General features: G+C 42.0%; 3 protein-coding genes across 6 annotated transcripts; 2 read left to right on the top strand and 1 right to left on the bottom strand.

Moving 5' to 3' along the window:
- Nucleotides 1-57,482: 57,482 nt before the first annotated feature.
- On the top strand, nucleotides 57,483-82,501 carry DEPDC1 (DEP domain containing 1). 4 transcript variants are annotated; one of them, XM_075832817.1, is made up of 12 exons: nucleotides 57,483-57,739; nucleotides 65,544-65,809; nucleotides 65,989-66,145; nucleotides 68,373-68,494; nucleotides 69,114-69,244; nucleotides 69,324-69,371; nucleotides 70,897-71,037; nucleotides 72,285-73,136; nucleotides 75,897-76,069; nucleotides 76,177-76,353; nucleotides 79,164-79,337; nucleotides 80,806-82,501. In XM_075832817.1, the coding sequence occupies exons 1-12, from the start codon at nucleotides 57,686-57,688 to the stop codon at nucleotides 80,944-80,946; spliced, it is 2,436 nt and encodes an 811-aa protein (XP_075688932.1). In that variant the 5' UTR covers nucleotides 57,483-57,685; the 3' UTR covers nucleotides 80,947-82,501. The 4 variants fall into 4 exon arrangements, with proteins under 4 accessions (XP_075688932.1, XP_075688933.1, XP_075688935.1 ...); XM_075832818.1 differs by having other exon boundaries at nucleotides 57,486-57,733; XM_075832820.1 differs by lacking the exon at nucleotides 72,285-73,136 and having other exon boundaries at nucleotides 57,494-57,739.
- A 3,147-nt stretch (nucleotides 82,502-85,648) lies between these two features.
- RPE65 (retinoid isomerohydrolase RPE65) lies at nucleotides 85,649-104,669 on the top strand. The gene is made up of 14 exons (XM_075832816.1): nucleotides 85,649-85,889; nucleotides 86,767-86,849; nucleotides 87,664-87,814; nucleotides 88,966-89,073; nucleotides 89,171-89,312; nucleotides 90,695-90,842; nucleotides 90,958-91,039; nucleotides 94,614-94,746; nucleotides 95,888-96,027; nucleotides 97,192-97,321; nucleotides 97,746-97,860; nucleotides 101,585-101,679; nucleotides 101,774-101,885; nucleotides 104,342-104,669. The coding sequence occupies exons 1-14, from the start codon at nucleotides 85,879-85,881 to the stop codon at nucleotides 104,491-104,493; spliced, it is 1,602 nt and encodes a 533-aa protein (XP_075688931.1). The 5' UTR covers nucleotides 85,649-85,878; the 3' UTR covers nucleotides 104,494-104,669.
- A 2,465-nt stretch (nucleotides 104,670-107,134) lies between these two features.
- Nucleotides 107,135-129,019, bottom strand: LOC142657617 (biotin-dependent 3-methylcrotonyl-coenzyme A carboxylase beta1 subunit-like). Its single transcript, XM_075832815.1, has 12 exons — nucleotides 128,683-129,019; nucleotides 125,484-125,680; nucleotides 124,087-124,265; nucleotides 123,017-123,097; nucleotides 121,565-121,743; nucleotides 120,956-121,148; nucleotides 119,195-119,286; nucleotides 113,459-113,615; nucleotides 113,247-113,369; nucleotides 109,815-109,957; nucleotides 107,707-107,788; nucleotides 107,135-107,318 (listed from the first exon to the last, which is right to left on the bottom strand). Exons 1-12 carry the CDS (start codon nucleotides 128,982-128,984, stop codon nucleotides 107,235-107,237), a joined length of 1,812 nt encoding a protein of 603 aa, XP_075688930.1. The 5' UTR covers nucleotides 128,985-129,019; the 3' UTR covers nucleotides 107,135-107,234.
- Between the last annotated feature and the right edge of the window lie 15,160 nt (nucleotides 129,020-144,179).

Below are 144,179 nucleotides of genomic sequence, written 5' to 3'. Positions count from 1 at the left end.
GGTGCAGTGTTGTGACTAGCACAGGGTAGAGGCGTTGGTGTAGTGGTTGGTCAGATAGATGAGCCTGGCTGCTGCACTCAGGATAGATTGGAGAGGGGAGAATTTAGTGAGTGGAAGACCGACTAGTAATGAGTTACAGGAGTCATTTACATATATGTGTAGTTTTTATTTGTTTTTTAAACTTTTACTAAATAAAACCACTTTTTTTCTGTGTACCGGTTATTAATAATTATTTTTTCAGTCCCACTGGGGAACTTCCCTGTCTAATCTTTTGATCGCTGCTATAATGATCTAGTATACTTAGTATTCCAAAGCATTATTGCCTGTCAGTGTAAGGGTATGTGCACACACACTAATTACGTCCGTAATTGACGGACGTATTTCGGCCGCAAGTCCCGGACCGAACTCAGTGCAGGGAGCCGGGCTCCTAGCATCATACATATGTACGATGCTAGGAGCCCCTGCCTCTCCGTGGAACTACTGTCCCGTACTGAAAACATGATTACAGTACGGGACAGTTGTCCTGCAGAGAGGCAGGGACTCCTAGCATCGTATATAACTATGATGCTAGGAGCCCGGCTCCCTGCACTATGTTCGGTCCGGTACTTGCGGCCGAAATACGTCCGTAAATTACGGACGTAATTAGTGTGTGTGCACATACCCTAAAAGTGACAGGCAATCTATTAGGACATGCCTCTGGCAAGGCCTAATAGGCATATAGCCAGGGCAGGCCTGGGGGTCTTTGTCAGGCTTCCGGCTGCCATGGGGCATATCGGTGGCCCGTTATCGCATTTTCGGGAAGCCGATGGGTGATAGAGGGAGCTTCCTCCTTCTGTAAACTACTCAGATGCAGCGGTCGCTAATGAAGGAAACTTCAATCGCTACCGTTAGAGCTTGAGCCCGGCTGTCATCAGACAGCATAGCACCCGCTCCAGCCTGCAAAAGATACCCATGCAGGACTCTGATTAGGCCGTCGTGAAAAGGCAGCTGCCTATAATAAGGCCTCTTAATGACCGTGAAAAGGCGTATTGGCGGTCATTAAGGGGTTAAAGGAGTTGTACACAATTAGAGAAAAAAGGGACTGCTGTTTTTGTAGAAACAGTGCCACTCTTGTCCATCTTGGTTATGGTGCGGCACTGTTTCTGGAAAAATAGAAGACCCTTTTTTTATAATCTGACAACTCTTTTAACGGAGACTAATGAAGAAGACGGATAAGCGCAACTGGTTAGTTCCCGATAAAACATGAACTATTTGGCACAATGGTACTAACTAAATTGCCCTAAAAAGTTTGTCAAGGGCCCAACGAGGTAAGCTCATCTAACCCTTCAAAAAGGTTACTCTGACGTGTCCTGGAATAATCTTGGCCCCACAGACTGACTCCGGACTTGTATATGGGAAGCACCTACGTGTTTCCTTTTAAATTTAAAAAAAAAAGTTATCAGATCAGAAACTACAGGAGCAAATTTCTATCTTTATTCCTATGGACGCAAAAAAAATTACAACATGTTTCATCAAATATCATATATTGGGTTCTGTTCTGCTCTAGAACAATTGTGGTGCTAATCTGGGGGGAGGATACCGTGCGATATACGGCACACATTACTGACCCACATAGACCACATTACAGTCCGGTATTGCACACCCTATAGCAGTTGTACTGGACACGGTCATTAGTATTATACCTAAGGGTATGTTCACACGATGAGAGGCATTTACGTGTGAAAAGACAGACTGTTAACAGCTGCCTCGTTTCACACGTAAATGCTCCTCCTCGCATTTTGCGAGCTGTCTGAGACGCTCGTAAATCTTGAGCTGTGCTTCATTGAGTTCAATGAAGAACGGCTCAAATTACATGGCAAAGAAGTGCCCTGCACTTCTTTGCCGAGGCAGTCCATTTACGCGTCGTCGTTTGACAGCTGTCAAACGACGACGCGTAAATTACAGGTCGTCTGTACAATACGTCGGCAAACCCATTCAAATGAATGGGCAGATGTTTGCCGACGTATTGTAGCCCTATTTTCAGGCATAAAACGAGGCATAATACGCCTCGTTTACGCCTGAAAATAGGTAGTGTGAACCCAGCCTAAGGCCTCATGTACATGAAAAAGCTGGGTGCCTAGAGCCTCAACGGGGGCACACGGAATCCCTACAGGTCTATATTATGGAGCAGTAGGGACTCATATTCCGCTCCTTTCAGGACCTCCTATTCTTCCCTAGAACCAGGCTTCCTGGAGAGGACTCATGCGTAATACGTCATGTGATGGAACAGACCACAATGTTCTCCTCACTCACTCAGTATCAATCCGAGAGAAGAAACCTCTGTAAGAAATCAGAGGAACATGGAGGTAAAGTAGCGTCCACAGATTTCTGTGAGCACTATATTATGATCCATACAACCCTTAGGCCGGTTTACACGTAGCATTAATAATGCGTATTTTCCACAACCGATTTCATTGTGGAAAATCCGCAGCATAATACAGTAGCAGCAGAGCGGGTGAGATCTGAACAAATTTCATCCACACGCTGCGTAAATTATAAGGGGAAAAATTCGCTCAGATATTGACCTGCGGTGCGTGTTTTTTAAAATCCGCAGCATGTTATTTGTATTTGCGTAATCGCTGCTTTTTTGTTGCAGGTTTTTCCCATTGAATTCAATATGGAGCTAAAACCCGCAACAAATAGACGCTGCGATTCTTAGAAAAAAAGGCCGTCCTGGCCGGCCTCCTGGGACGACGTATCCCATGTGACAGCTGCAGCCAATCACAGGCTGCAGCGGTCACATGGGATAACACGTCATCCCAGAAGGCCAGTCTGCAAAACATCAGGGGGTAAGTATGCATGTTTCTTTTTCTCTTCTGTTTTCCGCAGTGGACATTGCGGCTGAAAAACTGCACTACAATTTGGTACGTTTTTTTTAGCCGGAATTCCCTGCGGCTGCAAGGGCGGATACACAGTGTACTTTTACGCAGCGTATCCACCCTGTGAGAACTTATCTTAGGTTCAGTTCACACTGTGCATTGCGAAACAATTCTTGGGTGCCTAGTTCTTAGGTGAAGATCTACTTCTAGTCCCAAGCTCCATTGTTTGTATAGACACAAGAAGGGACTGCAGGCCCTCCTAGTTGATTGGTCCTTGGGTTCCCAAACACAGTCCACTCCTGTTTGCACCATTGGCGAAAGGGTGGGGGGGCAGAAGCATAGCTATAGGGCATGGGTGCACAACCTGCGGCCTAGGATGCCGCTCTCTGCGGCCTCGAACCATTAGGACACAGACATGCTAGTTTGTGTTAAGGAAGTTCGGAAAGATGTCTACTGACGCAGAGAAGGGAGTCCATCATTAGACACCAGCTCCATTATCTCTTCCCTGGATTGGTCATAGGTCTTGGATGATACATCTGAGCGCTCCCTAGTGGTGGCTGCTCACGTGTATTTTCCATGTCAGAGGAAAAAAGGAGCATTGAGGAGCGGAGCACAATGTGCCTGGCAATAATAGCGTGCACTGACTGGTGGGTGGCAATAATGGGGGTACTGGCTGGCTGGCACTACTGTTATTCTATCTTTTCTGCTCTTTGGAGAACCCTCATGCCCTACACTAGGTATAACAGTCTATTGGTTTTACCCAGAGTGATTCTCTAAAGGGGTACGGCCATCTGAGATACTTATGGCATGTCCACCAGATTTATCAAAAATATCTGATAATCTCTGTAGAATATCGGCTAAATGGGGTTCCCCTGATCCCCGATTGGCACTGAAGAGAGTTGGAGCTCAGGTAGGGGGGTCCTTTTCACAGGTTTTGCATTAGAACCAAGGAGCTTTAAGTTACGCTTATAGAATTTTGAATCATGCGTGTAGCTCTTTGCAAAATGATATTCACGCATCCAACACGTTCAAGAATCCTCAGCGATATTCTTAGAGAGACGGGACCGGCCGGATTGCTGTAATAAACACTGAGGATTTTCACAGGCAGCTTCTTACTAATAGACTGAATTAGGATTTCAGCACAGGTGTCTTGCCAGGATACAGATAAGTACTTAGACAATACGCGCATACATAACAGCGCCACAAACGGTTTCATTAAGAAGTCAGTTCCAGGCGCGTCTTTAAAAGACAAAAGGTCATAAGCACGGATTCAGGGAAATTTCAATGGAAAATATTTTCTAATGAAGTAGAAGGAAAGTGCAGATGTTAATAGGACGTGTATGGAGCATAAAGATATTTCTTAATTATGTCGGGTTAATAGGATCATCTACTGTAGACGCGCTTCGAGCCGGCACACCGTTTACATATCTAAATACACAGACGGTTATAAATGAAGAATAACTATCAAGCACCCCTATTATTAAATGGGGAAAGCCATATAGAAAGTCAAATGCATGGGTTTCCTGCTGGCAGAGCAAGGTATTACAGCTCATCTATGGGCCACCATTGTTAGTGGCATATATAGAAGACTGGGGGGCGCAAATTTAAAGGTCAAAATGTTCAACCATTCTGGTGCCCGGTTTTGCCACCCTGGACAGAAGTACAGACATTCCCCCACGTCCTTCCCATGACTCTAGGGCCAATTCCCCACCACATTGGTGGCTAACAATGCTCTGGAGAGGCGAGTCCTACACAGGTTTTTGCCACCGAGTAGCAAAAGGGATATGACCAAGCAGGACTTTGCTCCCTCTCTCCACAGGCCCTATAGCAGCTGAGGTGGCCAAGTTGGGACTCCGCTAAGAAGCCCTCATGCCCTATAAGGACAGATATTGTAATACAACAGCAAATTAGTGAATGTCCTGTGTGCTAAAGAACCCAAAAAGGGGAATTCTAATGGTCTGTAGGGGGCACCACCATAAATTCAATTGAAATTAATGGAGCTGTATTGAGAGCACTAGACTGGATACAACTATAGCAAATCCTCAGCTGTGAGAAATGTCATGTGTGTTCGGATTTTAAGCCTCTAGATTCAAACAAAATGTTCCCATACAGGTACAGCAAGCAGAGATCATGAATACGATGAAGAATTGAAACACTAGTATGTTAGAGAGTTGCAGAAGAAGCTTGATTTACAAAAAAACTTGACTTGTTTCATATTTTCTACATAACTGATACAATGCTCGTGTGTCAGTCTTCACTGCAGTTCTGCCATTTTATTCATGAACCAGGAAGATCAGGATGACCAGTTTCTATCCATACAGAAGAATACTTTAAATTGTACGGAATAATTTAATGGTAAGATAAAGAATCTTATCCATAAGCAATGCTACATCCGTAGCGGCTATTCATGGGGGCTCCTGGAATAGCTCTTTAACGGCCGCATCCACTGCGTGCAGGAGATGGATATGCGTATACCATAATAACGTTTCTCTGGAGCTATATTCCGAGTCCATCAAACAGTATATTCACAGGCAGACGCATAACCATAATCCAGTGAGTGGTCATACATCTAATTTTACATGGTCAGGACTAATTGAATTCTATTCAATAAAAATTCCAGACTTAAGTGGTTGCTTTGTGCCTGTAGATGTCAGGCCGTCTTGGAAGAATTGATTTATAGAATCCCCACAGATCGCCAGCCTCTCGCCGGATTAGTAAACAAGACTTATAGAAAATTCTTCACAGGGCAACTAAAAATGGCATTTACCTTCAGGAATTGATTACCGCTGGAAGCCATATTGATTCATGAACGGTAACAATTCACCTACAGCTCTGACCTGTGCATATACTTGTGAGTAGGGATTAAAAATCATCTGAAAATGGAAACATACATGATTTAGGCCGGAGCAGACCTTTAGATTAGTGGGGGCAAAAGGGTCAGTTGTCCCAGGGCCACCACCCACTTACCTTGTATTGCCCAATCTAAACTTCCACCCTTGTGTCTAGGCACGATGTGGTGTTTTTTTTTTTGTCACTGCGGGTCAGTTATATGACACTATTATGTAGGCATCGCGACTGATTATACTGCTATGTGTGAATTGCATGGCACTATTATGTATTATATGGTGTTATTATTTGGGCACTGATGGTACTGTTATTTGCGCATTGCATAGCACTATTATGTATTATATGGCGTTATTATTTGGGCACTGATGGTACTGTTATTTGCGCATTGCATAGCACTATTATGTATGATATGGTGTTATTATTTGGGCACTGATGGTACTGTTATTTGCTCATTGCATGGCACTATTATGTATTATATGGCGTTATTATTTGGGCACTGATGGTACTGTTATTTGCGCATTGCATAGCACTATTATGTATGATATGGTGTTATTATTTGGGCACTGATGGTACTGTTATTTGCTCATTGCATAGCACTATTATGTATTATATGGCGTTATTATTTGGGCACTGATGGTACTGTTATTTGCTCATTGCATGCCGCTATTATGTAAGCACTATGTGGCGGTATTATTTAGTCACTGTTATTTAGGCACTGATAGTACTGTTACATGCTCACTATATCACACTATTATGTAGGCACCGTATGTTGGTACTAAAGAGAACCTTTCACCAGCCCATACATGTGCCGCTAAATGCACAATGTATAGGCAGGGGTTCACAAACCCGGTCTCAATTTAAAAAAAAATTCTAGTCTCCTCCGTTATTTAGATATCGGTGCCGTTATATTTGGCATCCGATATGTAAATAACCCCCTGAACTGTCGATGCGGCGTGTAAATGGCATGTGGGCATGTAACATCGCTGTGACACTGTCCGATAAGCCACGGACAGTGTCACAGCGGCTTATGCTGCGTGATCTCTCTCTCGAGATCACACAATCTTGTCATCTTTGTCTGCCGAGAGCTGAAGAGTGGGAGCGTGCGCGCGCGCGCGCACAGCTCCGACGCCGCTGCCAACGATACTCAGATAAAAGACCACTGCTATTTGGGTACTGATGGTACTGTTATTTGCTCACTGCATGACACTATAATGTATTATAGGGCGGTAATATTTGGGCATTAAATGGTAATATTATGTGCTCATTGCAGGGCACTATTATGTATTATATGGCAGTATTAATTAGGCACTGATAGTACTATTATGTGCTCACTGCATGACACTGTTATATAAGCACTATGTGGCGGTATTGCTTGGTATTTAGGCACTGATTATACGGTTATTTACTCACTCTATGACAGTTATGTACTATATTGCGGTATTCTTTGGACACTGATGGTACTATTATGTGTTTCTGGTCTTACACTATTAGTTGCTATATTGCAACATTATGTAGGCACTATATGGTATTCTTGTTGTTTGGCACTGTATGATGTTATTATTCATGCTCCATTGCATGTACAATAAAAAAAAATGGCAACTTTGTAAATAGCTTTGAATAAAATATACCGTTATTTTGTGTATACAGCTCTTATGCAGACCTACAGTTAGGTCCAGAACTATTTGGACAGTGACACAATCTTTATGATTTGGGCTCTGCTCCCACCACATTGGATTTGAAATGAAACAACTGAGATGCAATTGAAGTTTAGACTTTCAGGTTTAATTCAAGGGGTTGTAAAAAATATCCTGTGAAACGTTTAGGAATTGCCGCCATTTTTCTACACAGCCGCCTCATTTCAGGGGCTCAAAAGTTATTGGACAAATTAACATTATCATAAATAAAATGGTGTTAGAGAATTCATTGCAGGCAATGACGGCCTGAAACCTGGAACCCATGGACATCACCACACGATGGGTTTCCTCCTTTGTGATGCTTTGCCCGGCCTTTACTGCCGCTGTCTTTACTTGTTGCTTGTTTGTGGCTCTTTCTGCCTTAAGTTTTGTTTTAAGCAAGTGAAATGCAGCTCGAGGTTAAGATCTTGTGATTGACTCGGCCATTGCAGAATATTCCACTTCTTTGCCTTATAATCTCCTGGGTTGCTTTCGCAGTATGTTTTGGGTCATTGTCCATCTGTCCTGTGAAGTGACGTCCAATCAACCTGCTGCATTTGGTTGAATCTGAGCAGAAAGTAAATCCCTGAACACTTCAGAATTCATCTGGCTGCTTCTGTCTACAGTCACATCATCAATAAACACTAGTGACCCAGTGCCAGGCAGCCATGCATGCCCATGCCACCACACTGCTCCCACCATGCCATCACACTGCCTCCACCATGCCATCACACTGCCCCCACCATGCCACCACACTGCCTCCACCATGCCATCACACTGCCCCACCATGCCATCACACTGCCCCCACCATGCCACCACACTGCCCCCACCATGCCATCACACTGCCCCCCAATGCCATCACACTGCCCCCACCATGCCATCACACTGCCCCCACCATGCCATTACACTGCCCCCACCATGCCTTCACCAGCCCCCACCATGCCATCACACTGCCTCCACCATGCCACCACACTGCCCCCACCATGCCATCACACTGCCCCCACCATGCCATCACACTGCCTCCACCATGCCACCACACTGCCCCCATCATGCCATCACACTGCCCCCACCACGCCATCACACTGCCTCCACAATGCCATCACATTGCCCCTACCATGCCATCACACTGCCTCCACCATGTATTACAGAGGATGTGGTGGCTTTGGATCATGAGCCATTCCAAGCCTTCTCCATACTTTCTTCCTCCCATCAGTCTGGTACAGGTTGATCTTAGTTTCATGCTGTTCCAGAACTGGGCGGCTTCTTTACATGTTGTTTGGCAAAGTCTAATCTGGCCTTTCTATTTTTGAGGCTGGTTAATGGTTGGCACCTTGTGGTGAACCCTCTGTATTTGCTCTCATGAAGTCTTCTCTTTATGGTAGACTTAGATACTGATCCACCTACTTCCAGGAGAATGTTCTTCACTTGGGTAGATGTTGTGAGGGGTTTTTCTTCACCATGGAAAGGATTCTGCGATCATCCACCACTGTTGTCTTCCGTGGACGCCCAGGCCTTTTAGAGTTCATGAGATCATCAGTGCGCCCTTTTTTTCAAGAATGTACCGAACTGTTTATTTGGCCGCTCCTAACATTTGTGCTCTCTCTGATGGATTTCTTGATTTTTTTCAGCCTAACGATGGTCTGTTTCAGTTGCATTGAGAGCTCCTTTGGCCTCATGTTCTGGGTTCACAGCAACAGCTTCCAAATGCAAATGCCGCACCTGGAATGAACTCCAGATGTTTTACCTGCTTAATTGATGGATTAACGAGGGAATAGCCCATGCAGCCCATTAAATAGCTTTTGAGATATCTGTCCAATTACCTTTGGTCCCTTGAAAAAGCAGCAGCTACATATTAAAGAGCTGTAATTCCTAACCCCATCCTCAAATTCGGATGTGAATACCCTCAAATTAAAGCTGAGAGCCTGCACTTTAAGCCCATATTATATAACTGTATATTGAATATGTTTTGGTAAACAACTAAAATGCCAAAACTTGTGTCACTGTCCAAATAATTCTGGACCTAACTGTATGTATCTTCATAATTACAGATTACAAAAAACCTTGTGTAGTCTGATCTTTGTATTACTCTTCCCCCTTTAACCCCTTCTTCTTGCTAACCTACAGACAATAGAAGAGGTTAGATAGTCTGTAACCATGGAGACACATCTGTCTGCATTGGAGCTGTAAACACAAAACGGTAGGAGATTTTGATTCAAAATTATTTGAGAAAATGCTTCATTTTTTATTTTAGATACATTGAAGCAATAAAAACAAGGTTACAAATACGGACATAGCTTTTAGTGGCTGTCTGGGGACAAGTAAATCCCTCTATAGTTTGTATTTAGCCGACCACTCTATGTTATCTTTGAACACACGAGGCTGTGGTTACACACAAGAACATAGTAAATGTGTATAAAATGATTGATTCTCCATATAATGATATTGATTCCCAGGGTTTCTGTAGTTGGAGAGCACATTACCCCCTAATCCTTGTGTCCTGGGGCTGCGGTATCTTTCTTATTTCATGATAAATGAGTGGCTCATCTGTCTTATCTTCCATTGGTCGCTTTGATCAGTAGAATTCAAGCTCCACATTTAATACTATGTTTGATATAACAAATCAGTGATTTATTTTGCTTTGGCTATTTTCCCCGCACTGGATAAAGAATCTGGGAGAATATTATACAATTACAAAATCAATGGTCATTTCTCCACTAACATTTCCATAAAATAGACATTATTCCCACTGTAAGTCTTTATAAAGCTGTGACAAGCAAATAAGCCCAGGATAATAATAAAGCACCATTGGCTCATGCTTATATGATCATAGTTATGGTAACGCGTTTTGCTCGGTTGCAGCAATGACTCAAGGCAGAAGTTTTAAGGAATATAAGGATTTTAATTTCCAAGCACGTTGGTGAATATGATGGAGAGACTGTAAAATGTGTTGCCCCCCCCCCACTGATCAGGAATAATGTATATTTGGTAGCCCTGATTAATGTCTAATATTCTTGGTGGTTTGGCATAGTGCAGGGTTTAAAAACTATGTAAACTTTTAAAAGCAATTTTTTTTTTAAAGAGGCTCTGTCACCACATTATAAGTGCCCTATCTCTTACATAAGGGGATGGGCGCTATAATGTAGGTGACAGTAATGCTTTTTATTTTAAAAAAAACAATCTATTTTTACCACTTTATTAGCGTTTTTAGATTTATGCTAATGAGTTGCTTAATGCCCAAGTGGGCGTGTTTTTACTTTAGACCAAGTGGGCGTTGTACAGGGGAGTGTATGATGCTGACCAATCAGCATCATGCAGTCCTCTCCATTTACTCAGCGCATAGGGATCCTGCTAGATCCTTATGTGCTGTCTTATACTAACACATTAAAGGAAGTGTGTCGCGAAAAAATAATTTTTTAGATAAATTTGCTTTTAGTGTTTCATTAAAAAAAAGTTTATTTATTTGTGTGTTTGTGTTTTACTTCTTTTTTTTTTTCAAACTTTTTCTTCTCTATGGGGGCTGCCATTTTTTTTTTCATCTCTGTATGTGTCGATTAACGACACATACAGACATGGAATACGGCACATACAGCCCCATAGAGAATGCGAACGGGAGCCATTCCATTCACTATGCTGTACGCTCCGCATGCGCCGCTCCCACACAGTCCAAATGGAAGGTCTTCGGCCGAGCGACATCCATTTTCTTGTGGACCGGAAGCCGCGGCCGGACAGCAAGATGACTACTTCCGGTTGCGGCTTCCGGGCATGTGTTCAGAAGCAAGCGGAGGGAGCAGACGGACCGGAGGGAGAGGCGGCGGCAGGAGCAGGTAAGTCATGTTTATATATGTTTTGTGTTATAACCACTGTTTGTAAGCCTACTACACTGTGTATTCGCTCAAAAAATGGCGGCACACAGTGTAGGAGGCTTGAACATTCAATCCCCTCCTTTCTCCTGGCACTAGCCAGGATAAGAGAGGGGGGATTCTGTGAGCTCACTAGAGCTTGTGTGCTTACACCAAATTTGCAGCATAAAGCAATGTGGTTGCTTTACCACATGCCAATGCTGTAATTTTGGGAATTGCTCCCTCTAGTGACCAGCTCAGGGAAATGTTATAAATTAGAATCTAATTTATAATATTTCCTGACTTGTGAAAAAATTAAAAAATATTATAACAATGTCTAATCATGTATACACTAACTGTTTAACTAATAAAAAATAAAAAAATGTTGTAGCGACACATTCCCTTTAACAATACTGAAGTGTTTAGACAGTGAATAGACATTCCACGGAATGTCTATTCACAATCTCTGCACTTCGTTACTCTGTCTGTGGTAGTTACAGCAGAGGACGCGTAATCTCGCGAGATTACGCGGTAAATGACAGGTTATAACGAGATCACGCTTCCTCGGCTGTAACTACCATAGAAACAGTAACGAAGTGCAGAGATTGTGAATAGACATCCCGTGGAATGTCTATTCACTCTCTAAACACTTCAGTATTGTTAATGTGTTAGTATAAGACAGCACATAAGGGTCTAGCAGGATCCCTATGCGCTGTGTAAATGAATGAAGAGGAGTGCATGATGCTGATTGGTCACTGATTGGTCAGCGTCATGCACTCCTCTGTACAACGCCCACTTGGTCTAAAGTAAAAACAAGCCCACTTGGGCATTAAGCAACTCAGCATAAATCTAAAAACGCTCAAAAAGTGGTAAAAATAGATCGTTTTTTTTAAATAAAAAGCATTACTGTCACCTACATTATAGCGCCAATCTCCTTATGTAGGGTTATAGGGCACTTATAATGTGGTGACAGAGCCTCTTTAAATATATTTTTACTAAAAACGTAAATCAGTGTGTTTTGCGCAACTTTATAATTCGTTTTTATTAACAATTATTATTACTTTTTGAGATATAGCTGCTTTGTATTCTGTATGCAGAGCAGCTGTATCGTGTGCTGAGATCTGAATCCGTCAGGTCATCGGGACTGACGGGTTCTGTGTCAGCGGGTCCTGCGTGTCTCTGACATGCAGGATCGAGCTGCTATCGATCACATCTATGTTCATAACTTAGATGTGATAGATTACAGGTGGATCCCACATGTCAGAGACACGCAGGACCTCTTGACAGTGAACCCATCAGCTCTTGCGGGACTGACGGATTCAGGTCTCAGCGCAAGATACAGCTGCTCTGTATACAGACTACAAAGCAGCTGTATCTCAAAAAGTAAAAATAATTGTTAATAAAAACTAACTTTAAAGTTACACAAAATACACTGTCGTTTTTATTTATTTTTTAAAATTGCTTTCAAAGGTGTACATAGCCTTTAAGTGTACAGTCTACATATAATTTAATTCTATTTAATTTAAATATGTCCAAAATTCTTTAATGGACTATCCGTGTAATGAATGGATGTGCCAGGTCCTCCAAAGCAAGAGCCGCTCTTTGTGGCCGCATTATACTTGCAGCGAACTCCTCTCTATTAAGGCCGGATTCACACGAGAGTTGCGCATCTCAGACGTGAAAAACTGCAGTTTTTCACGTCCGAGGTGCATCCGTGCTCTGCGCTGCGGGACGCGATGTCACGCATCCCCCATAGATGAGTCTATGGAGGGATGCGTGAAGCGTGAAAAAATAGGACATGTCCTATTTTCTCACAGACCCTTCCCACGGTCCGTTGAAACAACGGACGTGTGAACGGCCACATTGAATTACATAGGTCCGTGGGACGGCCGTTGTTTCAACAACCGTCACACGGACATTTAACACGATCGTGTAAATAAGGCCCTTAACGCTGAATCCCCTAACAGGATATTTCACAATGAGTTTTCCAGACCAGACAACCCAAATAAATATCTTCAGATTTTTTACTGAAAAGCTGATACATTTGTAATCCAATATGTTTGTAAAAATAAATAAAATATAAATCCTGTGCTTTAGCGCTGCTTCTTTAACTTATCGTCCATGATGTATACTGCAGCACATTACCTGCTCATCGACTATTAGGAGTTATGGTGTTCACAAGTATCTCTGTCTGCAGAATTTATTATAAGTCAGGGCTCTTATTTCCAGCGTGAGAAACATCAAGACTTTTATCTACCACAGGTTGAAATAAAACAGAAATCGTTTTCTTGATGTAAAATGTCCCGATTTGGGTGCGGAATCTAAAACCGGGTTGACACGGAGCGTAAATACTGCAGACTTTCCACAACGGATTTCGTTGGAGGAAATCCGCAGCATAATACAGTAGCAGCGAAAATGACAAGTGCAAAAAACGTTTAGAAATTGACCTGCGGTGCGTTTTTTTAATCCGCAGCATGTCAATTGTATTTACGTAATCGCTTCTTTATTGTTGCGGGTTTTCCCATTGAATTCAATGGAGAGGTAAAACCCGCAACAAATAGCAGACGTTGCAATTTTTGCGGCGGAAAATTCTGTGCTTCTTCGTCCAGGTCGCCCTGCTGGGATGACGATTCATCCCATGTGACTGCTGCAGCCAATCACAGGCTGCAGATGTCACATTGGATGAAACGTCATCCCAGGAGGCCGGTCTGCAGGATGTCAGAGGGTAAGTATGGACTTTTTTTTGTATATTTTTTCCCTCTTCTGTTTTCCGCAGCGGACATTCCAGCCGAAAAATATCACAATTTGGTGCGTTTTTTTGGCCAGAATTCCCTGCGGCCGCCATGGCGGATAAACTGTGTATACGCCCTCTGTGAACTTACCCTAAGGGTCTGTTTACACCGGTCAATCTTGGCTGTAAAAACGACAGCTGATCAACGAGACAGCTCGTTGATCGGCTCTTCTTTGCTCCTTTCACAAGGAGCTATAATCAGTAATGCATGGGGATGAGCGATCGTAGCTACGATCGCTCTTCCCCAAGCATTTCCATCATGTCGGCAGCACAGGTTTACACAGGGAGATGGGCGGCCGACAACAATATTCTGCTGCATAAACGATACGATCAGACGATGAACTAACTTTTCATCGGCTGATCGTTGCCCGGTTTACATATGAATGCTCGTTTGTCCGATCATTAGCCCATGTAAAAGGGCCTTCACCCAGTTCTTCACCCTTCACCTCATCGAGGTGGTGTGGACTTCCCGATTGGATTCCCAAGATATGGTCCCCAGAATAGTCACCGATTGGCGGCAGGTGCAGGGGCCGTCAATGGATTAGTAGTCAGGAAGTAGCAAGCCAGAGGATGAGACAGAACCGTAGTCAGGGGTGACAGTAGTCGGGGGGGGGGGGGGAGACTTTTTTTTTTTTTACTGTCCTTAATAGTGTAATCAAGTACGGTGCTATTCAATGCATAGGTATTCCTTACAACGTAACCCGCACGGTATATAGTTTTGTTTTACGATGGGCGACGTGTGCCGCTGCGTGCCTAGGTCTAATTGTGATGCTCTAAAAGTCCTTAAGTTCTACTACAAACACCACCAGCTCCATATACGTCAGGAAGTGTTCTCAGCCCCGACCAAAGTACGAGTCATGAAAATCTTAATGTATGCAGTTTCCACGGTAACGTTCAATGTGTGAGATACTCTAAATCCTACCTGTTTACTAAACTCTCATATATTTCATTCCAGCTCATTTCATATAGTTTATATTGAAATAAACAAATATTTTGGTTAAAACGACATCTGGGAAACCGATCGTTTCCGTCTTTCCTATTACGAAGATTATAGAGAGGCGTTGTATTGAATACTGGGTTCATTTAGGACTGGTAACCATAGAGATAATAAATAGGGTACGGCGTGTGTGTGATTTGGCGCCAGATATTACAATGAATTGCTTCCAATCAAAATGCAGCTAATTTTCCGTTCCCTTCTTTGACTGAAAACTCACCCCTCCCAAATAGCGCCTCCATTACGCCATGTAATCGCTGTAATACTGCTCCTGCTTGTATATAGAGCACAGCGGGATCGGTCACATGACGAATAGTCATATAGTCATCAAAGAAGTCTGTGCAACTAGACTTCCGGTCCCCCGTCACGTATCGTCATCAAAGAAGACTGTGCAGCTAGACTACCGGTTCTCCGTCACGTATCGTCATCAAAGAAGACTGTGCAACTAGACTACCGGTCCCCCGTCGCGTATCGTCATCAAAGAAGACTGTGCAGCTAGACTACCGGTTCTCCGTCACGTATCGTCATCAAAGAAGACTGTGCAACTAGACTACCGGTCCCCCGTCGCGTATCGTCATCAGAGAAGACTGTGCAACTAGACTACCGGTCATCCGTCACGTATCGTCATGAAAGAAGACTGTGCAACTAGACTACCTGTCCCCCGTCGCGTATCGTCAGCAAAGAAGACTGTGCAGCTAGACTACCGGTCCCCCGTCGCGTATCGTCATCAAAGAAGACTGTGCAGCTAGACTACCGGTCCCCCGTCGCGTATCGTCATCAGAGAAGACTGTGCAACTAGACTACCGGTCCTCCGTCACGTATCGTCATCAAAGAAGACTGTGCAGCTAGACTACCGGTCCCCCGTCGCATATCGTCATCAAAGAAGACTGTGCAACTAGACTACCGGTCCCCAGTCGCGTATCGTCATCAGAGAAGACTGTGCAACTAGACTACCGGTCCTCCGTCACGTATCGTCATCAAAGAAGACTGTGCAGCTAGACTACCGGTCCCCCATCGCGTATCGTCATCAAAGAAGACTGTGCAACTAGACTACCGGTCCCCAGTCGCGTATCGTCATCAGAGAAGACTGTGCAACTAGACTACCGGTCCCCAGTCGCGTATCGTCATCAGAGAAGACTGTGCAACTAGACTACCGGTCCTCCGTCACGTATCGTCATCAAAGAAGACTGTGCAGCTAGACTACCGGTCCCCCGTCGCGTATCGTCATCAAAGAAGACTGTGCAACTAGACTACCGGTCCCCAGTCGCGTATCGTCATCAGAGAAGACTGTGCAACTAGACTACCGGTCCTCCGTCATGTATCGTCATCAGAGAAGACTGTGCAACTAGACTACCGGTCCCCCGTCGCGTATCGTCATCAGAGAAGACTGTGCAGCTAGACTACCGGTCTCCCGTCGCGTATCGTCATCAGAGAAGACTGTGCAACTAGACTACTGGTCCCCCGTCACGTATCGTCATCAAAGAAGACTGTGCAACTAGACTAACGGTCCCCCGTCGCGTATCGTCATCAAAGAAGACTGTGCAACTAGACTACTAGTCCTCCGTCACGTATCGTCATCAAAGAAGACTGTGCAACTAGACTAACGGTCCCCGGTCGCATATTGTCATCAAAGAAGTCTGTGCAACTAGACATCCGGTCCCCCGACAGCGCTATAAAAATCTATGAAAATCTCAGAATCGGCGCGACGGGTGACCGGAATGTTTATTAGCGAGTGTATCACATACTGCAGGGACTAGACTGCTAATAATTTTTGGTCCCCATATAACCCCTTTAAGAGAACAGATCTTTTATCTCCCTAAAAGTAGCAATAAAATGAATGCCAAATAGAAGGTGACAAAACACTTCAATGTAAAACTGAACAGATATTTTTAGGACCGTTCTACAGTTACAACAAATTTAGAACCGTTCGCCTGGATATTTTTAGAAGCGAAGCTTTCCTCGTACTTTCTGCGATTATTTGATTTGTTTTAGATTTCGTGATCATTTTATTTTTCTCCTGCACCATTTCTACATGGACTCCCTATTTTCTATACATAGAGACCTACCGTATATTACAGACAAACAGAGTAGTGGATAATACGGGTAACACATTTCTATTTGGTGGCCTTCATTCTGGAATCATACTCGTTATCATTCCTGGGGTACACAGCGAGTCCAAAGTCACGCAACTATCACGCACTAATTGCTCGAAATGCATCGTCACGCCATGCGCGCAGCTCAATGCAACCGTAATCTTGATTTCTGTAAAAGTTGCAGGAGGGTGCAGTATTGCGCAACATAATACAGCGCCAAAGAAATCAATGGAAATGATGCATGCCCAGTCTATACCATTGATTACTAATGGGGTGTGCAAAAAGTAACATAACCCAAATTGTGCAAAGTTACATGGTCGTGTTATGGATCTGTAATATTGCAGCTATAGTAATCTATGGGCCTATACTGCGCCTCCATATGCTTCTTATATTATACAGGGAGACATAGTGGCATGCTGCATTGCATGTTTTATTATAGGGGTATTCTGCATTGCTTCTAGGGAAGAATATGGTGCCACAAGGAGGCACCATATGATAGCACATGAGGTGACATTATGAAAAATAATGAAGCTGTAAAACATGGAACTGCAGGCAGCTGTAGATGTGCAGAAATATTGTGTGTAACCTGCAGATTTTGGGTCTTTTTTCTCCACTAAATATTCATTTTTTCTGTCCATGTTTGCTGAGTGGGCGGGCTCTTCCTGGTGTGATGTCAGAGCTATGCTGTGTGTGCTGAGCCAATCAGATGTCCCCCCGTTGCACTCCCATCAGGATGTTTCACTGAAATATTAAGAAAAAAAATCTGAAGCTGCATCCCCCTCCTCTCCCCTCCTCCTTGACTTCTATTTACTGTATTACACAGGGACTGAGGAGGTTTCTGAACATTTACAGAGATACTGCAGAAAGGTGAACTACAGGTTGCTGGAAAATGGGGAAGATGTCACCGTCCCCTAATGAGATGTGTTGCAAAGTTTCATATATTCACATGTATTACTGATTAACAAAAAAAATAAAAAATGTAAAAGATAAGTACATTTTAAGCAGACTATAGATATTAGAGCCAATGACAATCTAACCTCTATGGAGGCCCCTAGACAATCACATCGGTGGATAAAAAATTACATTAAATTGGATTTTTACCAATCAGATCTTTTGTTTACCTTGGAAATAAGTGGCAGTCGCTCATCTACCTCAGTTTAAAACCATCTTTCACCAACGGTCTAAGGCCTTATTCACACAAGCATATTTCACGGACGTGTGGTTTCTGGGTTTTTTAACGGACACCACACGGACCTATGAAAATCAATGGGGCTATTCAGACATGCATGTGTCCGTTTCATGAAACTCACTGCATGTTCTACTGTGGTGCGTTTTTGCGGACCGTGCTGCCCATTGAAGTCAAAGGATGCGTGAAAAAAACGAACTGCACACGGTCGTCATCCGTGCGCTGCCCGTGATTCACGCAACAGTTGCTAAAGAAATGAGTAAAAAAAAACAACACCTCCTTCAGTTTTTTTTGCTGACCTAAATAAAGCATGACATACGTAGACGCGCACCCTACACAGATGTCACACGGAACTGTAACGCAAGAGGGACGCTGCATTTTTTTATGTGCGCAAAACAGACACGTTCCTGTGAATAAGGTCTGATGTATATAGCCGGCTTTGAACAGAAAGGGAGCGTTGACGGTCAGCTGATGGTGTCAGGTTCGACAGGTGAAACCCCCACTATCAGCTGTTATTGCCAGGAGAGACTGGAAGTTAGCCACACATTTTCCCTGCTGGATAAATTTGGTATTGCAGATAACTAATAAAAATGTCTTGCCCTGCCCTCCTTTCTTACATTTTTCCCCCCTAAATCTGCATAGTGTAAGGAATCTGAACAACTCTCTGCATCATGGAGAGGTAGTCCACTATACAGCATATTGAACTTCCTGAGACCTATTCTGCATATGTAGCTAAATCGGTGGTCACCCAGACAGGAAGTTAAGTGGTTGCTAGGCAATCTCAATTAATATCACCTGCAGAATACACTGAAGGCAATTTGACCAAAAAAAAAATAATAGATTCTAAAATTAGATAAAATATTCATTAAACTAATTGTATGAGGTTCATGCAGTGAATATATCAGTACTTATAATGCAAAACTGAAGTAAAGTATAACTAGAAAAATCTATAAAAGCAAAACGACTTGATGATCACTGTGGATTCAGTCGTGCACAGAACGCGTTCATAAAGACCATGTTCTGCATATTACTAGTATTCATTGTCATTATTGAAGACAGCGTGACCTAAAGATCTACATGACACCTTCTAAAGTGCAGTCCTCCAGTTCTTACTGCTCCCGTGTTTGTGTCTTATCTTTTGTAGAAACTCCTGAACGAGGGAAAATGTGCTTTATATAAATAAGGAAAAACATAATAAAAACAGATTGAAATGAACAGTTATAAAAACTGAAGTGGAAAATATCACAAATGTGTCACTTAAAAGAGCAACTCCAGGACAACTGTTAATAACATCAATTGTACGAGAAGCAATAACTAGTAATGGCCTTTTGTAAATGAGGTTCCAATAAATATAATTTTTATTTGGGACATCAGTCCCATGCCTCAGGATGAGCATAGATTTCCTATCTATTAGGAGCTTTATTCTGTTCTCTTAATCTCCCACTACTGAGTAAATCACTTTGTAGAACACTGCCCCCTATTTACAAGTATATAACTACTATAATACTGCTCCTATATACAATAATATAACTACTATAATACTGCCCCTATATACAAGAATATAACTACTATAATACTGCCCCCTATATACAAGAATATAACTACTATAATACTGCCCCTACATACAAGAATATAACTACTATAATACTGCTCCTATATACAAGAATATAACTACTATAATATTGCCCCTATATACAAGAATAAAACTACTATAATACTGCCCCCTATATACAAGAATATAACTACTGTAATACTGCCCCCTATATACAACAATATAACTAGTATAATACTGCCTCCTATATACAAGAATATAACTACTATAATACTGCTCCTATATACAAGAATATAACTACTATAATACTGCCCCCTATATACAAGAATATAACTACTGTAATACTGCCCCCTATATACAACAATATAACTACTATAATACTGCCTCCTATATACAAGAATATAACTACTATGATACTGCCCCCTATATACAAGAATATAACTACTATAATACTGCCCCCTATATACAAGAAAATAACTACTATAATACTGCCCCCTATATACAAGAATATAACTACTATAATGCTGCTCCCTATGTACATGAATATAACTACTATAATACTGCTCCTATATACAAGAATATAACTACTATAATACTGCCCCCTATATACAAGAATATAACTACTATAATACTACTACTATACACAAGAATATAACTACTATAATACTGCTCCTATACACAAGAATATAACTACTATAATACTGCCCCTATATACAAGAATATAACTACTATAATACTGCCTTCTATCTACAAGAATATAACTACTATAATACTGCCCCCTATATACAAGAATATAACTACTATAATACTGCCCCCTATATACAAGAATATAACTACTATAATACTGCCCTCTATCTACAAGAATATAACTACTATAATACTGCCCCCTATATACAAGAAAATAACTACTATAATACTGCCCCCTATATACAAGAATATAACTACTATAATACTGCCCTCTATCTACAAGAATATAACTACTATAATACTGCCCCCTATATACAAGAATATAACTAATATAATACTGCCTCCTATATACAAGAATATAACTACTATAATACTGCCTCCTATATACAAGAATATAACTACTATAATACTGCTCCTATATGCAAGAATATAACTACTATAATACTGCCCCATGTACAGGAATATAATTACTATAATACTGCCTCCTATATACAAGAATATAAGTACTATAATAGTGCCCCTATATACAAGAATATAACTACTATAATACTGCCTCTATATACAAGAATATAACAACTATAATACTGCCTCCTATACACAAGAATATAACTACTATAATACTGCCTCCTATATACAAGAATATAACTACTATAATACTGCCCCTATATACAAGATTATAACTACTATAAGGGCATGGCCCCACGTGGCGTATTTCTTCCGCAACTGTCCGCATCAATGCCGCACAGAATCTGCGTTGCAGATTCTGTTGCGGATCTGCCCAAAATGTGCAGTAAATTGGTGTGGACTAGCCGTTGCCTATTGAGGTGAAAGTACTTCCCTTCTCTCTATCAGTGCAGGATAGAGAGAAGGGACAGCACTTTCCCTAGTGAAAGTAAAATAAATTCATACTTACCGGCCGTTGTCTTGGTGACGCGTCCCTCTTTTGGCATCCAGCCCGACCTCTCTGGATGACGCGGCAGTCCATGTGACCGCTGCAGCCTGTGATTGGCCTGTGATTGGCTGCAGCCGTCACTTAGACTGAAACGTCATCCTGGGAAGCCGGACTGGAGGAAGAAGCAGGTCGGTAGTCACTGTCCAGGGTGCTGAAACAGTTACTGACGATCGTTTAACTCTTTCAGCACCATGGACAGTGACTATATACTGACGTCGCCTAGCAACGCTCCCGTAATTACGGGTGCACACACATAGTCACCCGTAATTATGGGTGCACACACATAGTCACCCGTAATTACGGGAGCCCCATTGACTTCCTCAGTCTGGCTGTAGACCTAGAAATACACATAGGTCCAGCCAGAATGAAGAAATGTCATGTTAGTAAAACCAATACGCTCCGCAGCACACATAACATGTGCATGACATCTGCGGACTTCATTGCAGAATTTAGAATCTCCATTGAAGTCAATGGAGAACTTCCGCAATGAGTCCGCAAACAGTCCACCACACGTCCGCAACAACCATTGTATGCTGCGGACACCAAATTCCGCACCGCAGCCTATGCTCCGTAGCGGAATTTTCTGCATCGTCTAAACGAACACTACTAAAAAGCAGTGGAAGGCAATGGAGAAACAGGTCCGCTGCGGATTAACGCTGCGGAGTGTCCGCAGCGGAATTCCAGAGCAATTCCGCCACGTGGGGCTTTGCCCTTATACTGCCTCCTATATACAAGAATATAACTACTATAATACTGCTCCTATATACAAGAATATAGCTACTATAATACTGCCCCCTATATACAAGAATATATCTACTATAATACTGCTCCTATATACAAGAATATAACTACTATAATACTGCTCCTATATACAAGAATATAACTACTATAATACTGCTCCTATATACAAGAATAGAACTACTATAATACTGCCCCTATGTACAAGAATATAACTACTATAATACTGCCCCCTATATACAACAATATATCTACTATAATACTGCTCCTATATACAAGAATATAACTACTATAATACTGCTCCTATATACAAGAATATAACTACTATAATACTGCTCCTATATACAAGAATAGAACTACTATAATACTGCTCCTATATACAAGAATATAACTACTATAATACTGCCCCCTATATACAACAATATATCTACTATAATACTGCTCCTATATACAAGAATATAACTACTATAATACTGCCTCCTATATACAAGAATATAACTACTATAATACTGCCCCTATATACAAAACGTATAACTACTATAATACTGCCCCTATATACAAGATTATATCTACTATAATACTGCCCCTATATACAAGAATATAACTACTATAATACTGCCTCCTATATTCAAGAATATAACTACTATAAGGGCATGACCACACATGGCGGAATTCCTCCGCAACTGTCCGCATCGATGCCGCACAGAATCTGCGTTGCAGATTCTGCAGCGGATCTGCACAAAATGTGCAGTACATTGATGCGGACTAGCTGCTGCAGACTGCGGGAAAAGTGCTTCCCTTCTCCCTATCAGTGCAGGATAGAGAGAAGGGACAGCACTTTCCCTAGTGAAAGTAAACGATTTTCATACTTACCGGCCGTTGTCTTGGTGACGCGTCCCTCTTTCGGCATCCAGCCCGACCTCCCTGGATGACGCGCCAGTCCATGTGACCGCTGCAGCCTGTGCTTGGCCTGTGATTGGCTGCAGCCGTCACTTACACTGAAACGTCATCCTGGGAGGCCGGACTGGAGACAGACGCAGGGAGTTCTCGGTAAGTATGAACTTATATGTTTTTTTACAGATACATGTATATTGGGATCGGTAGTCACTGTCCCGGGTGCAGAAACAGTTACTGCCGATCGCTTAACTCTTTCAGCACCCTGGACAGTGACTATTTACAGACGTCTCCTAGCAACGCTCCCGTCATTACGGGAGCCCCATTGACTTCCTCAGTCTGGCTGTAGACCTAGAAATACCTAGGTCCAGCCAGAATGAAGAAATGTCAAGTTAAAAAAGCAAGACGCATCCGCAGCACACATGACATGTGCATGACAGCTGCGGACTTCATTGCGGAACTTAGAATCTCCATTGAAGTCAATGGAGAAATTCCGCCATGAGTCCGCCACTGCTCCGCAACAGACAGAGCATGCTGCGGACACCAAATTCCGCTCCGCAGCCTATGCTCCGCAGCGGAATTGTACGCATCGTGTAAACGAACACTGCTAAATTAAAGTGAAAGTCAATGGAGAAACGGCTCCGCTGCGGATTAACGCTGCGGAGTGTCCGCAGCGGAATTTAAGTGGAATTCCGCCATGTGTGAACCCGCCCTAATACTGCCCAGAGCACAGCCATGATTAAGAACGCAGGAAGCGTTTGAAACGCGTAGGCTCCCTCAAAATCCTATACATTTCTCCTAAGCACCTCAGGACATCGTCCGGACTGCTCTTGAATCATTTTTAGAATATCGTCCATTAAACTTGGAACAAGTTCCTTTTTATCCACAGCTCCGCTGGATCTACATCGTCCTTGTCTTCTACCCAGTACATCGCGTGCCGACGCGAGGATCCGTGCGGAATCGAAGTGCAAAATCTACACACAAAAGGTGAGCTGGAGGTTTCGTCTCCCCCTCTTGTTTTCTACTATAATACTGCCTCCTATATACAAGAATATAACTACTATAATACTGTCTCCTATATACAAGAATATAACTACTATAATACTGCCTCCTATATACAAGAATATAACTACTATAATACTGCCCCTATATACAAGACGTATAACTACTATAATACTGCCCCTATATACAAGACGTATAACTACTATAATACTGCCCCTATATACAAGACGTATAACTACTATAATACTGCCCCTATATACAAGATTATAACTACTATAATACTGCCTCCTATATACAAGAATATAACTACTATAATACTGCCTCCTATATACAAGAATATAACTACTATAATACTGCTACCTATATACAAGAATATAACTACTACAATACTGCCTCCTATATACAAGAATATAACTACTATAATACTGCTACCTATATACAAGAATATAACTACTACAATACTGCCTCCTATATACAAGAATATAACTACTATAATACTGCTACCTATATACAAGAATAAAACTACTATAATACTGCCCCTATATACAAGAATATAACTATTATAATACTGCCCCTATATACAAGAATATAACTACTATAATACTGCCCCTATATACAAGAATATAACTACTATAATACTGCCCCCTATGTACAAGAATATAACTACTATAATACTGCCCCTATATACAAGAATATAACTACTATAATACTGCTCCTATATACAAGAATATAACTACTATAATACTGCTCCTATATACAAGAATATAACTACTATAATACTAGCCCCTATATACAAGAATAAAACTACTATAATACTGCCCCTATATACAAGAATATAACTACTATAATACTGCTCCTATATACAAGAATATAACTACTATAATACAGCTCCCTATGTACAAGAATGTAACTACTATAATACTGCTCCTATAAAAACAGCTCCTGAATTTCAGACGTTTTTACAAGTGCACACGTTTTTCACGGTGTCTTTTACGGCCATTACTGGAGGTGTTCTTCATTGGAGTCAATGAAAAACGGCTCCAATTACGTCCCAAGAAGTGTCCTGCACTTTTCCGCGTGCCGTTTTTTGACAGCGACGCATAAAATGACAGCTCGTCTGTACAGAAGATCGTAAGACCCATTGCAAGCAATGGGCAGATGTTTGCCGACGTATTGGAGCCGTCTTTTCAGGCGTAATTCGAGGCGTAAAACGCCTCCATTACGTCTGAAAAGAGGTCGTGTGCACATACCCTAAAAGTCAGTTCTCAGTCCTATTACTAATATCTGTGCCTGACTAAACCATGACGCACTTGATCAAACTGACAGGCGCCAGCATAGCTCCGAGATGTCATTCATGTCCTGACACCACGTATGGCACGTTCTATTTTGTGATGAAACCGCGTCAAGTTATTTTTTCTGCTCTTTATCTGGACTACGAGGACTTATCTTGCCCTCAAAATTCACCTTTTCCATTACAAAGTACCGTGGCTCCCTCTCTCCAGTCAACTTTTCAGCCGGCGCCTGTCAAGACTCTTTCATTCCCCAATCTCACACAATTTTTAATAATACAACAGTCGCCTGAAAATCATTTACTGAAAACCGTCGGAGAATTGCGAAGAGTCACTCGATATATAAAGCAACTTTCTCCCCTCTCTCAACATTACGATCCTGACAGGAGTCCGCCGCCAAACGCCTTTTTATAAATCAAGCATTTATTTCTTAAAGGGGCGGAAAGAAAGACATGAAAATGTCACTGGTCACGTTTCTTAGGAGTCATTTCATCTGTTTAGGCGTCGATAACCCTTAACATAGGAAAAGGAAATGGAGGATCCCGCAGATTTAAAAGGGTTTTCTCGCAGTCGAAGTAAGAAGAAAAAAAATGAGCAATGAAAGAGTCCGAGGCTATAAAGAAAAATTATAAAGAGTTAGAAGCAGATGTAGTCTGGAGATAACTGGAAATTCACAGATTGCCGATAACATGCGCCGTAACTTTAAAGGACGTTACATCTAAAACGTAGTCCTGAAAGAAAACAGTTGTCTATAGTGACCAATCAAGCTTTTCCATCTCCCAGATTTATTTTTTTTAAATACTAACAAGGGCACAATTAGGGGGATTTTCTTATACCCAGAAATCCTTCCTCCCAACTATTAAAATTAAAATTATTTCTGACAGCACTGAGGCTATGCTCACTTCTGCGTTCATATTTCCGTTTTTCTGTTTCGTCAAAGGATGGACACCATAGACTTTAATGGAGTCCTTCTGGGTTTCTGTCAAGGTGTCTGGCATTTTACCAAAAATAGCAAATTTAAGAGCTGTCTAAATCCCTATGCAGTGAGCTCCCCCAAGTGGTGGCTGCAGGCAGCATAATGTTGTAACGTAACTCTATGGGAGCAGTAAATATCTGTATGTAGTGAGCTCCCCCTTCTGGTGACTGCAGGCAGCATAATGTTATCCTGTAACTCTATGGGTACTGTATATGTCTGTAGGTAGTGAGCTCCCCCTAGTGGTGGCTGCAGAGAGCGGAATGTTATCATGTAAATCTATGGGAGCTGTATATATCCGCATGTAGTGAGCTCCTCTAGTGGTGGCTGCAGGCAGCAGAATCTTATCATGTAAATCTATGGGAGCTGTATATATCTGCATTTAGTGAGCTCCCCCTTGTGGTGGCTGCAGGCAGACAGAATTGTATAATTTAATTGGATGGCTGTGTGAAGAGAAGCATTGGATTTGGAGCTCTGTATAATAATTAATTATTAAAACCAAAGGTATACTTTCCTACTCTAAACCACCACCATTAACCCATTCACCATCATAGACAAGTAAAAGTACCACTCTAGACCACCAGGAATATGGCAGGGATACCATTACTAACCAGGTAACCACCCGATGTAATAATGTGTGATGTAGAACAGGTAGAAAGTTGAGTGAGTAACATAAAGGGGCAATTTTGTCATCTCCGTTGTGTGCACTAATACAAATCCCCCCCCCCCCCCCCCCCCGAGTTTCCCACGGTGTAAGATAATAATAATTTATGATTTACATTATCTTCTCATCACATAGAGCCGTCCTTTAATTAGATCCAACACAGCCCCAGCACACACTCAGATATTGCCTCTATAAAGAAATCATGACTTTAAAAACTTAATTTAAACAAATTACCATGAATGTTTTATTACCTGCAGATTAAAAATTGAAATATGATTTCTATGCAGCTGCTTCCCAATATAGAAAACACTGAGAACAAAGGAGTCATAAACTATTAAGGTAAATTTGCCAATGGCATAGAAAAATAAACTTTATTAGGACAGTACAGATTACATATAATTAAAATTAGACTACAAAATCCAAGACCTGTACACCTCCCAAGTGGCATAAATGAACATAGAGGAAATACCTCTTATAAATGCAGCTCCGGGAAGAAGGAGATCGTTGAATCAAACAAGCAAGGGCTCAAACAAACATATTGTCGGTTCAATGTAATTGAATATCAAATAAAGGCAAAAACGCCAGAATATAAGTGAAATTGGGTCATATATTCATCCAGACTCAGTAACATTATAGGTAAATGATTAAATGCTGGACTCAGAAAATGGCAAAAAAATGTTTACATAAGCCCACATCAAGCAAGATATATCTTCCCAGCAAGTGAAGCTACAAGAGGAAAAGTAAGTAGAAAAGGTATCAGGTAAAAACCTATAGTACTACTAACCCATATAGTTCCTGTGGTTCAGTGACTTCCCGAGTACTCGGGAAGTCACTGAACCACAGGAACTATATGGGTTAGTAGTACTATAGGTTTTTACCTGATACCTTTTCTACTTACTTTTCCTCTTGTAGCTTCACTTGCTGGGAAGATATATCTTGCTTGATGTGGGCTTATGTAAACATTTTTTTGCCATTTTCTGAGTCCAGCATTTAATCATTTACCTATAATGTTACTGAGTCTGGATGAATATATGACCCAATTTCACTTATATTCTGGCGTTTTTGCCTTTATTTGATATTCAATTACATTGAACCGACAATATGTTTGTTTGAGCCCTTGCTTGTTTGATTCAACGATCTCCTTCTTCCCGGAGCTGCATTTATAAGAGGTATTTCCTCTATGTTCATTTATGCCACTTGGGAGGTGTACAGGTCTTGGATTTTGTAGTCTAATTTTAATTATATGTAATCTGTACTGTCCTAATAAAGTTTATTTTTCTATGCCATTGGCAAATTTACCTTAATAGTTTATGACTCCTTTGTTCTCAGTGTTTTCTATAGTTAATTTGGAGTCTCTATTTCCACAGTAGGGAGGCCTGTACCCGTACTTGCTGGTGGTCTAACCCTGATTACCATTTTCCTGTTGAGACATATGTTGATATGCTTCCCAATATAGAGTGAAGACAAATTTCTTAGGAAAGGCAAACTTCTTAAAATAAAAACCTGTTATGCATTTGCATATATTTCCCACGTTACAACTGTGGGTCATGACCTCCTAGAGGGTCGTGTGAAGACCTCCGGGGGGTCCCAAACCACTCACCGAGGTCCCGGTTCCAACTGTATTTGCGTCCTCAGGAGGCAGATCCAGTTGAATTTAATGCTGGAGCAAGGAGTTGACGGCTCCTTCCTCCAGCATTCACTGTGCCGTGAGCCATTAGCGGCTCGGCGCAGACAGGCACGATATAGTGACGTCATCGCACCTGTCTGCGCCGAGTCACTCATAACACAGGGCAAAGGAGGAGAAGGATCGCCTCCTCCACCCATCGTGGGAACGGGGATAGGTAAGTAATTTAATTAATTTTCTATTATGCACATTTGGGGGCATTATACTGTATAGGGGGGGCAGCTATGTGGGGCATTATGCTGTATGGGGCTGCCATGGCGGCATTATACTGTATGGGGGCATTTATGGGGGCATTATACTGCATTGGGCAGCTATGAGGGGCATTATACTGTATGGGGTCTGCTATGGGGGAATTATACTGTATAGGGGGGCTGATATGGTGGTTATCGATCACATATAAGCTCATAAAATAGATGTGATCAATAACAGGTGGATCGTGACCCGCTGACACTGAACCGGTTAGTCCCGCTGACCTGACGGATTCAGGACTCGGCACACGATACAGCTGCTCTGTATACAGGATACAAAGCAGCTGTATCTCAAAAATACATTTTTATATATTTTTTAAAAACACCACATTTTCAACGTTTTATATAGCCTTTAGCTTATGGTGTTGTAGTTCAGAATGATAATTTTCACAGACCAACCATAAATGACAAGTCAAACAGAAGTAATGTATGGCAACGTGAAGCTCATCCCTACTCCAGGGGCAAGACAAGCTCTCCTGGGGCCCAAGGCAAACATTTTAAAATGTCCCCCCCTTCTCGGACCTGAAGTTCAGCATGGCCGCTGTCAGCCTCAATGTACCGCTGTAACACACACGTTACATCTGTGTAGTATATACTGTATACTATAATTGTGTCTCCTGTACCCATCTTTCTATTTAATTAATTGTCCTCCCAACCACCCGCTCCCCACATATTCTGCTCTGCAGCAATTTAGATGCGTATCATGAGGTCCTGCAGCAGCTGAGGTGTGCATTATTAGGTCCTGCAGCAACTGAAATGTGCATTATGGGGTTCTGCAGCAGCTGAGGTGTGTATTATGATATTCTGTGGCAGCGGAGGTGTATATTATGAGGTTCTGCAGCAGCTGAGGTGTATTATGATATTCTGTGGCAGCGGAGGTGTATATTATGTTATTCTGCAGCAGCTAAGGTGTGTATTATGAGATTTTGCAGCAGCTGAGGCATATTCTGATATTCTGCAGCAGCTGGTGTGTGCATTATGATGTTCTGCAGATGATGTGTGTATTATGATATTCCGAAGCAGTTGAGCAGTGTATTATCATGATGTCCTTCCGCAACTGAAATATTGTGATGTTCCGCAGCAGCTGAGGCATGTATTATGATATTCCGCAGCAGCTCAGGTGTATTATGATATTCTGCAGCAGCTTAGTTGTGTTTTATGATGCTCTTTTTATGCAGTGGATGTGTGTATTATGATGTTCTGCAGCAGCTGTGACACAGAGCTATATACTAAACACTGAAGCTGCTAAAGAACCTCTTCTTAAAGAAAAGCAATTTGTGTTGGTTAAGCAGTAGTTGGCACAGGAAAAGGAATCAGTGAGAGACTGCCTCTGCAGGAAGAGATAAGCCGTGCCTATACAGCACCTCAAATCTGTCTGCCTGCAACCACCACTAGGGGGAGCTTAGGAACTTGTTGCATACTGTTTATACATTGATCTCAAAAGTAACATAGTTATCTCCTCAGCTCCCTCTAGTGGTTGCTGCAGGCAGTCACAAATTTATATTTTATCTCTATGTCTTTACAGGGGATTTGGAGTTCTGTCTTAGAAAAACGGAGCTCTGACAGCATTAGATATATTAGGAAACGAATCCGATCAGAAAGTTGGATCTAAAAAATAACAGTGTCAAAATGTGGAAATGAATAAAGAAGCAAAAGGCACGGCGCCACATAGTGCAGGTCAATGGGATAACGGGAGAGCCATAAACATGATCGGTTATGCTCACCTCGTTAGTATGTGATAAAGGCAAAGAATAATCAGTCCACTTCGTGCTGCTGCCAGGATCCAAAGCCGGTAAACGAGAACGGTTACCGCTAGTCAAAACATATGAACAAAAAGGAGCAAAAGGGAGGATCCTATAGGGCGCTGCTGCGTGGTTGTTTAAAGATGGTCAATGATGGTAGATGCGAAAATATATAAGTGGATATTTATTAGAACATTCAGGCTACGCGTTTCGACACTGTACCAGCGTCTTCCTCACTGTACGCTGGTACAGTGTCGAAACGCGTAGCCTGAATGTTCTAATAAATATCCACTTATATATTTTCGCATCTACCATCATTGACCATCTTTAAACAACCACGCAGCAGCGCCCTATAGGATCCTCCCTTTTGCTCCTTTTTGTTAAAATGTGGAAATGCAGTTTAAGTATCTACTAATGGTATAAGTCTATATTTGCTCCAGTACTGCCACTCCAGAGAGCAACAAACCCGGTGCGTATGAGTAAATCTCTGAAGAACATCTGTAATAGAGCGTTCATACATGATTTTATATCAATATTCCGAGAGCAGGAAGATGTATGTGAAGCGTTCAGTGCTACAATCTATCTGCGTTCTCACTTACAGTAAAGTCCATTGCTTGGAATTAGACACATACATTTTTTTTTCTATGGTGTTGACAAAATAAAATTATTCGATTTGGCAAATGGCAAGAAAAATAGCGGCGTTTTGTTTGTCGACCGCAGGAATTTAAACTCGGAAGTGGTTTTTCGGCAAGAGATAAAGAAATGTACAAAGAAGTAAAGTGAGAAGAGATTTTATTTACAACACAATCTTTTCAGGCAGATAAATTGTAAGTGTTTGTCAGGTGGTGTCTGATTATACGAGTCATAAACCGCGCACTTTAAAGAGACGGAGGATGGATGAACCAGTCACTTTTACTACATCAGCTCTTGCTCTGCCCATCGTGCACCCCGTAAATTATTACAGATTTTCCAGGACTGTCCGTGATAACTATGGCAGTCACAACTGAGCTATACAGTCTTCTATCTGCTGGAAGGTCCTTCCGTGGAGAGTAACAGAACTGTATTATGGTCATGTCCAGTGGTAGGGTCATGTTGGGGGTTGTAGTGTTCTAAGTATAGAGAATAATACAATTGTATTATGGTCATGTTCAGTGGCCAGGTTTATGTTGGGGGTTGTAGTATTCTATGTATAGAGCATAATACAATTGTATTATTGCCATGACAAGTAGTCAGGTCATGTTGGGGGTTGGTTGTAGTGTTCTATGTGTAGAGTATAATAGAATTGAAGTATGGTCATGTCGATTGGTTGGGTCATGTTAGGGGTTGTAGTGTTCTATGTGTAGAGTATAAAATAATTGTATTATGGCCATGTCAAGGGGTCAGGTTATGTTGGGGTTTGTAGTGTTCTAAGTATAGAGAATAATAGAATTGTATTATGGTCATGTCCAGTGGCCGGGTTTATGTTGGGGGTTGTAGTATTCTATGTGTAGAGTATAATAGAATTGTATTATGTACATGTCCAGTGGTCGGGTCATGTTGAGAGGAGTAGTGTTCTATGAGTGTAGTATAATAGAATTATATTATCGTCATGTTCAGTGGCCGAATTTATGTTGGGGGTTGTAGTGTTCTATGTATAATAGAATTGTATTATAGTCATGACAGGTGGTCAGGTTATGATTTGTTTTTAGTGTTCTATGTGTAGAGTATAATAGAACTGTATTCGGTCAGGTCCAGTGGTCGAGCCATGTTGGGGGTTGTAGTGTTCTATGTTTACAGTATAATAGAATTGTATTGTGGTCATGTCTAGCGGTCTGGTCATGTTGGGGATTGTAGTGTTCTATGTATAGAGTATAATAAAATTGTATTATGATCATGTCCAGTGGTTGGGTCATGTTGGGAGTTGTAGTGTTCTATGTATACAGAATAATAGAATTTTATCATGGCCATGCCCTGTGGTCGATCAAAATGGTGTTATTTGGCTAATAGAGCGTAAAAAAGACTAGAGTAGAGTCATAGCGGTGTTCATGAGGGGATCGCTCCCCCACACCTCTACCCGCATATACGCGGCAGCTCGTCAGTCACTAAGAGGGAGCGGGAGGCAGCGCATCCCTCATGAACACAGTGGAGTAACAACTATGTATTCTTTATTACGCTCTATGTATTATGTATTCGTCCCTTTTGGGCTAATAGTAAAGCCGTCCCATCACCATACTATCCTGCCCTTACATACGATGACCGGTCCGCTGTAAACGTGAATATCTCTACACAACATATACAGTGTAAATAATGTGACATCCACGGGTTCGCCAGATGTTTGGCTTTTATAACAGATGATTCAGCAATTCATTTAAATATTCATTACAATAACCTCAGAATAAGCCGCACTCGTAAAATATCTCCTAACTTTGCTCGTGACCCCATTATATTCCCAAACTGTGGCACATCTGCCAAGACACAAATCCAAATTAATTGTTTTTTTTTACGTGGCATGAAATCCTGATGCAATAAGATAATACGGCGTTTGTTTTAACAGGTTGGTGCTGCATGAAGTTTTTTCTAATTACAATGGAAATTTCTGAAATAATTTAGGATTAATGTTAAAAGATGATGGGAGTCGTAGTTTCATAACAGCTATAGAACACAGCTCTGTACTAAATGTTGTCAGTAGTAGCACCAACATTCAGATCTATTAATACTACCCCATACTGGGAATCTCCCAAGACAGTGGAAATCTTATCATTGTTCATCCTGAGCAACCTGTTTCATGATCTGCCAAACCTACTGCCGCTTCGATTCCGGCAGTTGCAGCAGGAGCCAGGCTGTGTATAACAGCCGTGCTCCTGCCGCTGATCGCGTGGGTACAGTCTCAGTACCCGCGCCATCACAGGACGGATATATCCGTCCTCCTGCGCGAACTAGCAGCTGCTGAGGACGGATATATCCGGAAGTGGGCAGGAGGCGGCAATACCCCAGTGTTTCCCCGAAAGTAAGACATATGTCTTACTTTCGGGGTACGGCTTATATTAGCCGACCCCCCTGAAACCCCCGATACGTCTTACAATCGGGGGTGTCTTACTATCGGGGAAACACGGTATGACATTACCACAGGCAGAGCAGAGGAGATAGGAAGCGGGATGACATTTTAAAGAATGCAGATATATACGACAATAAGGGCTGAGACATAACATGAAGCTCCTGGGCCCTAATGTGTAATCTGGCCGGGCCTTCCGGCTACCATCTGCCATGTATAATACTGGTGTCTTGTTATGTGGCAGAGAGGCCTTTGGATTCTCCCAGACATCAGTACCCGGGTGCGACAGGGTGTCAACGCTTACGGGCACTGCAGATGCTAATATGAGTAGTTATTACTTTCAGAAACCCAGCTCTGATTAGACAAGGATTAGGCCTCATGCACACAACTGTTGCGGTTTTGCGGGCCGCAAAACCACGGATCTGTTGCGGTCCATTTGTCCGCAAAAAAACTTTCGTGGTGCTTCCGTGTGTTCTGCAACAAAGAAAAAAATTATACCAGCAGTTTGTCAATCCAGGCCATAAAATTACTTGTCCTGAGTTTTTGCAGACCGGCTTTGCAAGCCCCCACACGGATCCATGAACATCACAGTTGTGTATATCAAAGGGGAGAGAAAAGACATGGACCGCACATCCACTGTATACTATGATCAATTGCGGCTAGGCAAAATATTTAAATATGAACGAGAGGATCTTTGTAACATTTTGATCAAATTGTATGCAAGCCCACTTGCCACTTCACGGCGACCTCTAAAAGTGGGTCCCTACTCTAGCGGTTGCAGCACCACATGGCGGCTACCGCCACTGCAGCACCGCTCCTGCAGAGGGGGCAACCCAGGGGCCCAAAAGCACCCATGCCTTCAGACCGTGCCAAGCCTCCTTGGCTCTGGGCCACGTCCCCCCACAAGTGCAGCACTACAGCAACAGACACCACCACACAGCACCACAACATGTGAACAGATGGAATGAGCTCACCTTACCATGCGCCCCCAGTGGGCAACTGAGTACAAGCAGGAGCACTTATGAGGTCATTCCTAAATTAAAATCAGCTGGGCCAAAAGTGTGGAGTGCTGGTACCAAGTAAAACAAAACAACAGAGGGGATAGACTCTGTATCATATCAAAGGGGAGAGAAAAGACATGGACCGCACATCCACTGTATACTATGATCAATTGCAGCTAGGCAAAATATTTAAATATGAACGAGAGGTTCTTTGTAACATTTTGATCAAATTGTATGCAAGCCCACTTGCCACTTCACGGCGACCTCTAAAAGTGGGTCCCTACTCTAGCAGTTGCAGCACCGCTCCTGCAGAGGGGGCAACCCAGGGGCCCAAAAGCACCCATGCCTTCAGACCGTGCCAAGCCTCCTTGGCTCTGGGCCACGTCCCCCCACAAGTGCAGCAGTTGTGTGTGTGGCTCCCTACAAATGAATGGGTCCCTCTGCTATCCGCAAAATTGCAGCTAGCACACGGACAAAAAACTACGGTTGTGTGCATGCGGCCTTACCTTAAAGCGGCTTAACAAAATAATAACAACTACAAACAAGGAGACAACTCAGGAACTAATAATTCCAATGATACACTGTGTTGTGTCTAGTGAAGGACCTTAGGGGTGGAGCGTAGCAAAGATTCTCGCTTTAGTGTTCTTTGAACCCTTGTGTCAAGCTCCGCCCCTGCGGTCCTGCTCCAGGTGTAACACAGTGTATCAGTTTTTCACGGACTGTTCCTGAGTGTGACCAATAACCATGGGCAACAGTTCCCATAGCAACAGGGGGGAAAATTGTCATACTTCCTTTTCATATCTATTCTGAATAATAGCAAAGTCAGTATTTTCCTTAAAGGGGTGTTCTCACCTAAAACTTTTACGTAAGATCAGTGGCGGTCGTTCCCCTAGCCACAAGACCGCGGCCACTGTGCTCGGCTGTTTCTGTCAGTGTATGTTCACACAGAGTTTTTTGCAGGCAGAAAATTCTGCCTGGAAAAATCAGCTCCGGTCTTTTGAAGTGGTTTTTCACCACACGCGGTTTTTTTAGGCCTTTTTAGCTATCTCTTCAACAGAAAGATGGAATAACCGCGTGCGTTTTTTTGCTGAGCACGTAAAAAAAGGGAGTAAAAAAATCGCGGCAAAAAAACGCGTCACAAAAACGTCTCCCATTTATTTCAGTTGGGTTTTTGAGGCGGAAAACGCCTCAAAATAGGGCATGTCGCTTCTTTTTACCGCGAGCGGTTTTCTGCCCGCGGTAAAAAAAAGCTGTGTGCATGCTTGACCGCCGCTCCATTCAAAGCTATTGTTGCCCATAGCAACCAATCACAGCACAGCTTTCATTTTTCAAGAGCACTATAAAAAATGAAAGCTGAGCTCTGATTGGTTGCTATGGGCAACAAAAAACAGTTCTTCTGTTAGACAAGTTTTTTAAATGGCCCCCATTATGCGGTGGTCTAGCGATCGGCGGGAGTCCCAGCATTCAGATCCCGACTGATCTAACATTTAATATACAGCAGATAGGTGATAAATGTTTTAGGTTGGAAGACTCCGTTAAAGGTGAGGATTACTCGGACTGGTTTTGGTCGAGATCTCGTTGAAATCTATGTGATCCAGGTCCTCGATGTAATGATGAATAAAATCTAGTGGTGACGTCAGTGCTTTATTTTATAGTCCTGCTCCATTTCTTTATTCTTGTCCCTTTTTATTGTTGCTCCTTTTACATTCCCTTCGTATCCACAATCTGACAGAGCTACAAAAGAACCCAAGACTGACTCTTGATAGGAATAAAATAACATCAGAGACGCGTTACACAAGTTCTGGAACCTGCAGCCGTAAATCCAGAAACAAAAAAAAAAGTTTTTGAACTTGACTTGAGAGGTTTGATGGCTGCTCAGATCTGCAACGTAGCCGGCATGTCCATACATTATTCATTAGATCCTTCAGAATAATCTACTGCAAGTCGCTTACGTGCTGTTAATTTTCCGAGAGCACCTTTATCTAAGAATTGATCATCCTACTCTGTACACGACTGTCAAAAAATAAAAAAATAAAAAGATGGGTTGCACCATGTATTTAGGCTAAATGCTCATCAGTGCGGAATCTAAATTCAGATAAAGGGGGGAAATAAAGTTTATTGGCCTTTATTTAATGCAGAGACCACCAATTGTGGTAATTTTCGGTGATTGTCTATCACGTGGTCTTAGGCAAAGGAAATCCCCCTCCCACATGTCCTTTGGAATAGATTGTGTCTGCGCTTGAGATCCTTCTGACTATGTAAAGCTGAGTGATGCCCCCTCTTCTCTGAACAACCAAAAAACCCCAATGGGTGTAATGAACATCCACTGACCACAATCGAGGCTATAGAGGATATAATCCTCACAAACAGTTGTAAATACATAATATATCTTCTACTGATCCTGAGTTACATCCTGTATTATACTCCAGAGCTGCACTCCCTATTCTGCTGGTGGAGTCACTGTGTACATACATTACTTATCCTGTACTGATCCTGAGTTACATCCTGTATTATACTCCAGAGCTGCACTCACTATTCTGCTGGTGGAGTCACTGTGTACATACATTACATTACTTATCCTGTACTGATCCTGAGTTATATCCTTTATTATACTCCAGAGCTGCACTCACTATTCTGCTGGTGAAGTCACTGTGTACATACATTACATTACTTATCCTGTACTGATCCTGAGTTATATCCTTTATTATACTCCAGAGCTGCACTCACTATTCTGCTGGTGGAGTCACTGTGTACCTACAACATTACTTATCCTGTACTTATCCTGAGTTACATCCTGTATTATACTCCAGAGCTGCACTCACTATTCTGCTGGTGGAGTCACTGTGTACATACATTACATTACTTATCCTGTACTGATCCTGAGTTACATTCCGTATTATACTCCAGAGTTGCGCTCACTATTCTGCTGGTGGAGTCACTGTGTACATACATTACATTACTTATCCTGTACTGATCCTGAGTTACATCCCGTATTATACTCCAGGGCTGCACTAACTAGTCTGCTGGTGGAGTCACTGTGTACATACACTACATTACTTATCCTGTACTGATCCTGAGTTATATCCTGTATTATACTCCAGAGCTGCGCTCACTATTCTGCTGGTGGAGTCACTGTGTACATACATTACATCACTTATCCTGTACTGATCCTGAGTTACATCCTGTATTATACTCCAGAGCTGCGCTCACTATTCTGCTGGTGGAGTCACTGTGTACATACATTACATTACTTATCCTGTACTGATCCTGAGTTACATCCCGTATTATACTCCAGAGCTGCACTCACTAGTCTGCTAGTAGAGCCACTGGGGAAATGAAGCAGTGTTCATCCATATGAATGTGTGGTCTGTGTAATACAGGACAGGACAGGTCCTCCAGAGAGAGAGACGCTCTTTGTAACACCTTTCCATTCTGACCAAAATATAATGATGCTGAACAGAGGACCTCCTATATTAAAGAGGTTGTCTCATGAAGAGACCGGCTTCTCTCACCCCGGCATTTAGCTGTTATTGCTGGGGGAAAGTGCCACCTGCCAGCTATTAAAGTGAATGGCTGTCTATGTAATGAAAGGACGCATCGGGTCTGCCAGGTAGTCACTCTAGCAGAGCGTCCTTCTGTCCTGGCACATAGAAGGGTCTCAAGTGGGGACCCCCGTCGATGACGTCCATATGGCCTTATAGGGCAAATGGACAGGGGTTCTCCAGATGGCACAAACCCTTTAACTCAGAATTCCCTAGTAGGGTATAAGAAAATGGGTTTTCTAAACCAGACAGCCTCTTAAGTATATTTTTACATGTTAGGTCAATGTGCTGATCTATTGCCCCGATGGATAAATCCTACAGAAAAAGTAGATCTTTCTATCATAGGGGGATGTTTACTGGGCCAGCGAGCATGTCACTATGGTCATATTAACACATTATTTATCATATATAGAGCAGAATAAGCAAGAATCATCATTTATTGATACCGTACACACTATTTCTAGAATTCTCTTACAACGTGCAAACTTTCAGTAAATGGAAAATATTCTCAGGATATTCTCCTTAGAGCAGGACTGGCTACAACGACGAGTACGGTAACTTTTCTGGGACTACGTAATGGCTTGGAGGTCTATTTTCAATACAAATATGACAAATCATTGTGATACCCGCTCCCAGAAGTTGTCACAGCCACTCCCCTATTGGTGCCGGCCATAAATGGTCCAATTAGAGCCTGATTCGTCAAGTGTCCCTATATTTATTGGGGTGTTTGTCAGGAAAGAGACATACAAGAAACATGTCCCCATCTCCTCAGGCAAATCTAATTCTTCATTGTTATTCCCTTCTATTCATAGAACTGTCTTCGTGTTTTATTTATGAACCACTGAGATCAGGATGAAAAGTACAATAGTTTCTACACACTTGGGAAATTTTAAGCAAAATGCAGCAGAATTCTGGTGTGAACTGCACCAAAATACACGCCACGCACCAGATTTATTCTGTGTTTTAGATACTTTAACACTTTTTACTGTTTAAAAGACATATGTAAAGAAACGTCAGCCATGAGGTGGTGTAATGAAAATAAGTGTCTAACATGTCTAACGAGATGCGCCAAATTTATCTTACCACGTGCACCATTTTATCAAATTATCATCATGTATGATGCTGCATTTTATGGCAAAAAGCAACGCTGTTTCCATGGTTACAATTTTTTAGGGGTTCCTGGAATTACGACTGATGGTGAAGACGCATCCATTATCAAAATATACATACCGGATTTTTCGGACTACAAGACGCACCCAGGTTTTAGATAACAGAAAATAGGAAATAATTATTTCACTACTTTTACAAAGAAAAAACAATTTGTTAAAAAATAATAATGTTTTGTTTCACCACATTCTGAGAGGCACAACTTTTATATTTTTTCATCGATTACAGACACAGCGATACCAAATTTTTTTATTTATTTACATTGTGCTACAAGAAAAATGGGAAGTTTTTTATTTACATTTTTAATATTTTTTTACACTACTGAAAATGTAGCTAACTTTTTTTTTTACACATTTTATTAGTTTCCCTAGGGGACTTGAACCAGCGATCGTTAGATCGCTGGTACAATGCACTGCAATACAAAACAAGGCACCTTGATGTACTAATAGTTTAGGGTGGTCGTGTGTGGGCGCTGCCACGGAAGACACAGATACAGCTAAAGGTGGTACTCGCCTAGGAATCCGGGGAACTAGGTAAAAGATCCAGGGCATGATCCCAAATAACTGGTGCTAGCGATGTCACTGATAACCCCCCAGGTATTTGGTATCCCCATAACCGTCACAACATGTACTATAAATATATATTCTTATTATAGGTCAGCGAATAATAATGTAAAAAATAAATAAAAATGTCGCAATGGTGTTTTTGTTTTGGATTTTTTCGCTCCCCCCCAAAACTAAATAAAAATAAACACTTAGGGTATGTTCACACACCCTATTTACTGACGTAATTCGGGCGTTTTAGCCCCGAATTACGTCCGAAAATGCGGCTCAAAAGCGGCGGCAAACATCTGCCCATTCATTTGAATGGGTCTTACGATGTACTGTGCCGACGGTCATTTTTTTTTCGCGCCGCTGTCAAAAGGCGGCGTGTAAAAATGACGCCCGCGTCAAAGAAGTGCCTGTCCCTTCTTCAGACGTAAATGGAGCCGTTTTCCATGGACTCCATCGAAAAACAGCTCCAATTACGTCCGTAATGGACGCAGCGAAAGACGCCTGCACATGCCATTACGTCTGAAATTACGGTGCTGTTTTCTCCTGAAAACAGCACCGTAATTTCAGCCGTAACAGAGGCTGCCGTGTGAACATACCCCAAAATGTGACAAGTAAAATCTACAACTTGTCCTACAAAAACAAGACCCAACGTTTGCGCTGAAAAAAAAAGTTATGGAATGCCGAGGTGAAAAATTGAAAAAACAATTGTGTGCCCCTAAAGGACAAAAATAAATTGGCCCCTGGCGTTAATGCACATACAGTGTATATATATATATATATATATATATATATATATATATATATAGTAGTCTAACAACAGATGTCCAATAGTCTGGCGAGTCTTGTAATCCGGAATATTTCCACATGCATCATTTATGTTCCAATTTCTGATTTTCTTTCTGAATTTCTTAGGAACTTGTAGCAATCACTGAGCCACGAGGCACTTTGCACCTCATGCCTCTCTTTTCATACTGTGGGAAACATATACAATGAACTGCTAAAAACGACAACATATCTTTCCCTCTCTGGCGATGTATCTAATAGCGACACACGGCTCTCTGCTCATTATCTGCTTTTAGCAGAATCATTTTAATCCTTAAATTAGAAACCGTCGTGTTCCCTGATAAGGAAGGAGTCAATGCACGTTCTGCGCCCGCACCCTTTGTTGCCCGTGGATGATGTCATTTACTGCAGTATCTGTTTAGATTACTGGTTGTTGGGGATATCAAATGTATGGTGGTGGAGTATTAATATTTCATGGCTGGTAGGCCCTGTGTGGGCTGCCGGTTCTAGCACGAGGCTCCAGCTCCATGGAAACACAGAGATATTTTCTTTTAATTGCATGAACGGATGACAGATAACTACACAGAAGAATAGATTTCAACTCCAGGCTCTAATGAATTCTAATAAATCTGCGCCGTTTCTATATCCTGAATTACCATTCAATATGGTGCCCTGGGACTGAAGGCAGAGGTGCTGCCAGGATAGAGGATACAATGTAACACCTCAAATAAATAAGTTTGCAAACGTAACATTTTTTTGTAGCCAAATAACCAGTTTTCTCTTCGTGTCACATGACTCACATGATTCTGTAAAAAACTAACAAGACTTTGCTGGTTTGTCGTAGACGTATTCATGGAGTAACAGATATAATTTTTACCTTAAACACATCCTTAGATTGAGCTGCTTTGTCTGTGTTGGTAACTAAGTAAGGACTCAATGATGAGCCTCCAGATGGCGGAGTGTTACGTTAGCAAGACGCCATCCAGTGGTCACAAAAGGAATAACAAACATACTGATTTTCTATTTGTAATGATTTATAGTATAACATCTCAAAGCAATGCAAGAGTGATTTTATCATGTTTTTGTGGAGAACTTATTTTCAATAAATGTATATGTTTTATCATATCTTCAGTGTCTATAGACTTTTTGCCATATACATACCCATGTGTGTATTCTCTGTCCCTATCTACTTCACTTTTTCAGGGTATGTGGCAACATATACGCGGTGCTCGCCGGTGCATATTGGTTATGTATAAGACATTCCTAATACATAGATGAGCGGTCAGTTCAGGACATTGCTATACCCATCATGCTATTAGCATTGCAATCAAGAACGGATATTAAGTTTGGGCAAAAACTGCTCCCAGGTAATTATGACAATTGCTTCCATGTTAATGTTTCCAGGAAATTGTTCTCCTGTCCCAAATTACATTCTACAACAAAGCACAAAGCAATGTTGTAATTTATCCCTTTGGCTTATTACAGTATTTTCCTAATTGTCAGGAACAAACAGCGAAAGCAGGTAAACAGACGACAACAATCATAGGCCAAGAGGACTTTATATAGTACTAATATAATACTACCCCCTATGTACAAGAATATAACTACTATAACACTGCCCCCAATATACAACAATATAACTACTATAATACTGTTCCTATACACAAGACTATAACTACTATAATACTGCCCCCTATATACAAGAATATAACTACTATAATACTGCCATCTATATACAAGAATATAACTACTATAATACTGTTCCTATACACAAGACTATAACTACTATAATACTGCCCCCTATATACAAGAATATAACTACTATAATACTGCCATCTATATACAAGAATATAACTACTATAATACTGCTCCTATATACAAGAATATAACTACTATAATACTGCTCCTATATACAAGAATATAACTACTATAATACTGCTCCTATATACAAGAATATAACTACTATAATACTGCCTCTATATACAAGAATATAACTACTATAATACTGCTCCTATATACAAGAATATAACTACTATAATACTGCTCCTATATACAAGAATATAACTACTATAATACTGCCCCCTATATACAAGAATATAACTACTATAATACTGCCATCTATATACAAGAATATAACTACTATAATACTGCTCCTATATACAAGAATATAACTACTATAATACTGCTCCTATATACAAGAATATAACTACTATAATACTGCCCCTATATACAAGAATATAACTACTATAATACTGCTCCTATATACAGGAATATAACTACTATAATACTGCCCCCTATATACAAGAATATAACTACTATAATACTGCTCCTATATACAGGAATATAACTACTATAATACTGCCCCCTATATACAAGAATATAACTACTATAATACTGTTCCTATACACAAGACTATAACTACTATAATACTGCCCCTATATACAAGAATATAACTACTATAATAATGCCCCCTATATACAAGAATATAACTACTATAATAATGCTCCCTATATACAAGAATATAACTACTATAATACTGCCCCCTATATACAACAATATAACTACTATAATACTGCCTCCTATATACAAGAATATAACTACTATAATACTGCCCCTATATACAAGAATATAACTACTATAATACTGCTCCTTTATACAAGAATATAACTACTATAATACTGCTCCTATATACAAGAAAATAACTACTATAATACTGCTCCTATATACAAGAATATAACTACTATAATACTGCCCCTATATACAAGAATATAACTACTATAATACTGCCCCCTATATACAAGAATATAACTACTATAATACTGCCCCCTATATACAAGAATATAACTACTATAATACTGCCCGCTATATACAAGAATAGAACTACTATAATACTGCCCCTATATACAAGAATATAACTACTAGAATACTGCCCCTATATACAAGAATATAACTACTATAATACTGCCCCTATATACAAGAATATAACTACTATAATACTGCCCCCTATATACAAGAATATAACTACTATAATACTGCCTCCTATATACAAGAATATAACTACTATAATACTGCCCCTATATACAAGAATATAACTACTATAATACTGCTCCTTTATACAAGAATATAACTACTATAATACTGCTCCTATATACAAGAAAATAACTACTATAATACTGCTCCTATATACAAGAATATAACTACTATAATACTGCCCCTATATACAAGAATATAACTACTATAATACTGCCCCCTATATACAAGAATATAACTACTATAATACTGCCCCCTATATACAAGAATATAACTACTATAATACTGCCCGCTATATACAAGAATAGAACTACTATAATACTGCCCCCTATGTACAAGAATATAACGACTATAATACTGTTCCTATATACAAGAATATAACTACTATAATACTGCTCCTATATACAAGAATATAACTACTATAATACTGCCCCCTATATACAAGAATATAACTACTATAATACTGCCTCCTATATACAAGAATATAACTACTATAATACTGCCCTCTATCTACAAGAATATAACTACTATAATACTGCCCCCTATATACAAGAATATAACTACTATAATACTGCTCCCTATATACAAGAATATAACTACTATAATACTGCCCCCTATATACAAGAATATAACTACTATAATACTGCCCCTCATGGACAAGAATATAACTACTATAATATTGCTCCTATGTACAAGAATATAACTACTATAATACTGCTCCTATATACAAGAATATAACTACTATAATACTGCCCCTATATACAAGAATATAACTACAATAATACTGCCCCCTATATACAAGAATATAACTACTATAATACTGCCCCTATATACAGGAATATAACTACTATAATACTGCACCCTATATACAAGAATATATCTACTATAATACTGCTCCCTATATACAAGAATATAACTACTATAATACTGCCTCCTATATACAAGAATATAACTACTATAATACTGCCTCCTATATACAAGAATATAACTACTATAATACTGCCTCCTATGTACATGAATATAACTACTATAATGCTGCCTCCTATATACAAGAATATAACTACTATAATACTGCTCCCTATATACAAGAATATAACTACTATAATACTGGCACTATATACAAGAATATAACTACTATAATACTGCCCCTATATACAAGAATATAACTACTATAATACTGCCCCCTATATACAAGAATATAAACTACTATAATACTGCCCCCTATATACAAGAATATAACTACTATAATACTGCCCCCTATATACAAGAATATATCTACTATAATACTGCCCCTATATACAAGAATATAACTACTATAATACTGCCCCCTATATACAAGAATATAACTACTATAATACTGCCCCCTATATACACAAGAATATAACTACTATAATACTGCTCCTATATACACAAGAATATAACTACTATAATACTGCCCCCTATATACAAGAATATATCTACTATAATACTGCCCCTATATACAAGAATATAACTACTATAATACTGCCCCCTATATACAAGAATATAACTACTATAATACTGCCCCCTATATACACAAGAATATAACTACTATAATACTGCTCCTATATACACAAGAATATAACTACTATAATACTGCCCCCTATATACAAGAATATAACTACTATAATTATCCAGGTTTTTTATGTTCCTCAGGATTAGAACATAAGAGTCTAAATTTTCTACAAACTTGGAATATGACAGGCACTTGGTTTGGCCGCTCTTCTCACTTATATTCCAGCGCTAAATACGTATGAAGAGAACATGAAGCCTCCTAGCAACAGATTAAATTGCTAATGTTATTATTCACCTAAACGCATTTTGCATAATACCAAAAACGGTGAAGTCTAATTCATCGCGTGTAATAAAACCAGCCATCTGTGCGCACAATAGATTGCTATTTTATTTTTCTATTCACCCAGAAGCAAATACTAATCAAGCCAAAGTCATTTGGAGAATATTTTGTAAGACAAATCAATTTCTAGGCCGATGTTTATTTTAATCAGATAATGCCTTATTAAACTTTACAATGTGCTGCGTGCAGGTTCTGTCCGTAAAATAAAAATTTATATATGGCGTATCATTAAATGGCGATAAATGGAAACAGATTGTGTGTTTTGAAGTTTTATACTCCAAGAAATGCACTTGTAAACTTTTAAGGCCAGAACTTTACATATCACAAGAGTCCAGGTCTCCTTAAAGGAATTAGAAAAATATGGCGGCTTTCTTTCAAAAACAGCACCACACCTGTCCACAGGTTATGTATGGTATTGCATCTCAGCCCCAGTCACTGCAATGGAGCTGAACTGCAATACCACAGACAACCTATGGACAGGTGTGGCGCTATTTTTGGAAGAAAGCAGACATGCTTTTTGAATCGTGGAAAACCCCTTTTAAAGGGGTCCTCCACCATAACATTATTTTTACAAAAATCAAATCAATATGGCAATAAGAAGAAAAGAGAATTTCTATGCTCCCATGACCCTTCTTCTAAATTGGATATTAAAGGGGTTTTCCCATAATCAATATTTATCACCTATTCATGGGTTTTGATCGGTGGGGGTCCAACCACTGGGACCTCCACCGATCACAAGAATGGGCTTACCTTGCTGTTCTTGGGAGCCCCATAGGAATGAACGGAGCAGTGGACGAGTATGTGGGACTCCCAGAAACGGCAAGGTAAGCCCATTCTCGTGATCGGTGGGTGTCCCAGTGGTCGGACCTCCACCGATCAGATATTTATAACCTATCCTGTGAATAGGTGATAAATATTGATTATGGGAAAACTCCTTTAATACTAAGGATCTATCCTTAGGGTAAGTTTACATGTAGCGTAAATACTGCAGATTTTGCGCAATGTATCTCGTTGTGGAAAATTCGCAGCATAATACAGTAGCAGAGAAGTGGATAAGATTCGAGCAGCACGTCAATTGTATTTGCATAATCGCTGCTTTTATATTGCAGGTTTTCCCCATTGAATTCAACAGGGAGGGAAAACCTGCGACGAATAGCAGATGATGAAAATCGTAACTAAAAAAAAATCTTATACTTACCCAGAATTCTGTGCTTCTTTGTCCAGGCCGGCCTCCTAAGATGACATTTCATCCCATGTGACCACTGCAGCCAATCACAGGCTGTAGCGGTCACTTTAGATGAAAGTCATCCCTGGGCTGCAGAACGTCAGGACGTTGCTAAGTGTATTCATTGTTGTTGTTTTTTCAGTGCAGGATTTCTGCAGCGGACATTTCGGCCGGAAAACTGGACCACAATTTTGCGCGGTTTTTCGTCCGGATTTCCCTGCGGCCGCCAGGGTGGATACACTGTGTACCTTTATGCAGCGTATCCGCCCTGTGTGAACGTAGCCTTATGCTTAGCCGTGAATATTTGATAAGTGGTGGTCCGACTCCCAGCACCCTCGCTGAGCAATATGACATCACTTTAGGAGGTGGGAAAACCCCTTAAAGCAGGAAGGAGAACTCCGCGGCTCTAGACCACTGGGATCTATTATCTACGGCATAATATCTCTGTTTGTCATCTGCAAATTTCTGGCAGCATAAACTAAATTAACTAATGAAATCACCAAGTGGAAGCGTTTTACAGGACGAGATCCAAAAATCAAGCCCTGAGGGCACGGAGCGTTCCATAGGGGATGGAGGAAAACTGGCAGAATATACCCACAAGAGACGACTACCTACACATTACTCGGAGGCAGAAGATAAAGAATGACAGAATCTCAGGACCCGAAAATTTTCTTTTTCCCATTGATTTTGCTTCTAGTTTTAAAAATAAAAATAAAAATAAAAAAATATTATTATTATTCTATAACACAGAATAAAATTTTTGACCTTACCATTATGTCATAATAGATACAATCTTTCGACACAGAATACATTTTTGTTATACTTTTGTGACACAGATTGCAATATTTCATGCAATATAACATCACTTTTTGAGAAAATATCGTTTTTAGAATCTTGGGTTTCATTTGACTCCATTCAATTACTTTGTGCCTAGAATTTTTTTTTTTTTTTTTTTAGCGGGGGAGGTAAAATGGCAAGTGTCAGAAAAGCAGAACTCATTTTGCAATATAGTATAACTTATCTGAGCAGATAGGACTACAGGTAATATATGTGACATTTATATGATCGCCACTTTTCTGATTAGAAAAGTGATGGAAAACAATGCCAGGTCGGACTTGCCATTGTTTTACCCCTTTCTGTATTTGTGAACGCTACAATGGGCGAGGAAATGGCGTATCACTTAGGCGGTGAACCAGTATTAAAGAAGTTGTCCAAAGTTAGGAAAAATGTGCTACTTTTTTCAAAAACAGCACCACACCTATCCACTGGTTGTATGCGATATTGCAGGTAAGCTCCATTTATTGCAAAGGAGCTGCGCTGAAATACCACACACAACCATTAGACATGTGTGGCGTTGTTTCTGGAAAAAAACAGCCATGTTTTTTTTTTTAAACCTTTCCCCAATGACAGGTACTCAGAAGGTAATCACAATATTTAAATGATGGGGCCTCAAGGATATAACATATTCAGCTCTGCTATATCTGCACATGTCTAATCCAAACATTGCTGAATACTTTGAGTTCAGACAATGAATGCAGGCCTGAACGGTAATCAACGGCTAATCAAAGGTGTCGGAATGGATTATGGGTGAAATTTTTAAATACCGCCCCTCCCCAACCCCCCCAAAAAAATGAGAGACAAACTGTCATGAAGAATGGCAGCGACAGTGTCAGAAAACCACTTGGTATTCCTCATCCTCAGCGTCACTATTTCTGCTCACTGATCAAACAAATCTTCTTTTTATACATTTCATGGTTTTATTCCTCTGTTTTATTTGGAGACTATATTGTTTTACTGTTTACAAAATAATATAGTGGATAAAAATTACATTGCTGTTAATCTGAAAATTTCTATCTTCCGCCAGCGGCGAAACAGCGGCAAATGTTTGATTAATTGTGATAGAAATTTAGAAGTTATTGAACAGAATCTAATAGCTCCACCTAGTGGACACAGAGCAGTATACAACTGTAGAGTACAGGCAGGATTCAGACAAGTGCAATAAATCCCTATTATGCAGTATATTCCAGTCATGAGACCCGGCCGCAGCCGCCCATATTACGCTAGTCTGAAACCGGCCTTATAGTAAACTTACTGAGGCATGAAGCATTTGAAGGGGTTGTCCAGTCCTTAAAAATTGATGGCCTATCCTCAGGATAAGCCATCAATATTTCATTGGTCGGGGCCCAACTGCGGATCAGCTGTTTCTAAGCAGTTTTGATGAACAGCCACTCTCATGCCTACTATTCATGAGAGGGATGGCTCCGGGGATAAATATTAATTCAATGGCGTAGCATGCAAACAGGGGGCGTGGCATGCAAAAAGGGGTGTGGCTTAAATAATCGGTCAATCATCGTAATCGAGGTTACATGTTCAATTAATCGCAGAGCCCTAGATCATGCCCATAATAAAAGATCAGGCGGGCTGCCCAGCAGCTTCTAGGTGCACCATATAGAGAACTGACACCCCATTCTCCCCCAACATCACAAGGCCTGGCTGCCATCCTGCAAAAATATCCATGATAAACAAGAGGTATTAGTTGATATTTTGGCCAAAATACGAAAGCACGCAACACGCGTCAAGGGTCCTCGTCGTCTTGCGAGTCCTTACACTAAAGGGCCTTTTATACCGGCAGGTTCAAACCCCAGTTCCCTACAGGAAGCCTTGTCTGTGTGCAATGATAATGACCGATGAATTATGGGAGAACTTACTCATTTATTTCAACATTTCCACCAACCATAATAAAACACATAGACTTATGTTGGAATAAAATCTGGCCAAGGCGATTTATTAAATATAACAACTCTGTACATAAGTACAGACCAAATTTTTGTAGCCGCCCATATAACGTCACACTTAGCATAGATTAACATAAATTTACATTGTTTCAAACACTCCCTCTCGCTGGTCCGTTTGGTGCTTCTGCCAAACTCCTCCCACTGACGCATGTGCGGCGTCTTCCTTCCCAGTTAAGCCACTCCTCCCCCGACGTGCCACGACTTGTAGCTCCCATACTTAGGGCTCATTCAGACGAGCGTGATTCTCATCCGTGTTCTGTGCATGGAAACAACGCACAGCACACGGACCCGTTGATTTCAATGGAGCCGTTCAAACATGCGTGAGTTTTCATGCAGCGAGTGCCCGTTGCGTGAAACTCACTGCATGTCCTATATTGGTGCGTTTTCACGCAGCTAGTCGCCCATTGAAGTCAATGGGTGCGTGAAAACCACGTACAGCACATGAATGCACATCCATGTGCTGTCCGTGTTTTCCACATCAATTACATTGAAAAAAATAAAGAAATGCTTGCGAGTGCATGAAAAAGACATGCCAAACGCAAAGCACCCTGATGCAAAATGCAATGGACAGATTTACATGTGTTTGTTACGCGCGTAAAATCTGTCACGCTCGTGTGAATGTAGCCTATGGGTCCGTTCACACATTACGGTCGTGGTGCTGTTAAGGTCCTTTTACACTGGCCAATGATCGGGCAAACGAGCATTCATAGAACGCTCGTTCCTGATAATTGCTCTGTGTAAAAAGCGCAGCGATCAGCTGATGAACGAACAAACGCTCGATCATCTGTGGGTCGTATCGTTTTAAAGAGGCTCTGTCACCAGATTTTCAAACCCTTATCTCCTATTGCAGCAGATCGGCGCTGCAATGTAGATTACAGTAACGTTTTGTTTTTTTCAAAAACAAGCATTTTTGGCCAAGTTATGACCATTTTTATATTTATGCAAATGAGCCTTTCTTATGTACATCTGGGCGTGTATTGTGTGTTACATCGGGGCGTTTTTACTTGTTTTACTAGCTGGGCATTGTGAATGGAAGTGTATGATGCTGACCAATCAGCATCATCCACTGCTCTTCGTTACCACCCAGCTTCTGGCAGTGCACAGACACACAGCGTGTCCTCGCTCATCCGATGCGATGAAGTTCCTGTGGGAGGAAGTGAGTGACGTCATAGCGTGATCTCGCGAGGACACGCTGTGTGTCTGTGCACTGCCAGAAGCTGGGTGGTAACGAAGAGCAGTGGATGATGCTGATTGGTCAGCATCATACACTTCCATTCACAATGCCCAGCTAGTAAAACAAGTAAAAACGCCCAGCTAGTAAAACAAGTAAAAACGCCCAGATGTACGCACATAATACACGCCCAGTTGTACATAAGAAAGGCTCATTTGCATAAATATAGAAATGGTCATAACTTGGCCAAAAATGCTTGTTTTTGAAAAAAAACAACACGTTACTGTAATCTACATTGCAGCGCCGATCTGCTGCAATAGGAGATAAGGGTTTGAAAATCTGGTGACAGAGCCTCTTTAAATGCCTAAACTATTAGGGTATGTGCACACGATATCGACAATTATGGCTGAAATTACGGAGCTGTTTTCAGGAGAAAACAGCTCCTGCATTTCAGACGTAATTGCTCGTACTGGCGTTTTGCGAGGCGTCCATTACGGACGTAATTTGGAGCTGTTCATCATTGAAGTCAATGAAAAACGGCTCAAATTACGTCCCAAGAAGTGTCCTGCGATTCTTTGACGAGGCTGTTATTTTACGCGCCGTCTTTTGACAGCGACGCGTAAAATGACAGGTCGTCGGCACAGAACATCGGCAAACCCATTGAAATGAATGGGCAGATGTTTGCCGACGTATTTGAGCCGCGTTTTCAGGCGTAATTCGAGGCGTAAAACGCCTCGTTTATGCCTGAAAATAGGTTGTGTGAACCCAGCCTTATCGTAGTCGGCGGCAGATCTGTGTAAACAGGGAGACGCGCTGCCAACACGATAGAACCGTATGGGGACAAGCGATCGGAGTAACGAGCGCTCGTCCCCATACTTAACTCCTTGTGAAAGGAGCAAATGGGCAGCGATCAATGAGCTGTCTCATTTACAGGACGCAGGACGGGCCTGTGTAATCTCCTTCCATATAACATTGTGTCTTGTCTGCATCCTGCCAGAAACTAGTGTATAACCTGCCCTCGTATCAGTAAGGCTGTGTTCACACGGCGTCTGTACAAAGCAGAAAAACACGAGACTGTTTTCAAGAGAAAAAACTGTCTCTGAATCCAGGCGTTTTTGAAGCTGATTTTCAAAGCGTATTTGATTTTTGAAAGAATCTTTGAAGCGTATTTTAAAGGTTTTTTTGTAGTGTCAAAAGGAAAATCTGCTTGGAAAATGTTTCAATAAGTGGCATGTCACTTCTTTTTTACTAAGCGTATCTTTCTGAGGTGTTTTTTAATTCAGCGTCGTAAAAATACGACCTCATATGAACTTTACAGTATATTTCCCGTTGAAATCAATAGAAAGCTGTTTGCAGGCGTATTTCAAAGCGTGACGCTATGTTCACACAGGGCGGATACGAGTACAGAGCGTATTCGCCCTGGTGGCCGCAGGAAATTCCAGCCGAAAAAAATTCACCAAATTGTGCGGAACGCCCGCTGCGGAAAACTGCACGTTTAAAAAACAAACAAAAAACAACAACACATACTTACCCTCCGCCGTCCTGCAGCCTGGCCTCCTGGGATGACGTTTTATCCCATGTGACCACTGCAGCCTGTGATTGGCTGCAGCGGTCACATGGGATGGAACGTCATCCCAGGAGGCCGGCCTGGACGAAAAAGCACAGAATTCTGGGTAAGTATAAGAATTTTCCGCAACTAAATCCGTTGCGGAAAATCTGCAGTATTTCCGCTACGTGTGAACTTACCCTAATACGAGCGTTTTACGCTCTAAAATACGCCTGAAAATAAGCCATGTGAACAGAGACTAAGTACGCTCTTTTTCAGTGATCATATATACAGAGACCTAGAAAACCTCCCTATGAGTACTGTGATTCCAGGAGGACTGGCTTTGAAGAAGGAAATACTTTGGCGCTCATACAGAACACGTATCTATGGAAACATAAGGTCAAAAATAAAGTCCCAGACAGAACTTAACAAGTACATGTTGCGCATATGAAGTGCCGATTGACGATTCATATGGTCGGGCGAAGGAAACCATAGGCAAGCAGGTTCTCTGTAGATTTTATTATGGTTATTTATATTGACGTTATATGCAGGAGTTTACGTACGTGGAGAATATATATGTGCAAAAATCACATCCAGCACAATCTGTAAAATTGAGGCATTTCTCGGAGACGGCGGTTTTCCTGACTGTCATTAGCACATAAAACAAATCCTTCCGTTGCCGTGTGGGCAGTCGCGCCTTTGACTGCTGGTAAATGTGGGTGTTTAATAGCAGAGAGAATGTTTGTTATAAAAATTTGCTAGGTTGCTGGTGGCGACAATCAGCAGTGACATTTAGAATCCGGATGATGGATTGATATGGTTCTCCCATAGTTTAGAAATGTTTTGTGCTGCCGGGGTGTTTCAAATAAGCAGAAAAATGTCAAATTTTACTCACTGGCTTCTACGAAACGCGTGTGGATACTTAGAATGGACAATGTGAGATGAGATTTAGCAGAACTCCCTTTCCTTACATCACAGTTAGGCTTTATTCAGACGAACGGGAAATGCGTCCGTGCAACGCGCGTGATTTTCACGCACGTCGCACGGACCTATATTAGTCTATGGGGCCGTGCGGACATGTGCGTGATTTTTACTCAGCGTGAGTCCGCTGAAAAAAAGTCACGACATGTCCGTTCTTTGGGCGTTTTTCTCGCATCACGCACCCATACGGGGCTGTCACACGGAGCTGTTAAGTGGCTTTTGCGCAGGCAAAACGCACACGCTCATGTGAATCCAGCCTTACGGTCGCGGGCGGTTATATTGTCAAGATAATAAAGTTTGCAATATATTTATTTACCATGTTTCCATCTCTCTGAACTACCCCCCCCCCCCTCCCCCGTCAAGCTATCATGTGACTGCGGCGGCTCGCAACCAGCCTTGCAACTAACTGCAAAAATCTCCCACCTGATCAGTCGCTTTTTACCAAAAGGTGAACTTTATGTCGCCATGTAGCCAGAACCTTAAAGGGTAACTACACATTCGATAAACTTCTGACATGTCATAGTGATTGTCATTGGTGGGGTCCGATTACGGAGACTCCCAGCAATCGCTAAAACGAAGCGGCAGAAGCACTCATGTGAGAGCTCAGCCGCTTCGTGTCTGTTCGGCTTTTTCTGGAAATAAATGTATCAGTGTACGGACTCACACGAACACTTCTGCCCCTTAGTTTTAGCAATTGGTGGGGGTCTCATTGCTCGGACCCCCACCAATCAAAACTTCTGACATGTCACTATGACATGTCAGAAGTTTGTCTAACATTTAGTTACCCTTTAAGGCCAAATGCACACGATGCATATTACGTGCAGACTTGCCGCGAGTATTTTTGTGCGGAAAATCCGCAGCGTAATACAGAACCCGCAAAGTAAATGGGATTTCAAGAAATGTCACCTACATGTAGCAGATTTTTTCAGATTCACAGCATGTCAATTTATCTTGCGTTTCCGCCTGCGAATTGTATCTGACTAGTTTTAAAAAACCGCACCAAAATCCGCAGCATAAAAACGCCCCTATTTCCGCATCAAAATGTAAAAACCGCACCTAAAAATGCATCAAAAAGGAACTTTTTCCTACGGAATTACCTGCGGTTTTGATGCAGATTTTCTGCACCAAATTCCGCAACGTGTGCATTTAGCCTAAGCTGGCCATCGTCCGACAATCGTTCATCCGACAGCTGTTCCTCCTGACTCCCCCGTACACATGCTCGCTCGGCTCAGCGGAGCGTGGATGTGTCTTAAATAGGGAGAACGCGGCTTATCTACTAAGAAACAAAAGGATTGGGCATGGTAAAATTCAACATGTCCGACCCTTCTCTTCCCCAAGACGTCAGGCAGAGTGTCGGGACGTGACCATACACATTAGATGGTTGACCAATTCTGCCAAAATTGTCAGGTTCGGGCAACATACATTTAATGGGTATGGTCAGCTTGACGCTGGCCATACACGAGAGAAAATTTAGCCAGACCCGCCGATATCAACAGGATTGGCTAATGATCCGATGTGTATGGTGGCCTGTTTTCTGTGGCCTGATGGCAGATTTCGAGGGTAAGAGGGACTGGGCATGATGGATTTCGACATACCCGATCCGCAGTATCCGAACAGCCTATTCCCCTCTTCCCATTAATATAAACTCACACTCATGGCCAAGCTAAGCATTCATTTTTATGGTGGCGGTTTTAGGCATGAGGCCTAACATGGAGCCGTCTCACGGAGATATACTCCCTGGTAACACGGCATCTTCTGAACATGACAGAATTTTTTTCTCTTGGATTCCATATGAATGTTATATATAAGACCATAGTGCCATATTACGGATCTGTAAAACTCGGAACTTGTACCGCGCCATAATACGGTGAACAATACAGAAGAATTACTCACTTAGAACCAATGGAAATTTCCATCTCTCAGAGCCGCCGCTCATTTTACGAACGTGTCGTTGACTTGGGTGAATCTAAAAACAGATATTGGACGAATTAGAGAGATATGAATGATTTTACGTATAATGAGGAATAAATACGCGGAGATCAGACATATTTGTCTATAACGGCCCCGGGGTCTGTCTGGTATTGTCTCATTTTCGTTTGCTCATTGCGGTATCTAGAAGGCGACTTATCACTTGCTCTCACATTGTATGTTCTGATGAAGGACGCTGATGGCAGATAAGTAGCTTAAAACAATCAAACAAGGAGGTAAATAACACTCCGGGAGGTGAATTACTGTGTGTTAATGGTCTCACCCAGAGAAAACTGCAGAACTTCACACACCGGACCCTGGGACGCCATGACAGAAGACATTACGGGAGATTTATCAAAACCAGTGCAAAGAAAAAGTGGAGCAGGCGCCCATAGCAACCAATCAACCAATCATGTTGCTGCTTTCATTTTACAAAGGGCTTCTGAGAAATGAAAGGTGGAACGTGATTGGTTGCTATAGGCAACCACTCCATTTTTTTTCCTCACATCGGTTTGATAAATCTCCTCAATTTTGCTTTCCTAAGAAATCTACAGAATGTCACAAAACATTCACAGCTAAATACCGACGCAATCCCCGACATAACCTTAACGCTACAGTAGTAATCTAGCGCTTGTGGTGCCATCCTAATGTGTAATGGGGTTTTCTAGGATTTCACATTTATGGCTTATCCTTAGGCCCTGTTCACACTGAGTTTTTTGGCACGTTTTTTTGACACGGGAAAAAAACGCTTGCGGGAAAAAGAACCGTTATGCCCTTTCTTCGGATGTTTCCGTCTCTGACCTCCCGTTGACATCAATGGGATCAAAGCGGTTTTCGCTGCGTTTTTTCCCGCTCCTCTCAATGGCCGCAGCCGAAAAAAACTCAGCGAAAAACACGGCAATGAGAGTGCAGGCAGATCAAAATGGTGGCCAAGGGTGGACGATCACTGTGAGATTTGTGGGGGTCTGACCCTCAGCTTTTTGCTACCTATGTGGGTTCTCTGATATATGGCGCTATTATCTGTACCTTTAATTTCTGCTACTAATGCTGCTGTTTCAATGTCTCGTCGCTAAATGGTGGGGGCCCAGATTATTTTTTTATGGGGCTCCATAAATTCTAGTTATGCCCCTGAGCCTGTCCTCTGCCCATTCCCAGAATAAAGGGGTTAAGGTCCCCGCTCCTTTTTTCAAATGAGGGGGACTGTGTTAGGCTCAGTTCACACAGGGATTTTTGACGCTGATATTGATGCGAAAACGGCGTGCCCTATCTTGGAGCGGTTTCTGACTCTGAATCTCCATATAAATCAATGGGAGGCAAAAAAAAAAATTGCGCTGCTCGTTTGAAGCAGTTTTTTTTTGGCACCGTTTTTGCATTTGATTCATTTTTAAAAAAAACTCCCAAAAAACGCATAAAAAAAGGCTGCCGTTACAAAATCTTCCTTCAGGAATTTTGAGGCGGATTTTGACCTGCCTGCACTTTCTTTCCGCCGTTACGATACGATAAACACTTTCTGTGTCTCCCATTGATTTCAATGGAAGTTCAAAGACGGAACCACGGCGAGAAAGAGAATGCCGTTTTTTTTACCGTGAGCGGCTAAAAGCCTCCGCGGAAAAAAACGAAAAACCTCCGCTTTCCATTAAAATCAATGGGATGCCTTTTCAGAAATTTTTTGGCGCTGATTCTAACGAAGTTTCCATGTCATGTGCGTTGTTCGCGCATCACGCACCCATTGAAGTCAATGGGTGCGTGAAAATCACGCGCAGCACACGGAAGCGCTGTGGTAGAACTCTGTGTGGGGAGGGGGCACCGGCAGTCACGTGGTACACGGCAGGGGGATGTTTGGTAGTAGCAGATACTTGAATATTTCTGGTTATTTTCTGTGGTTTGCTGCCTAACTGCTGCGAAACTACAACTCCCAGCATGCCCCGACAGCCTTTGAATATTAAGGCATGCTGGGAGTTGTAGTTTCGCAGCAGTTAGGCCGCAAACCACAGAAAATAACCAGAAATATTCAAGTATCTGCTACGGTACTACCAAACATCCCCCTGCCGTGTACCACGTGACTGCCGGTGCCCCCTCCCCACACAGTGTTCTACCGCAGCGCTAAAACGAGCATCACGGCTGTTTTGAACACTAGCGCTGATTGGTGTATAGTGTGGCACATGATCCTTTCGTTGAGCCAATCAGTGCTCGGCTACTTTTGTGCTCGTTTTTCAAACCTCCGTGGTGAACGGTTGTGGGTCCGGAGATCAGGTCACGTGTTTCGGGCGGATTAAAGGGCCGCGGGCGGCTCCGGTCACCTGTACCGGGCAATGGAGAGTCGTATCATCACCCCGGGGCCGTACCGGGCCACCAAGCTGGTAATGGCATGTCTGCTGAGCGCTGTGTTTTGGGCTGTGTCCGTTTTTATTTTTCAAGAATGTTTATATCATACACGTCACATACACACAGCGGATTATATATATCATACATGTCACACACACACAGCGGATTATATATATCATACATGTCACATACACACAGCGGATTATATATATCATACATGTCACATACACACAGCGGATTATATATATCATACATGTCACATACACACAGCGGATTATATATATATCATGTCACATACAGCGGATTATATATCATACATGTCACATACACACAGCGGATTATATATATCATACATGTCACATACACACAGCGGATTATATATATCATACATGTCACATACACACAGCGGATTATATATATCATACATGTCACACACACACAGCGGATTATATATATATCATACATGTCACATACACACAGCGGATTATATATATATCATGTCACATACAGCGGATTATATATCATACATGTCACATACACACAGCGGATTATATATATATCATACATGTCACATACACACAGCGGATTATATATATCATACATGTCACACACACACAGCGGATTATATATATCATACATGTCACATACACACAGCGGATTATATATATCATACATGTCACATACACACAGCGGATTATATATATATCATACATGTCACATACACACAGCGGATTATATATATCATACATGTCACACACACACAGCGGATTATATATATCATACATGTCACACACACACAGCGGATTATATATATATCATACATGTCACATACACACAGCGGATTATATATATCATACATGTCACATACACACAGCGGATTATATATATCATACATGTCACACACATACAGCGGATTATATATATATCATGTCACATACAGCGGATTATATATCATACATGTCACATACAGCGGATTATATATATATCATACATGTCACATACAGCGGATTATATATCTATCATACATGTCACACACACAGCGGATTATATATCATACATGTCACATACAGCGGATTATATATATATCATACATGTCACATACAGCGGATTATATATATATCATACATGTCACATACAGCGGATTATATATATATCATACATGTCACATACAGCGGATTATATATATATCATACATGTCACATACAGCGGATTATATATATATATATATATCATACATGTCACATACAGCGGATTATATATATATATCATACATGTCACATACAGCGGATTATATATATATATATATATATATATCATACATGTCACATACAGCGGATTATATATATATATATCATACATGTCACATACAGCGGATTATATATATATATCATACATGTCACATACAGCGGATTATATATATATATATCATACATGTCACATACAGCGGATTATATATATATATCATACATGTCACATACAGCGGATTATATATATATATCATACATGTCACATACACACGGGATTATATACATATGTCATACATGTCACATACACACAGCGGACTATATATATATATATATATCATACATGTCACATACGCACGGGATTATATATATATCTATCATACATGTCACATACACACGGGATTATATATACATGTCACATACACACGGGATTATATATATCATACATGTCACATACAACGGATTATATATCTATCATACATGTCACATACACACGGGATTATATATATCATACATGTCACATACAGCGGATTATATATATATGTCATACATGTCACATACACGGGATTATATATATATCATACATGTCACATACACACAGGATTATATATATATATATATCATACATGTCACATACACACGGGATTATATATATCATACATGTCACATACACACAGCGGATTATATATATATCATACATGTCACATACAGCGGATTATATATCTATCATACATGTCATACACACAGGATTATATATATATATATATATATATATCATACATGTCACATACGCACGGGATTATATATATATCTATCATACATGTCACATACACACGGGATTATATATATATCATACATGTCACATACAGCGGATTATATATATATATCATACATGTCACACACACAGCGGATTATATATCATACATGTCACATACAGCGGATTATATATCATACATGTCACATACAGCGGATTATATATATATCATACATGTCACATACAGCGGATTATATATATATCATACATGTCACATACAGCGGATTATATATATATCATACATGTCACATACAGCGGATTATATATATATCATACATGTCACATACAGCGGATTATATATATATATATCATACATGTCACATACAGCGGATTATATATATATCATACATGTCACATACAGCGGATTATATATATATATATATATCATACATGTCACATACAGCGGATTATATATATATCATACATGTCACATACAGCGGATTATATATATATATATATCATACATGTCACATACAGCGGATTATGTATGATATATATATATAATCCGCTGTATGTGACATGTATGATATATATATATAATCCGCTGTATGTGACATGTATGATATATATATATATATGTCACATACAGCGGATTATATATATATATCATACATGTCACATACAGCGGATTATATATATATATATCATACATGTCACATACACACGGGATTATATATATATGTCATACATGTCACACACACAGCGGACTATATATATATATATCATACATGTCACATACGCACGGGATTATATATATATATCTATCATACATGTCACATACACACGGGATTATATATATCATACATGTCACATACAGCGGATTATATATATATATGTCATACATGTCACATACACGGGATTATATATATATCATACATGTCACATACACACGGGATTATATATATATATATATATATATATATCATACATGTCACATACACACGGGATTATATATATCATACATGTCACATACACACAGCGGATTATATATATATCATACATGTCACATACAGCGGATTATATATCTATCATACATGTCATACACACAGGATTATATATATATCATACATGTCACATACGCACGGGATTATATATATATCTATCATACATGTCACATACACACGGGATTATATATATATCATACATGTCACATACAGCGGATTATATATATATATATATATATATATATCATACATGTCACATACACACAGGATTATATATATATATATATATCATACATGTCACGTACACACGGGATTATATATATATATATCATACATTTCACATACAGCGGATTATATATATATATCATACATGTCACGTACACACGGGATTATATATATATATATGTCATACATGTCACATACGCACGGGATTATATATATATCTATCATACATGTCACATACACACGGGATTATATATATGTCATACATGTCACATACACACGGGATTATATATATATATCATACATGTCACATACACACAGGATTATATATATCTATCATACATGTCACATACACACAGGATTATGTCTATCATACATGTTACACACACACAGGATTATATATATATCATACATGTCACATACGCACGGGATTATATATGTATATATATATCATACATGTCACATACGCACGGGATTATATATATATATCATACATGTCACATACACACGGGATTATATATATATATATCATACATGTCACATACACACGGGATTATATATATATATCATACATGTCACATACACACAGCGGACTATATATATATCTATCATACATGTCACATACGCACGGGATTATATATATATATATATATATATATCTATCATACATGTCACATACGCACGGGATTATATATATATATCTATCATACATGTCACATACGCACGGGATTATATATATATATATATATCTATCATACATGTCACATACGCACGGGATTATATATCTATCATACATGTCACATACACACGGGATTATATATATATCATACATGTCACATACACACGGGATTATATATATATCATACATGTCACATACACACGGGATTATATATATATCATACATGTCACACACACACAGCGGATTATATATATATCTCATACATGTCACATACACACAGTGTAATTGCAGACCGCTACGGATGTGGATCCATATTTTCGGATACTAAAAACCTTACGTGTGCATGGGGCCTTCGCTGCCGGGTGCAGGGTCCTCATACGTGTGACGTCACAGCAACTAGTTAGTTTTCTGGGGTCCTCTGGGGTTTTGTACTTTTTACCATATAACCAACCGCCCGTAAAGAACAATTTGATCTGGCCAACCGTGCGTGTATTCAATGGGGAGAGGGGAATAAACCATCACCAGCGCCTCATCTCCTGCTGATAACATGCCTGATCCAATGTCTGCCGTCGAGGGGGTGGAGTGGATCTGATGCCCCCATACGCCTCATATAGTTTGTGCGTGTGGCTGATGTCATCGGAGACGTACGGGCACCATTACAGTTTGTTCACTCAGTAATAATTTGAGGCTGAAAAAATAATTAGCTGGATCTGGTTTCAAATTCTGCGCGTTTTGATTTTTGGACACTGATTTCAAAATATCCAAAATATACCCTAGTAGTTGGCAGGCAAGAAACTTGAACTACTTAATATCTAGTTATTTTAGCACTGGAGCGAGCGCTAAACTGCTTAATTTCTGATCGGCTTTTCTCGGAGAGGCGTACGGGCTGAATAGAAAGTCTATGACCCTGTACGCTGCTATGCTGCTTTGTTTTAGTGATCGGTAGGGGTCTTCGTGCTCTGACTCCCACCAATCAAAACTTTGGACATGTTGCTATAACATGTCAAAAAGGTTTTTTAAAACTTTAGTTACCCTGTATCCATTACCGTTATCCAGCCGCCAGCGTTTTTTGCCTAATTACTAGATAGATGAAAAAATGCTGATCAGTGGGGGTCCGACCGCTGAGCTCACCTGTTTCGGTCAGCCTCATAGACTTAGAACGGAGTAGCTTGGCGCATGCCCGACTTCCGCTCCATTCAAACTCCCCCAAGCTGTCATCTTGCGGCTGGAGGGACAATAATCCCCCGTTCCAGTGATCGATGGGGATCCCAGCGTTCAGACCCCCACCGATCAGCATTCCACTGAATAGGTAAAAAATGCTAGGAGGCAGGAATACCCCTTTTTAAAGTGTAGCTAAACATTTGACAAACTTCTGACATGTCATAGTGACGTGTCAGAAGTTTGGATTGGTGGGGGTCCGAGCACTGAGACCCCCACCAATCGCTAGAACGAAGCGGCTGAAGTGCTCGTGTGAGCGCTCAGCTGCTTCGTGTCTGTTCGGCTTTTTCCAGAAATAAATGTATCGGTGGACGGACTCAATAGAAAGTCTATGAGCTCGTACTCTGATACATCGACTTTCCGGAAAAAGCCGAACAGACACAAAGCGGCTGAGCACTCACACGAGCACTTCAGCCGCTTCGTTCTAGCGATTGGTGGGGGTCTCAGTGCTCGGACCCCCACCAATCCAAACTTCTGACATGTCAGAAGTTTGTCAAACATTTAGCTACACTTTAAAGAGGCTGTCACCACATTATAAGTGCCCTGTCTCCTACATAATCTGATCGGCGCTGTAATGTAGATAACAGTGGTTTTTATTTTGAAAAAACTATCGTTTTTGAGCAAGTTACGAGCAATTTTAGATTTATGCTAATGAGTTTCCTAATGCCCAAGTGGGCGTGTTTATACTTTTGACCAACTGGGTGTTGTACAGAGGAGTGTATGAGGCCGACCAATCGGTGACTAATCGGTGTCCTTCTCATTGTTACAGTGTGATTGTGCAGTGAAAGAAGCTGGGCTGGAACAACAAGTTCATGACGCTGATTGGTCACTGATTGGTCACTGATTGGTCGGCCTCATACACTCCTCTGTACAACACCCAGTTGGTCAAAAGTAAAAACACCCCCAGTTGTCCATTGAGAAACTCATTAGCATAAATCTAAAATTGCTCATAACTTGCTCAAAAATGATCGTTTTTCAAAATAAAAACCACAGCTGTTATCTACATTACAGCGCCGATCAGACTATGTAGGAGACAGGGCACTTATAATCTGGTGACAGAGACTCTTTTTAAAGAGGACCTGTCACCTGCCCAAAATACTGCAGTTGACATCTCTGTTATATTGCAGGCCCCTCACAGATTCTGAAGCTTTTTATAAAAAAAAATTCTAGCCCCCACCATTCCTGAGATATCGGGGCCATTCGTTCTGGTGTCCGATATGCAAATGAGGCCTTTGTCAAGTGGGCGGTTACCCCTTATCAAGTGACTTACCCACTTGACAGTCAAAGGCATCATTTGCATATCTGGCACCGATCTCACTGCAACGGTGGGGGCTAGAAGAAAGCGTAAAACGTCAATCTGTGAGGCGCCTGCAATCTAACGTAGATGTCAAGTGCTGTTTTTTGGGTGACCGGTTCTCTTTAACATCTCCATGAAATGTTGAGTAACTTTGTGAATCCTTTGCATTCCTTATCTTGTACTCCGTTTTTTTTGTTGCTTTTCTTCAGTAATGAAGTTGGAAAGTTAATAAAGAATTTTATTTATTAAAAAAAAAAAAAAGCAGCGGCGCAGGACCCAAAAAAGTCCTAGCGACTGGAAATTCGGTTTTGGCTACCTGGTTTTACCCCCTGACATTCGAGCATTTATCTGCCAGCTGCTTTCACCCATTATCAAATGCACGGAGGTAGTCGCTCCATCTCTCCTGGCGGCTGCTGGTCACAGACTGTCCTGTCAGGCAGAGGAAGCACACCGCGGTGGTCATAAAATAGGCAGCCGATGTGTGACTTCCTGCCAGGAGAGGGCGCGTCGTTAGAGGGGGCAGCCTGGCGGAACACTTGCTGTTACTTCCTGATGAGAAACCGGTGTTGAAGCTGTGGTGGTCACTAGTGAAAGGGTGGACCTGCTGTGACTACTGGGGAGGTGGGGGGTTGCTATGACTTCTGGGGGCATGTTCTGACTGCTGTGGAGTGGAGGTGTAAATGCGGGATCCCATTTTTACTAGAGGGATGGAGGCACTGGATTAACTGGAGAGCTCTGTTCTGACTAAACCAAGTTGCTGTGCAGACCCGTCCCTGTGATATGTTGATGCTCACTCCTAACTTATAGAGCTCCTAGACCTGGCTAAGATTTGCTCATGCCTGGTCTACAGGTAGCTTAAAGGGGTATTCCTATCTCGGAGTGGAGTGGAGTGGAGTGGAGTGGAGTGGAGTGGAGTGGAGTGGAGTGGAGTGGAGTGGAGTGGAGTGGAGTGGAGTGGAGTGGAGTGGAGTGGAGACATGCACGTGGCTCTCCATTTTGTTTGTTGTGAGTCACGAAAAGGTACGGGTTTCCACCTATCGCTCAGGATACATGATCAGTATATGATCGGTGGGGGTCCTGGACCCTGCACCGATCAGCTGTTCCAGCACCGTCCGTTATGCAGTGGTCAGTACCGGCAGCAGATGGCTCCGTACAGCGGCTGCGCTGCAGAACTGCAACTTTGCTCCTGTTTACTTAAGTAGGAGCAGAGCTGCAGTAACCCAGCACGGACTTTGTACTGCGACCCGAGCCTTCTGCTTCCAGCACCGATCCCCGCATAACGTCTGGCTGTCTCCAGGCACCGTAACAGCTGATCGGTGTGGGGTCTGGGTGTCGGACCCCCACCAATCATCTACTACTGACCTATCCCTTGGCAGATCTTGGCTTGTCACGTCTGCTGTAGATCTAATCATCTTTCTTTCTTCCAGTGGAACGAAGTCACCAAGTATTTTCGAGCTGGAATGCCCTTGAGGAAACACCGGCACAGCTTTAAGACGTATGGGAATTGCTTCACCGCCTCGGAAGCCACAGACTGGCTGCTTCACCTTCTCAGACATAACAGTAATTTTGGATCTGACGTAACGAGGCAGCAGACGATCCAACTCCTTAGGAAGTTTTTGAAGAATCACGTCATCGAGGACCTGAAGGGCAGATGGGGCACAGAGGACCTGGACGATAACCACCAACTATTCAGGTATCATGTGCTCTCCTACCTATAGTTCTGCAGCAGCTAGAATTCCTGAGATGTGGTCATGCTGGGAGTTGTAGTTCGGCACCAGCTAGAAATCCACGGATTGGAGGCTACTGTCTTACAAGAAGAGGGGGGGGGGTGTAATCGTTCTGTCGTAACTAATGAAAACTTCTTTGCGGCAGGTTTCCTTCAACGTCCCCAATAAAGCCCATTCCCAGCCGTCAGCCTATGTGGAAGAGAAGCAGCCTGGAGAATGTCTTCAAAGAGAGAGATCATCTCTTCAAAATGCCACATTTCTCTAAGAGGATCCCTAAAAGACACGGATCCCTGAGCGGCATGGTAAGAAATCTTTATTAGAACAGAGGTACGACCCGGGACCATAGCTTAGCTGCATGATCTTCTAAGCAGCAAAACAAAACCTGACTTATTTGTGAGCTGTCCCACCCCCATGCTTTAAACTGCAGCACTGCTTGTTCACATGAGCTCTTGTATAGAAACAGAGCACCAGCACGTCGGTCCATAGACTGCTACATTTCCTTTACAACAAGAATAGAAACCCCCAATGAAAAGTGATTTCCTGTTAAAAGCGACCGTTCAGTGTGACTCTCCTCTTGATGTCGGAGTTAAATCGTTATATTCCGCTCTGACTTTTATTTTTTATTTTTTCCCCCTTCGTGTTAGCGATCCCGGCAGTAGGTGACGTATGTTGCTGTGACTTCCAGACTACCACTTCTGTCCAGTAGATGCACGGGGGGAGCAGTAGTCATAGACTGAGCTGGTGCTTGTTATAGATGTTAGCACGGTCTATGGGAGTACGGTGGGGGGGCACCGCTGATGATGTCACTGGTGTCTACCCGGCCACTCCATTCATTCATTTCCCCCCCCCCCCCCAATGTGTGGCGGTTACATGTATCCGCTTTGATTCGTAGGGTATGTTCACATTCTAAAGTACAAACGCCTGTAAAATACGGAGCTGTTTTCTAGGGAAAACAGCCTCCGATTTTCAACCGGTTTTTAACCCTTTAACGACCCAGCCATTTTCCATTTTACTTTTTCACTCCCCACCTTCCAAGAGCCATAACGTCTTTATTTTGCAGTCGATGGAGTGGTAAGAAGGCTTATTTTTTGCGGGAGGAGCTGTAGCTTCGATTTGCACCATTTAAAGAGACTGTAACCACATTATAAGTGCCGATATAAGGAGATTGGCGCTGTAATGTAGGTGACAATAATGCTTTTTATTTAGAAAAACGATCTGTTTTCACCACGTTAGGAGCGATTTTAGCTTTATGCTAATGCCTTTCTTAATGCCCAAGTGGGCGTGTTTTACTTTCGACCAAGTGGGCGTTGTACAGAGTGTATGACGCTGACCAATCAGTGACCAATCAGCGTCATGCACTCCTCTCCATTCATTTAGTCAGCGCATAGGGATCCTGCTAGATCGCTATGTGCTGTCTTATACTAACACATTAACGTTACTGAAGTGACAGCAGTGCTTTTTATTTAGAAAAACTCATTTTTGAGCAAGTTATGAGCAATTTTAGCTTTATGCTAATGAGTTTCTTAATGCCCAAGTGGGCGTGTTTTACTTAAGACCAAGTGGGGGTTGTACAGAGGAGTGTATGACGCTGACCAATCAGTGACCAATCAGCGTATACACTTCTCTCCATTCGTTTCCTCAGTGCATAGTGAGACTGTTATTCACTATGTGCTGTCTTATACTAACACATTAACGTTACTGAAGTGTTTAGACAGTGACTAGACATTCCTTCCAGCCAGGACGCGATGTCTATTCACAATCCCGACACTTCGCTAACGTTTCTATAGGTGCTGTTTGCGGCCGGCTGAGATATAGGTGCTGTTTAAGTTGGTGTCAGATTTTAATTATTAGAAAGTCTTTCCGAATCCTGAATCAAAAATAGATGAGCCGATTCTTGGCAATATTGTGGCCCCAATGTATTTGGCCCATTACATGGGTACAAAGGATGTTGGGTAATGATGCTGTGGGTCGGCGCTCTTGCTTTATCCAGCATGGAGTCTCTCATTGAATTGGGTTGTGGCTTTAACGCTGAGGTGGAACTAGAAAGTGCTGGGCCCCATAGCAAATTGTTAACCCGTGCCCCCTATAGCTGCGCCACTGCTTTAAAGACCTGTGTGTGCCTATGCAGTTGTGAAGGATTGGAGGATTCGATGACAACTGGTTTTTTTTTTTTTTTTTGAATGGTATCAAAACTTTTGACATGTCAGAAGTTTTGATCGGTGGGTGTCTGAGCACTGGGACCCCCGCCGATCGCTAAAACAAAGCAGCATGAGCGCTGTGCCTCTTCTTTTATCGGTGGTCAGAAACGAAGCGGAACAGCGCTCGCCTGAGCTCTCCTGCTGCATCATTTTAGTGATCGGTGAGGGTCTCAGTGCCCAGACCCCCCACCCACCGATCAAAACTTCTGACATGTCAACTTTTTTTAAAAGGTTTAGTTACCCTCTAAATAACACTTTGCTTTTTGTTTTAGGTCACGTCGATGCATGATTTTATATTTTTAACCTTTTTTATTGTATTTGTTTTTTGTAGGGTGAGCAAGAAAATGAAGCCGCTGAAGCAATGGAGGTAGATCAGGAAAGTGACAACCCTGGTACAAAGCAGCTCCACACAAAGGATATAGAAGATATCTGGGGAAACATCGCCCTCATCCAGTAAGAATGGCTTCTGTTCTCTAGGTTATTGACTCGTCTATACATGTGTTCATATAGTCCATTGAAGCTTCTAATTGTTACGTGTAGTTCATAATCCATCTTCCTTCTTGATGAGCTTGTACTTGGCTAATTGGTGCAAGCAGAGCTGCAGTGTAAAGCATGAGGCGGGAACAGAGTAGCACCCTGAACCTCTAAAACTGGTGGTGAAATTTCATACTATCTTGGACTTGTAATAGACCATGCAGTCCAACTGGAGTCCCTGAACAGAACTGTCAATTTACAGTCTGTCATAAAACAACTCCTATCTGCTGACTAGCTGTTTAGACTGTGGGATCACAGCTCTGTCCTGCAGTTACCGATCACTCCCAATTATAAAGGGATCAGGATGTTTATTCAAGGGCGTTGTCTCATCAGGACGGGCCCCTGTCTGTGGGCCCCTGTCTGTGGGCCCCTGTCTGTGGGCCCCTGTCTGTGGGCCCCTGTCTGTGGGCCCCTGTCTGTGGGCCCCTGTCTGTGGGCCCCTGTCTGTGGGCCCCTGTCTGTGGGCCCCTGTCTATACATTACATGGGCGGCTATTGAGATGTTATCATTTATTTATACTTGTGTAACTTCTCCTTAGTCTTCAGAAAATCCTCGCTCTGCCGTCATTGGAGGAAGTGCTGAATCCAGCCCAGATGAACCCCGGACATATCATGTACAACATGACGCACACCAGCAAACATGGAGTCGTCTTCCTGCAAGACAAGACCGGTGAGGCATCTTATGTTTTCTAAGGTTGATGAATCCACTTCTTTCAATGGTCTTACTCGTGTGTCTTGTGTTCTTCTAGATGAACTTCCTCACTGGGTCTTGTCCGCAATGAAGTGCCTGGCAAATTGTGAGTATTAGAGTAGCATTCATTTTACATTGCGGTAGTTGTTTAATCACCCCCCTCCTGTTGGCGCAGAATACAGAGCGACACGGGGCACAATAGTTATTGTAATCCACACACCCGCATCTATGCTCATGTGACCGAGTATTCAAGAGGACCTCAAGGCAATCATATTGATTACAAAACAACAAAATCTCTTACAGCTCCTATGCAGAACTGTCTCCATGGTTACAGACTACAAACCTAACCTGTGTAGTCTGATCCTGCAGTCATGTGTTACTCTCTTCTACCTGCCCCTAATTCTGCTCTCAGTAGGTTCTCAAGGGCCAGGGGCAACTAGAAAAAGAGTGAAACTTGAGTACACAGGGTATGTTTGTGCCTGTTACCATAGAAACACATGTCTGCATAGGAGCTGTAAACACAAGCCGGTAGGATCTGATTAAGTCAACTATTTTTAAATTTAGATTTTTTTATTTTTGTTAATTTTTTTTTTTATAAACGTTTTAGACTCATTGCAGCAATAGTAAATGGATTCAAAGATGAAAAACCTTTTTAAGTTTGGGGAAACAGAGCGTCTCATACAACTCGTGGGTGATAAGAGTCCTAACCTTAAAGGGAATGTGTCGCTAGAATATTTTTTTTAAGTTAAACTATTATTATTTAAGTGATTACACGTTGTTTTAAATTTTTCACAAGTCAGGAAATATTATAAATTAGATTCAAATTTTATAACATTTCCATGTGCTGAGCACTAGAGGGAGCAGTTCCCAAAATTGCTTTATGCTGCAAATTTGGAGTAGACACACTCGCTCTAGTGTCCTCACACAATCCCCCCCCCCCCCCTCCCTTATTCTGGCTAGTGCAGTGAGGAGGGGGTTGAATCTTCAAACCTCCTACAATGTGTGTCTCCATTTTCTGAGCGACTTCACAGTGTAGGAGGATTAGATACAGTGGTAATCAGACCGTATAACACGAACATAATACACAAATCACATACACAAACCTAACTTACCTGCTCCTATTCCTTCGGTTCCTTGAACATATGGCCGGAAGCCGCGGCCAGAAGTCGTCATCTTACTGTCCGGCAGCGGCTTCCGGTCCACATGAACATTGCGCCCGAGCTTCGTTTTGGTCTGTGTGGGAGTGGCGCATGCGCTGTTCCCACACCGACGGCGTACGCTGCAGAGAATAGAACGGCTCCCGTTCGCATTCTCTATGGGGTTGTATGTGCCGTATTCCATCTCTGTATGTGTCGTTAATCGACACAGAGATGAAAAAATGGCAGCCCCCATAGAGAAGTAAAAATAAGAACAAAGTAAAAAGTAGAACACTAGAACACAAATAAATAAAATGTATGTTAATATCATATTAAAAGCAAGATGATAAAAAAAAATAAAAATTCATGACCCCTTCCCTTTAAAGAGAAGTGCAGTAAATTTTTGCTGTCCATTGCCTGGACAATGACTTATGAGAATAAATCCTGCCATACCCAATATCATTCTTGTGTGTTCCTTTGTTTTTTTATATAAAGGGCCGAGAAATAATGACCTGAGCCAAACCACCTATCCCGGCTTTGAGCGCGACGTCTTCAGAACGGTCGCCGACTACTTCTTGAATCTCTCGGAGCCTCTTCTCACATATGAGTATTATGAGCTTTTTGTTAATATCTTGGGTAAGTCTTCAGTGTAACTATTCGTGTCGCTCAATGTCCAGCGGTCTGCGACTGGCCCCTTATGCTTCCATCGCAAACTACAGCTCGCAGGGTTCAATTCTACTGCATCGTGTCTTGCATGGTGTGGAATGCTGTATTGGTGGTAAGTGGACCTCTGGCTCGAAACGTCCTGCTAGCTCAGGCATATTAAAGGGGATCTCTATGCTAAGGAACCCCTGTTAGGCTGCTGGGATCCCGGCGATCTGCTGCTATTGCCAAGGGAAGGAACCACTAAGTTATAGGGCAGCATTAAAGAAAACAAAAAGCTGCGCTACACCTGTCCATGGGTCGTCTGGTATTGCATCCCTGCCCCAATGGAGATAAACTGCATATCAGACACAGCCCATGGACAGGTGCGGTGCTGTTTTTGGAAGAAGGCAAACCTGTTTCTCACATCCAGGACAACCCACTAAAAGTCCAGCAAAGGTGCCAGCAGTCCTGCACAGTAAGAGGCACTTGTTGAAGGCGCCTTTTACCATGACAAATAGAGAGGGCGCCCAATGGAGGTATATAGGACGTATAGAAAGGGATTGTCCCCTATTTAACCAACGCTCATGTTTTCTATTGACGGCCCCGCAGAGAGCAGCTGTTGCGAATTTGTTCTCTCTGCATCCGCTCCTGCCTATCCACTAAATAAACCACTAATTGAACAATTTTATCTTATTGGATGATCTGTATGCAAACCAAATTTCCTTAGACTAGAGCTCTGACTAAATCGCAGTGCGATATTGCGCCTCATGTATTCCGGCAGGGTCAGAGGACATCGCGTGGAATATGTCATTGATTTTGAAACCACATCACCGTGTAGCCGGTGGATCCACGTGGACATGTAGGTGAGGTCAGCAGTGTCGTGATTTGGAGGAGAAGTCACAAAATGATAGTGGAATGATCAGGCCCCCCCCCCTGCAACAGAGTATTTCAGGAGAGGAGTGTGCTGATGGTGTGGAGATGCCGAGGACAGGGCTGTATGTGACCGGTGTCATGATGCGTGGGGAATGCATATTTTTGTAGCCTGCCCCTTTACTCGTTTCCAGTATAATTGTTGCACCAGGCCGGCGTGAAGCTTATTGCTGCTGCTTGTTTTTTTTTTTTTGGTTTTTTTTCCTCCGCATGTTTTGCCACTGTCGCACTAACCGCCAGCCGCTAACCATACACCCATTTATTTACTACTTTCTGCACATTTTAACTTCTATTTCGTCCCTGGTTAGTTGTATGTGGCTACATTACGGTACCCCACAGGCGCCACAGGAAGCACAAAGTAAAGAAGGAAGCGTCCGCCTCGCGGTCCTCCGAGACCCCGCAATTAAGCAACACAAACTTTAAGTCTACGGAATGCCTGCTCCTCAGCTTGGTAAGGAAGGTGCCCAACGAAGAAGAGGTAGAAGACGACGACCAAAGCTTTGGCGAGCTCGGCAGGGAACACAAGGACTTGGCATTGCACAACACTAAGAGGGAGAAGCTTTACAACTCCCTTGTAAAACAGCCAAAGGATTGTAAGATTGTAGGTGGCAGCTGTCAGAACCTCTCCACATGCAGGAAGGATGCCAATGTTCCCTTTAAAGTCCGCCTGCGCAGTTGCTCAATGGAGGGAATCGCAGATGTGTCCTATTCTGAGAGCGGTTCCCCAGAAGCTTGTTCTCCGGTTTCTCTGACTCTCTCCCCAAATCTACCTCCATCTGACCACCCCATGATGTCTGCAACGAACAATGCAGCTGTGCCCGCTTCTGAAGGCCATGGCCAAATGCTGCAGCGCCACATTCCAGCAGCAGAGGGCGCTCATAGACCTGACTGCAAAATACTGTCTAGATCACAAAGCGTGGGGGATTGCCTCGAGTCTTGCTCTAGTATAAACACTCCAGTGGCCGAGATTACCATCAAACCTGGGCAGACCGGTCAAGGTAAATTGCAGAAACGCTTGAGCTCTATAGAGGGAAGCGAAGCGGCTGACCCGGGTATTGCCGTCACCAAACGGTTGTGCCAGAGCACTATGGAGCTCTCCAGTTCACTCGCCTCAATCTCCTCTGCACTGCACGCTTCTCAGCCCTGCACTGGCACACAAAGTAAGGTTAACGCTATTTATTGCATGTATGTGTGTCGTGGTAATCCACTATAATCCCACGTGTGACTACTAGTCCTAGTAATGCATGTTCTGCTTCTCACACAAATCCTATGTGAACTTCTGCCTAGAATCTGATATTTCCTCTAAACTGCATGCGTTTCTAGTTTTGCTTTGATCAACCATTTAACTTTTTTGCTTTTTCGCTCCAGTGTAAAAAAATTAAAGCGGCTTCACAAATAGAGACGATCCGTTTTGTGTATACAGTTCTAATGCAGGCCTATGTTTATCCATGGTTACAGACTACAAACAAACCCTGTGTAGTCTGATCCTACAGGCATGTGTTACACTCCTTCTACCCTTTCCTACAGACCCTGTAATCGAGGCATGTCAGAAAATGACAGAGGACGTTGAGCTGGGGCCCCATGAGCACTAGGACAAAGGGAAAACTAGAAAGAAGAAACTCCTCATTCCTCTGAGTACTGTGCTGCTGCAGCTTCTACCTCCTAAGATCTACTGATCTGAGCCAATATGGGTGACCTAGGATTGAATGCCACTACAATGCAGGTGACCGCATCATATCCACCTTGCAAACCATTTTTTTTATTTTTTTCAATGCATCTAAAATAAAATATAAAGCCACTTTGCAATTCGTTTGCCTGCAGACCTATGTTTCCATGGTAACAGACAACAAAGAAACCTTGTGTAGTCTGATCCTGCCGTCATCTAGAAATCGAACTTCGTGCTAATTTACCAAATGTATGTTTAATAATTGTTCGATAGTGTGATTGCGGGATCAGACTACACTGGGTTTGTTTGTAGTCTGTTTCCATGGAGACACTGATCTGGATAGGAGTTGTATCAAAAGTATTTGCAACGTTTTTTTTCCATTTTAGTTGCATTGGAACGTTTTAAAAGACATTGGTTGCAAAGGTGGATGTATGAACTAGGGGCTGAAGAAGGGGCACAGCACTCAGAGGATCCCTGGGCATCTCCATGTCCTATTGATCATGGAGTGCCAGATAATGGAAATCCAACCGATGACATTTTCTAACCTGTCTGACAAAAGATGCAGCGAACACCTGTATAACATATTTTTTTTAATTTTTTCTTATGGACTCCATATTAATCCATAGGACGACCCTTCCATGTCCCTCTGTATAAAATCAGAGGGACATAAGGGTACAGTATGGTCCCACAGCAGTCTATGGGCATCCATATTATGGGTCTATACAACATGGATCTATAATATGGCCTGTGGTGCATTAGACTTGGAAAGCACTGTCTGACATGTTACCCAACAGTTTGGTTCTAACAGCAGAATTCTAAATACAGCTCTGGATGTGACTAGAGTAAAAGACTTACTGTAACATTACGATAGCCGTTCAGTGACCGCAAAGATATCACTTTGTATAAAGCGTATCCATTAGTTTAGCAACTAATAGAGCGCAAAACTCAAACAGCGGTTTACTTCAATCATAAATAAAGCTGGATCACCTATCGAGAGAGATTTCCAGAGGACATATAGAAGGCGCTCTGCTCATGAACTCCGGTAATATTCTACATCTGGGTTATGCGTGTGCACAGCTTGATATGAGATCCATGGTGGAAGTTCTTAGTAATGCTACACGAGGAGATTTATGGGTGTGATGCTCTGTTGGGATCCACTTGATGTGGCTACGGGGGTCTAACGCTTCATCTCTAACAACTGCTGTCAAATTGTAGCCTATGTTGGTAATCAAAAAGCTGATCCTTTCTTAATTTTGGGGGTTCTTAGTTTATTTGATGCAAAGGAATCCTTATTGATTTTGCTGAATATAGTGGTTATACTCCATTCACATCTAAAGCTGCAGTCACAGACCTGCTAAACTCTGAGGCTGGGTTCACACGACCATGTTACGTCCGTAATGGACGGAACGTATTTCTGCCGCAAGTCCCGGCCCGAACACACTGCAGGGAGCCGGGCTCCTACCATCATAGTTCTGTACGACACTAGGAGTCCCTGCCTCGCTGCAGGACAACTGTCCCGTACTGTTTTCAGTACGGGACAGTAGTTCCACGGAGAGGCAGGGGGGACTCCTAGCGTCGTACATAACTATGATGCTAGGAGCCCGGCTCCCTGCACTGTGTTCGGGCCGGGACTTGCGGCCAAAATACGTTCCGTCCATTACGGACGTAACGTGCTCGTGTGAATCCAGCCTAACCGTTACGCTGTTCGATCTTAAGCGCTGGAGTCACGTTGCTGTCAATCAGATGCAGGTAAACGGAAGTCTGTTGCCGAATGGCAGTTCATGGCATGCAGCTCAGTGTGTGACTAGAGTATAAAACCTATAGCTCAGCCAGTGAACAATTAAGTAAAGCTGATTATTTGCAAAATTAATCAACATTCAATTGCATTTGACTTAAAGGGTAACTAAACGTTCAACAAGCTTCTGACGAGTCAGAAGTTTTGACTGGTGGGGGTCCGAGCACCGAGACCCCCCCAGCAATCATTAAAACGAAGCAGTAGAAGCGCTTGTATGAGCTCTCAGCCGCTTCGGTACGCCGCTACGTTGATTTCTGGAAAAAGACGAAACGAAGCGGCTGAACACTCACACAAGCGCTTCTACCGCTTCGTTTTAATGATTGGTGGGGTCTCCGTGCTCGGACCCCCACCAATCAAAACTTCTGACATGTCAGAAGTTTGTACGTTTAGTTACCCTTTTAATATCGGCATTCCAAGTGTCCCGGTCTCATCCATGCTCTGACTTTTTTGTGCTCTCAGGTTTGCTGCAGCCTCATTTGGAGCGGGTGGCAATAGATGCTCTGCAGCTCTGCTGTCTGCTGCTCCCTCCCCCGAACCGCAGGAAGCTCCAGCTGCTGATGCGCATGATCTCCCGCATGAGCCAGAACGTGGATATGCCGCGCCTGCACGATGCCATGGGCACCAGGTCTCTGGTAAGAAAGCATTGTGCGTATAGACAGCGATATCCTCTCTGAGCGCCGTGCCCTGCTACTTTTTGGAATAGTTTGCGGTCTCACTTTTTTTATTTTTTTTCTGCTAGATGATCCAAACCTTCTCCCGCTGCGTGTTGTGCTGTGCGGAAGAGGTGGATCTAGACGAGTTGTTGGCTACAAGACTGGTCTCCTTCCTCATGGATCATCACCAAGAAATCCTCCAAGTGCCTTGTTACCTGCAGACTGCTGTACAGGATCATATCCAGTATCTCCAGAGAGCCCAAGTATGTTATCATTTACTGCCATATGTCTAAAACTAAAGGTGGTGGGGAAGGGCTCCTGCTGCAGCTGGTTGCCTTACAGCAAGAAACCGGTCTGATCTTAGGTTTGCGAGAAGGGGATATGCATGCAAGTATTTAATGGGTTGTCCAGGATTAGAAAAAACATGGCTGCTCTCTTCTAGAAACTGCGCCACCCCTGTCCACAGGTTGCCAATATTGCAGCTCAGCCCCTTTCACTTAAATGGAGCGGAGCTGCAATACCAGACATAGCCTGTGGACTTGTGTGGCGCTGTTTTTGTAAGAAAGTAGCCATGTTTTTCTAATTCTGGAAAACTTTTTTAAAAATCTAAGGGAGATATGCAAACCACGGTCACTCGGCTGATTTTAGCATCTACCATAGATAATCATTTTAGTGGCTTGCATGCGTGGCCACCTCACCTCCAGGAAGACCCACTGATCATACATACGTGGCATTATTAATATGGCAGAAATGTCGTTATATGGAAATATAATGATGTTAGAGGTTGCTGCAATTTCCACCTCTCTTTATCCTTTAAGCGGTGCCCCCCCCCCCATTTGTGACTGACCTTTCATCCCTACTAAAACTGTTAGGGCTTATTCAGACAAACGGGATATATGTCCGTGCAACGCGCGTGATTTTCACGCGTCTCGCACGGACCTATATTGGTCTATGGGGCAGTGAAGACAGTTGCGTGATTTTTACGCAGCGTGAGTCAGCTGCGAGAAAGTCACGACATGTCCGTTCTTTGTGCGTATTTCGCGCATCACGCACCCATTGAAGTTAATGGGTGCGTGAAAATCACGCGCATCCCACGGAAGCGCTTCCGTGTGACGCGCGTGATTCACGCAACAGCTGTCAAACTATGAATGAAAACAGAAAAGCACCATGTGCTTTTCTGTTTACAAACATCCAAACGGAGTGTCATAATGATGGCGGCTGCGCGAAAATCACGCAGCCACGCATCATACGGGGCTGACACACAGCTGTTAAGTACCTTTTGCGTGCGCAAAACGCTGCGTTTTTTTCCGTGCGCAAAACACACGCTGGTGTGGATCCGGCCTTAGGGTATATTCACGCGCCTCGAATTACGCCCGAAAAAACTGCTCCAAACCAAACCTCTGCCCATTGAATTCAATGGGTCTTACGGTGTTCTGTGCAGACAGGCTTTTTTTTTACGCGCCGCTGTCAAAAGGCGGCGCGTAAAAAGACGCCCACCTCAAAAAAGTGCAGGACACTTCTTGGGACGTAATTGGAGCCTTTTTTCGTTGACTCCAATGAAAACCAGCAACAATTACGTCCGTAAAAGACGCCGCGAAAAACGCGTACACTTGTCAAAACGTCTGAAATTCAGCAGCTGTTTTCTCCTGAAAACAGCTCTGTAATTTCGGACGTAATTGGCGTTGCCGTGTGAACATACCCTAAGGGAGGACCTGTCAGTCATAAGCTGATGCATGGCGGTAGGAAGGAGGAAAGCTGCTTGTCATTAATACACCAGGCTCCTGCACAGAAGAAATGTCCGTGACCAGTTCTAGAGGGATTGTCCCATTAGGAGGACTCTTGCCCATATATCCTGTTGGGGTATGTGGATGTCATAGAGGGGGACCCTACTGGAGACCCTCCCGGATTAACCAGACCAGAGAGCCACCAGAGTAATTTCCACCTTGAATGGGTGCCATGTAATACCACAGGTATCCTGCAGTGGGCACTGTGGGAATAATGTGTGGCTGCCGGCAGCTTTGGAGGTTTCATCTGGATCCTGCTTTAGAGAAGAGGTTGTCAGTTCATCCCTGACCCTATTAAATAGGGTGCCATTACTGGCCTGACAGAGTCCCCCTTTAAAGGGAATGTGTTGCCAGCAAAACATGTTTTGTTTTTTTTTTAGTTAAACAATTAGTGTATAGGTGATTAAACATTGTTCTCATTTTTTTTTTTTTTTTTCACGAGTCAGAAAATATTATAAATTGGATTCAATTGGATTCTAATTTATAATATTTTCCATGTGCTGGTCACTAGATGGAGCCATTCCCAAAATTGCAGCATTGCATGTGGTAAAGCAACCACATTGCTTTATGCTGCAAAATTGGGTAAAAATCCCTCGCTCTAGTGAGCTCTGAGAATCCCCCCCTCCTTTATCCTGGCTAGTGCCGGGATAAACGAGGGGATTGAACGGTCTAACCTCCTACACTGTGTGTAGCCATTTTTTGAGCTAACACACAGTGTAGTAGGTTAACATACAGTAGTAATCACACACTAAAACACGCACATACATAGAAATCACTTACCTGCTCCAGTCGCCGCCGCTCCCTCCGGTCCGTCCGCTCCGTCTGCTACCTCCGCTCCAAGTGCACAAGTCCGGAAGCCGCGACCGGAAGTAGTAATATTACTGTCCGGCCGCGACTTCCGGTCCACAGGAAAATGGCGCCGGACGGCGCGCATTTCAAATTGAACTGTGTGGGAGCGGCGCATGCGCCGTTCCCACACAGACGGCGTACAGCATAGTGGATGGAACGGGCCCCGTTCGCAGTCCCTATGGGACTGGAGCTGCCGTATTCCATGTCTGTATGTGTCGTTAATCGACACATACAGAAATGGAAAAAAAAATGGCAGCCCCCATAGGGAAGAAAAAGTGTAAAAATAAAAAAAAGTAACACACAAATAAATACAAACGTTTTTAATAAAACACTAACATCTTTAACATATTAAAAAAAAAATTGTGGTGACACTGTTCCTTTAAGTCCTATCCATTATTTACATGATCGCGTTAACCACCGCTAAATGTTTGTTTTTACAGGTGAAGGACGCGTCAGACCCGACTCTGGGCTTCTACTTCTGTAAGCAGATCAGCACACGGGAGTTTGAAGAGCAGAAGGCGGCCACGTTACAAGCGGCCATCATGGAGCTGCTCGAGAACATTGTGAAGGATAAAAATCTATCAATGAAGGACAAGAAGAAAAAACTCAGACAGGTCAGACTTGAGCGTATCCATCTGGATCTGCAGGTTTATCTGTTTAAAGAGATTTCCCCCTAAAATTAAGTCACTACTTAACATAAATCCTTAAAGGGGTCCATGCTATGCCCTATTAGGGCATATGGCTGTCACAGAAGGGAAGGGGGGTTCCCCGGCTTGGGACCCTCTCCATGAGCCAGAGCAGAGAGTCAGACTTTAGATGTAATACCACATTTCCCCTGCAGGGAAATCTGCTTGCTTTTATTTTTTTTTCGCCGGAATCGGCTGAGGGAACGATACAGCGTCTATGTATACAGGATACATAGAAGATGTACTGTAAGAATTTTTTTTAATAAGTCCATTTAATACATTAGTATTGCAGTATATCGTGCAAGCGATCCAACGATCACTGGTTCAAGTCCACTAGGGGGACAAAAAAAAAAAAAAAGACATTTTATGTATAAAAAAAATATTAAGTTAAAAAAGAAAAACATACAACGGTAAAATTTTCATAAATGTCCGAACTATTACAATATAACACTATTTAACCCGCACAGTGAACGCTGTAAAAAAATAAACACCCCAATTGTGGTTATTTTGGTCGCTTTAGCTCCCCTAAAAAGTGATCAAAAAGTCGCATATACCCCCAAAATGGTACAAATAAAAACGACAGCTCACCCGGCCCTCATACCGCTCAATCGACAAAAACATAGTTATGGCTCTCAGAATACGATTTTTTTTTTTTGATTTTTTTTTTTTTTTATATTATATAATTAACAAATTGTTTTTTGTTTTTTAATGAAAGTAGTAAATTATAAAAAAAAGTTTGGTATCGTAGTAACCCGTAGAATAAAGTCAACATATCGTTTTTACCAAACTATGAATGCCGTAAAAACGAAAAATCCAAATTTACCCATTTCACGCCACAAATTATTATATTTTTTTTGTTTTCAGTTTCCTAGTACAGCATAGGGTACATTAAACGGTTCAATGAAAAAACTATAAACCGTCCCGCAAAAACAAACCCTCATACGACTATATAGACTGGAAAATAAGTTATGGCTTTTAGGAGGCGGGGAGGAAAAAACAAAACTTGAGTCAATAAAGGGGGTTCTCCAGTCACTAAAAATGAATGGCCTATCCCCAGGATAGGCCACCAATAACAGATGGGTCGGGGTCCGACCCCCTGGGGCCCCTGCCGATCAGCTGTTCTGAAGGCATCCCTCCTACAAGGGGAGAAAAGGCTGCAATAGCTGTGAATCGCCGCTACATCCGTGTCCTCTATTCAGTGAGTCAGTAAAAATGAAGGGGACACCGCGCTCGTACAGCTGATCGGGTGATATGAGATTGGCTGTCCACCGTATGTCCCAGATTTTTGGCACCCCCTCTGAAGCCGTTCTTAGGGCCGCTTTGTTTTTCTCCGCCGTTGCAATTTATTTATTTTTTTTGTAACTGGTTGAAATCCAATTTATTTAAAAATTTTCAGTTTCAGAAAGAATATCCTGAAATCTACCGCAGCCGATTCCCGACGACCGAGAGTGAAGCCAGACTCTTTGGGGATAAACCTACAATCAAGCAGCCGATGTTGGTTCTGAAAAGACCAAAGTTTCGCAGCTTAAGATACTGACTAGAGAAGTCGCCGCTGTAGGAGTCTCCCCGTGCTCTCGGAGCTTCTCATGTCTCATAATCTCCTTCGTTTACATAAATGAGACCTGTTTTTCCTTGATTGTCAGGAAACCTGCGATTTACATATTTAACGTTGAAATTTACATTTTTAAAAATGCAGCGTCCATGTTTACAGTGAATCAGGGTGAGCAGTTATCTGGCTTATTATGAAATGGCAGTCTAATATTACCAGCAGGGGTCAAATTAAATATAATCAGTCCCAAAACCTTTGTCCATTAATAAGGGGTTAGTAACGCAAAGTATCTGACAAGTTTTACATTTTAAGATCACAGTGGTGGCGCTGTTTCATTGCAGTCTATGGAAAAATGACATCAGCTGTGGTGAAAGCTGGTACTGCAATTGAAATAACATTTATGATTGTATTAGAGAATCGCTTAAATAGCAATTCCATAATATAATATTTTAAATGGAATCTTTGGCTTCACAAGCAGCTTCCCAGCTTGACCATTAGTAGATACAGAACGGCGTGTCCCCGCTACGGACGTCTATGTGAATTGAAGTGTATTTAAAAGCATTGCCAAAGATCATCTGCTGCTGGAGAAGCCATATTGAATACATCCCATAATTACAGTAAAAAATGGATGATATTGTAACCTCTTTGTTTCATTTATACAGTGATTGTGTCCGCCTGTCCTCTGACGCTCTGTATTCAGCATGGCGGGCGCCTTGTATGTTTAGGTTGTTGCATTTTATTTTTCCCCTTATTTACTAACATTGCCTATTTGCACAAAAAATGGCGCACGTCGCTCTCGCATACGCACACTCCTCAGTTATCCTGAAAATAATCAGTCTAGGAAACTGGTCTGCAAACTGCGTGCTGAGCGTTGTAGTGTCCAAAAAGCTGGAGAGCATCAGGTGACACTGCTGATGTCAGTTTAAAGGGGAACTCCACCTGTTATTTCCTGACATGTCAGAAGAGAAGTGTCTGCGGGATCATCCTGGGATGAGACATTGGAAGAAAAATTAATTGTGATGGCTTTCTATACACGTGATTGTAAGATCAAGGGCACTTCCAAAGACATTGGGGAGGGGGGGGTGCTGGTGCAAAGTATATTTACTAGTATAGTATACTTTTTTTTTACTTTGCACCAGTTGTGATCTTCTCCATTGTGTCAGTCCAAGCGATGGAAATTGCTGACCTGCATGTAAAGAATGAAGGTGGAATTCCCCTTTAAGGAACTTTATTTTTTATTTTATTTTTTTACATTTTTATATATACAATATGGCCGCCAACATGTGCGAGGGGGTAGGTGCTGTTTTAAAATATATATAATTTTTTTTTCTTTTTTCGTTCGTATATATTATATCTGAATCACCCGTGTGCCTCATCTTAGAAAACGGACATTTGAAGTGTTTCTTGATCACTTGCTGCATGTTGCACTCTGTTGTATATATTCGCTCTTGTATTTGTCTCTTCAGTGTTTTTGTCGTTTTTATTTTGCTGAAGCCTTTTTATATATTCTGCATGAAGAAATGAGCTTTATACCTTTTTTTTTTTTTTTTTTTTTTTTTTTTTTTTTAATCTAAAATTCAAATACTTTATATTAATGGTTAAACAATAAACAATTTTTTTTCTATACTTTTATTGCATTGTTTAATTATAAAATTCCAGATGTGCAGTATCGTTAAAGGTTTTTTTAAACTGGTCACAGATCTGATATTTGGCCTTCCTCGTCCTTGGCCGCTGATTGCGGAGGCTCCGGGGGACTCATTGGAGGGTAGAGTTGACTAAAGTGGAGAATATTTTACACCAATCACTTGTATAATACCCCAGGAGGTTCACAGCTAAATAATCTGAATTGTTAGATATAATCTCATTATAAAATGTTCTAGGACAAAGGTTCTTGGTTCTCGGCAGCCGAGGACGTAACCAAATAATAAGACGCTGTAATCCCGTTACACAATTCCATGACTAAGAATGCTTGAAACCGTCACCAGTGATTCGCAGTTTCTGAGTTCCCTGAAATATTGTGATTTACAGTGAGATCTTCGTTTTCTCTGCTGCTGCCCCTACAGAAGACAGATATTTTTGCAGCTTGCACCTGTAACTACAAAACAATGTTCTACTTTGTAACGACTTTTTGCATGTATCTGGTTTATGAATCTATATTTTTGTGTATACAGCTCTTAGGCAGACTTCTGTGTCTCCATGGTTACAGACTACAAGGAAAACCTGTGTGTAGTCTGATCCTGCGGTCCTGTGTTACACCACTCCCCTGCCTCCTCGTTATCCTGCAGGTGGAATGTTGGCATTGGAGCTGTATACACAAAACGGTACGTTTTTAAATGAATGGTTGCAAAAAGACGCATAGCCTATAAGTTTCCACAGCCATGCTGGGTAATTCTTAGATATTATTTATAATTTGTTTTTAGTTCTGCAATTCCTTAGAGGGGTTTTCCACCTACTGACGACCTATCCACTGGATAGATCCTCAGTATATCATCGGTGCGAGTCCGACACGCAAACCCCACACCAATCAGCCGCTCCGGTGGCCTGCGAGCACCGGATTTTATGGCACATAATGCTACGTACGGAGCCGGAAGCAGATGGCTCCGTACAATGCATAGCGGCTGTACTGCAGGTCTGCTCCTATTCACTTGAATCGGAGCAGTACTGCAGCTCGGCTGCTATTCCGTGGCCAACTGCTTCCGGCATGTATGTCCGGTGCACGGAGGCATCAGACCAGCTGATCTGTGCGGGGTCTGGATGTTGGACCCCCCACAGATCATGTACTGATGACCTATACGGTGGATAGGTCATCGGTTGTCAGGAGGTGGAAAACCCCTTCCCGACATTTGACGTATCCATACGCCAAAGTCGGGTAGGGGGAAGTATGGAGCGGGCTCACTCAGTGAGCTCGCTCCATACGATGACTGTGTCGGCTGTATGTTACAGCCGACACTTCAGTGTAACTAGCGGCATCACGCTCGCGCGATCCTGCTAGTTTAACTCGTTAAATGCTGTGGTCAATCGTCAGAAAGAGGGGGGCGGCCCCCTCTAACAGCTCATCGCGCCCCCCCCGCAACGCAATCGCGGGGGGGCGATGTTTGCTATGGCTGCCTGGGGGCTTAATGAATGCCCCCAGGTCCGCCATCTTGGTACTCCTATGAAACTCTGCCTCCGGCAGGGCTTAATAGGTGCCTGTCTGAATCACGATATACTGCAATACATTAGTATTGCAGTATATCGTACAAGCGATCTAACGATCGCTGGTTGAAGTGATCAAACCGTCACATTTACACCCAAATGGCATTATTAAAAACTACAGCTTATGTCGCAAAAAATAAGCCTCATACCACTTAATCGACGGAAAAATAAAAAAGTTATGACTCTCGGAATTTGGCGACGCAGAATAAATTTTCTTTTTCACACTTAGGTTTTTACATTTAAAACATAGAAAAAAACTATATATATTTGGTATCGCTGTAATCGTATTGACCCGCAGAATAAAGTTAACCTGTTGTTTTAATTGCAAAGTGAATTTCGTAAAAACGGTGCGCAAAAAACCATGGAGGAATCGCAGTTTGTTTTTTTTTTCACTTTCTACCCCACAAATATATTTTTTTCCCCCGTTTCCTAGTACATTATACAGCAAAATAAATGGTGCTACGAAAAACTACAACTCGTCCCGCAAAAATCAAGCCCTCATAGGATTATATAGACGGAAAAATAAAGACGTTATGGCTTCTGGAATGTGGGGAGGAAAAAACGAAAATGAAAATCTGAAAGTTGTTTACGACGGGAAGGGGTTAATATAATCTTATGTTAAAGTGGAGTTTCACTTTACATGGTATCGGAAAAGTTAGTCTTGGGTGAACGTTCCCTTGGGCTGGCCAAACATTTTTTAAAGAGGTTGTCTCGTGATTTAATAGAGGGGGATCCCTCCTCAAAACACCCCTCTAGGAGCCAGGACGAAGAGCCACTCTAAGTTGGGAGCTCCATGACGACAAATCAAATATTGCTCAGCAAGAGACCCGCAAACTGTCCATATCCACTTATGTGTTGGTGACATTAGTTCTAAGATAAGAATCTTGTGGGTTTTTGTTATGTTTTCTATTCTTGTTTAAATTCCGTTTTGTTTTTTTCGTTCAATGCTTTTACTGCAAAGAATCCCTCCCCATACTAGACACTGAAATCTCCGATCTTCCATATGCAGCTGACGCCCCAGATCTTGGGATGACTAGTTCATGTGTTATATCAGAGATGGGATATCTAGCTATGGAACTAGACTGATTTGCTATTCTATTCAGGGGTTTGGAAAGCTGAGTATCGCCCCCGGTGAGAGCGGTTATGGCAGCCATATGAGTTGTCACCCACTTTCCCAGAAACACATCAGAAGATGAATAGAATTTGTAACAGAAGAGACTGATTTTTGTTTTTTAGGGGAAATTTTCTGCAATGTGTTGTCCCTTCTAGAGTAGATGATGGAGAGAAGTCCTCTCTGTCCTATGGGAGAATCCTTTTTTTTTTTAGATGTCTGTCCACAGGGCTCCATTGTAAGAACTATCTGAGCGTTTTCCATACAGTAAGCAATTAGTCTGAGAAAACCTTGTCTTGCTGCGTGTGACTGAATTCTTTCCTGCAATTCTTTCCTTTAATCCATTGCTGGTTTGAAAGGATTTAGAACTAAACATCTTTCAAAGAACCTCCTTGTGCGTAGAGCAAAGACGCTGAGGACTCGATGGAGAGAGCGGCTTCAAGAGAATCCCAGTCCTGAAAGAATCTTCTGTTCCCCGTCCTCTCGCTCATTGGCTGCGCCGGCTCTTTAAGAAGATTATTCTCTTGAAACAAATCAAAGTCCCTATATATAGATTAAGGACTCAGAAACCCAAACTCACTCTCGGAGCGTCTCGTTCCTCAGAAGGAGGCATCATGGCCAGTCGGTAAGTAGCAGGTTGGACGCCATTAGTATTCAGATCGTTGCTCGCCGACCGAGGCTTCAAGTCGAGTCATCTTATTCTAGGCATGAATCTTTAATGACCATTCAAAGGAAGTTGTTTTTCTTACAAAGTATCTGCAGCCGAAATAATTTCCCTTGATAAAGTTTCCTCTTCTGTGAATTTAAGAATGTTTCGTATGATTTATATCGCATGAATAGCAATTCCCTAACACCTTATTATCTCATGGCTTCCTTTACAAGCAGGAGTGATCCAATATTAGGCTTTCATGGTTGCGGGACATTCAGATTCCCCATCACTGACCTGTGAATCCTCCAGCAGAAGTCAGGCTGCTGTTTATGGCAGCCTGTATTCTGTGTCCGAGCAGTAGAGTGTCGTAAAATAGCGTGTCTGCTGACGGACTCACAGGGAAGCCACGTTGAAGTTTCTTTTCTATTATTGGAAGCTGTGGAAATCATAAAGACAGGCTGGGCGGCTACAACGGGGCCCCTGGATAGAAGGGGCCCATTTTATGTTGGTCTAGTCCCCACTTTGATGTGTGGGGAGAACCTGCAGTCTGCACAGATGCTGCAATGTTAGCAAATGAGGATGTGGAAAATGGATTTAGAAATGGGATGGGACTCTAGGACTTTTCGTTGCCAGTAGTTATTAGTGGGGTGGTGTCAGGCAGCTGCTGAAAAGGGCCTCATTTTTATCTTTGCACCTAATGGAATATATTTCTATAAAAGAGGTGGAGATTAGTGGCTGCCCGAAATATATATATATTGTTGCTTATCTTTCTTTAATGGGTTAAAATTGGAAGACCCCTGATCTCCGATTTGATAGTGTTTTATGTGGGTTGAAGTCATGTGTTATTTTGCAGTGTGGAGCACCCTGCTGGCGGGTATAAGAAACTGTTTGAGACCGTGGAAGAACTGGCCACCCCGATGAGCGTCCACATCGTCGGTAAGAGCACCCGATATACCTGAGCTGTATAGTAATGCTGATAACACTATAGTCCAGGGGTCTGCAACCATCGGCACCTCAGCTGTTGTGAAACTACAACTCCCAGCATGCCCTGCCAACCAAAGGATTTATTATTCCAATTTATGGCTGTCAGGGCATGCTGGGATTTGTAGTTTCATGACAGCTGGAGTGTTGAAGGAGGTTGACTGCTGCTATAGTCCATATCGTGGGATTATATGCATCTAATGGGAGGCCTTAGGCCAAAAAAACACAGCGTAGGGCGGCATTTCACCTGACATTTTTTTCGGTTGCACTTTTTTTTATTTAGTCCTTTATTGTGTTTTTTGCGTCAGTGGCGGTTTTTTCAAAATTTGCTCCAAGCTCATACTGCTAATACTAGTAAAAGGGGCGGGGCTATGACAACCTCTCCTGTGACAACCATTTTCTTTAAAAAGAGAGTTGTTACGTTTAATAAATTTTGCTACATTTGGTGTCATTTTCGTGGTTTGTTATCGATACTTGATCAGCTGAAAGGTAAAACAATGAAAAGTAATGGGGTCACTCTGTATTTTGGGTGATGTTGTCCTTTAAGAGGTTATTGAAAATGAGTCTGATATATGGAAGCGCGTTGATATTGCTTTCCCATACTGTAAAGGGACATTAAAACCAAAGTCTATCTTATCTTGTCTGTCTTTGCTGTGCACTTCAATGCAGTCTATTGTTCCCTGTTATCGGCCATTTCAGGAAGGGGAGTTCGGAGGGGCCTCGCTCCTGATCCCTCCTAATTTTCACACCTCCATTACTTCTCGGGCAGGTCGGTTACCCCTCTGGTTGTCCGGCAGTCTGTTGCGATGTGGACCCGGACTCTTTGAAGTGGGCTCGGAACAGTTTTATCACCTGTTTGACGGACAAGCTCTGCTACATAAGTTTGAGTTCAAGGAGGGACAAGTCACGTATCATCGCAGGTATGTGTCAATTTCGCCAACTACCTATATCCTAGTAGCCAAGCGTCTGAATTTGCTGGGACTGTCCCTATTTGTTAAGTGTAATCCCCGCAAATATTTGTCCCGGACACCGTCCTAAAAATGTTGGGGCGAATCTAAGGGGGCTGTGTGGGCATCGCCCCCCGAAACGGCAGTGCCCCCCCCCCCCTTTTTTTTTTTTTTTAAATCAGCCGTTCTCTATTGGGTCTGAATTATGGGGTCTGATCTGGGGGCTGATTTATGGGAACTGGAAATATGTTGGGGTCTGATCTAGATTAAAGGAGTTATAAAATTTTAACTATGGGCGTTATTGAAACAGCGTAGCGCAACGACTTGCGCTGTTTCCGTAACTCCCGATTATGCAATGAGTAAGTGTCCGGGAGTCAGCGTGACCTCAAAAAGCTAGAACAGGGTTTAGGTGCCGCATCTATCTGACACTTATAACATATCCTGTGAATGTCCTTCATGGGAAAACCTCTTTAGGCCCTGTTCACACTGAGTTTTTTCATGCCGTTTGCCGTGTTTTTCGTGGCATTTTTTGGCTGCCTCCTGTTGATGTCAATGAGAGGTCTGAGACAGAAACGCCCGAAGAAAGGGCATGTCGCTTCTTTTTCCCGCAAGCATTTTTTTTCCCCTTTCGGGAAAAAAAGGCCTGTGCCTCCCATTGAAATCAATGGGGGGCGATTTCGGACGTTTTTTTGCCGCGGTTTCTGTTTCGAAAACCGCGGCAAAAAACTGTGTGTGAACAGGGCCGTGCAAATCTGCCTCGTTATGCTGTAACTCATCCCCACTTCCAAATCATTTAGTAGGTAGTTATATATGTCATTCAGGGGTCTGGGAATGCTGGGTGACACATTGTAACCCATGTATAATTAATAAATGGCTTAATATAATTTTGAACTACTTGACATTAGATAGGACAGTAACACATAATTGGTGGGTGTCTGCCCCCTGAGACCCCCAGCGATCAGCAGAACGAGCCCTGTGGCCCCTTTATTGTTTATCCAGGCACAGCAACGTCCAGTCGGCCTGTATGGACACTGCCATTGCTATAATACTGCCCCCTATAGGCATGGACAGATAGGAACATTCACTGGATTACACTTTGACCTGTGCTGCGCTTCTTACCGCAGGTTTGTAAAGACCGATGCCTACGTCCGAGCAATGACCGAGAAGAGAATCGTGATCACGGAGTTTGGCACCTTCGCTTATCCAGATCCCTGCAAAAATATATTCTCCAGGTGAGTGAGGAACCCGCACTATTCAGAGTCTTGGGTGTCACATCATTAAAAAAAATATATATATATATAGATATTTTTTATTTTATTTTTTCCTTAGGTTTTTTTCATACTTCAAAGGCCTAGAAGTGACGGACAACGCTCTGGTCAACATCTACCCTGTGGGGGAGGATTTTTATGCTTGTACAGAAACCAATTACATAACAAAGGTTGATCCTGAGACGCTGGAAACCGTCAAAAAGGTATTTTATAGAAAGAGGGGGAGGGTTGTCTGTCACCGATCCTCCACAACACGTTAATAAACAAACATCTCCGTTCACCTCTAATAAATGGGCCTGCTAATTCTATGTAGAAATGGAGATAAGCAGCTGGTAGACACATATGGCGCCGCTCCTCTTCTTGAAAAAAAATACAATAGGGCAGACTGATATCCACAGTTAGGGTATGTTCACACGGCTTATTTTGAGGCGTTTTTCGGGTCATAAAGGCCCTGAAAAACGGCTGAAAATACGGAGGCTGAACGCCTCCAAACATCTGCCCATTGATTTCAATGGGAAAAACTGCGCTTTGTTCCCACGGGGCGTTTTTTTTACAAGGCCGTTTGTAAAAACAGCGCATAAAAAAACGCCCTGTAAAAAAGAAGTGCATGTTACTTCTTGGTCCCGTTTTTGGAGCCATTTTTCATTGTCTCAATAGAAAAACAGCTCCAAAAACATCCGTCAAAAAGCGCCTGATGCATAAAAAACAGCTGAAAATCAGAGGCTGTTTTCCCTTGTTAAGTGTGTGAACATAGCCTTAGGGTCCTCGGTTATACACATGATATTATTGGAGGAAACATTGACAAAAAACGCAAGTCTATGGCCAGATTTTCTCTTCGTGGGCATCATGTGGGAGTTGGTGGGGGAATACACATTCACCCGCTAGCTTATTTAATTAGGGATGCCCATATTTCAGGTCTGGTAAAAGTGCATTGAAATTAATGCAAGATATAAAAACTTAGTGAATGGAAAACCCATTTAAAGGATGTGTATACTTTCGCAACCAATTGTATTTTGCTTCAATGCATCTAAAATAAGAAATGAAGTAACTTTGCAAATATTAACGTTAAAAAATGTCCTACTGATTTGTATCTAAAGCTCCTATTTTCCATCATATTAATACTATGTGTCTCCATGGTTACAGACTACATACAAACCCTGTGTGTAGTCTGACCAGTTATGTAATTAGTTCTCATTCTGTCTCCTCTCTTACTGTTTCCATTACTAAAAAAAGGGGGCAGAGGGGGTGTAAACATGACTGCAGGAACAGCCTAAAAAGGGTTTGTTTGTAGCCTGTAACCATGGAGACACACAGGTCTGCATAGGAGCTGTATACACAAAGGGGTAGAAAATCCAGATACTTTACAAAGTTACTTCATTTTTCTAAAATCTTAGATGCATTGAAGAGATAAGTGAAAATTGACTGGTTGCATAAGTATACACACCCTGTTAGAATTATTGTACTCATCCAACAGCCTAATATTTAGCCATTTTCTAAGCCAATCACTGGTGTCGGTATCAATCATCCCTCATGTATCTCTCAGTGAGTCACAGCTATTAATCGCCTTTTGGTATGTGACTTTCAGGTGGATCTGTGTAAATACATCTCTATTAATGGCGTCACCGCACACCCGCACATTGAGAGGGACGGCACCGTCTACAACATGGGAAACTGCTTTGGGAAGAATTTTTCAATTGCTTACAATGTTATCCTGATTCCCCCTCTGCAGGCAGGTATGTATGTAGTGGTGGTGGGTTTAATGTGGACAATATCAAAAGGTCCTTAACATGGACTCCTCTAAATCATTATCTGTGCCGGACTAAAGGAATTGCTAATTTACTGTTACAGACAAAGAAGATCCCATCACAAAATCCAAGGTGGTTGTGCAGTTTCCATGCAGTGATAGATTTACCCCGTCCTATGTCCACAGGTAACTGGGAATATCTCATATCTGTAATCATAGATGATCTTCACACTAGAAACCCACAGAAAGTGATAATACTAGAAAATGTCAAATTAGGAAAAAAAACAATAGAACAGTTTATATTAAGGAGTAATTTTACCACTTTTAAGCTCATTCATCCATGGTCTTTGCATCTAACTAGAATGTTTACTATAATACTGCCCCCTATATACGAGAATATAACTGCTATAATACTGCCCCCTATATACAAGAATATAACTACTATAATACTGCCCCCTATATACGAGAATATAACTGCTTTAATACTGCCCCCTATATACAAGAATATAACTACTATAATACTGCCCCCTATATACAAGAATATAACTACTATAATACTGCTCCTATATACAAGAATATAACTACAATAATACTGCCCCTATATACAAGAATATAACTACTATAATACTGCTCCTATATACAAGAATATATCTACTATAATACTGCCTCCTATATACAAGAATATAACTACTATAATACTACCCCCTATATACAAGAATATAACTACTATAATACTGCCCCCTATATACAAGAATATAACTACTATAATACTGCCCCTATATACAAGAATGTAATTACTATAATACTGCTCCCTATATACAAGAATATAACTACTATAATACTGCTCCTATGTACAAGAATATAACTACTATAATACTGCCCCCTATATACAAGAATATAACTACTATAATACTGCCCTATATACAAGAATATAACTACTATATTACTACCCCCTATATACAAGAATATAACTACTATAATACTGCTCCTGTATACAAGAATATAACTACTAGAATACTGCCTCCTATATACAAGAATATAACTACTATAATACTGCTCCTATATACAATAATATAACTACTATAATACTGCCCCTATATACAAGAATATAACTACTATAATACTGCCCCTATATACAAGAATATAAATACTATAATACTGCCCCTATATACAAGAATATAATTACTATAATACTGCCTCCTATATACAAGAATATAACTACTATAATACTGCTCCTATGTACAAGAATATAACTACTATAATACTGCTCCTATGTACAAGAATATAACTACTATAATACTGCCGCCTATATACAAGAATATAACTACTATAATACTGCTCCTATATACAAGAATATAACCACTATAATACTGCCCCTATATACAAAAATATAACTACCATAATACTGCCCCTATATACAAGAATATAACCACTATAATACTGCTCCTATATACAAGAATATAACTACTATAATACTGCCCTCTATATACAAGAATATAACTACTATAATACTGCCCCCTATATACAAGAATATATCTACTATAATACTGCCCCCTATATACAAGAATATTACTACTATAATACTGCCCCCTTTATACAAGAATATAACTATTATAATACTGCCCCCTATATACAAGAATATAACTACTATAATACTGCCCCCTATATACAAGAATATAACTACTATAATACTGCCCCCTATATACAAGAATATAACTACTATAATACTGCCCCCTATATACAAGAATATAACTACTATAATACTTCTCCTATATACAAGAATATAACTACTATAATACTGCCCCTATATACAAGAATATAACTACTATAATACTGCTCCCTATATACAGGAATATAACTACTATAATACTGCTCCTATATACAAGAATATAACTACTATAATACTGCCCCTATATACAAGAATATAACTATTATAATACTGCTCCTATATACAAGAATATAACTACTATAATACTGCCCCTATATACAAGAATATAACTACTATAATACTGCCCCTATATACAGGAATATAACTACTATAATACTGCCCCTATATACAAGAATATAACTACCATAATACTGCCCCTATATACAAGAATATAACTACTATAATACTGCTCCTATATACAAGAATATAACTACTATAATACTGCTCCTTATGTACAAGAATATAACTACTATAATACTGCCCCCTATATACAAGAATATAACTACTATAATACTCCCCCTATATACAAGAATATAACTACTATAATACTGCTCCTATATACAAGAATATAACTACTATAATACAGCCCCTATATACAAGAATATAACTACTATAATACAGCCCCTTTATACAAGAATATAACTACTATAATACTGCCCCTATATACAAGAATATAACTACTATAATACTGCTCCTATATACAAGAATATAACTACTATAATACTGCCCCTATATACAAGAATATAACTACTATAATACTGCCCCCTATATACAAGAATATAACTACTATAATACTGCCCCTATATACAAGAATATAACTACTATAATACTGCCCCCTATATACAAGAATATAACTACTATAATACTGCTCCTATATACAAGAATATAACTACTATAATACTGCCCCTATATACAAGAATATAACTACTATAATACTGCCCCCTATATACAAGAATATAACTACTATAATACTGCCCCTATATACAAGAATATAAATACTATAATACTGCCCCTATATACAAGAATATAACTACTATAATACTGCCCCTATATACAAGAATATAACTACTATAATACTGCCCCTATATACAAGAATATAACTACTATAATACTGCTCCCTATATACAGGAATATAACTACTATAATACTGCCCCTATATACAAGAATATAACTATTATAATACTGCTCCTATATACAAGAATATAACTACTATAATACTGCCCCTATATACAAGAATATAACTACTATAATACTGCCCCTATATACAGGAATATAACTACTATAATACTGCTCCTATATACAAGAATATAACTACTATAATACAGCCCCTATATACAAGAATATAACTACTATAATACAGCCCCTATATACAAGAATATAACTACTATAATACAGCCCCTATATACAAGAATATAACTACTATAATACTGCCCCTATATACAGGAATATAACTACTATAATACTGCTCCTATATACAAGAATATAACTACTATAATACAGCCCCTATATACAAGAATATAACTACTATAATACAGCCCCTTTATACAAGAATATAACTACTATAATACTACCCCCTATATACAAGAATATAACTACTATAATACTGCCCCCTATATACAAGAATAGAACTACTATAATACTGCCCCCTATATACAAGAATATAACTACTATAATACTGCCCCTATATACAAGAATATAACTACTATAATACTGCCCCCTATATACAAGAATATAACTACTATAATACTGTTACTATATACAAGAATATAACTACTATAATACTGCCCCTATATACAAGAATATAACTACTATAATACTGCTCCCTATATACAAGAATATAACTACTATAATACTTCCTTGTATGGATGACTTTCTAGATCTGAACAGATAGTGAAACTTTCAGGCTCTTTGTTATAAACGCCTCATTTGACAGATGGAGGTGCAATGCTTTCAGGATCTGACTTCTGTGCAGCTAGACCTCGGTATAATGAGAGATTTTTAGACGACTTCTCTGGTCAGTAACGCTCTGGTAACTTGTCGGTTTCCTTCCAGTTTCGGGATGTCTCCAAATTATCTAGTCTTTGTAGAACAACCAGTGAAGATTAATCTGTTCAAATTCCTCTCTGCCTGGAGCATCTGGGGAGCCAATTACATGGATTGCTTTGAGTCTCATGAAACTATGGGTGTGAGTAAGAACTCTGCAGCTTGTCGTCTTATAGTTTCCTTTATAATGTCTTCATAATATCTGCTGTATCAGAAGGCCCGTTAATTTCCTTTACTGCACCATATAGCTCATATGCAAAAGATAATCTGCCCCCTGCAATTTGGTGGTGATGCACAAAATAGACGCAAAATGGGATAGGATGGCGCCCAATGTGCAAGGTATTTAAAGCACACCTATCACACACACACACACACATATATATATATATATATATATATATATATATATATATATATATATGATAGAGATAGATAGATAATTATTATTTTGTCATAATTTTGTAATACATGAAACTATGTTTTATATCAGCCTGTAGTTCTTTGTAAACGTTCACAAACCTTCTCTATCGCCCAAAAATCTGCCTACAATATTACAGTAAATGGTAGACAGGGAGGAGGGGGATGCAGCTGCAGTGTCTGTGTCTGAGATTGTATGCTGTGAGAGGGGAGAAGAAGCAAAAGTGAGAAGACATGTGATTGGTGTTTTTGAATCCCTCTGTCATATCATGCCCCGTCCCTCACTAGGCACATCACATTGTATCCGTTTTGCCTGGAGGATCCCTTTAAATCGAGTGCAGCCTGAACTTGTGTGTAACCTGCGTTTTTGGGGGTTCTTTATCCATCCCTCATCCTTCTGATAATGTATATATTCCTATTATGCCGTTTTTAATATATATCTGTGGCCGGAGTGGCATACCTATTGTAGAGGAAGGGCACACAACTGTTATGGTGGACATTGTGGGTGAGGGCTCAGAACTGAACCACTTCCCATTTGCCTTGAAACTTTTATAGCATCTACCAGCAACTTCCACTAGGGGGAGCTCACTGCATAACGATGTATACAGTCCAATGGTGTTCCCTACTATAATTCCATATGCAGTTAGCTCCCCCTAGTGGTGATTGCAGGCAGCACAAATTATATCATTTATCAAGCCAGGAATACAGATCTCCCCTATACACATATATTATTAAATTAATCAGCACAGAATGGTGGATATTAATTTTAATAAAGGCATAGTACATTTGATTATGAGCTCTGTGGGGTCCCTCTGGTGTAGGGCCAAAATCATTACCCGTTTGTCTGATCCTGTTGCGTTCTGTAGGTGTGGATGCACGTTGCTGAGAAACACACAGGAGAATATCTCAATATAAAGTACAGGACGTCGGCCTTCAACATTTTTCATCATATTAATACGTATGAAGATAATGGATTTCTCATCGTGGATCTGTGCTGCTGGAAGGGGTAATGTCATCAATGGACCTGACCAAATAATAAACCCACAGCCTACAGCCAAGAAGAGCTGGATTTTTTAAAGGGATTCTCCGCTTTGGAAAATTATTTTTGTTAGGCTCCCCTGGAGATAGCTGATCACAGGTTGTCCCTGCTAGGACCCTTAGCGATCAGCTGTAATCTATGGAGGAACCAGCAGCAAGTGTTCAATATCCCTGCAGCGCCACCTATGGGGAAATGAAGCAAAACAGCGGTGACATTGATATCAATGAGTCGTCTGTGTAATGCACGGATGTCCTGGTTCCTCCAGCCTCCAGATAGAGAGATACTCTTTGCAGCTAATCTTCACTCTAATAGATGATGGTCCTCAATGAGGGACCCCCCCCCTCTTTCCCTTAAATTAACTCAAAATTCCCTTATGGAATATTTGATTATACTTTTTTTTTTTTTTAACCCAACAACCTCTTTAATAGCAATGAACCCCAGTAGAAAACATTGTAACTCAAGATCAGCATAAGATAAGTATTTTCTCAATATTAACCCCTTAATGACTGCCCAAACGCTTTCTTTTTTGAGCTGCCATATCCAGAGGCGTTTCCTTTTTTCTACTAAGCTTTAAAACAAAATAATATAATACTGTGACCAAATGTCTATTGTCACCCTGTGGAGGATATAATATAAAATTAACAACTGCTTCAACCATGTTCATACATCTGGCCACAACCCTGCGTTCAACAATATGTGTTATAAATTAAAATAATGTCATATTTAAATGTCTGCAGCCACCACCAGAGGGAGCTCAGGAGCCTGCTGTATACATTGAATTTAATAATAAGACGGTATGCAATTGCCTCCCAAGCTCCCTCTAGTGGTGGCTGCAGGCTGCCAGCATGTTCTCCTTTAATCTATGTCTAGTTCGGGAATTTGGAGCTCTGTAGAAGAAAAACGAAGCTCCGACCAATATTAAAATGAATTAACAAATTGATCAGCACAGAATTTTGGACATAAGGATCTATAAGGGGAACTGAAGGTCCAGAGTTAAGAAATATTAGCCATAAATGCCACCCGCTAATATATCTTTGCTGGAGTATCTGCACCTCAATCCTATGTGATACTATAAGTGTGAAGGGCGCAGCATCTACTTCTGAAAATCACCGTAAACTTTTATTGTTGCAGCTTTGAATTTATCTACAATTATTTGTATCTGGCCAATTTACGCGAGAACTGGGATGAAGTGAAGAGGCTTGCAGAGAAAGCTCCTCAACCAGAAGTGCGGAGATACGTCCTGCCGCTCGATATTCAGAAGGTAAAGTGCATCCTCCTATATAACTTTTGGGCACTGAGGGCCTTAGTTTACCCTCTTTCTGTTGGGTAATGCTTAGCACCTATGTATTTTGTTGAGTGATGGCTGCTTTTTAACGCTTCCTTATTGTGACATTCCTCTATGCTTTACACTGCAGCACTACTTGTTCAGACCCAAACTTGTAACAACCTCACCAGGATGTCAGAGCATGGATAGTAGATTTACAAGGGTAGAATATCCATAAACTACAAGTAACCTAATCACCAGGGAGAAAAAGGTTACTTATTTCGAAGCCGAATGTCAGTCTGTGTATTCCCATGGAGAATGGGTGGATGACAGAGTTGAAACGAGAGAGGGGGGGGGGGTTAGAATTACGCCATGAATCTGCTGATCCAGTTTAATTCTCAGTTTTCTCTACTTCCACCAGAATGACTCAGGAAAGAACTTGGTGAATCTGCCGTACACCACAGCTACTGCCACCCTGCGGAGCGATGATACCATCTGGCTGGAGCCCGAGGTTCTCTTCTCTGGTCCGCGACAAGGTTTGTATTACGAAAAATCAGTGCCCACAACTAGTGCATTACAGGGGTCGTCTGAGATCTGGACAAAACCCCATAACAGGCCAGAGCTGTAAAAAACGTGAATACGCGTCCGGTCCGTGTATTTACTAGACGCAGTGATGTTGTACATAGTGACACGATGTTATGTCGCTTTATATATAAAAACGTCACTGAGGACTAATCCATACAAACACCCGACAGGGGAACGGCGCAGAATTTGGATGATTTCTAAAGTACACATTTTTTTTTTTCCTATTTCTAACAGGTCTGGGCTATTTCAGGGTTTTGTAGGAATCTCTAAGAACCCTTTTATATACCATTGTGACGTCAGGTGGAGGGGGCATGGTGTGCTCTGTAGTCATCGTTGCCACCCGTCTCATGCATATGGTCATATTACGGCTCCATACAACCTTACCGTGATACGGCACCCATAGACTTCTATGGGGCTCTACTGTTCCTCGGTCTGCTTCCGATACTCTACTTGATTATAATTATTCTACTTGATAGAATAATATGACATAAGGATTTATAGTCACTGGTTAATTTTAATGTTTTTATCAGAGGGTATATTGCAAATTGTTTTAATTAGGCAAAGATTAGTTTGTACTACTCCTTAAAAGTCTGAGTTTCTGAAGACTGCTAATATCTGTCTGGCCACTGGGTGGCGCTGTTTTATATACACACACACATATATATATATATATATATATATATGTACACACACGTTGGTATACATCTCTACAGCGGGAGATTTTACAAACTTTTGAAGAGCACTATCCGATATCACTATAAGGGCAAGTTCACACGCAGCGTAAATACTGCAGTTTTTCCAGAATTAGTCAAATCCACAGTAAATACAGTGGCAGCAAAGCGGATGAGATAGAAGAAATCTCCTCCACACGCTGTGTAAATACTGAGCGGAAAAACGCTCCGAAATTGACCTGCGGTGCTGAATTTAATTCCGCTACATGTCAATCGTGTTTGCGTAAACACTGCTTACTTGTTGCGGGTTTTTCCCATTGAATTCAATGGGAGGTAAATCCCGCAACAAATAGCAGTTGTTGCACTTTTTGCGGCGGGTTCGCAGCGATTCCACTGCAAAAAACGCAACTCAGACTTCTGGGTAAGTATAAGATTATTTTCTGTGTTTCTTCCTCCAGGCCGGCCTCCTGGGTTGACGTTTCATCCCATGTGACTGCTGCAGCCAATCACAGTCTGTAGCGGCGGTCACATGGGATGAAACGTCACCCGAAGAGGCCGACCTACTAGCAGGCCGGCTAAGTGTTGCAGTTTTCCGCATCGCACATTCCAGGTGAAATACTGCACCACAGTATGGTGCGGTTTATCGCCCGGAATATCCCGCAGCGCGGATACGCTGCTTGCTTTTACGCCGCGTATCTGCCCTGCGTGTATCTGTCACCTCAGACCTGAACATGCTCCAAGAAAATGTAATAAATATAATACCACAATTGTAGTTGGAGCATGAAAGTGAAGGCTACTATTTCCAGAAAGATGGCGCCCTCCTCACTTTGCTTTAGCGGTGCGTCATTTTCTTGACGAAAAATTAACCAATAGGTGGAGAGGTAGACGAGGGCCGGTTGAATGGCCACAACGATCACCAGACTTTACTACGATGGACTTTTTCTTTTGGGGAGTTATGAAAGATAAGAAAGCCACGCACGGCTGATAACGATTCACTTCATAAAACAAGCAAGAAATGAATGCCAATAAAGAAAGTGTTAAAACGAGATTACAGCAATGTGAAGATAGTGAGAGCGCCAATGTGAGCGCATAACCGATAGTACTGAATTGTTGTGTTATTCTATAAAATACTATTTAAACTGTATACCTATTATTATATTTATTATTATTATTATTATATTTACCTATTATTGAAACTCTATACCTACTTATGTGTGTGTGTGTGTGTGTATATATATATACACACTACCGTTCAAAAGTTTGGGGTCACCCAGACAATTTTGTGTTTTCCATGAAAACTGACACTTATATTTATCAAATGAGTTGCAAAATAACTAGAAAATATAGTCAAGACATTGACAAGGTTAGAAATAATGATTTTTATTTGAAATAATAATTTTCTCCTTCAAACTTTGCTTTGGTCTTGGAATGCTCCATTTGCAGCAATTCCAGCATTGCAGACCTTTGGCATTCTAGCTGTTAATTTGCTGAGGTAATCGGGAGAAATTTCACCCCATGCTTCCAGAAGCCCCTCCCACAAGTTGGATTGGCTTGATGAGCACTTCTTGCGTACCATACGGTCAAGCTGCTCCCACAACAGCTCTATGGGGTTGAGATCTGGTGACTGCGCTGGCCACTCCATTACAGATAGAATACCAGCTTTCTGCTTCTTCCCTAAATAGTTCTTGCATCATTTGGAGGTGTGCTTTGGGTCATTGTCCTGTTGTAGGATGAAATTGGCTCCAATCAAGCGTTGTCCACAGGGTATGGCATGGCGTTGCAAAATGGAGTGATAGCTTTCCTTATTCAAAATCCCTTTTACCTTGTACAAATCTCCCACTTTACCAGCACCAAAGCAACCCCAGACCATCACATTACCTCCACCATGCTTGACAGATGGCGTCAGGCACTCTTCCAGCATCTTTTCAGTTATTCTGCGTCTCACAAATGTTCTTCTGTGTGATCCAAACACCGCAAACTTCGATTCGTCTGTCCATAACACTTTTTTCCAATCTTCCTCTGTCCAATGTCTGAGCTTTTGCCCATATTAATCTTTTCCTTTTATTAGCCAGTCTCAGATATGGCTTTTTCTTTGCCACTCTGCCCTGAAGGCCAGCATCCCGGAGTCGCCTCTTCACTGTAGACGTTGACACTGGCGTTTTTCGGGTACTATTTAATGAAGCTGCCAGTTGATGACCTGTGAGGCGTCTATTTCTCAAACTAGAGACTCTAATGTACTTGTCTTGTTGCTCAGTTGTGCAGCGGGGCCTCCCACTTCTCTTTCTACTCTGGTTAGAGCCTGTGTGTGCTGTCCTCTGAAGGGAGTAGTACACACCGTTGTAGGAAATCTTCAGTTTCTTGGCAATTTCTCGCATGGAATAGCCTTCATTTCTAAGAACAAGAATAGACTGTTGAGTTTCACATGAAAGCTCTCTTTTTCTAGCCATTTTGAGAGTTTAATGGAACCCACAAATGTAATGCTCCAGATTCTCAACTAGCTCAAAGGAAGGTCCGTTTTGTAGCTCCTCTAAACAGCAAAACTGTTTACAGCGGTGCTAACATAATTGTGCAAGGGTTTTCAAGTGTTTTCTAATCATCCATTAGCCTTCTAACACAGTTAGCAAACACAATGTACCATTAGAACACTGGAGTGATGGCTGCTGGAAATGGGCCTCTATACACCTATGTAGATATTGCATTAAAAACCAGACGTTTGCAGCTAGAATAGTCATTTAGCACATTAACAATGTATAGAGTTTATTTCTGATTAATTTAATGTTATCTTCATTGGAAAAAACTGTGCTTTTCTTTCAAAAATAAGGAAATTTCTAAGTGACCCTAAACTTTTGAACGGGTGTGTGTGTGTGTGTGTGTGTGTGTGTGTGTGTGTGTGTGTGTGTGTATATATATAAATATAATGCAGATGTCGCCCTTTATCAGATTTGATCCCAGGACTGTATATTATAATATTTTATATTCTCTCGTCCTTTTATTATTCCGACAGCCTTTGAATTCCCGCAAATCAACTACAATGCGTACAGCGGTAAAGATTACACATACGCGTATGGACTCGGACTGAACCACTTCATTCCTGACAGGGTGAAAATATATATTAATAGTTTCTTTGCCAGGTTTAAATATCAAAGTGATCACAGGCCGATGATGAATAACGTAATTGTATCTGCTCTTCCAGCTGGTGAAACTCAATGTCAAGAGCAAAGAAACGTGGGTATGGCAAGAACCCAACACCTACCCGTCTGAGCCAATATTTGTCCCAACCCCAGATGCCCTGGAGGAAGATGATGGTAATTATATTTAAAGGGATTGTTCAGACAATGAGTTAATGGAAATAATGGCAGAGGCGGCGTCAACGTTTTGTCAAACATGATTCGCTGTAAATTGCAGCACTGCCGTCATGTCAAGCAGCTTAGTTTTCCTACGAGAGAAAAAGTTGTAAGCGACCGTGTGACCATAATAACAAAAAATTCCATCACGGCTGCATTTTTTGCAACAGTCACAAGGCCGTTGGCGACTTTTTGACCCATAGGGAAACAATTAGGGTATGTTCAGACGCTTAATAAAAAACGTCTGAAAATACGGAGCTGTTCAAGGGAAAACCGCTCCTGATTTTCAGATGTTTTTTCAGCAACTCGCGTTTTTTACGTCCGTTTTTGGGGCTTTATTTTTTATAGTCAATGAAAAACAGCTCCAAAAATGGCTCAAGAAGTGACATGCACTTCTTTTTCACGGGCGTTTTTTTACGCGGCCGTTTTTCAAAGCAACTTGTGTTTTTTGCGCCATATTTTATGGCTGTTTTTAGAGCTGTTTTTCTATTGAGAAAATGAAAAATTGCCCCAGAAACGGTTCAAGAACTGCACTTCTCTTTACAAGGTGTTTTTTTACGCAGCCGTTTAAAAAAAGCCACGTAAAAGAACGCCCCGTGGGAACGGAACGCTGTTTTTGCCATTGAAATCAATGGGCAGATGTTTGGAGGCGTTCAGCCCCCGCATCTTTTCGGGGGTTTTACAGTCTGAAAAACATCTGAAAATAGCCCGGGGGAACATAATTGTTTTATATATTTATTTATTTTTCTTCCACAAAGTGGAAAGCATTACAAATGAAATAATAATTTGACAAGTTTTCCTATGTTGGCCACCAGGGGGAGCACTTCCCAGAATTACAGCAAGGTGAATCAGGCAAAGTGACCTGACTCACAGCTGCTGTAAATGTGGGAGGGAGACTCGCCCCCATCCCTATTTTTAGCTACAAGCCAGGAAAAGGTGTCTTCAAATTGTCAACCAGTGTCCAGGTCCATTTTTGAAGAGACACTACAATAGTAGCTGCAGAAGCTACAGGACACACCAAAGGCTGAGAATGATGAAAGTCAAGAGGGAGACCCTGTGGTGAATGACTGTTCAGTTGACAGGTCCACACGGCGTGTATTTTACGCGTTTTTTTGGGGGGGCATTTTATGGGCAAAAAAATGCATTAAAAGGATGCTTGATTAAGCTCGACATTTGCACTTTTTTAAGCGTGCGTTGTTAAAAAGCGTAAAAAAGAGGCGTCGGGTCAATTCTTTGGTGCGTAAAACCCTCCAAATGTTCCCATAGTCAGTGGGAGTCTTAATTATGTGCCAAAAAGCGTGTATTTCCATCTCATACATAGGATAGGCCATAAATATCTGATAGATGCGTGTCCAAGGTCTGGAACTCGCCCTTAATTTGAGAGCGGGATTCCGCCAATCTTGCCCCCCCCCCCCCCCCAGTGAAGCGGCCACTGGGTGCCGCATCGGGGCTGGGTATAAGTGCAGTGGGGGTCGTGCTACGCGGTTTCCATAATTTCCATAGAAGTGACTGGCTCTACGGAAACCGCGCGGCGTGACGAGCTTCAGGATGAACAGATTTTTTTCATCACCGCATTACGAAAGCAATACCGTTTTTATTTTTCCATATACAATTACTTTTGCACAATAAAGCAAATTCAGAGAAAATATATTTCTGCATCGCCGCATCCCGTCCGCCATCATTTCTATATTTTTCCATCGCCATAACTTTGAGTTTGATTTTCGCTTAAAGTATTTTTTATGAAAAAAAGTGTTTTTAATAAAATACATTTACATTTGTCATCTCCGATCGCGGCCATTACAGCAGGATGTTGGCTCTGAGGGTCCTTTTACTCCGGCCTATTATTACCGTAACAACGAGCGCTGATCAATGAGACCACTCCGATCCCTCGTCCCCATACATTTCCATCATGTCGGCAGCGCGTCTTGCGGTTTACACAGATGCGCTACCAACGATAATATTTCCTGCTGCATAAAGGATACGATGAGCTGATGGAGCGTTTGCTTGTTCATGGGCTGACCGCTGCCTCTTTACATAGGGCAATGATCGGGAACGAGTGTTTGTTTGCCCGATCACTGGCCCATGTCTAAGGGCCTTAAGTTACAGCCGGCACCAGCATCACCATGATGTAACGGCACAGCGGTTCGAACAAACAACCTGCTTACCGAAACGCACCATTACGTCACGGACCGGATGGATTTAAAGGGGAACTGCCCATGCGTACCTCATAGGAGGTGGTCAGGACCCCCCTCTATTAGCCAGATTAGAGAGCCGCTCCTGTTCTGGAGCACTTGGTCATGTAATACTGTATTTATCCTGCATGTATGGCCTCTGATCACCAGGTTGGCTTTAGGGTCGTCCAGGACTTACCACAATGTGTATATATATCACTAATCCGCCTTCTATTGTGAACGCAGGCGTCATACTGAGTGTGGCCATTTCCCCCGCTGTGGGGCACAAGCCCTCGTTCCTGCTTATTCTGGACGCCAAGGATATGAGTGAAATCGCCAGAGCCGAGGTCGACACCATCATCCCCGTCACGTTTCATGGAATGTTCAAAAATGCCTAAAAAACGTAAACCGGTCCAGTCCGAGGACCAAAGTGAGAGACCACGGCCTATGCATTCTGTATATGGAAGCTGCACGTTTTTATATTTATATATCTATTGTTCTATGTTGATCTTAGGGGGAAATTCTGTCATTTAGCTTCATTCCTGTGTCCTAATAAAGATCTTTTACATTGTTATGACTGTTGAACGCTCAGGTCTGTCTGTAGTTATCCATCTTTTTGCATAAATTAGAACTTGTGAATGTATGAAACTTTGTAGCGCATCTCATTGGGCGATATTGGCATATTCTCTACCATCCAGCATAAAAGCACGCAGCGTATCCGCCCTGTGCGCCGCAGGGAATTCCGACCGATAAACCGCAACAAATTATAGAGCAGTTTTTCGCCCGGAATGTCCACTGCATAAAACTGCAGCACTTAGGCGGCTTACTGGCAGGTCGGCCTCCTGGGATGACGTTTCATCCCATGAGACTGCTGAAGCCTGTGATTGGCTGAATCGGCGCTCACATGGGATGAAGCGTCATCCCAGGAGGCCAGCCCTCTGACGTCATGATGATGTTTTTATCCCATGTGACCACCGCTACAGCCTGTGATTGGCAGCAGCGGTCACATGGGATGAAACGTCATCCCAGGAGGCCGGCTTGGGGACAGACAGACTCCTGGGTGAGTTAAGAGTATTCATATTTTTTTTTTCTGAGTTGTGTTTTTTGCGGTGGAATCGCTGCAAACCCACCACAAAAAGCGCAACAACTGCTATTTGTAGTGGGATTTACCTTGTAACAAATAAGCAGCATTTGTTTTATTTCATCCACTTTGCTGCTACTATATTTGCGGCGGATCTTCTGCAATGAATTCCGTTACGGAAAATCTGCAGTGTTTACGCAACATGTGGACTCACTCTAAGGGTAGGAACACACACAACATATTCAGGGCAGCGTATCTGCCCTGAACACGGCAGGGAATGCTGTCCGGAAAATTGTGGTGCGTTTTTCTGGCGGAGTTTCCGCTGCGAAGTGGAGCTGGAACATGTAGTCATACTTAGCCCCTCCCTCTTTGCACAGTCCAGCCTCCTGGCATGACGTTGCAGGCCATGTGACGCTGCAGCGATCACATGGCCTGCAATGTCATCCGGGAAGGCTGGACCGGAGAAGAAGCAGGGAACACTGGGTAAGTATAACTTTATTTTTTTTTCGTACTTGCAATTTTTGCGGCGTAATAGCTGTGATTCTGCCGCAAATATCGCAACACACACTGCCTTGTTGCGGGTTTAAGCACCCTAATGAATTCAATGGGTAAACCCGGAACAGAAGAGTTGCGCATCCGCAGAATTAATTGACATGCTGCGATTGAAGTTACCAAACGTCAATTTGTGCGTTTTTTTCGGTGGAAATTTACCGCAGTGTGGGGACGAGCTTTGTTGGAACATACTCTGCTGCTACTGTAATACGCTGCAGATTTTCCGCAATTAATCCGTTGCGGAAAATCTGCAGTGTTTACGCTGTGTGTGTTCCTACCATAAAAGTCCAGAAACCACCTCCGTCCCCCCAAAAAAAAATCCATGTAGCATAAAATGATAAATAGGAGGGGGGAGGGGGATGCAGCTGCAAAATCTCTCCCTCATTATGTGTATAAAACTGCATGCTGTGAGAGGGGAGGGGGAGCAGCAAGGGAGACATCTAATTGGCTCGGAGAAGACTGCACACCTCTGACATCCATCCAAGAGCCCGTCCTCTCAGAAATGTGCATTTACAGAAAAAAGCAGAGGGGAGGGAAGGAAAGGGACCCAAAATCTGCAGGTTACACCACACTTCCGGCTGTATCACATCTAATACAGATCTACAGCTGCCTGGGGAAGGATTGGGAACTTTAAGACGGCTTTACTACCAGCCTCTATGCCCCCATTAATTAACAGCTATGTTCAGCTCCCCTCTAGACTGCCAGAAATCTAATGTGTGACCCACTTGACTGTTATATTGTGATTTGCACTTTTCTTTTTAGCTCATTCTCCATATGACAACCTGCGCTGCCCTCTAGTGGTATATGAACATGCAAAGAACAAAAATCTGCTACTGCTGCAGAACTGCACTGAAACACTGGTACAATCACGCAGCTGCGGCTTGGTGGTGATTTTGTGCGGTTTAGTCTGCGGGTTTTAATTTAAAATTTCATTATTCAATTTAATATATAGGTCTATATAACATGGCATCATACATCTTGTGACTCACCTGCAGATTGTATAGAGATAAATTGAAAAAAAATTAGCTTGTTGTAACAGATCAGCTGTCCGTGTACCAAGTTCCTGGGCAGCTTGTTGTGGCTTTTTTGTTATTCACAGATGTGAATGTGAACGAGCAGAGCTGCAGTGTAAAGCACTGTGAAGGTACAGAGCAGCAGCCGGAGCCTCTGATGAAATTGGAGGTGGATTTTAAACTACGTCAGACTCCAATAGTCAATGCAGAAAAGACGGAGTCGTCATAGCGATGATCTATGCACTTCAGGAGCTGCAAAGAGCTGATGGGGTGGGGGTGGGGGTCTCTTACCTGCTGTATATAGAAGGAGCAACTAAAGAGAATCCAGGCAAAATAATTGCCAATAAGAGATTCTATATATTTTAGAAGAATCACACAGAATTTATACCCGAGTAAGTCCCATTTTAATTTATTATACTATAAAAGACACAGTGGAATTTACAAAGATTTTATATACTATTTACACGTTTAGGAACATCCTATAATGCGCGCGTCACATCCTCAGCAGCGGAGATCTTTGGAAAGTGGCTCTTTCATATTTTTGTTGACTGATGATTTTCAAGCATTTGCCGAGAACCTACAAAAATAACAAAAAATAAATAAATTTAATTTCATTAACAAAAAGAACTTTATGTGGACATTTAAAATGTGAAAACTGTTCTTTAATATCTTATTTCTAGGCCGAGATATGATCTATTAAAAACACAGGCCCAAAGCCTGAGGCTGCACTACTGAGATTATGATGGCAACATTTCCTGGTCTGAATTTTGTCTTGTCAGAGATATCTACATCAATGTTTATACAGACACAAGTGCCAGTATTCAAGCCACGGTATAGATCTATGGATAAGCGGCATATTCAGGCCCTTACATGACCACGAGGCTGGGATCACACAGATAAGCCATAGTTCGCATCATATTGGTATTTTTTTCAATTATTATTATGTTTTTAGTGCAAATACTCACTGGTCTGGTGTCCTGAGGTAAAATCACTCCATCATCCCACAGTCTGGCTGAAGAATAAAACGCTGAACTTTCCTCCTTCAGTCTAAGAAACAAACAATAATGAATCTGCTTCTTCTGCTACACATGAATTATTACGGGCTCATAGTGGGGAGTCTCAAACAAGGGACCCCCCATAGGCCCTAATAGGACCTATAGACAGGGGTGGTCTTTATGTGACCATGCATTTGAAGGGGTTGTCCAGTTTAGGGAATCTTTCTGTACACCATATTTGGGAATTGTGAGTTAATAGCAGGGGGTCCTCTGTCCTGGATCCTCATCTCTTGGTCAGAGTGGAGAGCGGATATATAGAGAGTGTTTCTCTGGAGGTCCTGTCCTGTATTACACAGACAACACATTGATATGAATGGACACTATGTAATACCTCATTTCCCCTGTGGTGGCGCTGCAGGGAAAATGAACACTTTCTGTCAGGTCTTCCCACAGTTTACAGCTGATCAGTGGGGGTCCCAGCAGGAGGACTTTTTGTAAACAGCTTAATGTTAAGGTACTTTTCTAACAATTAGATATAGTCCAAAGCGGAGAACCCCTTTAAGGGCTTGTCCACACAACGGATTTGCTGCAGAAAATTTCTGCAGCATTTCCGCTTAAAGAGAACCTTTCACCTGCCCATACATGTACAGCGGAGCGCAGCGTGTAATGGGGAGCGCTGCACAAACCCTGCGGCACTTTACATGTGTTTCCTATCCTATCTCCGAGCGTGGGCGTGCACGCTCTCACTCTTCAGCTCTCGGCAGACAAGTACAAGACGGTGATCTCTCACAAGAGATCACACAGTTTTGTCTGCCGAGAGCTGAAGAGTGAGTGAGAGCGTGCGCGCACACGCTCTCCTCTCCAGCTCTTGCCATGACTCTGTCCCTAGCTGATTGGACAGTGTCACAGCGATGTTACACGCCCCCTTGACTGTTTAAGGGGGTTATTTAAATATCAGTCGCCAAATATAACGGCACCGATATCTAAATAACGGAGGAGGATAGGAACAGTTTTTAAAGTGCCCCTTGGTTTGTGCAGCCCTCCCCATTACACACTGCACATGTATGGGGAGGTGAAAGGTTCTCTTTAAACTAGCAGAAATTCCGCTGCAGAAAAACGGCACCATTTCCTGCATTTGTTACGGCAGAAAACGGAGCAGATTTTGCTGCGTTTTTCTCAATGTTGGGAGATGGTTGGGAGATCTCTGAAAAACGCAGCAATTCAGTCACTTTCCGCAGCAGAAATGGACGTGCTGCGGAATGAAAAATACGCCCCCCTGGTGAATTTCTGGACTGAAATCTTCCGCAGCGCGTGGATGACAAATATTCATTCACACCTACTTTGCTGCTACTTTATTCTGCTGCGTATTTTCCGTCTGCAATTCCGTTCTGTGTGGACAAGCCCCATGTCTTATCTATTACTGCAATATTCCGTGTAATTCCAGCATTTGATAAACCAGCAAAGAATTGCAATTGAATGTGGAATTTCGCAAGACCGGAAGCAACAGATGTAGCAAAGATGGACAATCAGAAAGTCCGGTGTTTTATCGCTGAAGCTGCGCCATTGCATGTGTCGGGGGCCCGGCTGTCGCCACTTCTGTGGTCTCGGATTTAATATACAGGAGGTTTAATGAGAACTGCGCATAGAATAGACGTGGCAACAATGTTAATGGTCAAGTCTATTGGTCCCCAGTGGTCATGTGATCGCGCCTTCAAGTATTTCAGCACAGCAGCCTTAGGCCCCATGCACACGGTACGTGATTACCGGCACGGCCTGCCACCCACATTTGCGGGCCAGGGTTCCCATATAAAGTGTGTCCTATCTTTGCGGAGCCTTTCTACGGCACGGACACCTTCCTGTAAATATAAAGGAAGGTGTCCGTGGCCAATAGAAATGAATGGGTCTGTAATTACAGACAAATTCTACGGTCGTGTTACAGTGGTAAACTAGTGAGTGTTATTGCATCCACTAAATAGGTCTCCAAAGCGCCAAAAAAATCTCATGTCACATGATCCCTCCCAGCCAGTCAGCAGCTCTGATGATTAATTCTCTCAACCCGTGGACCCCAATATTCATACCGGTTAAGCAGAGTCCTGAATTCGGTCTCGTCTGTCCAGCCCTCATACTTCTGACCGCTCCACGAAAACCTGGCGGCGTCCACAAGACCAATTCTTGCATTTGGCCAAAGGAACAAAAAATTTGGTTCATACGACCTCCCGCACTAAACCAAAATTTCGGAGTAAAAAGAAAAGTTATCAAACTAATTACTAAGTACAGCGTGGAGAAATCTTTACTGTCAGCAATCTCTGGTTATTGGCAGAAAATGTTACAGTAAAAGTTCTTAAAAGCCACGTCCACCTGTGAAAGGCATTTTTATTTTTTTATATAAATGTCTATCAGTGTGTTTTGTGCAACTTTATAAATAGTTTTTATTAAAAAAAAAAAATTTGGTTTTTGAGATACAGCTGCTTTGCATTCTCTATATAGAGCAGCTGTATCGTTCTCTAAATCTTGTTCCCATCAGGTCCAGGGGACTGACGGGTTCAGCGTGTCTCTGACAGTTCATCACTTAGAAGTGATAGATAACAGGTAGACCCGCTGACACTGAACCCGGCAGTCCCGCGGACCTGACGGGAACAGGATTTAGCGAATGATACAGCTGCTCTATATAGAGAATATAAAGCAGCTGTATCTAAAAAAGTTAAAATAATTTTTAATAAAAACTATTTATAAGGTTGCACCAATCACACTGATACACGTTTATTAAACATAGCCTTTAAATTACTTAGTAAAGTCATTTTAAAGGGACACTAAACCTAGAAATGAAGAAAAGCGCGTATAAAAAACGGAGTGGTTTAGCCTTGCTTGGTCTCCAAAGCAGCCAAATCAGCAGGTGGATTATCTCCAGCCGCAAAACTGCCCAGTGTCCGTCCATTTCCCAAAACCAATAATTAACGTTCGAATCATGATGGCGACATATATAAGACTTACCCTATGTATTTTTATCCTTGGTTTTGTGCCAGGAGAGTGAACAGGATCATAGAGGAGGAGTATTATCGGGTTATTTTTTTTGGGATGTTGGTTTCAACTTTTGTTCTTGATCTCTTTAACCCCTTAACGACCGCCAATACGCCTTTTCACGGCGCTGTGACATAAGCCTGGCACGGGTGTCCTGTGCCGGCTAAAGTGGGTATCGGGCGGTCTAAAGACAGCCGGGCACCTGCTCTAACGGGCAGAATCGATATCAACATCGATCTCACCCGTTGAACCTCTTAGATGTGGCGCTCAATTGCGAGCGCCGCATCCAAGTGGTATTGGAGGGAGGGCGCTCCCTCTTGCACCCCACCGGCACCCTGCAATCGCAGGGTGCCGGTGGCTTCTATGGCAGCCAGGGGCCTAAGAAAGGCCGGCAGGTCTGCCTGTAGTGGATGCCTCTGACTCTGGACTTGATATGACACAGTGGACCAACACTGCTGCTCAGTGTCCACAGTCCTGTTTTCAGATGAAAGTAAATTTTGCTTTTCATTGGGAAATCTCGGTCCCGGAGTCTGGAGGAAGAGTGGAGACGCGTCAACCCAAGTGTCTTGCGGTCCAGTGTGAAGTTTCCACAGTCAGTGATGGTTTGGGGGGCCGTGTCATCTGCTGGTGTTGGTCCACCGTGTTATATCAAGTCCAGAGTCAGCGCAGCGTCTACCAGGACATTTCCCAGCACTTCATGCTTCCCTCTGCTGACAAGCTTTATGGAGACGCTGATTTCATTTTCCAGCAGGACTCGGCACCTGCCCACACTGCCAAAACTACCAATACCTGGTGTAATAACCACAGTATCACTGCGCCTGATTGGCCAGCAAACTCGCCGACCTAAACCCCATAGAGAATCTATAGGGTATTGTCAAGAGGAAGATGAGACCCCAGACCCAAAAATGCAGACGAGCTGAAGGCCGATATCAAAGCAACCTGGGCTTCCATACCACCTCAGCAGTGCCACAGGCTGATCACCTCCATGCCACGCCGCATTGATAACACCTCAGCAGTGTCACAGGCTGATCACCTCCATGCCACGCCGCATTGATAACACCTCAGCAGTGCCACAGGCTGATCGCCTCCATGCCACGCCGCATTGACAACACCTCAGCAGTGCCACAGGCTGATCGCCTCCATACCACGTCGCATTGATAACACCTCAGCAGTGCCACAGGCTGATTGCCTCCATGCCACGCCGCATTGATAACACCACAGCAGTGCCACAGGCTGATCGCCTCCATGCCACGCCGCATTGATAATACCTCAGCAGTGCCACAGGCTGATCACCTCCATGCCATGCCGCATTGATAACACCTCAGCAGTGCCACAGGCTGATCACCTCCATGCCACGCCGCATTGATAACCCCTCAGCAGTGCCACAGGCTGATCGCCCCCATGCCACGCCGCATTGATAACACCTCAGCAGTGTCACAGGCTGATCACCTCCATGCCACGCCGCATTGATAACACCTCAGCAGTGCCACAGGCTGATCGCCCCCATGCCACGCCGCATTGATAACACCTCAGCAGTGCCACAGGCTGATCGTCTCCATTCCACGCCGAATTGATAACACCTCAGCAGTGCCACAGGCTGATCGCCCCATGCCACACCGCATTGATAACACCTCAGCAGTGCTACAGGCTGATCACCTCCATGCCACGCCGCATTGATAACCCCTCAGCAGTGCCACAGGCTGATCGCCCCATGCCACACCGCATTAATAACACCTCAGCAGTGCCACAGGCTGATCACCTCCATGCCACGCCGCATTGATAACCCCTCAGCAGTGCCACAGGCTGATCACCTCCATGCCGTGCCGCATTGATAACCCCTCAGCAGTGCCACAGGCTGATCGCCTCCATGCCACGCCGCATTGATAACCCCTCAGCAGTGCCACAGGCTGATCGCCTCCATGCCACGCCGCATTGATAACACCTCAGCAGTGCCACAGGCTGATCACCTCCATGCCGCGCCGCATTGATGCAGTAATTCATGCAAAAGGAGCCCCGACCAAGTATCGAGGGCAGATACTGTACATGCTTTTCAGTAGGACGACATTTCAGTATTAAAAATCATTTTTGAAATTGGGCTTATTTAATATTCTAATTGTCGGAGATACAAAATTATGGGTTTTCAGTAACTGTTCCCATAATCATCAACATTACAAGAAAAAACTGCTGGAAATAGATCCCTCTGTGTGTAATGAATCTATAGAATGTATAAGAGACACTGTTTGAATTAAAATTACTGAAATAAATTAACTTTTTGATGATATTCTAATTCATTGAGAAGGACCAGTATATAGATATATATTTTTATAAAAAAAATTGAGAGTAGAAATACTTGAATCCAGCATTTGATGACTCAGATAAATCTAATAATAATTTGGCACTTGTCGACTTGATTATCCAATAATCCAAAATATCGGAAAAACCGTCACCTATGTGGCCCCAGTGTGGATTTTCTATACCATCTCTGTACATACCATAGCAAAGCTTTCACCTCCGTGGCAGCCGCCAATCACCACCGTAATTTTGGGCACCGTGGCACAAGCTACAGCAGCGATCATTGACGCCTGAGCTTTTAATCTATTTGTAAGCTGTTCTGCCTGGAAAACAAAGACTTCTGGTTTTAAATAGGGAAATTCTCTACAAAAAGAGAGTGTTTTTTTTTCTACATATCAAACTAAGACTTTACCTTTGACACACTTGACGGAAGATGATCCTGAGATGATGTGTTCTGGAGAAACAGCAGAGGGAGATCACGCTGGTTACAGATCTGTACAAAATGGCTTCCCTTTAGAGAGGCGTCATGGGTCAGGTCTCCATTACTGGCCACAACTCCAACTAAATTACTGAAAGGAAAGACAAAACTTCTTCTGATGAGAACAAAATAAAGTCATAAATAACACCAAACTGATCAATTACAGTAACAAACGTGTATATATGTATACACCTCACCTGATAGAAAGCGGGAAGGATCAGAATGGATTAGAACAGGCAGAAATATATATATATATATATATATACACACACAACTCTCAAAGTAACAGGCAGCACTCCATGCGATTCCAGTAAACAAGGGATACTATATTCACCCATAAAAGTGCGGCATTTCAGTCCACATCTCAACTCTCTCAAGACCTGCTGCCTATTACTTTGAGAGTTGTATTTTCAAAAGCACTAGAGGTCTAGGTCCTGAGGTGAGCACCAGTCTGTTAGCTGCTGTATGATGATGCTTTCTTTTGAATATATATATATCCTAATACTGCCCCCTATATACAAGAATATAACTACTATAATACTGCCCCGTATATACAAGAATATAACTACTATAATACTGCCTCCTATATACAAGAATATAACTACTATAATACTGCCCCCTATATACAAGAATATAACTACTATAATACTGCTCCTATATACAAGAATATAACCACTATAATACTACCCCCTATATACAAGAATATAACCACTATAATACTACCCCCTATATACAAGAATATAACTACTATAATACTGCTCCTATATACAAGAATATAACCACTATAATACTACCCCCTATATACAAGAATATAACCACTATAATACTGCCCCCTATATACAAGAATATAACTACTATAATACTGCTCCTATATACAAGAATATAACTACTATAATACTGCCTCCTATATACAAGAATATAACTACTATAATACTGCCCCCTATATACAAGAATATAACTACTATAATACTGCTCCTATATACAAGAATATAACCACTATAATACTACCCCCTATATACAAGAATATAACCACTATAATACTACCCCCTATATACAAGAATATATCTACTATAATACTGCCCCCTATATACAAGAATATAACTACTATAATACTGCTCCTATATACAAGAATATAACTACTATAATACTGCCCCCTATATACAAGAATATAACTACTATAATACTGCCTCCTATATACAAGAATATAACTACTATAATACTGCCTCCTATATACAAGAATATAACTACTATAATACTGCCCCCTATATACAAGAATATAACTACTATAATACTGCTCCCTATATACAAGAATATAACTACTATAATACTGCCCCGTATATACAAGAATATAACTACTATAATACTGCCCCTATATACAAGAATATAACTACTATAATACTGCCTCCTATATACAAGAATATAACTACTATAATACTGCCTCCTATATACAAGAATATAACTACTATAATACTACCCCTATATACAAGAATATAACTACTATAATACTGCCCCTATATACAAGAATATAACTACTATAATACTGCCTCCTATATACAAGAATATAACTACTATAATACTGCCCCCTATATACAAGAATATAACTACTATAATACTGCTCCCTATATACAAGAATATAACTACTATAATACTGCCACCTATATACAAGAATATAACTACTATAATACTGCCCCGTATATACAAGAATATAAGTACTATAATACTGCCCCTATATACAAGAATATAACTACTATAATACTGCCCCCTGTATACAAGAATATAACTACTATAATACTGCCCCCTATATACAAGAATATAACTACTATAATACTGCCCCCTATATACAAGAATATAACTACTATAATACTGCCCCGTATATACAAGAATATAAGTACTATAATACTGCCCCTATATACAAGAATATAACTACTATAATACTGCCCCCTGTATACAAGAATATAACTACTATAATACTGCCCCCTATATACAAGAATATAACTACTATAATACTGCCCCCTATATACAAGAATATAACTACTATAATACTGCCCCTATATACAACAATATAACTACTATAATACTGCCCCTATATACAAGAATATAACTACTATAATACTGCCACCTATATACAAGAATATAACTACTATAATACTACCACCTATATACAAGAATATAACTACTATAATACTGCCCCGTATATACAAGAATATAAGTACTATAATACTGCTCCTATATACAATAATATAACTACTATAATACTGCCCCCTATATACAAGAATAACTACTATAATACTGCTCCTATATACAAGAATATAACTACTATAATACTGCTCCTATATACAAGAATATAACTACTATAATACTGCACCCTATGTACAAGAATATAACAACTATAATACTGCCCCCTATATACAAGAATATAACTACTATAATACTGCTCCTATATACAAGAATATAACTACTATAATACTGCCCCCTACGTACAGGAATATAACTACTATAATACTGCCCCTATATACAAGAATATAACTACTATAATACTGCCCCTATATACAAGAATATAACTACTATAATACTGCCCCTATATACAAGAATATAACTACTATAATACTGCCCCTATATACAAGAATATAACTACTATAATACTGCCTCCTACATACAAGAATATAACTACTATAATACTGCTCCCTATATACAAGAATATAACTACTATAATACTGCTCCTATATACAAGAATATAACTACTATAATACTGCTCCCTATATACAAGAATATAACTACTATAATACTGCTCCTATATACAAGAATATAACTACTATAATACTGCCCCGTATATACAAGAATATAACTACTATAATACTGCCTCCTATATACAAGAATATAACTACTATAATACTGCTCCTATATACAAGAATATAACTACTATAATACTGCTCCCTATATACATGAATATAACTACTATAATACTGCTCCCATATACAAGAATATAACTACTATAATACTGCTCCCTATATACAAGAATATAACTACTATAATACTGCCCCTATACACAAGAATATAACTACTATAATACTGCCTCTTATATGCAAGAATATAACTACTATAATACTGCTCCTATATACAAGAATATAACTACTATAATACTGCCCCCTATATACAAGAATATAACTGCTATAATACTGCCCCTATATACAAGAATATAACTACTATAATACTGCCCCCTATATACAAGAATATAACCACTATAATACTGCCCCCTATATACAAGAATATAACTACTATAATACTGCCCCCTATATACAAGAATATAACTACTATAATACTGCCCCCTATATACAAGAATATATCTACTATAAGACTGCCCCTATATACAAGAATATAACTACTATAATACTGCCCCCTATGTACAAGAATATAACTACTATAATACTGCTCCTATATACAAGAATATAACTGCTATAATACTGCCCCTATATACAAGAATATAACTACTATAATACTACCCCTATATACAAGAATATAACTACTATAATACTGCCCCCTATATACGGATATACAAGAATATAACTGCTATAATACTGCCCCTATATACAAGAATATAACTACTATAATACTGCTCCTATATACAAGAATATAACTACTATAATACTGCCCCTATATACAAGAATATAACTACTATAATACTGCCCCTATATACAAGAATATAACTACTATAATACTGCCCCTATATACAAGAATATATCTACTATAATACTGCCCTCTATATACAAGAATATAACTACTATAATACTGCCCCCTATATACAAGAATATAACTACTATAATACTGCCCCCTATATACAAGAATATAACTACTATAATACTGCCCCCTATATACAAGAATATATCTACTATAAGACTGCCCCTATATACAAGAATATAACTACTATAATACTGCCCCCTATATACAAGAATATAACTACTATAATACTGCCTCCTATATAGAAGAATATAACTACTATAATACTGCCCCCTATATACAAGAATATAACTACTATAATACTGCCCCTATATACAAGAATATAACTACTATAATACTGCTCCTATATACAAGAATATAACTACTATAATACTGCTCCTATATACAAGAATATAACTACTATAATACTGCCTCCTATATACAAGAATATAACTACTATAATACTGCCTCCTATATAGAAGAATATAATTACTATAATACTGCCCCCTATGTACAAGAATATAACTGCTATAATACTGCCCCTATATACAAGAATATAACTACTATAATACTGCTCCTATATACAAGAATATAACTACTATAATACTGCTCCTATATACAAGAATATAACTACTATAATACTGCCTCCTATATACAAGAATATAACTACTATAATACTGCCCCCTATATACAAGAATATAACTACTATAATACTGCTCCTATATACAAGAATATAACTACTATAATACTGCTCCTATATACAAGAATATAACTACTATAATACTGCCTCCTATATACAAGAATATAACTACTATAATACTGCCTCCTATGTACAAGAATATAACTACTATAATACTGCCTCCTATGTACAAGAATATAACTACTATAATACTGCCTCCTATGTACAAGAATATAACTACTATAATACTGCCTCCTATGTACAAGAATATAACTACTATAATACTGCTCCCTATATACAAGAATATAACTACTATAATACTGCTCCCTATATACAAGAATATAACTACTATAATACTGCTCCTATATACAAGAATATAACTACTATAATACTGCCCCCTATATACAAGAATATAACTACTATAATACTGCTCCCTATATACAAGAATATAACTACTATAATACTGCTCCCTATATACAAGAATATAACTACTATAATACTGCTCCCTATATACAAGAATATAACTACTATAATACTGCCTCCTATGTACAAGAATATAACTACTATAATACTGCCTCCTATGTACAAGAATATAACTACTATAATACTGCTCCCTATATACAAGAATATAACTACTATAATACTGCCCCTATGTACAAGAATATAACTACTATAATACTGCCCCCTATGTACAAGAATATAACTACTATAATACTGCCCCCTATATACAAGAATATAACTACTATAATACTGCCCCTATATACAAGAATATAACTACTATAATACTGGCCCTATATACAAGAATATAACTACTATAATACTGCCCCCTATATACAAGAATATAACTACTATAATACTGCCCCCTATATACAAGAATATAACTACTATAATACTGCTCCCTATATACAAGAATATAACTACTATAATACTGGCCCTATATACAAGAATATAACTACTATAATACTGCCCCCTATATACAAGAATATAACTACTATAATACTGCCCCCTATATACAAGAATATAACTACTATAATACTGCTCCCTATATACAAGAATATAACTACTATAATACTGCCCCTATGTACAAGAATATAACTACTATAATACTGCTCCCTATATACAAGAATATAACTACTATAATACGGATACATATATATATGTGTCCTAAACGGGTAGGAACATTTTAAATGTGTGACAGGAATTGCTCTGTAATTTATTATCTCTCTGGTAAGTGGAGTCAGACGCTGGATTTACAGAATATTGGGGATTACACGTACCCTTCAACTGAAGCAAACCCGGTTATTAGAGTAGTTCCATAGTCGGCTTTGAATTCCAGGAGTTTGCTGCCATCTACCAGTCGGCTGAGTATCTGCAGAGAACCAATGTACTGTATAACCACGTCAAAGGTCACTAGTAAATCTACACTTTCCTCAATCACGCTGGAGACGAAGGACTCATTCAGACGAGCGTATATATGTAGTCTATGTGACGGCCATTAGAACAACCGCCGTCATACGGACTCCTGTATTTCAATGGGGCCGTTCACACAACCGCTGTTTCAACGGAGCGTGTGAAGGGTCCGTGATAAATAGGACATGTCCTATTTTTTTTTGGACTTCACGCATCCCTCCATAAATGCTGGTCTATGGGGGATGCGTGATAACGCGTCCCGCACGGGTGCACCTCAGACGTGAAAAACGGTAGTTTTTCACGTCTGAGGTTGGCCATGTTTGCATGATTGTAATGCTTTTACTAGATCTGGATATAACTTTTCAAGTATTTTTCATTATTCATCTGGTACAAATTAGATGATACTCCGCTCACACCCAAAGCTGCATTCATATTGCAGGTTGCTACTTAAAAATTAGTCAACACAGTGCTGACATCCCAATCCCTTGAACCTCAGACCGCTGCACTATAGTACAATGCACTCTGGGAGATGTAGTTTCTTTTTTTATACTACTGTACAGCTCCTGGTGTAAACATGTCATCTCCCACAATGCATCACAGCAATTATTTTTAAATTCCACCGTTAAACCAGCAACAGGCAGCAATAATATAGGAGTTTCAGTGGCCTGAGAGCCAACAGGAAGTCAGCAAGACTTTAAACGCAGCTCCGGATGTGAATGGAGGCGGTGACATGACTCAAAACAAGTACATAATTAAAAAACAGCAACGTATATATGTTATTAATATTTACCCCGTAAACGGCGCACCTTTCTGTTAAAGCGGTTTTCTAGGACTTTGCCGCTGCCTTCTCCACGTTATTTACCAGACACAGCTCTATACATTCACTTGAATGGGACAGAGCTGGAGAGAGCTGCAGTACCAGGCACAGCCACTTCCGAATGTACAGCGCTGTTCCTGTGCCGGAACCCCACCGGTCGGATACGGACGACATATGCGAAGGAAATCCCCTTTCAGGGTCAGTTCACGTTGCGTAAATTTTGCGGATTTACTGCAACGGATTTCGTTACGGAAAATCGGCAGCAGAATAAAGTAGCAGCAAAGTGGATGAGACAGAACAAGTCTCCTCCACGCGCTGCGTAAATGCGGAGCGGAAAAACTGCTCATAAATGGACCTGCGGTGCGGTTTTTTACTCCGCAGAACGTCAATTGTGTTTGCGTAAACGCTGCTTATTTGTTGCGGGTTTTCCCCAGTGAAATCAATGTGGAGGTAAAACCCGCAACAAATAGCAGCTGTTGCGTTTTTTGTGGCAGAATCGCAGCGATTCCGCCACAAAAAACTCAGAAAAATAAAAATCTTATAGTTACCCAGAACTCTGTGTTTCTTCCTCCAGGCCGGCCTCCTGTGATGTCATTTCATCCCATGTGACTGCTGCAGCCAATCACAGGCTGCTGCAGTCTCCTGGGCTGCGGGACGTCAGAGGGACACGTTGCCACGGATACGCAAGTATGACTTTTTTTTTTTTCAGGCCGAAAACCGCACCATAGTTTTACGCAGCGTATCCGCCCTGTGTGAACATACCCTAATTATAAACCTATTACAGATTCACCTCAGGCTTTACATCACTTACCAGTTTAGCATCCAAAGTGTGACTGTAATCCCGAGGCGCCAGTCCCGCCAGCTCCTCAGTGTCATAGGCAGGATCCTCGAACTGTGCGCCGTCCTCGGACGGAGGGTCGAAATTTAGGGTGGAAATAATCATTCGGGCGCAGCTGTACGCATCAGACTCGGTGGATGCAAAATGGTCGACACATCCGCTGACTCTGGGGAGAGACGGGAGACACAACGCTCAGGATGCGATAGCGGAACAGCCGTCGCTACAATTACTTCATAAAGACACAACGTCGCCCCCTACTGTTCATAGCGTTATATAGCAGCCGAACTCACGGCTACATCCGCAATAGAACGACGACGACGATTTCCAGTGATGGAAGAAGTCGCCTCCGAACATTTGCAGCCTTGTTGAAGCAGCGGTCAAAATACGGATGATCATCTGATCGTTCTTCTGCCTGGATGAGATATACAGCTATATACTCATAGACACACATTGACACAGCTGTATCACCGTTATTCTAGCGGCTAATAAGCGCCTCAAGGAATGGGGGAGGGAAAATCTCCATTTCAATGACGGAGCCATGCGGCAGAAATATTAGGCGGATCCCTCCATGCTGACTATTACCTGGAGTGCATTTTGGCTCCGCCCAGGTCTTCTGCAGTGACGTCCTCGCCCGTGGCAGCTTTAACTAGCGGGGGTCCAGCTAAAAATATAGTTCCAATCCGGTCCACCATGATGGTCTCTTCTGCCATTGTTGGGATGTAAGCGCCCCCGGCTGTACACGAGCCACACACCACGGCCACCTGCAGCACATCACACATAGGGATTTATAACATCGGAGCCTATAGGTGACGTAGTCTACTGTATGGCATACGTCATAGGCACTCATTACACGGATACGTCGCGGGCTTTTCAAAAGCTTTTCATGACGGATTCGTTAAAGGGTAACTAAACGTTTGACAAACTTCTGACCCGTCAGAAGTTTTGATTGGTGGCACTGAGACCCCCACCGATCGCTCAAACTAAGGTCTCGTGTGAGCGCTCGGCCGCTTCGTGTCTGTTCGGCTTTTTCCAGGAAATCAATGTATCGGAGTACGGGCTCTATAGAAAGTCTATGAGCCCGTACTCCGCTACAACGGCTTTCCGGAAAAAGCTGAACAGACACGAAGCGGCCGAGCGCTCACACGAACGCTTCGTTTTAGCGATCGGTGTGGGTCTCAGTGCTCGGACCTCCACCAATCAAAACTTCTGACATGTCACTATGACATGTCAGAAGTTTGTCAAACGTTTAGTTACCCTTTAAGTGGAAGCCATTATACCCAAACGGTCATAAATTGACCTGCAGTGCATTTTTTACAATCCGCAGCTTGTCAATTATGTTTTCGGAATCGCTGCTTTTCGGTTGTGAGCAAAACCCGCAACAAATATTAGATGTTGTGATTTTTGCGGCAGAAAAGCATCAATTCCGCCGCAAAAAAATAAATAAAAATAAAAATCGCAGTATTACACATACCCAGAATTCCCTGCAGGGACCAGGGCAGATACGCTGTGCGCTTTTACGTAGTGTATTCGCCCCGTGTGAACACGGCCTAATGGTTCCTGTGTAACGGATACGTCATGAAAAGGGTCAGAAAAGTTCACGCTGTATACATTAAACAGGTACCGCTATAGTCTATGGAGGCGGATCCGTCACAGCCGCCGTTTCACGTATACATAGACTAAAGGCTCCTTTCACACTGCGTTTTATAGAGTCCCACTTTGTCTCAGTAAAGGTGCCATTGCTGGTGTTCTCTTCTCACGGTCTAGCTGTTGGCTTCAATGCACATGTGGTTTTTACCGATCTGGAAAATTGGATTTGCTTAGCCCTGATCTTCACTCCATGATAGGAAAAGTCGTAGAAGCCTTATGGCTGTGTTCACACGTGCCGTTTTGTGGCAGTTTTTTGCCACAATTTTTTTTTTAAATTGCAAAAAAAATGCAACGGTTTCGCAAAACCACAAAGTTATTGCTGCCGTTTTGAGGGCAGAATAAAGGACCTGCGTATCGGTTACCCATCATCCCGTAGGCTGCTCGCACCTGAGGTATTTTCATAGCGGACATTATGGCTTCATTATAAAACGTCCTCCCGCCATGCTCCTTGTCAGGAAACAGCTGAGCCTGCGGACAAAAAAAAAAAACAACAATATGGTAACAGACACCAAATCCAGTGTCTACTTTTTCTGCACATTTGAACGTAGTCTATTGTTCCCTGTTATCAGCCATTTCAGGCTGGTAAAACGGACAGGAAATTCAGTCAAATCCCTGCTCCAATGACCAGTAGGTCACATCTCCAGTGCTGAGAACCTCCCTTTGTGGTCGATGTTAGCGGTTTCAATTGCTCACCATTTTCAAGATCTCTGCTTGCTGTGAGTACATTTTTTTGTTTAGGCTCAGAGGCTGAAACCGTGTAGGAATCAGTGCCCAAAAAAATGGCCTAAACCGCCTCCCATTGATTTTAATCGGAGGCGGATGAGTTTTCTTTCCCGAGCGGTTTCTAGCTGCTCGCAGGAGAAAAAAAAGCGGCATGTCCTTTCTTGCTGCAGCTCCGCCTCTGACCTCCCATTGAAATGGGAGGCAGAAAAAGCGTTTTTTCGCTGCATTTTTTGCCCATGGTGCTCAATGGCCATGGGTGAAAAACGCAGTGAAAATTGCAGCAAGAAAGTGCAGCCATATTTTTTACTGCCTGCAAAATACTCCATGTGAACTCTGCCTAACAGTGAGGGTAGAAAGTATCAGCCTGGAGACCACATTGTTTTGTTGCGAGAAAATAGTCTAGACTGGATACAATTGTAGCAAACTTTTAGTTGTATGAGCAGGACGGCCTTTGGATTTTTCATTCCCTGACAGCAAGCAGAAATATTAACAATGATGAGGAATTGAAACAACGTACCTATTTTAGAAATTTGCATAACTTTTTAGAATACGTAGACACCCCTTTAGGTCTATAAGGGGGCGTTACCTCCGCTGAATCTGCTCCGGATTAGGACGCAGCGTTCACTAGTGGAGGAGCTGGATTACGGGATTACCCTGTATGTTTTGTTTTTCATGGCGCTCATCTGCTGGGCCCGCTTCATCTTGCGGGTGAATGATAGGACTGGACGTGATACCTGAAGAGGCAGGAAGGCGCCTCCGCTGTCCACCAAGTACACGGTGGGCAGCCGGTTCTGTATGGCGATCTCCTGAGCTCGCAGCTGCTTCTTCACGGTTATGGGGTAAGCGGTTCCCCCTTTCACCGTGGCGTCATTAGCGATGAGCAAGCACCAAATACCACTGATCTTCCCAATGCCTACAAGACAGAGAAACGGAGAACATCCATAATGAAGACACATGATATGCGGTGGCCATACAACTTTGGTTTGGATAACCCGACCACACGTCCCGCCAGTGATCAGCAGATCATGGGGGTCCCGCTGCAATCAGCTGGGAAAATGGTCAGCAAGTTCTCATTCAATGCAGCAGGAATACATTTTTAGGCCCGGTTCAGAAAAATAATCCGCCTTAGAATTCCTTCAGAAATTTTCAGGCAGATTTTAAACTGCCTGCACTTATTTTTCCACGTGCGGCCATTGTAGCGAATGCAAGGACCACGGGCAAAAAAACGCTCAGAAACGAGCGTCGCAGGTTTTTCTGCCTTTCATTGATTTCAATGGGATGTCAGAAGCGGAAAACGCAATTTTTTTTTCCCGCGAGGAGCCAAAAGCCGCCTGGGAAAAACTCCTCTGAATCCTATTGAAATCAATCAGTGACGATTTTGGACGTTGCTTGGTCGCAGATTCGGACGCAGTTTCGGAGTCAAAATCAGCACCAAAATACTGCGTGTGAACTGACCCATACTGCGCATTAAAATCACTGCGTTAGGTCCTCCAGATTTATAGGTTGTCCCACCATGTCAACATCATCTAATCACAAGATCGGTGAGAAGTGTTTGATCACTGGGGGTCCCGAGTCCGCTGCTTGAATGGCGCGGCGGTCACGTATCCGTGCTGCTGCTCTATTCATCCTCCATAGGATTGAGGGAGAGAGCCGAGCGCTGTACTCCGCTTTCTCCATCAGTCGGATAGAGAATGAATGGAGCGGCAGCACGCATACGTGACCGCCGCGCCATTCAAGCAGCGGACTCGGGACCCCCAGCGATCAAAAACTTATCACCGATCCTGTGCATCACCTCTCTATTCCAATACTTGCCAACAATAACGATTTTGGACGAGACCACCCAGTAAACCAGACCACGAAAAGGAGGAGTTTAGGCAAATTTGCAAAAAAAGTGGGTGTTCTCGTCATTTTGGGGGCAGGGCTTTAAACGTCCCAATTTTGGAGATTCCAATGCTGGTAAGTGTGTATTCCCTATGCAAGGACAGAATCCTAAATAACAGCAATACAGGAGAGTGGTCGGTGTAGTCCGAGAAAGCTGGAACGGCGACCATATTGGACATAATTTGTGTTTACCTTACAGGGGTCCCATATTCTTACCCTATATATAATGCGTCTAACATTAGGGTCTCACCAGTAAGGCACCCGGCAGAGGGTACGTCACCGTACGGTAGACCAAGGCCTGCGAATGGAGATAGTTCTAGGAAGGTCTCATCATCCAGGAGCCTCGTCAGCCTCTCCCGCACCAGCAGCTTTTTGTTCCTCTGCGTATGCCGTAGAGTCGCGTTCTCTCCTCCTCCCAATTTAACCTTTTCCAATAATTCCATGAACCTGGAGAAAATCCACCACAACTTCTAAAGAAATGATCCATCTTATTCATTGTATAATGGAAAACTTTCTAATATAATTTGCATTTAGATTCCTCAAAAAGTGTTCACGAGCTCTGCTTGCTGTCAGTGAATGAAAACCCCTTGTTTAACCCTTTCACACTGCAGATCTATGTCGGGAAAGGGTCTTTAAATATGGCGCCCGCTCAGAAGCAGAGTGGGCGCCACAGCCGCCGGGTCTCTGCTGTGTTGCACAGCAGAGACCCGGCGGCAATGCATGGGATCGGAAAAATTTCTGAACGCAAGTATTTAACCCCTCAGATGCCGGTGTCCGATGTCAAAATAAAAATGTAAGAAAAAAGTTTTTTTTAAAACATAAAAATTCAAATCACCCCCCTTTCCAAGAGATCACATATAAAAATAATAATAAACATAAACACATTAGGTATCCCCGCGTCCGAAAATGCCCGAACTATAAAGATATTTATCCAATACGGTGAACGTCGTAGCGGGAAAAAAGGTCGCAGTTTTTTTTGCCACTTCCATCCCCAAAATTTTTTTATAAAAGTGATCGAAATGCTCGACATTCCCCAAAATGGTATTAATAAAAACATATTTCCACGTACAAAAAAACGGCATACACAGAAATAGAATAAAAGGTTTGGGGGTCACAATATGGTGTAAAAAAAATTTGGGTTCTATCAAAATGTTTAATTAATTTTTTTTAAAAGTACTAAAACATAACAAAAACAATATAAATTTGGTATCACCGTGATTGCACCGACCCGCAGAATAAAGATAGTGTCATTTTCACCGTACATTGGACACCGTAAAAAAAGAAACCCATAAGAAAATGGTGGAACTGCTGCTTCCCCCCCCCCCCCCCCCATTCTGAATTTTTTTCCAGCTTCCCAGTACATCGCACATAATAAGAAATAGTGCCTTAAGAAAGTACAACTTGTCCCGTAAAAATGAAGCCCCCATAGGGCGGTGTCAACGAAAAAAAAAAAACGTTATGACTTTTTGAACCCGGGGAGAGAAAAGCATAAAAATTAACATGAGTCTGGTCCTGAAAGGGTTAAAAGGGTTAAAAGGGTTATCCGGAAATTTTCTCAAAATAGACGGCTTATCCTCAGTCTAGGCCATCAATATTAGATCCGTGGGGGTCCGACTCTCGGCTGTTTATGGGGGCCGTAGCAGCCATGCAAGGTTTTGCAGCGTTGTCCCATTCAAGTAAATAGGACCGTGGTGCAATAACTTGCGAGCGCCGCAGCCCCTTAAAACCGCTGAATAGCGGGGGGTGCCACGAGACGGATCCCCACCGATCTAATATTAAGCCATCAATCTTAAAATACCAGATTACCCCGTTAAATCCCGAGGATGAAAAACCATCCTGACCTAATACTTCCCACAGCTGATTGTTTGCTACAATGTTATCCCGTCTAGACTATCCTCTGTGAGCTAAACAGTCTGGACTCCAGATTGATACATTTTTACCTGCACTGATACATTGTAGCAAACTATGAGGACAGGAGAGAGAATTTTGCTGCTGATGTATTAAGTTTACATATATCTGGTCATGGGAAAGCTGGGTGGCGACCACGTGTCCTCCTGTACAGCTCTCACAGAGGTAAACACTCATATTCCTAGAATCAAGGGGAAGATCGCTGCCTAGCTAGGTAGGTTTGCCATTCAGGAGTCTGAGAAAGGTGGATGACTACACGTCGTAATTATTTCCGGACAGGTAGTGAATTGCACTTTTCCCTTCAGGTGTTTTCCTAGAACGTCTCGGAGATTCGCACATTATTGGCCGCTATGACGCTCCCTCCCAATAAACCTGCCGCCCTATAAAACGATCAGAGATTATAATTTCATCACTCGAGATCTTACTGGAAGAACGGAAGACGTTACAGGAAAACTCCTGGGAGGAAAATGCAATTACTGTCATGTCAGGAACTGTAGTCACCCAGCTTTCCCGACTCCTGAATGGCAAACCTGCCTAGTTTTACAGTGATGCATCTCGGATTCCAGAAAGTGCTTACCCCTATGAAAACTGTAAGGCCTCGTGCTCACAAACGTGTTTTTGCGTCCGCAATTCACCCACAAATCTGCGGGTGAATTGCGGACCCGTTCATTGCTATAGCCCCGTGCACACGACCGTGGTTTTCACGGTTCCTTCAAGGAGCGCAAATATGAGCCGCAGAAACTCAGGACATTTCTTATTACGGCCCGCAAATTCGCTACGCACTTGCCCATAGAAGTCAATGGCCCTGTGGAAACACCTCCGTGTGACATTCGGAATTTTGCGGAAGTATTGCCAAGCGACGACAGGAAGTTGTCTTTGCACTTTTTTTATATGATCTGCGTATGACATTTCATCCGCAAAATACGGACCACGGTCTGAGAATTTGCGGACCAGAAAAACAATACGGTCGTGTGCATGAGACCTAAGTATAATATATTTTTGGTTTTCGGAGTTCTGTTTTTTTGCGGTGGGATCGCTGCGAACCCGCCGCAACTGCTATTTGTTGCGGAATTTACCTCTCCATTGAATCCAATGTGGAAAACCCGCAAAAAAATAAGCAGCGATTACGCAAATACAACGGACATGCTGCGGAATAAGATTCTGCAGTGCAGGTCAAATTCTGAGCGTTTTTTCCGCTCATCATTTACGCGGCGTGCGAAGGAGATTTGTTTTATCTCATCCACTTTGCTGATACTGTATTTGCTGCAGATTTTCTGTTGCGGAAAATCCTCAGTATTTACGCAACGTGTGAACTGGCCCTAAATGAAAAACGTCACTAAAAACGAAGTGTCTTTGGATGCAGTGTGTGAATGAGGCCTAAAAGCGGTCAAAGCAGATTACAAGGGGGTAGGAGGCTCTTCAAATATTGCATTTAAGGAGAGATTTAAAAAAAGTCAATTATCCTGATTATATTATAAAAAGTTTCATAAAAGTTAAAAAAGTTGATGAACTTTTTTGCCAGCTGCACATGATGGACTCACCTGTGCCTGCAGCGGTCACTGTTCCTGGTGTTGGCTTCATATACATGTCTGTGGATGGGCAGGATGTCTCCTGGTATGACAGGGAAGGCCTGTGCCCCCCTCCTATGCCCTGCTGCAGCCTGGGTACTGAGCAGAGAGCACTGTGAGCTGCAGAGGGCAGGCTGGCACCGTCCGAGCACATGTGACCCCAGTCTATGTAACCCCAGCGCTGCCATGGACAAAGTGCCAATCAATGGCTGCAGAACTGACCAAAGTCCGAGAGTGAAGGGCAAACACTCAGTTCCCGGCCCATTGCAGCACATTCGCCGCCAGCTTCACTTTCCCGTCCGCAGATTCGACACCACAGGCTGGAATAGGTTTGATGTTGTAGTTCTCGTTATCGCCACTAGAGGGTGCACTGAGCAGAGAATACTGGGAAAGATATAGAAAAACTAGTACGAAGGTAAAGTGAAGCGCAACCAATCAGATTACAGGTTATATTTTTCTTAGGCTGGTTGGGAGATGAAAGCAACGTCATGATTGGTTGCTATAGGCAACTGCGCCATTAAAAAAATAATAATATTGTTATATTGAGTTTACTTAAAAACGGGTTATCGGACATCATTTTATCAGGCAGAGTCTGAGAGTCAGAGTCCTGTATGGCCCCATACTACGCAGGACATGCTTCAAAAACGGCAGAATTTGAATCACAAATATGAATTTGAATCACAAATATTGCATATAACCCCGTTCATCACGCCCCTAAACTAAGGGCTCATGCACACAACCAAAGTGGTGTGCAGGGCCCGTGATTTGCGGCTCAGACGGCCGTGGAGTGTCAGGGCACATGGCTGTGTACATTCATTTCAATGAGCCCGGACCGCAAAATGCGGCCGTAATAAAGACATGTCCCATCTTCTTGCGGTCCGGGCTCCCGAGCAATGCACGGACCGTGGAAACCACGGTCGTGTGCATGGGCCCATAGAAATGAATGGGACCACAATTCACCCGTAGATTTGCGGGTGAATTTCGGACACAAAAACATGTTCATGTGCATGGGGCCTAATACAGACCCCAGACCAGACCCCTTAAACTAATACAGACCCCAGACCAGATCTCCTAAAGTAATACAGACTCCCTTAAACTAATACAGACACCAGTCCAGACCCCTTAAGGACACGGCCAATTTTGGCCTTGAGGACAGAGCAATTTTTTAACATTTCCCCTCTTTGCATCCCGACGCTCATAACTCTTTTATTTTTTTGTACGGTGTAATTGTATGAGACTTTGTTTTTTGCGGGACGAGTTGTACTTTATGTAGGTACCATTTTTTGGTACAAATACATTGTCGTTTAATTTCTATAAATTTTTATTTTGGCGAAAATGCAGAAAAAAAGCAGTTCCGCTGCAGTTTTAATATTTTTTTTTTTACACCATACACCGATCATCATAAATAATGTTATACATTTGTTGTACAGGTTGTTACGGTCGGGGCGATACCAAATATGTCTATATTATTTCATGTTTTGGGACTTATATTTTAAAAAGTTTATTTATTATAAAAAATGTGTGTTTCTGTGTTTTTTTTACTTTTTATTTATTTATTTATCATTACATTTTTTTTACATTCATTTAACTTTTTTTTTTAAAACCCATAAAGGGATTTATCATTTTTATTTTTATTTTGTAACTGTAATGTACTGGCATAGATCTATATTCTAGTACATTAGCCTGACCCAAGACCAGACACCCTAAATAAACCCCCTAATACACACCCCCTAAAATAATATAGATCTCAGTCCCAGGCGTCAAGATGTTGTCGGCTGTGGCACCTGGGAAGTGAAGAGGACTGCTGGGGCAAAGATAGGTGAGTATTTTGTCAGAATGTGGGGAAATTTACAGGAGATTCCCGCAAAAAGGAGAGACCTCTTGCGAGAGAGTTGGCAAGTATGACTTTAAGGGGTGGTATACTCTGTATTCCCCCACAAAGTACATGCCTGTTGGTTAGTTTACAGCAGGTTGTAACCTTTTTACTGCCTGTTTTTTGGTAATTTTTATAAATTATTTACTTAGGCGGGATTCACACGACCGGGTCCCGCCCGAGCCCGAGTGTCGGCCGGTAAAATCGGCCATTTTGCCCGGCTGGTTTGCATAAAGTTTTGCATCCGTTCCGGGCCGGGCAGATCTGGACAGTGACATCAGCGGCAACTCCTGAAGGGGAATCCCCATGTGTTCAGGGATTCCGCTTCAGGAGTTTCCCCCGATGTCACTTCCCAGATATGGACAGAGACATCAAGCGCTCTGTCCAGGAGCGGAATCCCCGAAAACACGGGGATTCCGCTCCTTCAAGGAGCTAAAGTGGGGCTAGCACATAGCAGAGCGGGGTGATACCTCCCCGCTCTGCTATAGTGGCGTCGCTACAGTAGTAGCAGCAGCTGCTAGCGGCGCCATCGAAGGTGTCGCCGGGCCAGGGCGCTTTTAAACCAGCAGTGGAAGGGAGCCAGCGCAGCGCTCCCTTCCACCTGCTGTACACCCCGGCCCTGCCACACAGTGTACAGCGATGCCATTCGTCCGAATGGCATCAACTCCTCCTCCTCACATGCACTCTGCGCTGTGAGGAGGAGGAGATAGAGCGCAAGAGCCGGAAAACCCGGCCGTCACTCGGGACACATCCCGGTGATGGCCGTGTATTACCTGGCCCCATAGACTTCTATGGGAGCCGGGCGGCCGGGTACCCGGCCGAAAATAGAGCATGTCCTATTTTTTGACGGCCGGTTTTCCCGGCCGTCAAAAAATCGGTCGTGTAAATAGCCCCATTAGGGGTCTATTATTCCTAATGCAGCCGGGTGCCAGCCGATTTATGAACGGCCGGCACCCGGCCGGGAAAGCCCGTCGTGTGAATGAGGCCTAACACTATAAATGGAAAGTTGCACAGCTTTTGCCATTAAATGTCTGTGTCAGTAAAAGTCATACCCTCCAAGTGTTCCAAGTCTATATCACTAAAATTCCCGCTTTTACAAATTTGTAAAATTCAAACAAATAAATTTGATCAATTTAAAAATAAATCAGGGAGGAAGCTGCAATTAGATTGGCCGTGAATGCTGGAAGTGATGGAGCCAATGCCATCTACTGCGACTGACATGAGTGCCTAAGGGGGGCCACCGAGCTGGTAAACAACCGCCCCAGCCAGTAAATACACAGGGAGGTCAGTAAAAGTCAAATTTTTTTAACAGCATTAGCAAGTGCGAGTAATTTTGCATAATAAAACAGTGCGTCTGCTGTCAGGTTACAACTTATTTGGATTAGTTCTACTCCTTTGCCAGGCCGCCAATGGGAAAGGGAGCAGTGAGCCATGGAGACTCACATTCAGTAGCCAGACATGCGCACATTGCCTACCTTCCCAGCCCCAAGTCAAGTGCGGAGGATTTTAACCCCTTAAGGACACGGCCAATTTTAGCCTTGAGGACAGAGCAATTTTTTGTAAATTTCCCTCTTTGCATCCCGAAGCTCATAACGCTTTTATTTTTTGTACCACGTAGTTGTATGAGACTTTGTTTTTTGCGGGACGAGTTGTACTTTATGTACGTACCATTTTTTTATACAAATACATTATCGTTTAATTTCTATAAATTTTTAATTAGATTAAAATGCAGAAAAAAAGCAGTTGTGCAGCAGTTTTAATATTTTTTTTTTTACACCATACACCGATCATAATAAATAATGGTATACATTTGTAGTACACGTTGTTACGGTCGTGGCGATACCAAATATGTCTATATTATTTTGTGTTTTGGGACTTATATTTTAAAAAGTTGATTTATTATAAAAAATGTGTGTTTCTGTGTATTTTAATTACTTTTTATTTATTTATTTACCATTATTTTTTTTTTACATTCATTTAACTTTTTTTTTTAATCCCATAAAGGGATTTATCATTTTGATTTTGATTTTGTAACTGTAACGTACTGGCATAGATCTATATGCCAGTACATTAGCCTGTTACTGATCGTACACAGGCAGTTGTTAGGGCATACCTCAGTATGCCCTAACAACAGGAAATATGTTCAGACAGCCCTGGGGTCCTTCACTGGACCCTGGGCTGTCTGGCCATACGAGTTGTGGGCTTTGATCGCGTCACAGTTATATTCTGTGACGCGATCAATGTGCAGTCCCCTCTCCTTGAACGCCGCGATCAGCTGTCATCGCGGCGTTCAAAGGGTTAACAGCGGAGAGAAGATGTTTCTCTCCTCTCCGCTGTCAGAGCGGGGCCGTGGCTGTGTATTACAGCCGTTGCCCCGCTCTCGATCGCACACACAGAGACGGCAGAGACTGCTGTCACACAGGACGAGTATGCTCGTCCTAATGCGCGAAGTGCTCGCTGCTCAGGACGAGCATACTCGTCCTGTGTCGGCAACCAGTTAAGGGCTTTTTACACCGGCCAACAATCGGCCGGTGCTACGAGCGCCGATCAACGAGACATCGTTGATCGGCGCTCGTTTGCTCCTGTCACACGGAGCTATGGATGGTGACGAGCGGTCGTTAGTCCTATCGCTCGTCCCCATACATTATTATGTCGGCAGCGCGTCTCCCTGTTTACACACCAAGATCTGCTGCCGACAACCATAATATTTTACTTTTTTGAAACGATACGATCAGTAGATGATCAAGCGTTTACTCGTTCATCTGCTGATCGCTGCCCTGTTTACTCATTGACCCATTACAGGTTGACTTCAAGGGACGATCAGCGGTGGCCAATATTGGCAAGCTTCTGACAGTCCTCGATAGAGTCCAGCATCGTCCCCAGCCAGGAGAATCACCTGCCCTACTGTCACTGGATGTCTAAAAAGCGTTTGATAATGTAAAATGGTGCTGGCTGGGGATGGAGTTGGATAGGATGCACATTGTGGGATCATTTACAGTGTTCCTAAATGGAATATATCATTCCCCGAAGGCTAGAATACATACTCAGTTTTTTTTTATCCGAGACTAAGGGGTTTTACTATCAGGGACATTTATGACATATCCACGGGATATGTCATAAATGTCAGATAGATGCTGGTCCCACCTCTGGGACCCGCACCTAGCTCTAGAACGGGGTACCTCAAACCCCGTTCTACCTCTCTGTGTTCCGGCTGATTTCCAACCATGAAGAGCAAAACAGCGCAGCTTGCTGAGCTACGCTGTTTCCGTAAGTCCCATAGGTGTGAATGGCAGTTACGAAAGCAGCAGAGCATGCAAGCTACACTGTTTCCGTAACTACCATTCAGTTCTATGGGACTTACGGAAACAGCATAGCTCAGTAAGCTGCGCTGTTTTCTTCTTCATGGTCGGAAATCACACACTTCATCAGCAACAAAGAACGGTAGAACAGGGTTTAGGGGGCCCCATTCTAGAGTTAAGTGCGGGTCCCAGAGTTGGGACCTGCATCTATCTGACATTTATGTCATATTCTGTGGATATGTCATAAATGTCCCTGATGGGAAAACGCCTTTAAGCAAGTGGACGCGTCACGGCTGTCCTTTATCCCCCCTTCTCTTTGAAATAAAATTGGAACCTCTGGCGCGTCACCTTGAAGGGAACATATACTCAGGGATTAAAGTGCGAGGTTAAGAAGTAAAGCTTGCTTTCCTTGCTGACGACGCAATTAGCGGCTCCCTGGAATCCCATCTCTCTACTTCACACAAGATATACAAAGCGCCCTTCACATGTTACATCCTCTGCTGTCCTTAGACACAATTACAACATAGAAGGAGGTGAGGAAATTATTCAAACTCCCATTCTTACCTTCAAAAATCATGTTCTTGTGGGACCATCCAGAATTTACACAGGGCAGAGGTCACAGTCTTTTTACGAAAATGGAGAGAGAGGGGAATCAAACTTGCCCAACATCTCATGCATTTGGAGGAAATGAGATCGCTTTCACCCGCAGAAATTAAATCCCATTCATAAATTCTCCGTAATGCAAATTCAAGCCTTCTGCAGAGATCGTTTGCTCTCCCTAAGCAAGGAGTCAACATCATTAGACCTAGAACCGAAAAAGCCACTACCTACCCTTCATATAATACCTTCCGTAATCGGGTCAGAAAGACCCCACCATCTCTAACTGCTATAAAACCTGACAGCGATTAACCCATGATCCAGATATAGCCGAAATCATTCTGCAATGGCGCGAGAAGATGCGAAGCTCAATTCTAATGAACGTTGGCGTGAAAGCTATTTTAAACTTATACATAGAGCAATCTATGGTTTTAATATTCCTTCTTCACCACAAAACCCAAATAGGGAAACTGCCTGCCCCAAATGTCAAACCCCCCAAATGACCTATGGCACAGGATAGGGGCCGGCCCTTCTACCCAAAGGTTCATGCAGAAAATAAGTAGTTCCCCTCACTAAATGGAGAAGGTTCATCGTCACCCATCCAACCCGCTAAGAGATTATCGATGTAGCATCTCCTTTCTAAGGCTGGATTCACACGAACGTTGCGTTTTTGCGCGCGTGAAAAACGTGCCGTTTCGGTTGCATTGGAGTTGCGTGTGGCATCCGTTTGGGCAGCGTGATAGCGTATTTAACGCGCGTATGGCATGCGTTTTTTACGCGCGTCAAAACAACGGAGGGTGGAGTAATGGAGAGGGCAGCCTACAAAAAGACACCTTCTCCAACACCTGCTTGCTGTGAGCACATGTTCGCATCAAGATTTCACGTTACCTCACACTTTGGCCCGTGTTTGTGGTTTTTGGGTGGTTTTACAGGTAAAAAAACTACTATTGCTGCAGATGTCAGTTTAAACTGTGCGCATGTGCTCAGAAAGTGAAAAGCCACTTCCTGGTTAGTAGTTGTTTTGTCTAGTCTGCTCAACTCATTTACATAGACTTAACAAGTGTTGCGTGAAAAACGCTGTGCGTACGGAGGTGCTTCCGTGTGCCCTGCGTTGTTTTCACGCACCCATTGACTTCAATGGGTGCGTGATGCGTTGAAAACGCTGAATCAACGGACATGTCGTGCCATTTTGGCAACGGAGCAACGCTGCGCAAAAACCACGCACATGTCTGCACGGCCCCATAGACTAATATAGGTCCGGGCAACGCGCGTGAAAATCACGCGCGTTGCACGCGCGTATTTTACGTTCGTCTGAATAAAGCCTAAGGCTGGGTTCACACGACCTATTTTCAGACGTATACGAGGCGTTTTTTGCCTCGTTTTACGTCTGAAAATACGTCTCAAATACGTTGTCAAACATCTGCCCATTACTTTCTATGGGTATAACGCTGCTCGTAAAAAGAAGTGCAGGACACTTCTTTGGACGTTTTTGGAGCTGTTTTCTCATAGACTCCAATGAAAACAGCTCCAAAAACGGACGTAAAAAACGCCGCGAAAACGGCACGAAAAACGCAGCGAAAAATGCGAGTTGCTCAAAAAACGTCTGAAAATTAGGGGCTGTTTTCCCTTGAAAACAGCTCTGTATTTTCAGACGTTTTTGGTCACTACGTGTGCACATACCCTAACACACGACCTGTTGGGCTACATTCACACAAAGGTAGCCCACCTCGGATGTGAAAAACTGCAGTTTTCCACGTCCGAGGTGGACCCGTGTGGGACGCGTTGTCACGGATCCCCCACAGATTACAGTCTATGGAGGGATTCGTGACACACAGTAAAATAGGACATGTCCTATTTTTCAGGGGAGCGTTCACACACTCCGCTGAAACAACGGTCGTGTGAATGGCCCCATTGAAATACACGGGTCCGTGTTACGGCCGTTGTTTTAATGGCCGTCACACGTTCGTGTGAAAGAGCCCTAGGGGTAGGTTCACATTTAGTGGATTAGCTGCAGATTTTTAGGGTAGGGACACACACAGTGTAAGCACTGCAGATTTTTCACAACGGATTTCATTGCGGAAAATCAGCAGCGTATTACAGAAGTAGCAAAGTGGATGAGATCTGAACACTGCAGAAAAAAAACAGCCAAAAAACGTTCATAAATTGACCTGCCGTACGTTTTTTTAATCCGCACCATGTCAATTGTTGAGAAATCACTGTATTTTGTTGCGGGTTTTTTACATTGAATTCAATGGGGAAATAAAAGCTGCAACAAATAGCAAATGTTGCATTTTGTTGCAGCGGAAAAGCTACGTACATAAGGGCGGATTCACACGAACGTGATTTGCGTCCGTGCAGCCCGCATGGTTTTCACGCGGGTCGCACGGACCAATGCAAGTCTATGGGGCAGTGCAGACTGTCCGTAAGTTTTGCGCAGCGTGAGTCCGCTGCGTAAAACTCGCGACATGTTCTATATTTCTGCGTTTTTCGCGCATCACGCACCCATTGAAGTCAATGGGTGAGTGAAAATCACGCATGCCCCACGGAAGCACTTCCGTGGGACAAGTGTTATTCGCGCAACAGCAGTAAAAGAATGACACTCCGTTTGGTGCTTTTCTGTTTACATTCATAGTTTTACTGCTGTTGCGCGAATCACAGGCGTCCCACGGAAGTGCTCCCATGTGGTGCGCGTGATTTTCATGCACCCATTGACTTCAATGGGTGCGTGATGCGCAAAATACGCACAAAGAACGGACATGCCATGAGTTTTTCGCAGCGGACTCACGCTGCGTAAAAATCACGCAACTGTCTGCACGGCCCCATAGACTAATATAGGTCCGTGCGATGCGCGTGAAAATCACGCGCGTTGCACGGACGTATATCCCGTTCGTCTGAATAAGCCCTAACTGTATACTCGAGAGATGCCAGCCAAAATAGTATGGCACACGAAAAAATGGCGACAGCACGCTGCGAACACTAATGCCACCTAAGCCACTAAATATAAATAAATATGTATTAGGGTATGTTCACACACAAACTCAAAAACGTCTGAAAATACGGAGCTGTTTTCAAGGGAATACAGCTCCTGATTTTCAGACGTTTTTTGTGCCACTCGCGATTTTCGCGTCGTTTTTTACGGCCGTTTTTGGAGCTTTTTTCAATAGAGTCTATGGAAAAGGCTCCAAAAACGTCCCAAGAAGTGTCCTCTTTCGCAGCCATTTTTTTACGCGTAAAAAAATGCCGCGAAAAACGCTTTTCAAGCCATTTTTCAAGAGCATTTACGGCCCGTGTGAACATACCCTTCGGTGTTTTTGAAGCTGAAAATGAAGCTTCTTTTAATTTGGAGCTTCTTTTGAGGGTATGTTCACACGGCCTAATTTTGGATGCTTTTCGGGGCGCAAAATGGCCAAAAAAATCGGAAACAGAACGCCTCCAAACATCTGCCCATTGATTTCAATGCGAAAAACGGCGTTCTCTTCCGACGGGTCGTTTTTTTACACGGCAGGTCACTTCTTGGGAAGTTTTTGGAGCCGATTTTCATACACTCTATAGAAAACAGTTCCAAAAACGTCCGTAAAAAACGCTGCGAAAAAAGCGAGTGGCTTAAAAAATGTCTGAAAATGAGGAGCTGTTTTCCCTTGAAAACAGCTCCATATTTTGAGACGTTTTTAACTCAGCATGTGAACATACCCTGAGGCTTCTTTTGAGGCATTTTTTTTAGGTGTTTTTCATAGTGTTCAATGGAAATTCAGCTCCAAAAACGCCTGAAGAAGTGACATGCACTTTTTTTAAAACAGCGGTGTAAAAAGACACCCCGTATGAACTAAACGCTGTTTTTTCCTTTGATTTCAATGGGCAGATGTTTGTAGGCATTCAGCTTCCGTTTTTTCAGGCATTTTTCAAAGGTGTAAACGCCCCGAAGTACGCCGGAAAAAACTGCATGTGAACATACGCTTACTGCTAAATCTACTTACAATAGGGAGGTTCTTAGCGCACATTTTGATCAAATTGTGTGAGCCCACCTGCCACGACAAGGCGACCTCTATGAGGTGGGAACCTACGCTGCACATACACCCATACACATACACTGCACATACACATTCGCCCGCCACGCACAGCCCTATAGAAGTCAATGGGGCAGTTCAAACAGTGCGTGATTTGTGCGCAGCGTTTGTTCGCTGCGTACAAAACGCGACAGGTTCAATATCTCCGCGTATTTCGCACATCACGCACCCATTGAAGTCAATGGGTGCGTGAAAACCACGCAGGTCGCACGGAAGCACTTCGACTGAAACAGCGCACCAGCTGTCAAAAGGATGAATGTAAACAGAAAAGCACCACGTGCTTTTCTGTTTACAAACATCCAAATGAAGTGTCTTTGAGATGAGCGAACCCGGACAAGCGAACCGAACTTCACCGGGTTCGGCCGAACTCGTTTTGGCCGAACCAGGCAAAAAAAATTCCGGTACGCGAGGTCAGGAGATAGTCACTGTCCAGGGTGCTGAAAGAGTTAAACTGTTTCAGCACCATGGACAGTGATTACCGATCCCAATAAACATGAACCTGTAAAAAAAAACTAAGTTCTGACTTACCGATAATTCCCGGCTTCTTCCTCCAGTCTGACCTCCCGGGATGACAATTCAGTCCAAGTGATAGCTCCAGCCAATCACAGGCCAAGCACAGGCTGCAGCGGTCACATGGACTGCCGCGTCATCCAAGGAGGTGGGGCCCGATGTCAAGAGAGGCGAGTCACCAAAGACGCGTCACCAAGGCAACGGCTGGGAGGGAAGTTCTCGGTAAGTACGAACTTTTTCTTTTTTTTTAACTGCTTTCTCGATATTGTGATCGGCATTCACTGTCGAGGGTGCTGAAAGAGTTACTGCCGATCAGTTAGCTCTTTCAGGACCTTGGACAGTGACGGGCGTCGACTAGCCTCATCTCTATGATGGCGGCTGCGCGAAAATCAAGCAGCCGTGCATCATACACGGATGTCAAACGCAGCTGTCAAGTGGTTTTTGCGCGCGCAAAAACGCAACGTTCGTCTGAATCTGCCCTAAGCCTACATATATACCTGGGGATGGTAGGAACCAGCATTAAACTAATTAAAATCACCCAGGGCAGAATGGGAGGAGTGCAAATTAGTATGTTAATATGTGACTCCAGAATGCTCACTGCTTTTCTGTGTAATTCAAACAAATGTCCGCATGCCAAATTGTTACTGTTTTTATTCTAATATTGTGTGATTTTTTTTAAAAATACATAGGATTTTTTTTTAATCAAAACCGGTGCAAAGTAAAAGAAGAGCAGTTACCCAAGGCAACCAATCAGTTTGCAGCTCTCATTTAAAAATAGACCTCTGAAAAATGAGAGCTGGAATCAGATTGGTTGCTAGGGGTAACTGCTCCACTTTTCCTTTGCACCAGTTTTGATAAATCTCCCTCATTTAAAGGAATCTTCCCGTAGCACAGCCCAATACCTATACCCTTTCCTGACATTCAGTTTTATTTCATTTTCAATTTTTTTTCTTAAAAATTTAAATTTTATAAACTATACGATGATATGGAAATAAACATTACTGATAAAAAAGGAAATGTAAATTCTTTTTTTTTTTTTTTTTGCTAAGAACAAATTTTGATTGAGACTAAATATGAGGCCATTTTTTTCATGCCCTCGTAATGCCGGCCCGAAGGTAAAACAGCCATGACCGGGGCTCAAATGCCACAATAGGGACAAGTCTAAGAAGGCGACGTCCGTGTCCTACTTCATTCCAACACTCCAAAACTCTGTGTGCGCCAGTTCCTTGCTGTCTGTCTCACTTCCCTTTAGGGGTTTCAAAGAAGATCGAAATATATGTCACAAGAATACCTAGCTGAATGTATTCCGTCGCAGCAGGAAGTCTGGGGATTAATCAGGGCGAGTGCTGTGAATTTTAGAGAAAGCTTCTCCTTTCAGCTTCACAGCGGGTGGTTGGGATATGGCTACAGTACATGAAAGCAGACGCCTCAGATCTTCCCATCATTACTTGTACTGCTGCATTCCTGCAGAGTCAATTGCACTACTTTACTATTCTCTATCCCCTCCTCCCCTCCCTCTTCTCAAATACACATGGCCCATCTCCCCGCCACCAACCTCACTGTCTGTCTTTTAAGCTCCATATAAATAGCTGTGCCAGTCTGTGTTATATGTCGGATAACGCCAAACCTAAAGTCATCCGCTTATAAAAGTGCAGCCTTATAGGAGGAGATCCTACATTCATCACACCCATGGGCACATAGTACCCTCAAAAACCCCCTCTGAGCAGTTCAGGCAGGGGTCTCTTTTTTTATACTGATGACCTATCCACTGGATAGGTCATCAGTATATGATCGGTGGGGGTCCGACATCAGGACTCAGCTGCTCCGGCTGCCTCCGGGAGCTATGCAGGGGTCGGTGCCGGAAGCAGAAGGCTGCGACCACTGCATACTGGGTTACTGCAGTTCTGCTCCTGTTCACTTGAATAGCATCAGAGCTGCATGGCTGCTATACAGTGGTCGGAGTCTTCTTCCCCCGCCACCGACCCCTGCATAACTTTCGATGCCCGGCGGCAGCCGGAGTAGCTGATCGGTTCGAGGTCTGAGTGTTGGACCCCCACCGATCATATATTGATGATGACCTATCCTGTGGATAGGTCATCAGTATAAAAAACAGCACCCAACCTGGACAACCCCTTTTAATATATACCTCTAAACAACCCTAAACCCCCAGGGATATTAGATACTCTCCCATCATCATCCTAGACCAGCATGGATAATGGATATCAATATTAACCACCAGGGATACTAGGTATTAACCGCTAAACTGCCAAAGACCCACAGGGACATTATAGAAATATTATCACTAACCCCTTAACCACCCTATGTAAAAATGTGTGATCTGGCCTATGTAGAAAGCTGGGAAAGTAAGTTTAATTAGGCGTGGAGGGGGAAGAAGGGGAATTTTGCTATCACCCTTCTGGTCACCAATGCACTTGAAGGCTATGGACGCCTTTGAAAAAGTTTTTATTAATTTTTTTAATAATAATGTCTATTGGTGTGATTGATGCAACTTTGTGATTACATTTTATTAAAAAATATTTTTACTTTTTGAGATACAGCTGCTTTATATCCTGAATACACAGCAGCTGTATCATGCGCTGAACACGAAGGATCGAGATGTTATCGTTCATAACTTAGATGTGATCGAAAACAGGTGGATTCTGCATGACCCGATTTCACCGAACCCGTCAGTGCCGCTGACCTGACGGATTGAGGTCTTAGAGCACGATACATCTGCTCTATATACAGGATACAAAGCAGCTGTATCTCAAAAAGTAAAAATATTTTTAAATAAAATGTAATTACAAAGTTGAACCAATCACACTGATAGACATTTTTATTTTAAAAAAGACCCGAAAACTTTTTGAAAGGTTTACATAGCCTTTAACGCCCCCTCCGACATCTAGGTATGCGAATTATGTTTGGGGTTTTAGAACTGGAAATATTCAAGATAAAGTAGAAGGAATGTTTCTGGACTTCCTGCTTGGCAGCCCACTAAATATCATCGTATGGTTCCCTGCGTTGGCTGATAACAGAAAACAAAAGATTGCATTACATTGCACATCAAATGGAAAACTCTGGGATGGACGGATTCCTTGTTCTGCCTAGGACAGAGACTGAGGTATATGGGAGTTTTCATACAGAGGTATACCATATAAATCTTACAGACATGCTCCATCAGACGCCATACTACGGTGCTATTCTCCCCAAGAAACATTGGGGACCATCTTCATTGGGGACCATGCAGGCCAGGAATTAGCTATGACGCCTGGTGCACAGAAATATACATTGACCCGACCAAGAGAGTGTCCTATTGGAAACATCGAGGCGATATACCTCATCATAACTACAAAAAACGTATACAACGCAGTATACGTTTTTTAGAATGGGAGCCTTTTTATGCCTATAGCCTCATAGCCCTCAATAGCTGGTGAGGAGCAATGGTCTACGATGCGTGCCAGACATTACATAAATGAGAGATGACGGCATGCTGCCAGATAAAACAACGCGCGTATAAAACCTTCCAAGATTGATTGAGCAATAACATTTAATAATGAATATCAAGGTCATCGCCGCACCGACCTTCTTCTTTACTATGGCACTTTACTTTTACCAATAAGTGTTCAGTGGAAAAAACATGCTAGAGGTGGACTACAAAGCTCAGCAGTTAAATACCTTTATTATTTTACGGATTGTCACTCCCATCATGCCTCAGGATGATTTCACATTGGTCCACATTTATGCCTAACTTATGCCAGTCTAAGTAAAGGCGGTGGTTGAAGTGATTAATAGGAAATTAAATCCACGACTGCGTAAAATTTGCAGCAAAATGTGCGCCATTTTCACCTATTCTACCTAATGAATCTGGCCTAAATTCCGACTGCTTGAAGACCACACCCACTTTTTTTAGTTACTTTCCAAATTTGCCCAGCGACGAGAAAAGACGCTAATTTTGCCTCTAAAATGTTGCCTGTCTGCTTTTCCGTCATTTTTGCAGCGCAGTTTACGTAAATTGCTTTGTAAGGCCCCTTGCACACAACTATATTTTCATCTATCCCGAAATAGTGTCCGTAAAGTCATCTGTTTTTCATCCGTTTATACGGAAGGGTGTCGGAAAATACGGTCCGTATTGCATCCATATTCCCTCCGTATATACGGATCCGTAAAAAAAAAAGAAAAAGAGGAAGGATGATGTCATCAGCATCTTGCATAGCAACGCTTCTGTAAATACGGACAGTATAGAGATGCACATCAGTAGCCATCCGTATTTACGGAAGCTCCCATAGGCTTCTATGGGAGAGTCCTTTCCGTAATTACGGACAAGAATAGGACAGGTTCTATACGTTTTTCAGCACGAACACCCATCAGTAAAAATACTGAAAGGTGTCCGTGGCCAATAGAATTGAATGGGCCTGTAATTATGGATGAAAAATACTGTCATGTGCATGGGGCCTAAATGTGGGCCATTCTGTTTACCCAGGAAGGAGATTTCTCCTGTGCACATTGTTGCCCCCTGCTGGTATGAGTTGTCGAGAGGAGTGGGGGGAGGGAAGTGACAACTGCTCTGGGCACATTTGTGGGTTGTCACTTCTCAGGTCCATTAAGTTGTTGTCCTAAAGATAGAAGACCAATCAGCTAACAGTAATCAGCCCTCGACACCATCATCATCCAGGTTCAGCCTTCTGGTAAAGATCTCATTACCGACCTCCATTTCTAATCATAATTAATATCACAATGTTTGAATCCGGAAGAAATGGGTCTTCACTAGTGACGCTTGGACAGGTCCTTATTTTTATTACTATTGTTTGAAAGTGGGTCAAAACTGGCTTCTGTATCATATTACTGTTAGAATTTTCACATAAAATAAAAAAATATATATATAAAAAATGTTTGGGAGAAGAAAATAAAAAAAGGGTAATTAAAGTGCTGGTCCAGTTTGGAAAACTCTATAAGGGTATTCTCTGGTAATTGAGGGGGGGGGGGTCCTCTGTTCAGGATCCTCATCTCTTGGGCAGAGTGGAGAGCAGTTACATAGAGCTTCTGTGGGTATGTGGACCCACTGGGCCGTACCGCTGTAGCGGGATAGCAGCTGGCCAAACAGTGTACCAAGTCAATGTATATATAGTC

The sequence above is a fragment of the Rhinoderma darwinii genome, chromosome 7 (assembly GCF_050947455.1).
Source record: "Rhinoderma darwinii isolate aRhiDar2 chromosome 7, aRhiDar2.hap1, whole genome shotgun sequence".
NCBI lineage: Eukaryota > Metazoa > Chordata > Amphibia > Anura > Rhinodermatidae > Rhinoderma > Rhinoderma darwinii.
This window is presented reverse-complemented; position numbering and strand designations above follow the sequence as displayed.

Coding starts and splice junctions, on each gene's coding strand:
- DEPDC1 (XM_075832817.1), top strand. CDS start 57,686: ATGGAGAGTCGTATCATCACCCCGGGGCCGTACCGGGCCACCAAGCTG. Junction 69,245..69,323: donor CTTCCTGCAAGACAAGACCG/GTGAGGCATCTT, acceptor GTGTTCTTCTAG/ATGAACTTCCTCACTGGGTC. Junction 73,137..75,896: donor GCCCTGCACTGGCACACAAA/GTAAGGTTAACG, acceptor TTGTGCTCTCAG/GTTTGCTGCAGCCTCATTTG.
- RPE65 (XM_075832816.1), top strand. Junction 89,313..90,694: donor CGCTGGAAACCGTCAAAAAG/GTATTTTATAGA, acceptor TGTGACTTTCAG/GTGGATCTGTGTAAATACAT. Junction 97,322..97,745: donor TGCCGCTCGATATTCAGAAG/GTAAAGTGCATC, acceptor TACTTCCACCAG/AATGACTCAGGAAAGAACTT.
- LOC142657617 (XM_075832815.1), bottom strand. CDS start 128,984: ATGTGCTGCAATGGGCCGGGAACTGAGTGTTTGCCCTTCACTCTCGGA. Junction 123,098..124,086: donor GCGCCTTCCTGCCTCTTCAG/GTATCACGTCCA, acceptor TTTTGTCCGCAG/GCTCAGCTGTTTCCTGACAA. Junction 109,958..113,246: donor GAGGTGAAAGCTTTGCTATG/GTATGTACAGAG, acceptor ATTTTGGTTTAG/TGCGGGAGGTCGTATGAACC.